The sequence below is a fragment of the Passer montanus genome, unplaced genomic scaffold, assembly GCF_014805655.1.
Source record: "Passer montanus isolate IOZ18808 unplaced genomic scaffold, ASM1480565v1 scaffold72, whole genome shotgun sequence".
In the NCBI taxonomy this organism is placed as follows: domain Eukaryota; kingdom Metazoa; phylum Chordata; class Aves; order Passeriformes; family Passeridae; genus Passer; species Passer montanus.
Genome location: NW_024372370.1, coordinates 1,926,130 through 2,070,308, shown reverse-complemented (window position 1 = coordinate 2,070,308; position 144,179 = coordinate 1,926,130). Strand labels below are relative to the sequence as shown.

Genomic DNA, 144,179 nt, shown 5'->3' with positions numbered 1-144,179 from the left:
AAGGCAGCAGCATAAAAAGCTACATCTTGATAGCATTTTTATCAGTAATTTAAAATGAGTTACTAGTTTTCTATGCCTGTAAAAATTAAATTAAAACAATACTGCTGATAGGTAAATTTTTTTAGCATCTTCAAACATACTAACCCATTCAATGATGTGCTAGAGTAGGTTCATTTGAGCTCCTTCTTAAAATTCTCCCGAAGCTTGAAAAGTATAATGGAGTGTTTTTGCTGCATCTGGCTAAGACTGACTTTGTCCCAGATACAGCTAATCTACCCTTCCAAATATGATACAAGCACTCCACACAGATATTTCTGAATAGCAGCATTTAGTTCTTCCCCACTGCCCCCAGTGGAACATAAGAGCGTGCCGAAGTTTATGTACAGAAAGGTACAAGCATTTAAAAATTACTTTGAGTATACAACACTGGTCTCTTCTCCCCCATGAAATCCATGTTTACCTTTTTAAGATAACACCTTTTTCTTTTTTTTTTTTTTTTAATGAGATGGTGTCTCCAGGTCTGCAAAGTTCATCCTAAATACAAATACCTGAAAACAGCTGGTTAGTGTTAGGTAGAATAAATATGTATTTCCACTGAGGAGATATACCACAAATTACTTGGAGGTTGTTTCCTTCGATTATGTTAGTAAAAAAGGGCACATACATGTTTCTGCTGCTCATAAATGGAAATGCAAAAATTAGTTTAGCTTATTCCCTGCCTGGAAATCTGCCTATATCATGAGGTGAAAGGAAGGAACATTTAGTGAAAATTTCTCCATCATTTCCAGCATGTTACTGTTCATAAGACTTCATCCATTGCCTGCTTTCCAGAATGATGTAATTAATTTCAGTGTAACTTTGTGTTTTAGGCTTAGCTCTTGTAACTCTGCCAAAAGAAACTTGAGGAAGGACCAAGTAAATACTGCATGATCTCTCTACCCATTCATGTACTATTTTAAAAGCTCATTTTTCCAATTTTATTTCTCATGTTCAGCAGAGGCATTACAGAATTAATATCAGCAAACAAAATCTTTCTCTGCACTGATGCATTTATGCACCTTCTTTTTTTCTTAAAAGCAGAGGTGATGTTACCTCCCATGACCTGGCTGAACTCCAACCAGGGTAACTGTAGTTCTATGTAAATATATTCCTATGCAAGTTCACAAGGATACAAAATAATTCACTTTCTGTCTTTCCTAGTGACTCCTAAGACAATTATGACACTCCTTTCAGTTTATCAGTCAATCAGTTTCATTCAGGCTTCTTGCACAGTATTCCTTCTTCAGCATTAGTTGTAAGGCTCTACCCATGAGTATTGCTAACATCTTTTGGAGATATAGTCATGCAATATGAACTGAGTTCCACATTATTTTCTTCCATATCCAATGGAGGATGACAACTGTGTGATTTTACACCTGATAGAAAATTGATGCAGGAATTCTGAGTGGCTGCTCTGATTTTGTTTTAGTTTATTTTGGTTTATCTAAACTGAGTTTAGCTAGTTTTTGTTGGACCAAGTTAAAAAAGCCTACACTTAAAAAAAGTAAAAATAGATACATAATGTTTTGTACCAATAAACTAATTTTTAAAAATTATTTAGAGTTTAACTTTTATGATTTAAAATGTTTATTTACCTTCACAGTTTTCTGTGAACTGCTGTTTTAGATTGCTGTGCACTTTTAAGAGATGCTTCATGTCATGCCATGACCACCAGAAGCTGCTTAAGAGCCTACCATGGGATACATCTTTCTTTTATCATCAGCATAAGGATTGTTGAAACCTTTAGAAGAGGATTTCTCTTCTCAGTAGGGATGGAGATTTCCAGCTAAGCCAGACCATATGCTGATTCCCTGATTTCTTATCTGTAATCTTTCTTTGATGTTGTCAAAGATGTTTCAACTAAAACTGCAGAATAATTCTGGCACTGCATCAGTGTTCATATGCAGTATTTATTATTATGAGGCTACATCCCTTACTACACAGATCAGTAATAGATTTCTTGCAGTGTTAATTTTTGTGATTCCCCACCCACTTTAAACTAAGAGCAGCATAGAGGAGGTGGCTGATAACCTCTTAACACATAAAAGTACTGGCAAGGCCTCCTGCAGACACTGTAATTCAAAGTAGTCTGTGTGAGCACAAATCCTCCATTATTGACTTGCCTGCTCATTCCCTGAGTTTGACATAGCTCACATTTCTTCCATTCTGAGTAGGTAACTTCTTCCTACTCAGAGAATTTGGATAAGTGTTCCTTGTTTCAAGGTCAGTTTAGATACAGTTCCGAGACATGATCTGAGAAATAAATAATAGGACATGATCTGTATTCAGCAAGGCATCTGAGCAGTGATTGTTTACACTCTAGGTGAGTCCTAAACCTCACAGTTCTTACCTCCGTGGCAGAGGAACTGATACAGCAGAGATCCTTGCTGACACCAGGGAACAGCTTTCACCACATGTTGTTCACAAGAAAAACAAAACACGTGTTTATTTTCTGTATATTGCATGCTTGTCCAGTATCTGTTCAAGTAGTGCATTTAGGAGCTTGTTTCTCTGTATAAAAATATACTCTAAAATGCTAGGATTTGGTTCCTGTGCTTTCTTCCTTGCCAATTCTTCTGGCTGTCATCTATAATAAACATAGTCACAATAAGAAGCACTGTCACAAGTGTCACAAATGCAGCATACTGTCATAAAATAAAATTATTATATAATATTTTATTGTAAAGATTTATATTTTAATACAACTTACAACTATTAAAAACAACTGCACAATTGCTAATTTCTATTGGCCAAGGGTTTGGTTTGGCAGATTTTAAAACTGCTTGCTAACAGCTTGCTGTGGTTAGCTTATGTAAAGTAATTCTGTGAAATCAGTTTTTAAACTTTTTTAAGCAACTTTTAAATAGCTGCAGGGCAATCTTAAAAAAAAAATAAACAACACAAAAAAAGCCAAGCAAACCTGAAAAACAGTATATATCCAAAACCAAAAGAAAATATTTAAAGGCTTTGAAAGTTTCCTGTCTCTTTATAATTTTTGCATATTTGCAGTCTATGATGGTGTACCACAACAATAAGCCTTATTCACATGGGGAACCACAATGACACTGCTAGAAATAATCACATGAGGAACAGCTGCAAGAATGAATTTGTGGATGTGGTGTAAATAAGAAAATTGTAAAATGGAATGCTGGAATTATCATGACTAGTACAGAACAGAAGGGGAAAAGTCAGACATCTTTCTAAGAAATAGAAATACTAAAGTTAAATACTTCATAATCAATCCCAGACTATATGACAGACTGAATTTATAACCTGGTGCAATACTACCTAAGAGCAACATCTCCTAATCAAAATAATAATTCAAATCCTTATTTGAAACCTTTCAAATGTGACCAGTGATCAGCGTGACTTAGGATAAAAATCAGATTTCTTAGAAGGATAGTTGAAATTTGTTTAGTTATTAAGCACATTGGTCTTGGAGGAGAATCCCTGTGAGTGAATGAATCAGATTCCACTGTCTCCTATTTTCCTATGAAACATGATAAAGCTCATGAACATTTGTCAGCCTTCCTTTGCAAGGACAAAGGAAAAAGATCATTTTAGGTTTGATTTCTTAGATTTTCCTGATATCCTGTTTCATACATATTTATGTTGTTTAAAAAAAGCAAGCAAAAAAAAAACCAAACAGAAAAGAAATCTACATTTAAAACTGATCTTGCTTGCTATATAGGATTTACATCACTTAGATATTACTTCTCTGTCCCCCAAGAACTACCAAACATGCCTTGCATTTAATTTTAATTGCATGTGTGTTCAGAATTAGTTGTCAACAAAATGATTGGGTTCAAACTGTCTGTTTGAAAGCTGCAGCTGTCTTGTTATGTGTAGTAGTATCTCTAGCAACCATAAAGCCTAAGAGCCTTCCAGAAGCCTATTAAGCAATGTGAGTAATACATTTTTGTTTGGGTTTGTTTTTGGGGTTTTTTTTTACTCATGGAAAAATGTGCGTCTGCTGGAATGCTTTGGCTGCTTTTTAATAATACATATTCCATCCATTCATCCACCAATATACTATGTTGTTTTCTTTTGTTAGACAAGAGAAATTCACAGAAAAAAGCCTTCAAAGCCTGTGGTGTCGAGTGAGGAAGTACTTGCTGGAGGTCGCTGGAAGGCTCTGTCTCCTCCATCAGAAGTCTTTTTCTCTGTAGAGAAGTCTCACGTGTCAGAAGATGGAGCAGCCAAACCCAGATTTATTTTGGGGCCATGTTGTCCTTAGGTTCTCTCCTAAACACTTCACAGCTGTCCTCTAAACTGATAAATCCTTCAGGAGTTAACATGGCTTATATTCCAAATACAAAAGCAGCTGTAAGGAGACACAGGGCCACAGATTTACTGGCACGTTCCAGGGGCTGCAGCAGTGATAAATTGTCTGTAAAACTCACATTTGTCATGCAAGCAACCATATAAACAAATATGCTATTTTTATATTTTATATATATAATAAGTAAGCAAACATAAAGCCTTATGTTTGTTCTGCCACAAATTTTGTTTCAATTTCTCAGCATTGTTGCTCAATCCTATAACAGTGAGTAGAATTCCACTAAATAAAAATGCTCCTGCTTTCAACAAGCTTTGCATTTATTTCAGAAAACCCCCTAATGTGTTGGACAGTGTCTTCAGCCCTTATCATCTTTCAGATCTGTGTTCAAACAGCAGACAGAGAGGATCAAACAAACTGTCCTGTGTCCCTGTGGCTCAGTCAGCATTCCAGCTCTGCCCTTTCTCACTTTCTCACTTTCTTACTTTCTCAGTCATCTCCTTGCATCTTAATTTAAAGAAAAGGGGTCATGTAAGTTTGCAGAGCACAAATCTGTTTGGGATGCCATCTGTCCTGAAGCATCATCCCTAGCTTCCATGTTTAGGAGACTTATTAAATCATGCCTCATTTTCTTTAGATTTTCTATTATGCTCTAGTTATCTTCATTCATAATTTTTTAATTGTCTAAAATATCATTTTAAGAAAAATCCTTGTATCTTTCAATTGAATCCCTCCAATATCTTCTTTTCTTCTCTTTCTTTAGTTTACGAAATGTATTTCAGTTTTGTTCCCCAGAACAAATGCTATTTTTATTGTTCTTATCACTGTCTTTCCTGCTTACATTCTTTTTTTTGTGTTGCTGGTCATGTAATTAGGAAACCTGGAAAGGAGTACAAAATATTTTTTTACCTATTTCAAGAATTGGACACATTCATAATAAATTTAAAAGAGAAGGTGCCATAACCTGAAAAGATTGTTGGAAAATGCTGCTTTATGTAGATAATCCAGCATAAGGTGAAAGAAACAGACCAAAGAACAGTTAGAAGTTAGGATCAGATAGAGAAAGCAAAACAAGGACTGAGTAGTAAATATACCAAAACAATGTCACAGAAAAGGAAAAGAAACAAAGTATTTAAGCTAGCCTTAGGACTAAGCAGAAGAGGAATGGTGTAAAGGAAATTCTGACTTCCAGTTAACAATCCTGCTGCTGCAGTTTTAACTTCTTGTAATTGTAACCTAAGAGTTTCCTGGAAGCTGCCAGCACGGAAGCACATTCAGCCTCCAGAAAGGCAAGTTTTGCCAGCCAAACATTTTACTTGCTGTTAAAATGAACTTGAAATCTGAATTTAGTCAATTTTTTTATAATACCACATCACAATGGGTACTATAAAGCTCCAGTGAATCAAGGTAAATGGTTATGGTACTCGTGCCCTGTGTCACCTCTGCTTTGAAAATTAACTCTTCCCTTGTCCACGACTCTTTATTGGTTTAGACTGGAAAGAGTGAATAACTTTGATTTAAAGAGCAGACTGAATGTCCTAGAAAACAGGCTGTGCCTTTCCACACAGGAGAATATTTTGTTCCAGCAGCCAGAGGAGCTAATGAAACCTAGTGGGATGTGAGCACCGCTCCAGGGCAGAGCCACAACATCCTTCCCCCCAGCAATACACAGCCCCCAGCTGCCACCACTGCATGTCATTCCCAGAGACCTCTCCAGTAGCCTTTCCACAGGCTGGGCTTCCCTTAAGCCATACCTTGTGTCATCTCCAGGTGTGGCAATGCCAGTGTAAACTCTAGTGTGGAAAAGTCAGTTAGGTGTGCAGCAGCCCATGGAAGAGGCACTGGGTTGTGTCAGACATGGTGAACTGGTGAAAAATGTTAAGGGGAAACTACTGTGGTGGTTGGATGCTGCAAAATCTGAACTTCAGACACTGGCTTCTACCGTGGCCTAGGTGACTTTTCTTCATACAAATGAACAAAGCCTGTTATAGCTGTGATTTTTTTTTATCAGATAAGTGTTTTCAGGTGGCAAAGAGTTGGCAGAATGCCCTTGCCATCCCCCATCAGAGTACCCTGAGAGCAGCACAGTCAGAGACCCATCTTGGCTATGGCAATAGCCAGGTGTATGCTAGAAGGGGTGTGAGCTTGTTTGGGCTTATGCTGGGTCCTGGAGAGCTACATCTGCATTCTTGAGGAAGCTGCAAATTTCCAGTAACCTGGGGATCCCAAGGCTTTGCATGTGATTTCCATGGGGCAAAGGCCTAAGTAGATTCGATGGTTTGGTTCTGTTTTCAAAACGTAACAGACATTGAAGTTGGGGTACATACAATTCATGACCTAAACAGTTGCCTAAACCCCACCATGTAGATAAAGGGCAGCAACAGAGGACACTGTGTTGGATCTATGTCAGCTGTCTGCCTTAGAGGGAGATGAGCAGCTCTCTGCAGGTGTCCCTTTCTGATCATCAGAGCTAAAGAAAGCCAAATGCAACTGATACAGATATGGACATCCATCTTTTAGATACCTAACTTTCCTCCCCTCCACTTTCCTTTGTGAGATTCCCTTCCAAGCTGTAGCCCGATGAGGACAAAAGTGTGAAACTGAAACCTTGGCAGGGATACTGATAGGACATGCTCAAACTATACAATCAAACTGGATTTTAAAATCACAGGGTAGCTCCTGTTCTTGATAAAGGTGTGTCAATGAAGTGAGGACAGTGCATGTAACCTGTGGTTCTTACAAAACAAACATAGGATTGTGATCTGAACTCCTCCTGTGTAGTAATTTCCTTTGGCACTTCAAACTATTTTTTTCTGTACTTTTCATTTGGAGATGCCCAATGGAATAAACTTTCTTGTGTTTTATACTCAGAAATACACATGAACATCACACACTTGCCATGTAGTCTTTGGGAGTTCTCAGATCAGGCCTGGATTTCATATATTTTTAGAAAGGAAGGGGGAAGGAAAAAAATGTAGGAAAGCTACAGAAGCTAGTATTTGAATTAATAGAATGCTGTGGATTGTTGACATATTTTCTACAGTTTAATAACATTAATGTCTAAAGTATTTTATGTGTACTTCAATTACTTTACTGGTAAAACAAATTGACAATTTGTTGTTAATAAGCTTTTAACAGAAGTGTCAGAGAATTACTTACTCAGAACTAGTTCTGATTCTAAAAAAATTTACAGCACTTCAATTTACAGTTTTTAACATAACATGGAAAAATAAACTGTAAGTTATTACATAAGTTAATGAAAGGTCATATAATTTTCACTGACATCTAGCAAAATCAGTGATTTGATTACTGTTAAAGTCTGTCTTAAGAGTATTGCCAGTTTTACTTGCCATAAAAAGCATGGTGCTTCTGAAAAGCCCCCTTGAAATGAAAGGTTTTGTTGGAAAAGCAGCAAAGTTCGGGTATTAGAATTGCTAGCAGAACCAGACTTGAGTTAACAATGTATGTCTAAATATAAAATAATTAGCTGTTCAAACACTGTCTTACCAACAGATGTGCTGTAGGTATCAGTCACCTATAAATATATAAAGATATTCAAAATGCATATTCTATTTAATTTCTCTAGATATCAAAAGCACAATGATTTTTTTTAAATAACTGTTTTCTGCAGACATGTTGGTTGGCATACAGTGGACACTGATACTAAATTTCAGGGGATATGTGCTGTGATAGGAACAGTTACTATTTGTACTGGAAAACTGGTTAAGTGTAAGCTGGTTTAGAAGTCAAATTAAATATATGCTTAATTCTGTGAAGACAATTTCTTTCAGGCTGACCAAGCCTTTGCTTATACCCTCATATTTAGCTTTAATGATGCTTTTCTAACCTTGCCCTTCTTAGTGATATCATTCCTTTTGAAAGTCTTCATTACCCTCAATACACTTTCTCCCTTGTCATTGATTCAGCTGCTCTTAGGGTTGCCACAACTGTGGCAGTTCAATTACTTTATTTCTGCCTACCTATGTCCTTTTCTCATTAAAGCTGAACATGCAGCTTTGAGAAGGAGCTGTTGCAGCACACTCCGTGTAAGATGGTACTCAGAGGTATGAATGAAATAGCTGACAATGGTGATAGTCCTTGTGAAAGCTTTGCTTTGATGCTTGAAAGGCTGCAATGGCTTCCTATTTATCACTACTTGTATATTGGCTTGTTGCAATTGGATCTTTAAAGTGCTATGAGGTCTGGATCCTGTTATTTGCAATGCCACTTCCATCCCAGTGACAGCTGAGACAATCACATCTGCTTTGATTAGCAGCTCTGATACTAGTATGTGACTAAAATAGTAAAAATAGAAAAGGAAAAAAAAGCAAGAAGGGCCATCTCCAGACAGGTGTCAGGTCCTTGACTCTGTCAGCAGTTGATACAGCAAAGTCCAAGGGTATGTCAAAGAAATGAATGTAAATGTTTGCTGTCATACTTGTGATAGCATGAATTTAGACAGGGCTTCATGGGACAAATAGTTTTGTTTCAGGCAACATTGGACAGAAGCCAGGGGGCTGGTCACATCCACATCCAGATGAGGTCAGAAAAAAAATCCAAATGAGTTATTTTGCTTTTCTTGCAGTAACTGTTAGTCTTTGAAATGCTCTCCACAGATTCCATTCTTGGGATGCACAGTGACTCACAAAGGCCATGTTTATCCACTCTGTCTTGTAGGACGTGTGGATTGTCTCCAGCATGAATGAAGACTGAGCCTGGCCTGCTGAGTGCCTTGGGATGCAGAGCCAGCCTGGGTGGCTACAGAGCCTGCACAGGTCAGGTACACAGAGCACAACACATGGCTGGCTGAATTGCAGGTATGACTTGGGCACTTTATCCACTTAGGTGCAGAAGCCGCTTACTGACAGTCACCGAGAGCTGTCAGCTGCTACAAAATACAGGAAATGCCACATCTTGCACAGAGCACTGCCAGAGATCCCGTGAAGTCTGCAGCAATCCTAGCCCTGGCTGAGTAGTATCACTGAGGGCTTGGGCCCACCACCCTTGCTGTAGTCTCACCAACCTTGACAAAAACATCTTTCTTGTGGTAGGTATTTTATGCATTTCCCTCTTGCCAGAGATAATCCTGTGGTTTTCCAATTTTGGAGTCAGTCCCTGAATGCCAGCCCTCTTGCCTACCCCCAGCTTTGCAGATGCTTGCAAAACCATGAGCAGCAAGTAGGTAAATTCCCTCCAGGAATCTGTGGTCAGACTCACCAAGGTTACTGAACATTTCTGTTCAACTAGCCCAGCTCCCAATTCACCTAGACAGAGAGTGAACAGCAAAAACCAATAGACACACCACTAGTCTCCTGCTTCAGGGCTTTCAGTGTTGCAGTCCTTGTTGCAAGGAGAGGGACTTGGATTTGCTACTGCCATGATATAATCCTGGCTGAGTCTCTGCCAGGCCACTCTCCTCAAGGTAGTGCATCCCTCTTATTGATGACCAGCTAGCCAGGGTGTGAGCAGATTTTTTTTTCCCCTTGCCAGCCTTTTACTGCTGGAGATGTTCCCGAGTAGCAGTGGCCTCTGGTATCACACTGGCTCCCACACCTGAGTGCAAATATCCCATTTGTTCTCCGAACAATGCTTCCTTCTTTCCTCCCTTGCTTTGCTCACTCATTCATTCCCCTGGCAGGCTGTCCAGCACAAAGCATTCCTGTGAGCCGGCAGGGCTGCTGTCATCCCTCAGAGCTTGCTGAGAGCAACCTGCTACTGCTGGCAAGCCCTTGCCAAGTGATGTAATCCTGGGCAGATCTTACGCCACCATCCTGATGCCAGATATTGTGTTGGCTCGCGTTGTTTGTTACAATGTGTATGGCTCCTTAATTTTTTCCCCCCCCCAAAGGATTTGAAATTTGATCCATGTTTTTCTTTCTGGTTCTTGGTTATTCTGTTGGAGAACTCTGAAATCTCAGTGTCTGGCATCTGTGAAAGGCTCTTGTCCTTCCTCTTGTATGCTCCAGCTGGGCTAGGTAATTTCCTCTCTTTCACAAATTCTAGTTGTTTTGTTAGCATTTAACCCAAGTTTTCCAGCTTTCCAGTCTTATGTTCCTGATCCAAATAGGCATGCTTTGTCTGAGACAACTGTTCAAAACACTCAACCTGAGATCAGTCAAACTTCTCCAGTTTACCTACCTCCTTAAAAGAGGTTTTTTAAAATGCTTAACTCCTGCATTTTTACATTCTGTAATACCCTTTCATGATTCATCCCCCTGGTTTAATGGAACAGTATCAAAGGTACAAAGTGCTTCAACTCCTTGCCAGAAACAAAGCCAGGACCTGGCTGGTTTCCATTTTGCTGCAGCTGTAATATTGTTACAGTCATTATCTTTCAAGTACCTGGGTGAGACAATTTTGTTACAAGAAAGGTAAAATATCTCTCATTAGCCTGACTTTTTTACAAATACTCTGTGATTTTTCCTCTCAGATGAAGGTCAAAAATGTCCCTGCTTTTCCTCTACATTTCCTGACATTTTCAGTATTTAGGGACCAATATGCAGCTTCTCTGTCCTGCTCAGACATTTTTTTGGTTTCTTTTCTTCAGTACAGTGTTTGTTTGCTCAGTGATGACTCAGAACAGAAAACTATGAAAGAGGTAAACCTATTCATTTCCCAGTCTCCTAAAGGTGCAGTTATCCACCCCAACAGGAAATTCAAGACTTTGTGAATCGATGTTACAGAGTTATAGCAGCAAGCGAAGCCACTGTGCCATAGCCTGGCATGTATGCAAGTAGACTTGCATAAGCCTAATAAATTAAATTAATTGAGTGGAAGTAAAAAATCTTCCCTGAATTAAATATACTGAAAAGAGAAATAATTTGCAGATGTGTTGTGAGGAACCCAAAAAGGTTTTTCTTCTCCTCCTGTGCTCTAAAACCTCTGCACTGACTCCTAGAAAGAGCTCATGCAGGAATCCTCTCACCATGTCCATAATAAACCCTAATAGGTTAGAAAGGTGATCTTTTCAGACTTAAAGTGTTACTAAATGAGACAATGTTAACAGTATTACAACTTGGTTGTTGCTTTGTAACATGGGAAAACACAGATGTTCCAGCTGTGTTTTTAAGACACCTCACACACAGCAAGGCCTGAATAGTGAGGCATGCTGCAGAAATGACTGGAATCTCCCTCATCTGTCAAAATACATGTGGAGTGGGATCAGCAGAGCTCATTGAAGCAGATGTGTGCGTTTCAGGATTTTACACCTACCCTTTGACTGCAAGGTTACAGTGTTGACTCAACCTCCAGTTTACTTCCTCTCGGATTTCCCCATCTTCAGATTTAGTTTCCTCTGTGTATTGTAGGAGTGAAATGTTACAAAACAGGCATTGAGATCCTTTTATAAACGTTGCTTTTGAGTAAAATGATGAATTAACATAACATTATAAAATCAGTTTTATTGGTTATTAGTTGGCAATGACTGAGACATTAAACTTTTTTTTTAGGATTGACACTGATTTCATGTTCATGGTTGAAAGACATATAAGATCTTGATTCTGTGCTATTGACAGCTCTTTGGCAACACTCTCTTCAGGATCATGCAGCTTATCATGAATATTCCTTTCTTGCAATCTGCTTCATGATCCATTACTTTAGAGTAACAAAAGTCAGAATTGTTTAACATTCAAGGAGTAACCACTGGAGAAGCTACGAGTTTCTGTTTCCTCACTTCTGGATGAGATATGGAAAATGGTGAAAGAAAATTTTGAGTGGCTCCTTTAATATGGAGCAGCAGGAGAAGAAGGACTTGGGGTGCTGATGAATGAGAATCTCAACATGGGTAATGTGTGCTTGTAGCCCAGAAGGCCAACCATATCCTAGGCTGCATCAAAAGCAGCATGGCGAGCAGGTGATTCTGCCTCTCTACCCTGCTCTGGTCAGATCCCAGCTGGAATGCTGCATCCAGCTTTGGGTCCCCAAGGTAAGGGTGTTGGAGCAAGTACAGAGGAGTACTACAAAGATAATCAAATGGCTGGAGCATTTGTCTTCAATGAACACAGGCTGAGAGAGTTGGGGCTGCTCAGCCTGGAGGACAAAAGGCTCTGGGGAGACCATGTAGTGGCCTTGCAGTACCTAAAAGGGGTACAAGAGAGGAGGGGAACTTTCAAGGACCTGTAGTTATAGGACAGAGGTGAGTGGCTTTAAACTGGAGGAGAGTGGATTTAGATCAGATTTGAGAATGAAATTCTGATTTTTGAGGCTGGTGAGGCACTGGAACAGGTTGCCCAGAGACATTGTGGATACCCCTTTCCTGGGAGTATTCAAGGTCAGACTGCATGGGACTCTGAGCAACTTGGTCTAGCAAAAGGTATCCTGCTCTTGTCAGGGGATTGGAACTTGATTATCTTTAAGGTCACTTCCAACCCAAACTATTCTATGATTCTAATATTTACAAATACTAAAATAACACTTTAAGGATTTCAGCTGCTTTGTCTATTTTATTAATAAATCCTTATGTGACAACCTTGTCACTGAGTGACAACCTTGTGGGGAGGGAGAGGCAAAGCAACTTGCCTGTGGCAGCACAAGTCATGGGTGGAATGAGGATGATGAGACAGGATTTCCTGCCTCCCAAATCTCTTCAGGTTATTCCAGATCAGGCTGCCTCCCAAGCAGGTAATTACATGCATATCAGTCATACCTCTTATAATTTTCTTATCTTTATTTATGAGCCATGATTCTCCTACTTAACTCAATTGTACTTCACTGCATTAATTAGCTGTGCTTAACAAAACAACTCAGAGAAGTATTTAGTTAGTGTGTTCATGAAGTCAGCTCCATGAGAGGCAACTAAGCTTTTAACAAGGCTAAAAAAAAAAACAAAATGCAAACCCCCCCCCCAAAAAGACCCACCAAAAACAAAAACAAACACAAAAAGAAAAAAAAAAACCAAAGCCCAATTACAGTATATTTGAAACTGCTTATTCCTCTGCCAATCAAATGTGGTAAAGACACTTAATCACCCACAACTCTGAGGGTAAATTAGTTGCAAGGAAAATTATAGCTGCACATATTGTTTGTGTTCAGGAAAGAGATTTGCATGCCTAAACAAAATGAACTTTAACACAGTTAAAAAAACCTCACACATTTTGTAAGTGAGATGGTTTTTGTATGAAGTGATAAGGGGATTCTATATCTTTTCTCCATTTTGGAGGAGGGAGAGGAGAGATTTGCATGCCTAAACAAAATGAACTTTAACACAGTTAAAAAAACCCACACATTTTGTGAGATGGTTTTTTATAAAGTGATAAGGGGATTCTATATATTTTCTCTGTTTTGGAGGAGGGAGAGAGCAAATCCTCAACAAGTCTGCAACAAAGTGATTTTGGTTCAAGGCAATGAATGGATGGAGCTAGATTTTTTTAATCCATCTAATGATTTACATCAAATATATGGGACTTTCAACTCTGAAAGTAATTTTGACAGGTGGGGAGAGAATGGCTGTTTTGAAAGCAATCCTGCCTGCACATTAAAGAAACTGTTGGCCAATTTAATTAGATTTGTTGTATTGTTTCATTTCCCATGTCATTGAACAATTCTGCTCTCTGTTCCAGTCATGCACTATTTTGTCCTGTGATGCTGGTGTGCTTGTTTTAAAAGCACCTCGTCCTTTTGCCATTTTATCCAAACTGAATTGCTTCACAGAATCACAGAAAGAATTATAGAATATTCTGAGTTGGAAATAGAGTTGAGTTCAGCTCTTAAGTGAACAGCCCCTATGGGCACCTTCATTGTTTCTGGAGAGTTCTTGCCTCTCTGTCTCCATTTAGGAAGGGGCACACAGAAAGCAGGATGTCAGCTGTGCACACCAAGACAATGGCAAGATGATATTGCCCAGAATGCCTAGAGAAGTGAACATAAAGTCTGAGCACAGAGTTTCTGCGTACATAGGCTACTTTTAATGTATGCAGCCACAATTAATTTCTTAAAATTAATCATTTTCTGGGCTGCTGCTTCTGACTCCTTCCGATCTCCCCAAAGAAAAGCTGTGTCAATTAGCTATGTTTTAACATCACTATCAGTTTGTCCAAGAATTTAAAGAGAATAAAACAGAATCACTGCTCTATCCTTTGCATAGCTGGTCTGAGTGAGACAGCATTGCTGCTTTTACAAAATAAGAGCAGTAATGCCTTATAATTATTATTTTTGGTACAATTGTTTGCATAGGTGAAGTAGGGCGGAGGTGACCCTACAAAATACTGCTAATTGCATTTTCCAAAACACATGAGTAAGCCTCCAGAGATAATAAAGTGCCTTTTATTAGTTTTGGTGTTTTCTTTCTGAATCTCTGGGCCAAACTTGAATCACATTTTTCAAATCTTTCTTTGCAATGTCAAGGCCTCAAAAGCCTTTCCTTTGGAAACACAAAAGCAGGAATTCTCTGAAAATATCTGGATTTCACATAAAAGAAGATCACAGAAGGTACTAAATCTCATAATAAAGGGATGCTGTAATACATCTGGGCTGCTTCTCTATTTTGCAGTGCCTGCAGTACTGAGGTAGAATGGCAAAGGCAGGTACTGAAACACATGCTGCTACCAGCTTGTTTGTACATGTCCTCCAAACAAATATTTCTATGCTTCAGGGCTGTAAGCTGTGGTGAGCAAAATATATGCATACGTGTATGTATATATATATATATATACACATGCACACACGTATCAAAACAAAATCTAAAATCACATTAACATGAGAGGAGAATCAAACCTTTACCTTTGCATAATTTTTGAGTACTTGTCTACACAAGGGACAGCCAAAACTGAAACGGAAGTACATTCAGCACATAACCTAGTCATGGGGCTAACAGACAAGGAGAAATTCTCATATAACCATCCAAGATGTTGACCCAGGATGCAGAAATAATCCCCTCTGAGTACTATATTCATGGATGGTGTGGTGTAAGACTTGGAACAGCTGAGCAGGACAGCACCACAGCGTTTGACTCCTGTGCAAGGTGATGCTTCTCTTAGAGGTGGTATTGATGGAGGTCATGGAGGACAGTGAGTGAGCACTTTAGCCCCACATTTAGTTTCCACTTGCAAACTTGGGCTGGAAAGCAGCCTCTTTACCACCACTGCCTTGTTCCCAGCATCTTCTCGGTTGGTGAGCACAAGTTATGAAAAATTCTTTAAATGTGTTTACATGTAGGAAAAGCCTGAAACAACAAGTGCTGGAAAGATGCTGTGCACTAAGTGATAGTATTGAGTTCTTGCTGGTGGTTTGTGTGCAAAAGTTATTCTGTGTTACATTATGCTAAACCTCAAGACAGCTTTTCTTGTAAAATAGGAAAGTCTAGGCAGAGGGCAGATATTAAATAATAATTAAACTCTAATTATGTCTCATAGCTATTGCACAAGAGTTTCCACACAGGAAGTCTTGGAAAAGAGTCACTTGACATGGGAGGAGAGTGGATGAGGCATTTGGCCCCTGGCACTTAAGTCATAGATCATAGAATCATAGAATGGTTCAGGTTGAAGAAAAGCTCTAAGATCCTTGAGGCCAACCATTAACCCAGCACTGCCAAGTCCACCACTAAACCACGTCCCTAAGTGCCACTTCTACCTGTCTTTTAAATATCTCCAGGGATGGTGACTCAACCACTTCCCTGGGCAGCCTGCTTCAATGCTTGACAACCCCTTCTGTGGAGAAAATTTTCCTAATAGCCAACCGGCATGTTTCTTCTACCAGCTGTGCTGTGGTGCTGGCAGCCATCACCAGAGAGATTGTAGCAACTTGCTGCAGGGTAGCAAGGGAGAACAGTAATATTAATTATGTAATAGCCCATGATGGCACTCAGGATGAACTGTTCTGTCATCTTCCCCAGCACTGAGGTCAGGCCTGTTCCCCAGATCCTCCTTCCAGCCCTTCTTGTAGATGGGTGTTACATTAGTAATTAGGGCATCCCATTTGCTGACTTCCAGTCAACCAGGACCTCTCCAGTGAGCCAGGGCTGCTGGTAAATGATGGAAAATGGCTTGGTGACAAGTTCCACCAAATCCCTCCATGCCCGTGGGTGGATCCCATCCGGCCCCATAAATTTATGTGTGTCTAAAGTGGTATAAGCATCTGAGGTCACTCCTCCATTTTCATTCTTTTGTGCCCACACAACTTGATTAGGGTTCCCTGTTGCCATAGAGCAGCACAGCTGATGGAAAGACCAGGTACCTGTGCAAAGAAACTGTGACAGAGCCATATTAGCAGCCTGCTCCCTCATGTTTGGGGAGCGGGAATATGCAGAACCAATTAGTCAAATTATGAGCAGTGTCACAGCAGGAAAGAGATTAAATAATCCCTGTTGGATCTGAAGACAGTTTGATTATGAAAGCTGTTGGCAAAGATTCCTAGGCCTAGAAGTGATTTATCAGTCAGGCTACCCCATTTTGTTATCATACTGTGAAAAAAAAACAAGACACTCATTTGTACACTGTGATTTAAGGGGGCAGGGTTATCGGTCAATAAAGCTTTGTAGGAGACAGGAACATCTGTTGTTTAATCATCTTCTCAAATAGACCAAAATCTAGAGTTCCTTTTAAACATACTTTTTTTTTTTTTTTTTTTTTTTTTTTTGCTTGGCTAAATTATTATTTGTAAATCTATTCAATTCTTTTTCATTCCTCAGATGTGTGGGAAAGCCAGCCAGGTTGCTGACAGAGGGACCACATTGCTGTGGTTTAGCCAAGACAATATTAGCACCTGGATTTTGGCAATGTTGTTGTTTTTTTGGTTTTTTTTCATTAATTCTGCTTACCTCTTAAATGTGACAACTCAGGAAAGAGAAAATACTCTGCCTTTACCTCTACCCACTGTGAAAGTCTGTATGAATTTTTTCTCCACACTCTAATTAAATCCTTGAAGTTCTTAATTCTGCAGTGACTAATCTACTACCACTTTGGATCTCAGTTCTGTTCTCAAAGTCTGAAACACTCTTATCTTGAATCCAGGCCAATGTCTTTTTAATTATGGCTATGTCTGAGAAGATCATCTTTGCTGTTACTATATCAGCAAGACAAAATGAAGAAATCTAATACGTGATGAAAGACACACACCTTTTCTAATTTTCCATGCCAATAGTGTTTCTCAGGCCCCACCCCACATTCTTACCATAGCTGATTGCACAATGTCACTTGAATTAAGTGATCCACTTACTGATTTTCTTCCTTGTGCTTCTTTCAGAGGAGGGAGAAGCCAACTTTCATGCTCCCTGGATTTAGAAAGTATTCGCCTCTTATTTGCAAAGAACCTTGAAACTTCCTTAAGAGTGCTAGTAGTAATTACTCAAACACTGGTGAGTCATCAAATTTCAGTTCAAAGTCTATAAAATCGAGTTTTAAATTAGTTGAGGATTTTTTTCTAACATACCACAATGAGATCTTACCCCGTTTTCTGCTCCTGTCAGGGAAGGGTTCATTCTCATAGGCTGGAGCTGCTGATAAGGCTTTTTAGCTTGTGCCATTACTATGACATAGTCACTGATCAGCCCAGGTTTTCATTAAGCGTTTTCTATGACAGAAGTACCAACAGTAGACAAAATTACTTTTTAAATTGTAGGGTTTTTTGCTGGAGAAGTACCCTGATCTCTTTACCAGCCTCCCAGCACTTCCTTAGTTTAGCTCACAGATTATGGATTGTGTGTACTGTAGTTCTGTGTGCATGTACAATAAACATTTATTGGCAAGTACTCTCCAAGAAAAGTTACTTACTTGCATATTATTTGGAGGGTTTTACTGTGTGTTTCCTATACCCACACTCACAAGGTCCTATAATATTTGCATTTTACACAGGAAAGACACTTTTTGTACTTCTTTTGTACCTCATGTGAAGTATGAAGTTACTCAGAACAGAGAACACCCTAGTTAGTGCAGTTCAGAAAACCCTTTTGTTGCATGAACTCACAGGAAAGAAGGAGACACTGTGGATACCACATACAAAGCAAGCAGAGTTCTTCAACATAATTCAGCAATGCTGCTTTTAGTATTTTCCTATAGTATGTTTTCTTTTTTATCTTTTCTTTCTCTTTTTTAAGTCATCATGCCAGCCCCACATGGGCTCCATGCTATTGGTGTTACCTTTCCTGTCAATCCCCCTAGTGCTTCTCCTCCTCAGAGCTTTTTATGGATTCCTCCTCCGCCTGTGTCAGGGGTTAAGACCTGCCAAATTGCATAACCCCAAGCGTGCCGCTGTTTTTTTCTCCTGTCTCTTGCTCCACCCTGTGCTAATTCCGCACATTCCACCCAGCCTTCCTCTCGGGCCGCTCCCTTCCTCTCTCTTTTTGTTCTCGCCTGAGTATCTCCATTCACGCCATCGCCGTCCATGTAGAGCAAAGGCGGCCTCCCACTGGATGTCAGCTCCGTGTCCTCCCGCTCCCCTCTCCGAACCAGGGCAGAGCCCATCTGCTCCCTGAATCATCCCGCCTGTGACGGCCACTTTCCATCTGCCCCGGCTTGCTGCTGCTCTGTCTGCGGTTTGGAAGTTTAAAGCGCACCCATCTGAGCCAAAGTCTGCTGAAAACACAGCAGGCTTCTGGCTGATGAATTCAGGGCACTGTGAATCAGGCCGTAAATCACCTGGGGCTGACATGATCTTTTTTTGTTGCATTTTTTTTTCTTTCCTGTTTTACAGCAAAATGTACTGACGCATCTCAAGCATTACATCAAATGCAGATACTTAAGCCCCAAATTGGTGCATTTCCTGGGCATGGTGTCTATCTACACAACAACCATCAGAAGAAAGCAATTAACTTACAAGCAAACAAAATTTCTGGGGTTTGTGTGAGGCAGCCTATGATACAAACGTTGAATTTTTGCCCCCAAATGTACATGTCACCTGCAAAATCATTGATGCTGAATTCAGCTGAAAAGCTGCTTCTCATGTATACACAAATATATCAGGCCCTTACTCATATTGATTGCACAATAAGTTCAAATCATTTTTCATTGAGACCTCAACCATGTTGTTGTGGAAGAACTGCTGTGAAATCTGGAATCAAAACCATAGGAGAACGGCTGAGAAAACTTTCTTTACATTCACATACAAAATTAATCAACAGCAGTGTCCCATCCAGTACCAATGAAGTATGTGTACTAACCCTTTCTTGTCCCTTGTGTAACATGACTTGTGTGGAAAACATATAGTTACTAGTACAAATACTCAGAGAGCAAATACCTACCTAAGGAACAAATGCTGCAGTAAATGCATGTCTGGTACGTATAAAAAAGTGTATTGACTTTGCTGGTTTATTTTTCTCACACTTGAAAAGTTTGCTAACTTAGTTTACAGCAGGGACAAAGCAATAAACTTGAGCTTTAGTATGAGCAGATTTAATATTTCATTACTATTTCTTAAGGGCCAAAAATGGCCTCAACTTTTAGCACAACTGCCAGATCAATATATGAGCCAAGAGGACATGTCTGGGCTTCAGCTACCCAGCTACCCAAAACTGCCTGTGTTCCCAGAGGAATCTGTGGCAAGAGCTCTAGAACATGTAAAATAGAAAAGATTAATGGTGTGTTTTACACACCTCTTCAAATAGGGCCTTCCAGTTCCTCCTCTTGCAATGAATTCCCAATTGCTGTCTCATTTTTCCTCAGTGCAGCTGCATTTACTTAGAGAAGCCACCCTAGAGCACTGAGGCTGGGCTGCTGTGCAGGCTGAAGGCCATGTGGAAAGATCCCCTGGAAGCTTTGTCACCCAGGCACTTGGGGGTGTGCTTTGAAAACTGTGGTGACACAAATTGCTTCTCTGGTTTAACACCCCAGTCAAGTCCGTCCTGGGAGCTCTGTGGCAAAGTGCTCTCACTGTGATGCCAGCTGACCGGAAAGTGACCCTGTCCCACCTCCTGGGTGAGGTGAAGAAGAGCCCAAAATGGCAGCTGAGTGAGTCATCATGCCAGGAAAAATTTCTTTGCCACTGTTGGTGATTTCTACTACAACTCGCCCCACAAACGTAGATTTTTATAGTACCTCAACTTATAAAGCACTCTAGGTATTTTAGAAATGTATTAAGTAATTAAATTGTGTTCAGCAAGTAAAACAGTAAATACTTCCTATGTGCAGAAAAGGCAATTATGCAGTAAGAATGCAAATTTTTGCATTTAATGAGTTTTATATTTCAGTCTGACTAGATCCCACCTTCAGTATTAGAAATCTACCTAGCATTACAATGTCTGTAGCAGCAAGAAGATAATGGTCCATACTGGAAAGAGTACAGCAAAGAATCAAGAATAATTGTAATAAACCATATTTTCTGTGATTTTAATACCTGTACTGTACCTAAACATTATTTGTGAATACACTTATTGTTTTTGAAGTAGTTCCTCTTTCTGACAATGAAAAGCAGATTGGTTTTCTGATGGTGATTTCAAGGATACAGCTGGGCAAAATTTTACACTTTTGTATGCTAAAGCTCTTTGACACCTAACTTTGCCATTACCAACATTTATGAAGGAGAAAAGAAAACCTGGGAATGCTTATTTCCCGTAGGTGTGCATATTTCTATTGCAAATAATGTGGAAGTATATTGCTGGGATGAACATCCTTTATTCTTTTGCAAGATCTTCTGAGAGATCACTGCATTTCAATAAAATTATATGAACACAGACTTCTGCTGATTTCAGTAATTAGGTGAAAAAAAGACAAGACTAGTCCATGTTCAAATTTAAGTCAAATACAAATGAGATAATGAGAACTGCTTAAAGCTTTATTGGTTTTTTTAATCTCTTAGCAGTGTTATGCTACATGCCTGATAACATCATGATGTGGCTCATCAGGTATTCCCTTAAACACAGATTTGCCTCCAAGTGTAAACACAGGTGATTAATAATCTTTGCACTGTGTGGAGATACACAGATAGCATTACAATATGGATGTGAAGCAAGAGGATGAGGATATCTGAGAAACAGAGAAATATGGGTAGCTATCAGTGAGAAGGAAGGCCTTTAATAACCTTATAAATATCTTCTAACATCTGATTTTCAGAATAGAGAATTTCAGCACAGTTGTACCTGTGTAGAACTTTGCAAATAATTTTCCGCATCTTAAAGGCTCTAGTGTTTTTGCTATCACTGATAGTTATCTTGAGTAATTTAGCATATGCTCCAGATCTCAAAAGTACTCTTTGACATAAATTCAGTCTGAAATTGATGACTAGTGCTTGATCTCTTGTATGCAACAGAGAACACAGATATGCAAAGTACACTGTGTTATGCAATGCTACACATAATTATTTGCCCTCCTAATGGATTCCTTAATTGGGTCTTCTGAGCATTATGCTTAAACATTATAATTTTGCTAAGGCTTACTATGTTTCACAATTTACTTTGCAGTGAATTAATGGCCTTCAAATGAATGATCTAAAATGCAGCAACAGCTGCTCAAACAAGGGCAGCCAGACCAGTGCATTTTTAATTCTCACAAGAAGCCTCATCTAAGTGAAATAAAACATGAACATAGGCAGATTGATTCTGATGCTTCTTAATTGTTGATTTTAATCTGAGTTTTTAATATTCCATCTTAACCTTGCTTTCCCAATATGTTTGTATTAGGATCTGGTTCCTGGTTATGCCTGCCATATGTTCTTGTTTTTCACAGGATCTCAACCTTTATTGAAATAAATCTATTGAAAATAAATGTGACACGGAATTTAAGTACCTTTAGGCAGTGTTTTACAAATACTTAGAGACCAAGTCGCCCATCAAGTGCTTGGTGCTGCATCCTGAACAGAGATGCCAACAGCTGGGTGCATTTGGTGCCAGTGCTTAGGATCACATGGCTGATGTTTTGAAGGGAGGGGATGGTTAAGATCTGCAGTGTAAAAGGGTATGGGGCTCAGCTCCAGATAAACCAGTACCTTAAACTGTTACTGCACTGTCACTGCCTGCCATTCAGGGGGTCCAGATGAAAAACAAGACAGTGATGTGTTTGAGTTACTGAAGTAAAGCTGCCCACATTCATGTTACCAGACACTGACATGGCGTTCAGGTTCAACATGGCATTTTAAGTTTTGCAAAAAATCTCATGGCTAGAACCTTAACTAATAGAGCATGTTTGAGTATTCTAATTTTTTTATAATATTGTGATGCAAAATCAATTGCAAAAATAACCAACAAAGCCCAATACTCCTTCAGCCACTCCACTGCTCCTTATTAACGGTACACCTACCTAGCTCTACATGGAAAGAACTGAGCTAGTAAACATTCTGTATCTTCTAGCTCCACTAAAAACCCCCAAAACTATGTAATAAAATGATCACACTAGACATTAAGAGGACAGGAGGTCTCCTGTAGTATAAAGTCTTGTTCACTTCTGAAGGAGTGAGAGAAATTCACTAATTTTGGAAAGGTACAAGTCAAATCAGTCTGATTTCAGCCCAGTGAGCCTCTGCCTTCTGTCCTTCCTCCTGTTCCTATGCAGGCTGCTATCAGCAAGCTGCACTGCTGCTGAATTTTCCTCTGCAGGACGTGTGTTGCACAGCTGTTTTCCCTAACATCTTCTGCAACTCAACACAAAGTTTAGAAACTGCAGGGAGAAGTTACTGAAATAATTAAATTAGCAGGCTGCTATCAGCAAGCTGCACTGCTGCTGAATTTTCCTCTGCAGGACATGTGTGTTGCACAGCTGTTTTCCTTAACATCTTCTGCAACTCAACACAAAGGTTAGAAACTGCAGGGAGAAATTACTGAAATAATTAAATTTAGCATTAACTCCTCTATGTATCTGTTAATGTTTCAGGTAATTTTAATATTAGTAGCAAGAGCTACTATGAATGCTATGGAAAACCTAGACATCAAAGAGACAGAGAACATTTGCAATTAACCTGCAGAATAATTAACCTGCACTGAGTTTAGTCAGAAAATTCCTAAGCAAGGGGTTACATTTCCATCCTGTTTTACTCTGCTGCTGTCCTTCATTCTATATGTCGGAGGAGCATCTGACTGTTGGAGATTAATTAGTAATTAAGAATTGCTTCAGAAACATCACAAATTTAGAGAAGAAAGCAACCTAATAATGTTAGAAAATAGTTAGAAATCTAAATTCCAGTCTCCTGGGATTTTCTTTTGAGCAGGAAATTTAAATGACTTTCTTTTGACCATACCACATTGACCCCACTAACTAGATGTAATAAACAAATGGGAGATATTCAAGCTGACATTTGAGCAGTGTCAAAGCCTTCTAAGCTTGTTCTGAGTAGATTAGTAGATAAGTGCTAGCCTTCCTATTCTGGGATATGTTCCAAGGCAAGCATGAGGACTGATGATTTCATTTAACTCCAAAGTAATCAACACTGTATATTTCAACAATGCAAATAATTTGCTTAATTCGTACGACATGCTACCAGTTGACAGCAACGGTGTTGTGATAAAAATGCCTCTCTGCCTGGCACTCCATCTGAGGGCAAAAAACTACACTTCCTCTACTATTCAATCAGTATGTGAAACTATAATTATTAGCAAGGGGTGTGCAGTTTTCTCAAAAATACATAGTGGATCTCATCTGCTGTAATCTCAGAAATATTGACATCATATTTTAAAAAAAAAGAAAAAAAGCAAGGGATAAAGACATCAGGGGTTTCACAGACTCCATGATGTATTTGTAGACATTTATAAGATAGCAGCAAATGGATTGAGAGCCAGCTGCCTGTATTGCAGCAGTACTGCAAATCTGCAAGGGTTTTGGTTTGCTGTTGGGAGAAGCTTGCCAGCTATTGCTACTCATCCAGCTTTGCTGTATCTGTCAATGATAACAAGTCCACAGAGCTGCTTTCGAAACAGCCCTTAAACATTTCCCAAATGCATCCTCACTGAGTGGAATACATGCCGAAGTCTCTAGTATGTTCAGTGATTATGACTTGAATCCAATTCCAGTGCCTGACGTTGCAGAGGACAATCCCTCTAATATGATTACCTTGCAGGACATCAATCTAGGGAAATCTTCAAAACAGAGCCTATAAAACAGAAAAATACTAGGCCTTGGCTCTTAGGAATGTAAACTTCTAGATAATGGTCACTTCATTCTGTAAGACTGTGAAAAGAAAAAAAACCAAGCTTTATCTTCAGCACTGAAACAACATTCCTAAACCTATTACACAGGCAATACTGGAAAAGTTTTCAGGTTTTATCCTCACCTATAGTAAAGCCAGATCCACAAAAAGGCTTAATTACTTTAAGTGGAGGTTAGTAAAAAAAGTTCAAAATGGTAATTAATTAAGCCATGAGTACCTCATTAGATCCCTAAAGCTTCAGGAGACACCCAAGCTTTTCCCAAAGAGGTTTCACGCTGGAGCTATTACAAGATTTGCAGGCTTTGCACCTCCTTATTTACCTTCCATTCCTTAGAAAGGAGGGTTGCCTGCCACTTTTGTGTGGTTACAGGCATTCAGCAGTGCACCAGCAAGACAGAGTTTGCATATGTAGCATGCAGCAGCCAGAGGCATTTGCATTTGAAAGGAAGAAGGAAAATTTCTGTAGCAAATAATTTCTTCCAGCTGCGCTTTAACAGCAGAGAGTAAGCTGGTTGTCTGTAGCCAAAGACACAAAGTATGGATGGGTTTCATGCTGTGAATCCAATTTAGATTCTTTTCAGAGGAAAGAACCTCATCTTGGGATAAGTCAGGATTTCCAATGTGCTATCTCATTGTCTCTTCTTCCTGGCTGGTTTAGACATACCTCCTGCTCTGTGAGCGGATTGTGAGTCCCAATCCCACCTGCCTGATGCAGGCCTTGTACAGAGAGGGCAAGTGAGCAACACAGATCTGAAGCTAGTGCTGGAAATTGGCCATTTTAAAAAGACATGCTGGTATGCTGATCTTAGCTGAAGCCTTTGTGAGCCAAAGGAAAAGGTCTTTTTATGTCCCCTTGGCTGTGTTTAAGAGATTATGTCTTCAAAGATTCAGGAACTCAGCATTTCTGAATACTGGCTAATAATTGCATTTGAATGTAAATATTAAGATGCATTTTAATGGTATATAACAAAATGTATGGAATGTAAGAAATATAAGACTTACCTAAAATTTCTTACTATTGGTCGCCTACTTAAAAATTGTTACCTAGCTGACAAGTCACATTTTGCAGTTCCAGAGTGGCATTTGCTTTCAGTCTTGTACTGCAGTAAGGTAAATGCGACTTTGAGGCCCACAGTTCCATCACCACACAAACACAAAGTGCACGCACCTTGTGCTGCAAAGCACGGTCACGTTTTCACATGCCTAGCATGACTTATTTCAGTAAAGTCCGAGTTCTACATTTTCATTGAAAATGGCAGTGGCATTTGGTGCCCTAATAGTTTCAGCCTCGTGATACCATACCTGCTGTGAAATCGGGAATGTGGCTCACCTCATTTTGGGTGCCTACCATGCTGTTGGAGAGCCGGAGTCTGATGTGCCATCAGAGCTCGTGGAAGCCTGGGGAGGAATTAATTTGATCCTAAAGCAGACACCTTCACTCGCCGCCTGCAAAGCTCTGCGGGCTCTGCTGTCTGTGTTGACTCTGTCCCCGTTAGCTGCAATGGCAGCTCACCCACAGCTCCTAACCAGACATTTACTGCCTGGACTCCCCGAATCAGGGCGAGCCTCCAGGGCCAGAGTTTTCCCAAGCGTAAGGAGTCAGGCTTCCTCAAGGTACCTGCAAGCTTAAAATTTAAGTCGTGTTGAAAGATGAAACTACGTAATAATTAGGGCTGGAAGCGCCTTCTGGAGCTCGATTAGTGCAACGCCTCAGCCAAGGCAAGGTCACCTGGAGCAGGTGACAGGGGAAAGTGCCCATGTGGGCTTTGAATGTGTCCACAGAGATGAAAGATGAAACTACGTAATAGTTAGGGCTGGAAGCGCCTTCTGGAGCTCGATTAGTGCAACGCCTCAGCCAAGGCAAGGTCACCTGGAGCAGGTGACACGGGAAATGCCCATGTGGGCTTTGAATGTGTCCAGAGAGGGAGACCCCACGCCCTCCCTGGGCAGCTGTCACGGTGCTCTGCCACCCTCAGTGCAAAGAAGTCCTCCCGGGGGCTCCGCCAGCCGCGCCCGCCGCCGGGCCGGGCCGGGCCGCTGCCATGTTCACCAGCACCGGCTCCAACGGGTTCTGTGAGTACCGGCCCCGCCGCGGAGCGGGGAGGGCGGCGGCCGGGGGTGGGAGCGCGGGCGGCGCTGCCGCCGTCGGCCCCGGGGGAGCCGCTGGCTTCGGTCCTCTCTTGGCTGGACTTTTAAACTACGTGACGGCGGGAGGAGCCGCGGGTGTGTCTGTCTGCATGTCCGTGTGTCTGCCTGTGTGTGTGTCTGCATGTCCATGTGTGGCTCTGTCTCCCTGTGTGTTCATATGGATTTGCATACATCGATATAGATCTCCGTGCCAAAACACGTATATGTGTGTGTGTCTGCATGTCCGTGTGTCTGCCTGTGTGTGTGTCTGCATGTCCGTGTGTGGCTGTGTCTCCCTGTGTGTTCATATGTATTTGCATACATCGATATAGATCTCCATGCCAAAACACGTATAAAAAAAAAAAAAAGCAGAAAAGCCCTGTTTTCTAAATGTGAAATTACACTTGTTTTTTAAAACCAGTTTATTGATAAGGCAAACATAAGGACTAACACGCCCCTAGCTCTGCTTAGCTTTATGTTTATGCACAGCACATGTAAATAATCTCCTGTCGCGGTGCTACCTGAAGTGACTCCGCCGGTGCCTGGGGCTGGCTCTGAGCTGTTTTACAGGACACAGAACCTGCAGCGCCTGGAAGCAGCGCTGGGGAGCTGACCTGGCTGCGGTGTGGACTCGGGCACCACAGTCCTAAGAGCAGGCGAGGACAAATGCTGTGTCAAAGCTTTGCTGACTAACTGCGTGCTCCTTACAAAGTGGGTGGGAGTGTCCGTCTGCTGAAGGGCAGGAGGGCTCTGCAGAGCCCTCTGGACAGGCTGGTCAATGGGCCGAGACCCAGCAGTATGAGGTTCAAAGAGGTCAAGTGCCGGGTGCTGCGCTTGGGTCGCAACCACCCCAGGCAGCACTACAGATCTGGGGGAGAGTGGCTGGAAAACTGCCCGGAGGAAAACGATCTGGTCCTGGTTGGCAGCCAGCTCAACATGAGTCAGTGTGCCCAGGTGGCCAAGAAGGCCAACAGCACCCTGGCCTGTATCAGCAGTAGTGTGGCCAGCAGGAGCAGAGCTGTGATTGTCCCCCTGTACTCAGCACTGGTGAGGCCACACCTTGGGTACTGTTTCCAGTTCTGTGCCCCTCAGTTTAGGAGGGACATTGGGGTGCTGTATCTCTTGGGTACTGTTTCCAGTTCTGTGCCCCTCAGTTTAGGAAGGACATTGGGGTGCTGTGTCTTGTCCAGAGAAGGGCAATGGAGCTGATGAAGCATCTGGAATGCATGTCCTATGAGGAGTGGGTGAGGGAGCTGGAGTTGTTTTCCCTGGAGAAAAGGAGGTTCAGGGGTGATCTTATCACTCTTTACAAGTACCTGAAAGGAAGCAAAGTGAGGCTTGCCCTCTTCTCACAGGTAACCAACAACAGGACAAGACCAGAGAACTTAGCCTCAAACTGTACCAGGGGAGGTTCAGGTTGGACATTTGGAGGAATTTCTTAATAGAAGGGATAATTACATATTGGAATGGGCTGCCCGAGGAGGTGGTGGAGTCACCATCCCTGGAGGTGTTTAAGAAAAAACTGGAATGTGGCACTCAGTGCCACACTCTTGTCGACAAGATGGTGTTTGGTCAGAGGTTGGGCTTATTGATCTCACAGATCTTTTCTAACTTAATTGATTCTGTGATTGTGTGAAATCCATTTGAGTATGAAAGCACCCTATGACTAGGGGGGAATAATTCTGGCATTTCAAAAGGGGTATTAGTTGTAGCTGTATTTTTTATGAGGAATCCAAAGAAGGGAAGAGTCTTTTTCAGATGGATCTGATAATACTGTACCTTGATTTGCAGCTCCTGATTTTTCATCTCTCCACATGCCCCCAATAGGTACTGTAGAGGGACTTTTCAATGGCATGTGTCTGTATATAATTCTATGAGAAAGAATGGAGGAGGAAAAGTGTCCTTGTTAGACTGAATGGGTGGAAAGTCATGGTCAGTGTTTACAAGTGTTTCCAGGTTTGATCCATCAGAAGGATGAGTGGGAAATGGTTGTCATAAGAAACATATCTGTGGTAGGGAAAAAACCTAGACAATATGTTATTCTGCAGAAAGAAAACCGGAGAACCATAGAACATCCTGATGCAGAAAAGACCCACAAGGATTATCAAGTCCAGCTTCTAGCCCTGCACAGGACAGCTGAAGAATCACACTGTGTGCCTGAGAGCATTGTCCAAATGCTTCTTGAACTCTATCAGGCTGGTGCTGTGATCACTTCACTGGGGAGGCTCTTCAGTGTCTGGTCACTCTAGGCAAAGAACCTTTCTCACCTAAACCTTCCCTGACACAGCTCCATACTCAGTGTTGTGCTTTTTTTTTTCCTTCTCAAAAATGAATACAACATATGTTCTTACTGAACTTACCCATTGACCTAAAGTGTGTTTTTACAGTAAGACTTGGCTGGTGTGGGTGCACGGACAAACTCCAGCAGAGGCGTAGATTTAAATGCAGTGACATATCCTCACCTAGGGCACAGCTGTGGCAGTCTCAGGTGTCCCTGTGCCCTCAGACTTGTTTCTGTGTGTGTAGCAGAAGTTGCTGCAGTAGCAGCAGGAGTGTGGAATTCTGTCACTGATGCACAGAATCTGATGGTTCAGGTAGTTAATGAATTGGTGCCTGATGTTGCACCAGGGGACTGTGTGTGTGTGTTCTGCCCCTGGGGCTCGGAGCCTCTGGCAGAAGGCAGTTTTGGAGGATTATGGGAGCTGTATCAGTGACCCTGAATGAAATAAGTGGACACCTGGTTCAGCAGCAATAACAATGATTGTGCCAGGTCACACTGAAGGCTCCTGCAGCCTGTTGTGCCACCTCTGACAGACTGATTAACATCTATAATGTTGGGATGAGGAGATATAAATGTAAAAATAAACATACCTGGTACATGGTACAACTGTGAGATAGAGAAGCCAGAAAACAAAGGACACCACCTTCTGAGAGGACAAAGACATTTTGCCTCTGCTGTGGAAACTGTTTCTGTTATCTGGAATATTGGAGGAGCTGGCATGCTCTGGAAAAAGAGCCAGTGGCTCTGGGTACTAGTGAGAGACACAGTGCAGACTTATGCAAATGGCTTATCAGAACACTGACCCAGCTGACTTGTCAGAGAGCACTGCAGTGTGCTCAGGGGGCATCCTGGCAGCACCTGGCTTTAGGTGGGCTGTGGTGCCACACCCAGGCTGTTGCATGTGTTGCACTCTGCTGGCAGCTTTGGTCCTGTGTACAATGCTGCTGGAACACTTGAGCAGTTCTGCAAAGGCTCCCGTGAGTGTGTGACTGGCCTGGCTGTTTGCTTTACTGTAATGCTGCTTAGTTTGCCACGAGGCTGTGTCCCAGGGGCAAAGTATGATACACAGCAAGGCTTTCCCTTACTGGACACAAAGGCCTTACCAGCAGTTTAAACTGGTTAGACCAACACAAAACCTTTCTGCAGACATTGTAATATCCCCTCCCGATACTCTTCATGCTCTTTATGTACTGCAGAGGAAAGTCTGTTAAGAGTCATTATTAAGGTAACATATGAGTCCATCTTTTAAAGCACGTACACTGGTTACATCTGAAAAATATTTGACTACTTTGACTACTGAGGAGAACTCTTTGAACTCACTAGTGCAACTTAGGCTTTTACCTCTGTGACCCTTGTAGTGCAGTGCCAGCAATTTGTTACAAATCCCCAAGGCAAGAAGGGATCTCTGTGCTCCTCTGCTTGCATAACTGGCAGGACTGAACTCTGTTGTGCAGAGGCGTTGGGAAAATAATAAAACTATGTAAATTAATGCTTTGTGGTATGACTGAAGGAGAAATGAAGCATGTACTGAATACATAAGACTTGTGCATAACAGTATTATGCAGTACAGAGCTATACGGGAAAGCAAATTAGCTTGTACATCAGCATGCTGCTGTGCAGCCTGGTTAGCATGAGCCCTGGAAGCAGCACAGCATTGAAGGCCACAAAACTGTGGCTATTCTGCTTCTGCAGAGCTAGCTCATTTCATTTCAGCTCATGTGGGGATCTCCACATGGTCTTGTGGTATAGCCATACCTGATATTTCTGACAGTGTATGCTAAAAGTAGTATGGTAACATCTCTGTCTGGTTGGGAGGAAGAAAAGTTTGCTGAATGGGGTGAATATTTTTGATACTTTCAACCTGATTCAGTTTCTATTTCAAGTATTGCTTTTAGAAACAAAGGTTTTCTTTTTTTTTTTCTTTTTGTATCTTTTTTTTTTCTTTTTTTACTAGTTTGTGACCTGGGCTGCACACTTAGCAGTTTTCTAAACAGTAAATGTATAGGCAAGTAGCTTGATTACAGTCTTGCCTGTGCCTTTAAAAAATAGATTTAAAGCATGATCACAGGTTTCTCTATTAACTTTCTTAATACTAATATTATTCACCTCTCAGCTTCTGGATTGAATTTAGAAGCATTTGGTGACAAACTGTTCCTGCAGTAATACTCTTACTGTTTTCACTTGCAAACTAACATCACTGCTGGTTAGTGAGCCCACTGCAGGTTCTTGGACAGATCTTGGAATACAATAGATTGATATCTGTATGATGGCTTAATGCAGGAAAAACAACCACTCAAAATGCAGATTCTGTGCGTGCATTTGGGAAGTGCTGTGGGTTCAGTTGTGTATCGGTTATGGTTTAATTCACAGATCTTGTGTATAAGCACTTCAAAACTGTTTTGTGGGTATTTTGTGCCATTATAGTAGCCCCCAGAAGTTAATTGTGTGTTTGAAAGTGACATGCCTGCCTTATAGCAGCTTGGTTTGGGAAATTTGCAGGTGATAGAAAAAAAGAGTTACACAGCATGTTTTGTGCAGCTGTGGTGTAAGCTCAATAGGGATCCCCACAGAAATTGCTCTGAGCTAATTTGAACTTCTGCAGCTGCTGCTCATCAGCCGGCTCATCACTTCACATCAACCAGCAATGAGATCCTCTTTGAGTCCTGAGCCTGGAGTAGCAGTCCAGGGGGTGAAGTTGTTCCTGCAAGAGCTCTTCTGCAGCAGTAGCTTCGTCTGGCTGCCTGTTTTGCTATGCCCATCTGCTGTCTCTTCATCTTTGAGTAGTGAACAGGCAGGGACAGGAAATAATTTCAAAAACTGTAGCTGTTGCTATATTTTCTCATTCTTGCCATTAGTGCAGTGCTGATTTCTGAAGCTGCAACTCAGGCAGCTGTGCCATAAACCTCCCCCTCTGTGACAGATGGACACTTGTATCCTTCACTCTGTACTGTAAGAGAGGCACTGGCAACCAGCAGAGTAGTACATTCTGGAAGAAGAGGATCTGTGGGCTTTGTACTAAGTGCAGGGGTGGAATGTGGAGGCTTAGAAGTGTTTTTTTCATTTATGTCACATTTTAGGATCAGCTTTGCATTGCGCAGTTGGTAGATGAAGGTTGGGACACTTGCCCATGAGATTATGAGGGCAGTTTTGGGGGAGAACTTCTCCATTGCACCAGGAAGAAGCAAAGATCTGTAGTGGAAGCTAATTCCTTGCTCTTCATCATAGTGTGGGCGTATCCTGCTGGTTATTAAAAAAAAAAATCTCTGGGTACTTAGGTGGATGCTCAGTAGACAGGAAGAAGCAAAGATCTGTAGTGGAAGCTAATTCCTTGCTCTTCATCATAGTATCCTGCTGGTTATTAAAAAAAATTTCTCTGGGTACTTAGGTGGATGTTCAGTAGGTGTGTTGCAGCACCAGTGCTATAACTGCCTGTTGTTTGAAAGAAATGCCACTTAAGGAGCATCTTGAGATCACAGATTCATTCCAAGATCCCTGAAGACAGTATTTGATATATTTTAACTTCAGAGGTCAAAATGAGTGTTTATAATTTCATTCTTCTTTCTCTGTGTGGTATAAAGACACCCTGTTTTCTCCTTCTTGTGCACATTTGCATCGGTGCTGCCACCAGACTGGTGCCCCACTAGGTTTGTGGTAACTATTTCCATCTCATCCATGCTTGCACATTCATTGGATTAGAATTCTGCTTTCTAAATTTTACCTTTGCATTGTAAGTAAGGAATTTGACTTGGATGTCAGAATGCTCAATTGTGCAAAATCTGACATTGTTGTCATTTTTGGTCTGACATGTTCGGGGCATTCCACAATGGAAGGTTGTTCCTTCCCCACAATGTCAGAGTAGTCCTCAAGAATGATCTTTATGCTGTTGAGGGATAAAGCAAACTGCTACACTGTGCAGTGAAACACTTGGAAAAGGAATTTCAGAGGATGCATTGTTATATTTTTCAAGTTCACCAGACAAGAATAAACTTCTCAAATATGATGACATTATGAGAAGCTGGAGGGTAGAAATTTCCATCAGTCACGTGATGTTTCCTGTGGGTGACAGTCAGATTTATGGGTTAGGTGCTTCTGTGGTTTTTCACTTGATGACATGTCTTATAATAAGTATTTTTTTCCCTGTATCAGGGTTTAAAGTGTCTAAGCTGAAAGCTAAAAGGAGGCTCTTAATAAAAATGTGTGTTCACACTTTTGGAGAAAACAGATAAGGTTCTCTTGGTTGGATATTTTTGAAAGCATTCAAATTAGGAATTAACTTGATAGGATAAAGTATTTCAGTTTATATTACCTGTAATGTAAAAATGATCTAATAAAAGAATTGTGATAAAATCTACATATTAAACCTGTATAGAAAAATATAGTCACTGTGGGATATCTAGAGACTTTGTTCTCATGTGTGTCTGTGATAATGTTGTTGTTACGTAAAAAGTTTTATAGGATTAATCGGTTCTTGTGAAAGTTTCTTAAAATTAATGAAATAACATAAATGCATTCAGTAAAATATAGTAAAAAAAACAATTTTTATCAAACTGTGGTTCAGAAAGGTTTAGTGTTGTGACTATTGCAATTCTTCAGAATTAGGCTATACTTCCAAGTATCAAAAATCTGTATCTTGTTTATAAAATTGACCTTTTCATGTTAAGAAATGTTAATTTAACTAAGTTAACTCAGGGAGTATTGCTTGAGGTTTTAAATGAATATCTGTGTGCACTGTCTGCATAGTAGCTTTCTGGAAGCTCCAGTTTCTTTTTTCTGCCCAGTATTGTACAGTACTCTGCTGGCTTCAGATGGTTTTGAAAAGCACAACTGACTTAGAGGAATGAACAATTTTTTAAAAATGGATGTCTAAAGAATATAGACTTTATTTTTGGAGGAAAAAAACCAAAAAACAACCCCAAGGAAAGATAGTAGATTGAAATGTGGGCAGTTTTCTCGCATTAAAAAAAAAAAAAAAGAATCAGGCAAACTTTTTCCCCAGGGGTCTCATAGAATCATAAAAGTAGAGCTTATATTTAGCATAGTAATATCAACCTGTGTCAATGCAAGTAACTGCCTAGTTTCTATAAAAGGATGGTTCTTCAAGGCCATACTTGCTTAAGTGGAAAGTGCATGTTTAAATAATGAACTCAGAAGGTATGGGTGTGGACTGAATTAATAGTTTTAAGTACAAGTTTTCATTATGATACACATAGCTATGTTTTCTTCCCATGGTGAAGCTCAGAAGACTGCAGACTTCAAGGTGGTGAACTGTGGATAGATAGAATGTAGGAAATAGAGATAGTGGTGAAGGTAATCTCACCCCTGAGGAGTTACAGCTGTGCTAATTATCAAGAATGAAGAACAAGCCTGCCCTTAATGGGCCACAGCTGGATCCAGTTAGGAGGGGAATTGTAAAGGAGCAGATTGGCTAGTCAAGGTGGAGCTTGTTGGCTGTGCAGAGGAGGAGGAGTCAGTGCTGTGAGGAGCTGCCCGTGAGAAATCACCAAGAAGGCATGAAACCTTTGCAATGAGATGGCAACAGTGAACAGCTAACCATGCCCATCAAAGTCATTCTTGATGTCATCAGTTAATACTTGGATGAGGATCATGCTTAAACTATGTAGCCAAAGCCATATTTTTGATGGCAGTGGCATTGTGCCATAATTAAAATCTTCTCTTTGGTGCCTATTGACATCTGCTTTTTCTAGCAGTTCAGTGTTCTAGTGTGCAGCAGATGTTGAAAAAAATAATTTGCGATATTCACTTTAATCTGGACAGGTAGTAAATGTTTATTGTATTGTAGTGTTTCATGCAGTTTTGTTCCTGCTGTATTCCTGCTCTTTACTCCCTATTACTACTTTTAAAGTAATCTCATTGCTTCTTTTATTATATTAAGAAGAATGAAAACAGAACTATGGATTTTTGTAGTACCCTGCAAAACAGTTGTCTGAAAATGAATGGGTTCTGTGCCATAGCTGAGGTGTTTGGAAAGGAAGTAAATGTGATTCAGGTTACATTTGTGAAAAGGAGAACAGTCATAGTTCAGACTCCCTGTGCTGGCTGGAGTTTTTGGGCAAGAGTTTTTGTTTTATTGCATCAGCTGTACCAACAGGTTAGGGTGAATTGCTGTCTGTGCTCCTGCTGGATATTCTACTTGGTAGATTTTAGTAAATGCAAAATGTGTACTGCAGATTTTGTTGTTCTTTGCCTGCTTTCTTCTGTGTCCTTATGAAAATCATGCCCCTAGAAGGAAAGAAGTTCTCATTTCACAAACATTCTGATTCTAGTAATTTCTTTATGAATAATTGTAATGATTGAATGGAAGGAAGATGCGTATCATGTAAATTGACTTAGAAATGATTCCTTGAATGATGGATCTAAGTGCAGTGGTGAGAAAGTCTGTTTATTCAGGTGGTTCCTGCTTCAAAGCCTCTAAGAAAAAGCTAATCTTAGTCCCTAATGCAAAGGAAACAGAAGTATTTAACTAAATGTGTATGTATATTTTGCTAGAAGAAAGAGTGGTTATTTTATTTCCTGAAATGCGATTGAGCCTTAGGAGGGCAGTATAGGAGGACATGACCTCAGTAGGTGCAAAGAACTTAGTTTTAGTTGTAGCCAAATTCATGAGAAAATGTTGGAAACAAAATGTCTGGTTAATATTTAACTGTTATTAATATCTCTAAACATTTCCTTTGATTAGCGTGTTCTTCCTATCTATTCGCAAGTTTTTGACAACTTGGAAGTTGTTGAGCTAAAAGGTCAAGATGGTGTCACTGCTATTGTGTCATCCAGTCACCTGTTTAAATGTCACTTTTTGAATGTGAAAGACTTTTCTCTAAAATGGTTTGATGGTTTATTTGTTTTGTCTTTAAGATAAAGCGCCTTTGTCAAAGAGTTTGTTACTAGTCCCAAGTGCCATCTCGATTCTATTGACTCTGCTCTTCCAACATTATCAGAAGTTCTTTGCGTACAACCTACAAGCTGTAAAAGAGGATTTTCAGGTAAGAGTCTGTTCACTTTGTGTGAAAAGAGAATGCAAACTGTGGTTTTCTGTGCAATTTTCTCCCACAGTCTGTTTGTCCTCTGATTCTTTTCCTTTGTACACTGCTATAGACCAGCTGGTTCTTGTCTTTTTTTATATCCCCCCAGTATGCTACTTTTTGGAAAGCATGAGAAAAAGTGATCTGAAATAATCAATATAGCTTTTAATTTCTTTTACTTGTCTGGGAAAATACTTGGTTTGTGTTGTTTTTCCTTTCAGGCATTGGCATATGTAAACTTGCTGTGAATGAAGTGTGACTTAACCCATTTAATAATAACAACAGTATTTTGATATGAATGTCAGTATCTTATTGTGCCTAATTTTTGAGGCTGAAGAGGGCTACTTTGATTAGGCATGATGATTATAAATTATTTTAACAATGGAGGCCATAATTTTCATTCTCTAACTTTGTTGTAATTAGCTGTGGAACACTAATAACAACAGTATTTTGATATGAATGTCAGTATCTTATTGTGCCTAATTTTTGAGGCTGAAGAGGGGTACTTTGTTCAGGCATGCTGATTATAAATTACTTATTTTAACAACAGAGGCCATAATTTTCATTCTCTAAACTAACTGTTGTAGTTAGCTGTGGAAAACGAAACTTTGTTGAATAGAACTGCTGCTTCTAAATTGAAAGATTTAGAATGGGGGATGATGGGGGAGTTTGTCATGCTCTTTGGTAAACGGCTGAATTGGTTAATTTCATACTCATTCCTGTTTCAAACTAAGATACTCTATCTTTTAGATATTGTATCTTGTAAGGTTTTATTTTAAATTTAATTAAGGATCCTATAGTATCGGCTCTAAGTGTTGGAATAATGCACTTAAAAGTGATTAGACAAGTTCTGTGGATATTTGTTTTGGGATGTTTTTAATTTTTGGAAGTAGAAAACTTATTGCTCAATAGAGAAAGGTTAGCAAATGCCTCTGTGTTTATCTTAGCCCATAGATTTTACAATTGCATCAAACAAAAGGTATGTAGTCAAATTCATGTCTTTGAGGATGCCAGCTGTAGCCTGTAAGCATTAAAAGATTATTAGACCTAGCTAGTGATGCTCTGTGCTGTTGTGGTCTCTGTAATCTTTCTTGTCAAAAACAAGAGCTTTTGTAATAATAAATTACAACTCTGCAAAGCACTACTCATATTTACCAAGTAACTTGCTGATGCTGTGCAGTGAAAATACATAAATGATGTCTGCCTTTTAAAAATGTTACAGCCAAGTGTTTGGAGAGGGGAATGAAAAAGTCTGAGAAACTATTCAAGTTTTAAATGAAAATTGTGTGGGTTTGGCATTTGTTTATTTATTTGTTTTGATATTTGTCTTCAGAGGAATCCTCTCTTTCCATATGTTTGATCTGCTGAAAAACAGTAGTAGCTGCATTTTATTCAAAGAAAACATCTCTACTGTGTCTTAACCATAAACACTTGCATGTATCTGTAAAAGCTATGACACTTTTATTGTGGAACTTTGAGGGAATTTGTGAGTTTGGGTTTTTTATTTAATGAGATTGTTTCACTTATTGCCACAGCCTTTGGAGCAAGCTATCACTGAGTACCTCTGAGATCAGAGAGAACAGATTGTTTAACTCCTGTCTGGTGCTAATATTCAAATGAGAACTCTTAAAAAAATTTTGTTTAGAATAAATTCACCTGCAAGGATGTGTTTAATGGAAAGGAATTTCCAGGGAATGAACAAACATTTTGGATGTTGGATTTTGTTACTTCTTAAAGCTGGTAGAGAGCACACAAATTAAAGTGAACAGTTGAAGAAGAGTACATTTGATTTGGAAGGCAAAATATGTGCTGTCCAAAACTAAAAGGTCATTGTCTCCATACAGAAGGCCCTCAAGAGCAGCGAAAATGCTGTGTGTAAAAAATCTTCGTTATATCATATCTGTGTGTATTTTAAGCTGGCTAAAGCAAAGAGCAGTAAGGCTAGGAGCCTTTCATAGTCTGTGTGAGAGCTGCTCAGTGCATGAAATACTCAGCTGCAAGGTCATGGCCCTGCCAGTCTTGACTTCAGGATGGGTGGTACTCAGGCTAGGATTTAAATTGGGGCATGTTGACATGGGATAGTGAGAAGCATGAAATACTCAGCTGCAAGGTCATGGCCCTGCCAGTCTTGACTTCAGGGGGGGTGGATTTAAAACGGGGCATGTTGACATGGGACAGTGAGATGGGTGAGTGAAGTGGATTGAGGCCAATACTGTGTGGTGTCTTCATTCATAACTTGGACAGTAGGACATAGTGTTCTCTCAACAAGCCTGTGGGCCATGTAAAACTTGGATCTGTAGTTGTTACACCTGTTAGTTCTGCAGCCATTTAGCGGGGAGAAAAGGGTCAGTGTGAACCTTAGTCCAGCAAGGGCAAATACAAACTTTTGTATCAGAGAGGAGTAACGCCATGCACCAGTACCGGCTGTGGGCTGAGCAGCTGGAAATCACTTTACAGGAAAAGCCCTGAGGGTCCTGGTGAGGCTTCAATGGAACATGAAGCAGCAATGCAGCATTGTGGCTAAGAAGCCAAGCAGCATCCTGGGCTGCATTAAGTAGGAAGAGCTTCACAAGGAGGCCTGGATGGTGATCATCTCTACCCAGTCTCAGTGAGAGCAGTCTGAAATGTTGTCCCTTGTGCTGGTCTCCTGAGTGCAAAATTGACCTTGGCATGTTGGAGAGAGTCCAGTGGAGGCTGCCAGGCTGCTCAGGGGCTGGAGGATTTGATGTATGAGGAGGCTGAGAGAGCTGGGATTGTTTAACCTGGGGAAGAGAAGGTTTAGGGTAGATCTTACCAGTGTGTGTAAATACCTAATGTGAGGGGGAAAAAAAAAGCAGAGTGAGGTCCAGTGAAAGGACAAGAGGCAGCTGGCATGAATTGAAATACAAGAAATCCCATTTAATGGAACGGATTTTTACTGTAAGACTGGTGGAACAGAGGAACAGTTTCCGTCCTTAGAGATGTTCAAGACTCACCTTGGCATGGCCCTGAGCAAGCTGATCTGATTAGGCCTTCTTAGAACAGTTACACTGTACTAGTTTGTTTCTAGAGATTGCTTCAAAAATATTTTTCTTTGTAATTCTAAATTCACTAGTATAGTGATTTACTTTTTTATTTGTAAGCGTAAACTAGGAAGCTCAAAGTGTGTTTTGAGTTAATTTCAATTGTTTGTTTATTTTAACAGTTAGACATCTGCTTTGAAAATATTTTAAAATAAAGAGACTCTCCATGACATTCTACTCTCTGTATTTCCCTTACCTGTGCTGCATTTGTTTTACCTGACTCCAGTGTTGAATTATTTCTGAGCACAAATTCTGTAAAGAATTCCCTTGAAGAAGGAGTGGCTTAACATGATGATATTAACTTTCCAGATCTGGAGACTTGTATGTGGAAGAACAATATGTCTTGACTTGAAAGACACATTCTGCAGCAGTCTGCTCATTTACAACTTCAGAATATTTGAAAGAAGATATGGCAGCAGAAAATTTTCAGTAAGTTCCAGTTTTGAGTTTTTTTAATAGAAACTTTTCTGTACAGTTTAGTCTTGTACTCTTGGATGAATACTGCAGTTTTATTTCTAGCATTTTGTATAGAAATATGTGTTAAAAGCTTGTAAAGATAATTTGGTTTTAATAAATTTAAATTTATATTGATAATACCTTGCAGTCAGTGGATTATTCTAATTTCTATTTGCAGTTGTATCAGTTGTAAGGTATCAGACCCATGAAATTTAATTTGGAAACAATCTTACTCTTGATTCTTCATTATCTAGACAAGTGGACCTGGAATTACGTTGTGTTAAAGATTGAATTTGTCTTAACTGAGCTACTATAGGGGTTTTCTTAATTTTTCTTATATTTAGAGGTATATTAAAACCTTATTTTGAAACTGTTGAATTGATTCAAATGAACCTTTTTCTTTCCAGTCTTTTTTATTGGGCGCTTGGATGCTCTCAGCTTTGTTTGATCTTCTCCTTGTAGAAATCACTCAGTATATATTTGGCATCACCATCAACAGCTTGCCTTCTGGTTTGTAAGTAGCTTCTAATGAATTGGTTATTTTAGATATAGTTTCAAGGGATTGTTTTCTGAAGATTTTCTTTTAAAGAAATGTTTCTTCATCTAACACTTCAAATTATTCTAATCCTCTTTTGAACTGAAGTGTAAAGGTTCTTGGCACAACTACTGTAATTTCAAACATTTATTTCTTAGCTATGATTTGTGTTTAATTTATAATTTATCCATACGATGATTAGTTTCCAATCCATTAGTCTCATTTCCTCTGTTAACATGATTGCAACATGGCTTGCAGCACAAAAATTATTGCTGTATTTGTTCAGTCTAAATTGTTTGAATCCATTCAATTTGTAAAAACTAGAATCAGGTTGTGCTGATTTCTGTCTTAAATCAGAAAGGCAACAGAACTGTAAATCATGTGCTTATGTTCCCTTTTAAATGCATATGCATTTTGTATTGGTATTTTGTATGTTTTTCAAAAATTGAGTGCCAGAGCTTGTTACTTACTCCATTTTGTGCTTGCAGCTGAAGTTCTTACAACTGTAAGGTGTTCAGTGGTTCAGTTTTGCATAGGTTATGTTTGAGATTTCTGCACTTAATGAAAGATGTGCATATTACAGTAGGGCCACAGAGCTTGCAACCCATTGTGGTTAAACTTCTGGCAGGTGAGATCACAGAGACTTGAGTTTCCATGTGTGGTACACTCTGAGGTAATAATAAAAGCTCTTGGAGTAAGATTTTTAATATTAAACACTCTATTAGACCTTTTTTTAATTTATGCTTTTCCAGTGCATTTATTGAAAGTATCTGAAGACTGATGTATAAGGGACAAAAAGCATGTGTTTGATATTATAAAAGTATATTTTTTTTTTAGTGTGTGAGTATTCAAAAGAAGTTGAAAGCTTGAGTAGCTACTGCTCCTGTTTGTTACCTAGAGTTTGTTGCTAGGACATAGGCTGCTAATATGTCTGGACAAATTAATATTTTCCTATATGTAAAAAGATACCTTGTGCATATTTATGACACCTTGCTTTTGCACATCATACCCACAAGTAGGTAATGAACAGTTTAAACATTTTACCCTTTGATGGTATTTTTATGACTGCAGAATGGAGTAAGTTACAAAGGAATCTACATCAAAGATGTTTTTAATTAAGTAAAAGATAAATTTTACCTACATATACCTTCTCATGAAGTCATAATGCATTTGATATTGAGAGAATGAATTAATTTTAGAAATGTGGGATATACAGTAGTTTCAGGAGCATTTGATTATGCAAATATAAAAAATTCATATATGCATTGCATCATAATTCTTCAGTGTTGTTTGCTTTATTCTATTAATAGTCACTTTCACATCTGACAATATTCACAGACATTTGAGGTGATAAAAGCATTGGAAAGTTTAACACTGATGCTAGGTTTAGTTCATTTCAGGTGAAACGGCAAAAGATGTTGAACAAATAAAAAGAAGCGCAATTATTATTCTGCTTCCATTGTATTTACAATGCAACATATATATCTGCTATCTTTGGTTATAGAACATCCTTCTGTGTAGCCCAGTGCTAGAATTTGGAAAAAGAATCCCTTGTTTACATTGTCAAAGTCCCCTGACATTTTTTCTCTTTTTATATCATTTCACTGTTCATATTATTGAGTGATCTCATACTTCCAGTTCGAAAACTTTTCCTGCGCATGCTTCGAAGGTAATTGCGATACAGGATTACGCTGATGACTCTTGCCTGGAATTGTTTGGAAACAATGTAGTACAGTATAACATCCAAGCACGTACTGAGATTCATGAGGAAGGTGGTAAAGGCTGCCCAGGGATTGTAACTTGTGTTTTCATCTTGCAGCATCAGGAAGGCAAAGCAGATGTGGAAGGGTACAAAGCAGATGAGTACCTGAGCGATCAGAGTAACTATAATTCTTATGGATCTCTCCTTGGCCTTAGGCTTCAGTTTGGAAGTCTTGCCATGAATAAAATTATAAATAATGACTAGGTAACACCCTATCATGATAAACAAGGGGATCAAAAAGAAAAAAATCAAGCGACAAAAATTCAATGTATTTACTTCCTTTAAATGGATGATATCAAGCATTTTCATGCAGGTAGTGAAATTTGAGGCTTGGTCTGGATCAGATCGTAAAAACACCAATGGGGATGTTGTTGAGAGGGTCATTATCCAGATTCCAGTGCAAGCTAGCACAGCTTTTTTTGTATTTTTTAGTTCTTTGACATGTTTGGGCTGAACAATAGCCATAAATCTGTCTACACTGATAAAAGTCAGCAGCCACAGAGCAATGGCTGGATAAAACACAGTGAAAGCCCCAAGGATCCGGCAGAATGTATCTCCAAAAGGCCACTTTTCTGTCCCATGATAGATTATCCGAAAAGGCAAGGAAAATATAAAAACCAGGTCAAGTAATGCGACATTCATCATATATACAGTTATAGTTGTTCTCTTCTTGGTTGTGCAGCTGAACACCCATAGTGCCGTGGCATTCACCAACAATCCCACTGTGAACACAAAGCTGTAGAAGACCAGTGATGCAATCCTGTATTCTTCTGGGTGGGAATTTTGTGGCGTCATAGTTTAATTAAACTTAGAATAGTTGTTAGACTCCATAAATCCCCTAAAATCAAAAAAATATTGGAAGTTATTCTCAGTCAAATAAAATCTGTCTTTAAAAACAAACAGGAAGATTGTTTTAGGATAGTGTTTAGTGATGAAACTATTGTTTAGCTCTGAAATGTGCTTGTTTTGTTGCTTTTTGTGACTACAAATACATTATCATCCTCTGAGGGAAACATGTATTGTCAGACTTGTGAAAATAGTATTTATAAGCATGTTTTAATAAAATATTTTAATTACTTACAGGGTCTCTTAATATAAGGAATCAAAAAGTCAAGATTGACATTTCAGGTGTGCATCAGTAGCTGATAGTTATGTTGAAATAGCTATATTTGAGCTACGACAGCTACTTTCTAAAGAAAATATTTCTTCAAGCTGTCTCTGTTAAAAAATTCTTGACTAAAACTAGTTATGAATAGAAACAAGTTAGCATGGCATGTAGTGACATTTGGATATGCAAAGAGTACTGACTTTGCCTTTTATCTGTGTAGGACCTACTTAACTCCCAAAAGAGCAGGTGCTTGCTCTTTAAAGACATTTATAAAAACTCTTTGAGTATCTGCCTAGTTTCTAATACAGTGTTTAATCCCAGGGCATCAGAACCACCCACCCAACATATGCATAAAATTATAATAGATTAATAGACTTGCTATTTAAAAAACTAAAAAGCAGGAAAGCTGCACAGTCTCCAGTCAGGCCATAGGGGAACAGTATTTGCCTTGGGGGAAAAGTTGCTGTCTGGTGGCCAGCTGCCCCAGAGCAAAGTTATGTTCCTTCATCCAGCTTCTTGGTCATTGGAGTTGGACATCTGAAATGTCACTGTGCAGGCTGAGGTGATGAGAGCTGAAGGAGAGGATCCCTCTGAAGGAGAGGATCCCTGGTTTTCTCTGGAGCCCATGAGGATGGCAGACCTTACCTGGTGTTTGCATGAGTGCTTTGTTTAACACTCACCCCCAGCACTTTCCTGGCTCTTGGTGTGGTCACAGTTTCATGACTGTATGTGGGAGGGTTCCTCTTGTCTGGCCTTTTACCCAGCCCTGTGGCAGCTTTGTGAAGAGGAGGAGGAACAAGTTAGTTGTTTGTCTGATCTTCCCACTTGTGACAAACAGCCAAGGAAGTTCCACAGTATCTGTTAGGCACCAGAATGGTTCTCAAGAGCAGAAGGGTGCATAGGTCCTGTGTGTTTTATCTCCGGAAGTGAAGAATGCATTGAAAACCAGGTTTATTGTTACTGCCCATCTGGTTAATGCTTTCTCTGTTATGTTACCAAATACTTTCTCAGTGCTACAGGAATGCATAGGGGATTGAACCAGTGTTTATTAATCTGGCATCCTGCTTTGACACTGGCAGATACCAGCTGCTTTGGAGAAGACTACCATGGAGTAACTAACTTAAATATGGCCTGTTAAATCTTTATATAGGTTAGTTTCTGCCTTGAAATATAAAGTTTGGGCTTCTCATTTTCTTACAGTTATCCAGTTTATAGATACATTAAAGTTATGCATAGAAATATTTAACCCTTAACTTCAAGGTCTTTTTTGGCCATACAAATGAAAAAAGTGTGGTTTTGTGCTCAGATGAGGACATTAGAACATGCAACAGAATTTGTTTTGTGTGGGAAAGGCCATATATGTAATACAGAAAGGTTTGAAGGGCATCTGTATAAATGCCTCTCAAATTCCTTATTGCATGAAGAACTCTAAAAATAAGAAAAATAAAATAAATAATGCTAGCAAACCTTATTGAAGGTTAGATGGCATAAGCTAAAAAGTATTGTGCACGTGTGCATAGCAGCATAGTTAAAATATTGTCTGGCACACTGTTCCACTTTCACTACTGTTGCACAAAATTGTCCTGATGTTGCTTAATATACACCTCCCCCCCCTCTTGCACATTGTGAGTTTTTTCTCTTTTCTTCTGTTATTTTTTCTGTCTTTCTAGTGACTGTGTTTGAACAGTGCAGAACTACCAAGCTCAATGTCCTGAGTGATTTGGCAGATGAATTGAGTAGTAATGTATAAGACAAGTAGAATAATTCATCTGAATATTAAGAAACATCATGGATTTTAGTTTCATTTTCGCTCGTCTCCTTCGGACTTAGAGTGACTATATTTATTTCTGGTCAGGTCATGTTTTCAAAATAGCCAGTAGCCTGATTTTGGTAGGAAGAGAGGAAGCTGAATCTGGTGTGATATACTTTTCATGCCTTGTTTGCTAGTTATTTCAGGTTTGTGATAGTTTTGAGATATATAAAAGAACTGACCTGCTGTAACAGAAAGGGTTTGTTGGGTTTTTTTGCCTTTTTTTTTTTTTGCTTGGTTTCTGGAAACTGTTTCCCAACTTTGTGAGTTTAAATGCATGCCAGTTAATTTTTAACAACCTAAAATGTAGCATTTATTTAGGTAAGAAATATGGAGATTTTTTAAAAGCATATGTTACCTATCTGCATTTGTACACAATTTGAGATATTTTGCTTTTTCCTTGGTACTTGTCTGCATGGAGTTCAGGTCAATATTTCCCAGGTCAGCCCAAGCACATCTTTGGGTGCCTCTGGGTGGATGGTTTTGCCCTAATTGCCATTTTTCATAATAGGAACATTTACTTACTGCTATTGGTTAAAGCACTTGCTGAAGAGCCCTTGGAGTCACTGGTTTCTGGAAGACTGGTCTGTATTAATTCTGAATGATTCCTCTCTTGTTTGTCTGTATGTTTTATTAGTCTTCTAATTTTTTAATGATAACTGACATTCTCAATGTGAATTGTGAAGTCTGGCTCTGTGCTCTGTACGAGATCAAGACATTGGCAGCAAAATCACATTATTCCTCTCTTGTTTGTCTGTATGTTTTATCAGTCTTCTAATTTTTTTAATGATAACTGACATTTTGAATGTGAATTGTGAAGGCCAGCTATGTGCCTTGTATGAGAACAAGACGTTGACAGCAAAATTAAATCTTTTCCTCCAGATTCTTAATGTGTGTTAGGTAACAGTGGTTCCATTTAAAGAACCATGTGTGTGTCTCCCTTCCCAATCCCCCTTTTTACTTTGTCTGTCTCTTATCTTTGGTTGCATTTCCCCAAGGAGAACATGGCTTTCAGTGAAGCACAGACACCAAGTAACATAATCTCCTGGTTTTGTTTCATGAAAACAAATATTTTTCTTTTAGTCTGTGTTAGGTAACAGTGGTTCCATTTAAAGAACCATGTGTGTGTCTCCCTTCCCAATCCCCCTTTTTACTTTGTCTGTCCCTTATCTTTGGTTGCATTTCCCCAAGGAGAACATGGCTTTCAGTGAAGCACAGAGACACCAAGTAACATGATCTCCTGGTTTTTGTTTCATGAAAACAAACATTTTTCTTTTAGTGATAAATGTACTTACCAATGTTTTCATTCATTGCATACTTGTAAAATTTTTGTTAAAATTCTAAACAACAGTATTTATGGTACTATGCTTTTACAAATGCAATCATTTTTCTTTAAATGTTCTTTATAGAATGCTGCTGATATTGTGAAAGTGCATTAACAATTAAATATATTTTCATTAGTTCTAGAATTAATGCCCATGTTCTGATTCTGGGCAAAGTCTCTTAGCAACATATATGAATATCCAAGTTACTTTGTTAGCACGGCATAAGGGATCATTACTCACCTTTTGTGCTCTACAAAATTTCTTCAGAGATGCTTCTTTCATGGCCCCAAATCTGTAGAAGGTTTAGACTTCCTCTTTGCTCAGCTTCGCTTAGTTAAAATAGCTCCTCTTCTCAGGCAGGAAACAATGACGTAATCTCACTAGTGTTGAGCTCTTTTATTGGTCATACTTGAAAGTTACTATTTCACATTGGTGTGGTGTCTGTGAGCTGGTATTTCTATTACCTTTCAACAGTCAAACTTTTGTAATATTTCCAGCGTGGTCAGACTGGGCTGTTGTGCTGCATATATTTTCAACTTTTAATGTTTGTGGTATAATGAAAGCATATTTTACGTTAAAGTTTCCATAGAAAGGTATCTGCAAGAATACACATCTTGGTTATGCATAAGTTTCTAATAAGCACAATGTAAATGTATTTTCAGTAGAGCATAGTCTGGTGGAAATCCCCATTTTATTTATATTGCCTTGGATAGTAGTCAGTCTGAAAGTGACAGAGAGTCACTGCATTTGAAATGAGAAGTTTGATTCACTTGAATACACAACCTTTTTATGCCTGTACTTACAACACTTTATTAACACAGCAGCAATATTTCTATTTTTTATTTGCTGTCTAAATGAATAACATGCTTATTTATGAGAAGAGGTTTTAGCCTGTGTTAAAATGGAGTAAAATCTCTCAGCTGTGTCACTGCAACAGACATCTCAGGTGGGATTGGAGTATTCACAAAGGATTATAAGTGAAGAAGACTAACTTCCTATGTTTTCTCTATCAACTTGAGAAAAGCAGTTTGGAGAAGGAGTTCATTCCATGTTCTCTGTAGAGTGCTTGTTGCTTCAGGTCTCTGGCTGCAGTCTTTGGGAGGTGGTAGCAGAGACCTCTGTGTTGAGTAGGGGAGCAGTAATGCTTTGGTCTCCACCTGACATGTAGTCAAGAATTTGCCAGGATGTTCACTTGGTACCAGAAGCAACAAAGTCCTACAGTTCAGAAATTGCCAGAGTCAGATTTGTTTATGAGAATGTCTTTCTTTACTGACTATAAAACTAATGTAGGTAGGTGAGCCTCACTTAGTGCTCAAGATAACTTCTGGGAAAAGAAGCCCCTCTCTACTGGAGTAATGTAATTTATCTCAGCTGAATGGGTTTGTGTTAGTGAGTAGGTGTCTGCATAGGTTAGTGTGATGGTTAAAGTAATTAAAGGGAGGAGCCTGGACATGATTTTTGGTGTGTATAGATTACCTTTAAATATTTAGGGTTTTTTTTCTGTTCAGGTGAACTAATATGAAACTTGGTTTTTTATGATCATTCCAAAGGCCTTTTAAATGCAGTGAGCTGCAAATCTTACCCAGATCACCCTAGAGAAATAGAAATCTATTTAAAAGTGCTTAATATTTTAGGACTAAGAAGTATCTTAAAAGGACTAACCAGTGCTGAAAACTCTTCAGTGGCTCTATCATTAGTAAAGCAACTCCAGAGCATGCTTCAGCAGAACCATGCACTGTTTTCAACTGTTCAGTGAAATTCAGTGCCATATGTATATGTTCTGGAAGAGAAGAACTGTTCTTTTGAACTCTCCTAGGCAAGAGTACTTTATTTTGGGAAAATATACAGAAGTGTGGAGGCACCTTCCAAGCTGAACTGCACTGTAAATGCAGTTTATGTATTTATGTTTATGCAGTTTGTTTATGCCAAAACAGGCAAGTGCCTTCCTTAGCAAAAGAGCAAGTACAAAAGTGATTCTGGGTTTAATGGGAAGTGGGCAAATGTTGAATTTGGGATCAGAGAACCTATATGCTGTGAGTTGTCTCTTGACTTGTTGTCTTCTTGGGGGAGGGTGGAAAGTGTGACCTCTTGTAGCTGTGTCATTTTGTCTGGAGGGTGGCTGATGTTCTGATCCTGCAAGGGAGGTCATGCCTTGTGAGGGCAGCTGGAATCAAATCCCACAGTTTACACAGGTGGCTAACAGCAGCCCAGTTGAGTTTGCTGGCAGGTTAACTATCCATCTGTTTGCTGCAGCTTGTCAGTCTGTGTTCTGCTTTCGCTCAGGCTTTTCACAGCCTTCCTGGTGGAGAAGAGGCAGCCAAACCTCTCTGCTGCTTGTAGGCTGGCAGGCCTTCCCCCAGGCGTGGAGAGGTAGCTCTGTTTGGCAGCAGGAGGCTGAAAAGAGATGTTTTCAGGGTTGCATACTCCTTGTCTAGGTGCTCAGCTGGCTGCAGCTACAGGGTGATAAGCATTTGCAGGTGAACACCCAAGTCAAAAGTTGCACTGCCTGTGGTTTGTGAGAGGCAGTGGGCTGCTCTGCAGTGCCACATTCCCCTGTTACTTTGGTTTCTGCTGTAGGAAGCACCTGGCTCTATTTTTATTTCCTTTGCTGTTTTATCAGCTAGAAATGGGTGTCTTGCATTTGTTTCCCACAGATGGGTGAGTACTTCCTCTGCTCCAGCTTCTACTAAATTAAATGCTCAGTTCCATCTGGGGTCTTTTGCTATTCTGAAGTTCGAGCAGTAGACAAGGTAATTTTTGTTGCATTATGTTGTGCTAAAGCTAGTTTTAAGTAGTTAAAAGCTAAGCCAATGTATTTCCTATCTGAGGATGAGGCAGAGTGCATGTGGTCTGTTACGGTGTCTTCACTAACTTGCAGTAAGCTTCAGAAGAAATGAGTTTGATCTCTTGCAACAGCCCCAAAGTGCAGCACTGAAGAGAAGGCCTTCATGCTGTTGCTTTTGCAGAATTAATGTACTGCTGGGTCTTTCAGTGGTTTAGTCATCTTACAGAAAAGTCTGGTTTTCCTGTTCATTTACTGTGTAATGTAAACTTTGTCCAGCTGATACGGAAAAGTTCTGCACACAGTGGGACAGAAGGATTGCCCTCTGCCTCGGTTTGGTAGGGAGCTGGCTTGAGCTCATGGTCTTCTTCTCCTTTCAACCTTTCCACTGATAGAATCTATTGAAAAGAAAGAACTGAAGCTTCTTGCATGGTTCACTGCCCCAGTGATGCAGGAAGCAACTCTCCCATGTCAGTTTGTTAACTTACCGGCTTGCTGTTGTGGGTGAGTTCACATTCACTTTTGGGTTACTGTTTTCAACCTTGATGAGAACTGGCCTCGTTTTTTATTCCCATACTGTGGTCATCATAGTGAATACTGAAGAATAAACTACTGGTTAAAAGTTGGCACTGAATGCATAAAGTTATTGCAGTTGTTTCCAGTTTTGCTGTGTGTGTTGCTCAGAGGCTGCGTCATGGCATAGCTGTCCCTCCTCTCCCACTTGTCTGTGTGGGGGGGTATAAATGCAGTGTGCAGCAGAGCTGAAGGAATGTAAAAGGGAGCAGCTTAAGAGAACTGCAGCCTAGTTAGCTGTACCTGACATGCCTTATTTACTGTCACATTTTGCTTTCTGTTCCCTGTTTTACTAGTACATGGTATGGTATGAGGAAGGAGATGTTTTTTCCCTTAAAAAAAAAGCAACATTCCATGTTTCTCCTGTGTTCATTTCAGTTTTTTCCTACCCCTCTTCCCTTCCCTTCATCCCCCTGCACCAACTCTCCTACAGCCAGGACATACCCTGTGTCCTAAATAGCCAAAAAATATACAGTGCATCTGGCCTGTAGTTCATCTGTTTATCACTGTCAGTCAGCCTTTGAAAGAAACAATACTTCAAAAATTAATTAAAATGAAATTTGAATCTCTGAGGTGTCTCTGACAGTGGGGTAATGGGCTGGAGACAGTGGTCTTTACACACCAGAAATCTCAGAGTGTCCATAATCTAATATTAGCTCATGGCAAATACCAACATAGCTCCATGCTTGTTGATGACCCTATGTTGCCTTTGACAAATTCCTGTGTTCTGTTTTTTGGGAAGCAGCTTTCCTAATTCAAAAAGTGCACAATTCTCATGACAGATATTTAACAGTTTTTTAAAAGCAGTGTGAATGCTCAACTTTTTTATTTTCTTTTTTGAAACCTCCATTGTCAGGAACTAGTTGGTTCCAGTTTGGAAGTGTCTGGGAGAGAGGTTTTATTTCCAATACTCTTTCCTTACTAAGTAGGTTGTATGTGGTGTTTTTACTAGTAAACTGCTCTTAAAGGTCTCAGGTGCATAAGAAGTATTGTTCTGAAACTTGATATGCCTCCCAGGAACAGAGTTAGTGTTTCAAAAGAAATGTCTTATTTGGAGCTGCATGTACTCAGATTCCTTTGATGAAGTCAAGTGCAGGAGTAGGGAGAGTTCTTCTGACTCCTCCAGAGTTCAGGAGTTTGGACAAGCTCTGTCAGTAACTAGCCCAAGTATATGTTATCAGAAATTAAACAATTGAAAATTGTTACGTAGGCTTTAGCAGACCAGTGAAGGGTTTAATCAAAAGTACCTGAAGTGAGAATGGGCTGTGTGAATTAGAATAAGCACTTCAAGGGTGCCTTACAGTGTGTTGCCCAGCCCTGGCAGGTAGCTTGCTTTGCAGAAGCAACGATCTAATGCTGTTCTGCCTGCCCCACCTGTCCCTGGCACAGGTGAACAAGCAGCAGTGTGTTGGGGTTGTGAAGCTTGGGGTGCTGTGGTGCAGTTGAGGTGACACGAGAGGAGCATCAGGATGATAAAGGGGCTGACATAATCCAGACTGGGACAAAGCAGCTGCACAGCAGTGAATCTGGTTGGTTAGGAGCTCTGCTGGGCAGGTTTGCTTGGTGTGTAGGCTCAGCATTGTCCTGGGAGGGAAATGAAAGAGCTGCTGAGTGTGAGTGTGCTCAGTGCACCAGAGCACCAGGACAAGGCCAGCTTGTGCTCTGAGCTGGCTGTGGTGGACAGCAGAGCTGGCTGCAGGCAGGTGATTTCAGAGTCACTGTCTTTTCAGGTATGGAGCTACGTCCAGTCAGAGAACTCTGTATTTCCCAACTAACTGTTCAACTACAAAAATTATATCTGTTTTACACACACACATTAAAGGGATGAAAGGGATGGAGCTGAAAATTCTGAGCTTTATCATGACAAGAGGCCTAGGAGAGTAAGTCAGGGCATAAATCTGAAGTTCAATCATTTAAGCAGCTCTTTTCCTTATGTAGAGATTGTGTTGGTAAAAGTGGTTTTAAGATAGGATGGAGCAGTGAAACTGAACTGAGACTTGTGTGTTCCGTATTCTGTCACTTTCATCCTTTGCCTCCAAATCATACTGCCTGTCAATGTTTTTTTTGTTTTAGTCTTAGAACATCTGGGACATAACCTTCATTTGCTTGTAACTGAGCCATGTGCTCTCTGATCTTTGAGGCCACCAAATTCATATCACTTACCCAAATAGCAGAAATGAGAGGGGGTGCAAAGCTTGTTTTGAACAAGGAACAGTGAGAGAAGAAAGGGCAGTAGAGGTGGCAGGATGCATCTCTGCATTCCTTCTTCTTTCAAATTTGGCAGCATGTGGAGGTAGCCATAAGAACTGAACAGCAGTTCTGGCTGGCTCTGAACCAGCAGCTGTGGTTCACAGTGTTCATTACTGCCTCGATGATGTAGTTTATTTCCAAGGTAATGGGGCCTAACCTGTCACAGTTATTGAATGGGTGATTGACACAGTGTCTTGTAGTAGTGATCCTGGATCTGGCTTCTCTTTAACTGCCTGACAGTTCCTGGCCCAGTGCTTGTACTGCCTGGTGTTAGGATTTCTGACTCTGGAAAATGGGATTTAGCTTCAAATACGAAACAGTTGGGTGAAATGGTTTTGACCTCTGCTGTGGTGAGGACTAATTACTGCATCAATGCTGCCATCTGCAGATCTTTAGCAAGCATAGCAACTCACAGAAATGGTAATGGATTAATTCCTTTATACACCTGCATTACTTAGCCAGTTTTGTAGGAAAACTGATTATAAAGAATGAAAGCCACTTTGTCTCTCCTATGAAAGGGACATACCATGTGATGTGGAAGCTGTGAGTGTTCCCATAGTTGTGGAACTTAAAATTCTGTTATTGCTCAAATAGTTACATTTCATACAGGTCTCACCTTTGCATTTCTGTTTAATTAATTCTGTACATTAAGATAGAATTCTGAGAATGGGTTGTAAGCAAAGACCTTCTTACCGTCCACAGTCTGAGTTTATCCTGAAAGAGTGAAGAATTAGAAGACACCTAGTGGTGGAAGAGAAGAAAGACTGGAAACATTTAATAGAAATTGAGCAACTAATAATAGAAATTGAGAACTCTGTGTTTTTAAGCTACTCTTTCTGATTTTGGTGTTGTATTTGTCTGATATGTCTTTATTAAAATAAGATACAATAGCAATGACTTTCTTTGCACAGCATTCCATTTTTTCAGAAGGAGTGTTCTGAAAGTTTTATGATTAAATTATTTCATGAGAATAAACAATGGCTTCTTTCCTATGTGTGGGAATAGGGGCCTCCTTTTTAGCTTAGCAGTTGACCCTTGAAGGTTATTTCCAGTCCACGTGGGCATGATCAAGCTTTCTTTCTGTCTTTACTGGCAGCTTGGGGTTTTTTTCCCCTCTCTTCTCTTCCTCTTTCCGGAGTTAGGAACACCTTGTTTGTTCATCATGTTCAGCCGTAGTAAAGAAAGACAGGGATGTGGAAGTCCCTTTGGAATTCAAAAGGAAATCCTGCATCTAATTGTAGATGTCTGTGCCAAACAATTCTGTACAAATTATCATTTCAGCTATTGTTTGAAAATTGGCTCACTGCAGTGCCCTCTGTCATTTGATCTGAAGGGAAACAAGCTTAAAGGAGTCATTGCATCCTAGAAACATCGGTTGTCTCCTGTCTAGTTCTGCTATGAGCATACATTGCTACATTTTGTTTTAAGGGTCTGATATCCTTTCATGTAAATGATACTGTCCTCCATCACAGAATTAACTGCTTCCATTCCAGTGATGTTCTTTGAATCTCTTCCCTCTCCCTGTATTTGCAGGACAGTTAATTATTGCAGTGGAGGAAGAAGGAAGGAAAATGAATGACTAATTCTTCAGAGCGGTTGAAGACATCGTTAGTGTGGGGAGATATTCTGCCTGTTGTAGCCTTTTGCAAAAAAGTGTGGTGCTATGATTCCTCTCCTAGGACAGATGAGAAGGGTAATGAAGTAACTTCACAAAGGAGGTCTTGCAGTGACTGATGCTTTAAAGAAACCTCTTTTGATTTACCAAAGTAATGAACAGAAATTGAATCAGTAAGTTCAGTAGTATCTAAGAAGGTACAGTTGTATGACTGAGACTTTAAAAAAACAAATGTGCATGAAACAGAAGATATTGTGTATAGTTAGTAAAAAAAGTATTGCAGTTGTTTCTCTAAAGAATTTAGAAATAAAAATGTCTCTTTTTCATAGTTAAACAACCTTGAAGACTTTCAGTTAAGTAACAAGATCTTCTAAAATTTCCTCTTTGCTTTTATTTTATGCTTACTTAATACTCTCCTTTTGTGTAGTCATCACTTTGCTTCAAATACCTTGGTCTGTAGTTGAGAAAAAGGGTTATATGGTGGTCTTAATGGGGAAGTTTGTTTTGCAAAGAAATCACTTTTCTGCTACAGCTTTTCTATTTTGTTTCTGTTTTATCATGAACAAGCTAAAGAGTTTCCTGCCAGCAATTTGTGCCTTACAATACTTACTCATTGGAAAAGTGGAACTACAGCCATGAATCACAAGGAGGTGTGAATGGTCTCTTGACCAAAAAGCCCTAAAATGGTGAAAAGCATTTTAATGTTCAGGTATTGTAAAGTAAGCCAAACCATGTGAATGAGATAAACATTAAAACCTTCCTTTACTAGTCTTCAGCCTTTGAAGATATGTTATGATGTCTGTTACAATATCAATATCATAATGTGGTTAGAAGAAATTTTATTTTTTTACCAAGAATACAAAAGTAGTTAAAAAAATGGCTCAGCTAAAAAATAGCACAACATTTACCAATAATATTTACTGTAGAAGAGGCTGAGGAGTAGCCAATAACAACTGTTCTACAGAATTATGCTTAAAATATTGAACAGGGGATAGATGAGTCACAGTCTGTATTTAGCTTCAACTTATTGTCTCTACCATGAAAATAGGTCATAGTAAATGAGGCAAAAATAGCTTGTGTGCTTTGCCACATGGGTCAACATTAATTGCTCTACTTTGGCTCCGCTCTGCCCAAGCATTATGCTAAATACAGATCCTGATAAGATAATTTAATGCTTGTATCAGATGGGAGCTGGGACTGAGGACCCTCTTCATCCCATCACATACTGACGTGTGGACTGGGTGATCTGGGCCATTAAATGTTGGAGTTCATAGTGCAGTGAAGGATCAGATATCAGGAGATGGTAGGAAAGGCTACAGCTGTCATTCATGTGTGGTGCCCACCTCTCCCTCCCCCGTACAGGCAGTTGTCATGTAGCCAGACTTGTCCATGCAAAGAATTCGGGGAGACTGATGCTACCCAGGTGGTTCTCTGCACTTTTTACTCCAGAAAATATTAAACAGGTGACGTTATGGGAGCTGTAAGCTCAGGTGGCATCTGCATGTTTTGAAAATATTTTTCAGATGAAGTAAGAACAGCTGTGAAACTAACAATGTTGAAAAGCAAGTCAGTGAAATCATAACCCTTGAAATTCAGGTGTACAGCATGCCAGGGTCTTGGATCACTACCTATCAAATATGTTTTCTCTTAAGGCAAGAAGTTTGTGGAATAAAAGTATATATATTAGAGTTAAAAGCTATCTCCATTACAAGTTGGATCATTCTCAGTATAAGGTTCTACTTTTCAGGTTATATGGGTCTGAAGGGCCTCTTGAAGTAGGTGCTTTTCTTAAATGAGATTGCCTGCTCTTCTTGATTTGAGTGCCTCACAAGTGGCAGTTTACCAGAATAAGTGTCAAGATCCTTAAGATCTGCTAGACAGCTCTCTTTAGATTCAGAAAAATTATAAAAGGCTTGGCTGTCCCCCATAGAAGCATGAGTTTGCTTCCAGGCTATCCCTGTCCAGGCCTGGTGGGCAGGCACTTCACTCAGGCTGGGGTGTGCAGCCTCACATCCTTCTGTGAGTGCTTCAGTGAGCCCCTTGGCCCTGTGTCCATAAGTGATGCTTTGCTCCTTGCTTGCCTTGCACATGGGCATAGTTTGAGAGAGAGAGTGTACAGTGCAGGTAAAGCCAGTGCCCATGGGATTATAGCCTATAGGAACATAGTCACAGATTTCTATGGCCTAAATCAGGAACCTCCTGTGACATCTTTCGAGGAGCAGAGATCTTGTGTCTTTAGTTTGCCTATCTGTATATCAACTAGGCAGCAGCTTCAGGCTGGGTGGTCCCTTCATCCATCCAGGTACAGCTTAAAGCTGACAGTGCCATGGTGCATTGCACAGGTGTGAAGGGTGAGCATCACTCTCCTGCTTTGGTTAGGCATCATTTGGTGGAACTGACTTTATGTATTGACAAATTATTGAGAGGGACTTCGAGTGCTTCAGTTGGGTGTGTCATGAGCAGGAAATCAGAGCTGCTTTAAAAATGTTTTCCTCTGTTCTGGAACTAGTCAGATATGTGGACACCTTTTCCAGTTTTCTGACAATACAGAGAGATTGGTCAGGATGTAGATGAATTAGCTGTGATGACAACATTGCATCTGCGAGGGAGCTTTCGTTCAGGACTATCTCAGCTAGCAAGTCAGTCACACCACATCTACTTTGTTTTTGTCATTTTTTTCTGGCTTGGGGATAGCTTTGTAGTCAGATATGTGGACACCTTTTCCAGTTTTCTGACAATACAGAGATGGTCAGGACGTAGATGAATTAGCTGTGATGACAGCATTGCATCTGAGAGGGAGCTTTCATTCAGGACTATCTCAGCTAGCAAGGCAGTCACACCACATCTACTTTGGTTTTGTCTTCTTTTTCTGGCCTGGGGATAGCTTTTGGGTTTGGTAAAGCATATCTGCTAAGTCCTTAAGTGAGAAACAGTTAAGAAGAAGCAGTTACTCCTTTGTAGTTCATAAATTAGCTTATTTCCCATTGGTATGACAAAATACGTTTCTCAATTTTAAAACCATATCTGCTAAGTCCTTAAGTGAGAAACAGTCAAGAAGAAGCAGTTACTCCTTTGTAGTTCATAAATTAGCTGATTTCCCATTGGTATGAGACAAAATACGTTCCTCAATTTTAAAATTTTTGTTCAGTTTTTTAACTTTTTTATTTCTGTGTCTTGTACAATTAATAAAATTGATTCCATAAAGGGATACTCACCATTAATTTCTGTGCTTTTCTGTGGAGAGCTTTTCTATTTCTTGTCATCAGGGGTTTTAGCAAGGGCTTGATGAGTGGTGGTTTTGCTTGTTTTGCCTTCCCTTAATGATCCTTTTTCTTAGTGAGATGTTCGTTTGATGCAATCTTGCCTCACACCACACCTCTTTGAGCCTGTGGTCACTAGCTTTTTTCACCTTTTGACAGTGTTTTGGTCATTGTGTTCTCTGTCACAAGTTTGAAATAAGATTGAGGCTTGTGTGGCTGAAACAGTAGAACATCCTGTGCTTTTCCTCTTTTCTTTTTTAAGATTTCCTCAGAATTCATCCCACATTCTTGTATCACTTGTCAGTAAATCAACCTGCTGGTGTTTCATTTACACCTTCTTTTTTTAGAACTGGGCATTTCTTTACCTTCTGGACATCAAGCACTTTTTTTATTTTTCTAAAGGTTGTTCAGGAGTATTTCTTGCTTCTTCAGTGCAATAACTGTCTCTGTACAAACTCTTTAGTAAACAGCAGACTGTGAGGTGTCGGGACAAACACAAGGCTGGGGCTGCACAGTGGGATCAATACATTCCTTCTTCAAGTAACTTTTTTTTGGGCTGTGGTTAGAAGAAGTGAGTGTTTGCAGCAATCCCAGTGAATGTTCCTGCAAATATTCATTCAAAGGAAAATTCGTGCTTATAACTGGAGACAGGGATGTATTATCTGTCTGCATATCTCTATCTTCAGATCCACTTCTGAACTCCTGTGTGTCAGAAGTTTGAGGTAAGCAAATGGAAAAGTTTGGGTGTGTTTCACTCCTTCTGCACTATATTTAACCAACAAGGGGAGTAGACAGGACTCCACCTTTCTGGCATTAAGCTGAAATGTCTTTGTCCTTAAGTAATGAACTTCCAGACTCTCACTGATTAATCCTATTGGAAAAAAAAATATTGCACCAAACATGTATAGTAAGGACTCATTTAAAGTAATTTCTGCTTAATGCAGGACTGATTGCGAAAAGAGCTGAAAACGTAAGGGGACAGGATCAGAAAATGAGACCAAACATATTTAGACACTTGAGGGAAATAGGAAGATCTTAACACATGGGGCAGAAGAGCCAGAGCAGTGGTAGACAAAAAATACCCATATCAAATGCAGAGTGACACTTGGTGAGTGCAAGGGAGTCTGAGGCACCTGAACTGAGGGCTCTGACTTGCATTCAACTGATGGAAAGAGTGGAACTTGTTCAGACCATAAGCATGGTTCCCAGCCATGTTCTCCACTCCTCTGCCAGTGCCTTGCACGGGAGGCAGCAAGAACAAGCACACATGGCTTGGTTTCACCTGCTGAAGGTGCAGTTTTGTAGCAGGGCTGAGCTGGTTGAAGTGGAGACTGCTGCTTACAGAGCAACCAATTGGCTGTCACCTGTACTTTCCTGTCTACCACTTGCAGCACGAGTCATCTGACTTCTTACAGGCAGTGAGATCAGGAGATAATATTTGGAAATAAAACATATATACGCTTATGTTTTGTCAGGGATCATTTCCCACCAGCTTAAGTTTTTAAACCTGCTCACTTCTGGCTTGGATGCATACTAGCACCAGAGCAAGGAAAGTGATGGAAACGTGTAGCTGGAAGGTAGAACAGGACTTTCTCTTTCCATTGCTCTGTACCACAAGATTCACAGTTGATTACATCAGCCCAGCTTCAGGTGCCTGATGTTAAGGCATGCGTTGCTGCAGAGTCGGTAACCCCTGACAGAAGATAAGGGTAGATGAGGCAGAAGACCATAACCTCTGACCTGGGGTTCTCTGTGGTGTATCAGAAGCACTGATTTTGTCAGAGGAGTCATTATCATCCAAAAGCTCTGCCCTATACAAAGTTGTGCCATTCAAGATATCACATGTAATAACAAATGCATAATCAGGTGTTTTTTAAGTGTATCAAGATTTGCTGAGGATTTTGAAGGTGATCTTGAAATGTGGCAATCCAAATGTAGCTCCATTTTCACATTAATTAGAATACTTACCTCTGCCTTGCAGCTGCTATTGCACCTCTCAGATAGGCACACTTATGTTCAGTAACAGTATTTAGAGGATGAAAGGTGTGGGAGGTAATTTGGCAAAAAGTAAAAAAAAATTACCAGTGATTGAATGTGTCTGGAAACAAGATGAAACATCTTTGAAAGGCTTCCCTGAAATGATCTGTGCTTTCAAAATTCAGAGTGTTGAGTGGCATTTGTAATTGCAGGCACTCATCACTTTCACACTTAGGGTTTAGTTGCTTTTGTTAGGTGGAAAGTACCAAGCATGGTTAGAGATCTGAGAACTAATTATTCCAATTGGAAACTGGTCTGCCCTGAAGCAAGATTAATCTCTGTGGTCAGTATTCTGTAAGCAGCTTATTACATGTGTCTCTGCCAATGTCTCTGCCAGCCTGGCTAAATAATGCCAGCTGTCTTAACTCTTTTTGAAGATAAATGAGCTGTAATTGGATTTCTGCACTGGATAATTTTAAACAAGGGCTATTAGAAGCAGTAGTTATGGAGAAACTCCACAATAGGCATATTATGATATTGCATGTCTCTGAGCAATTTAGTATTTGTCTGTTAAAATCAGGGTAGCAGATGAGGAAGAAATGTGCTTTGGTGAGGCAGTTTTGATTTTTTCTTGTTATGTGTTCTGTTAAAATCAGGGTAGCAGATGAGGAAGAAATGTGCTTTGGTGAGGCACATTGTTATGTGCGAGCAAACAGAAATGGTAATGAAGTTTGGGTTGTGTTGGCCGGAGTGGAGGAATGGCACTAATGAGAGTTGCACAATGTTCCAACATTGTGAACTTACTAAAAAAAAAATTGAAAGAAGGGAAAAGATAAATTGCTATCTTTTGTATTTGAACAGAACTTGAAAAAAATAAAAGCAGACCTTTTTTCTGTAATAATATACTTAAAAGAAAAAGTTTACATTTTAGTCAAATTGTTTCTCCATACAAACAATTTCTGTAAGAGGGAGGTAGATATTAGGAGTGGAAAACATTAATTTGAAAATAATTTTAGCCACTCAGCTGGCAATCTTTGCTTATTGAAAACTATTAAAAGCTTAAAACTGAAACCAAGTGGGGAGAGCAAATTGTGATGTTGCCCACAGTATTTAATTTGCTTGGTGTTGTTACCAAAGACCAGCAAGTGGGGTTTTTTGGAAACCACAGATAAGAGTCCTCAAATAGTAAAATTTGTTTTGAATGAATAAACACAAGTTTATTTGTTTCTGATATGTTTGTGAATTTTTTTTACACCAATATTTAAGCTCTTATAGTGGATACTGTGCTTCATACATAAACTTTAGCCATTTTTTCCCAAGTTCATGTAGTCTTAAGTGGTGGTTTCATTTTTGTGTGTTCTTTACCATCCCTACACCATAAAAGGGAGAATTTTTTTCATTTTTTTTTCGTATTATAATTCCTTGTTTTCTTACAACCACTACTTGATTACAGTTTTTCTCAGATAGAGCACTGCTTGATTTTCTCTCACAGGTTTTAAGATCACTCCATTTGGTTTTCCGTGACTAGTAATTTGCTTATGTTTTTATTCCTTTTTTATTCCCCACAAAGCCTTATCATTAGTTTATTTTTTCATTTTGCTCATAAAAAATTAAGTTCTTTAACTTAGTGGCTTTGATCTTTTTGATTTGATGGAATACTTCTTGGAGGAAAAGAATTACAACTCATCCCTTATCCTCCTGGTGTTCGCAGTTGGAAAGGTGATAAATAAAATACCAAGGAGGTCTTTTGCACCAAGGAAAGAACTGAATCCCTGTAAGAAAGGCACAAACACTTGCAAGGCAGATAACTCTTCATTAATAGCTTAGAAAAGCCAATAGCAAGTTATGAAATGCTGCATCTTTTCCAATGCTGGGAACAAGGAGATGTTACAGCACTGGCTGGACCTCGGGTCAGGGGCAGCACACAGTGCAGATCCCGTCTGTGGGGAGGTTCACCAGCTCTGACATCACTTGTATTCCTTCAGGGTCTTCTCACAGTGCAGATTGATCAGTCGCTGGCAGAACCCAGCAGGGAGTAAGGACATGTCTTTTAAGACTCCCTTGAGCAATGTACATTCTATATCATTAATAAATCTGCAGTCACAAAACTGTTGCAGATAATTCATATGAGCAAAACATTACATTATACACATATACTTAAGTGTGCATTGACTACACATTGGGTAATTATGTATTGAGTGTGCATATAGTGATTAATTATACTGTTGATTAGGTGTGTCTTGATTAAGTAGTGATCATGTAGTGTGTGTGATACAGAGGCCTGCAGCTCAACTAGTAGTTATGTGGATTACTGCCTCTTCACAAAATAGTGGTCCACTGCTGTCTGCTACAGTAGGTAAATCATTATTTATAAGGTTATTTCTGCAACTGCTAACATTTTGGTTCAAAATACAGCTGATTTTTTGTGTTCTTATCAGTTGAAGAAATATTGCTGTTCTAAGCAAAGGTCACTTAACTAAAATAAAATTTGCTTTATAGTTCTGAGGTGCTCTGCAATTCTTGGTGTGTCTGCTGGTACACCCTGACATTGTTCTCAGGCCAGTGCTGTCAGCACCCTGTGTGTGGAGGAATCCTGCTGTGAGCAGTTGTGTTGTATCATCTGATGAATTGGAGTATTAGTCATGGTTCTTAGTTGCTTAGACCATTTTTTGACATGTTCACAAAGTTGAGTAACGCTGAAAAGAGAGTAGCAAAACCAAAACATTTTTCTACTTGTGGATCTGTGGTCAGTGAGGCACCCTTGTTTCCTGTTTTTGTTTGGGACTAGAAAGTGGCACTTCTTGGAAGAGCATTAGAATCAGATTTCAGAGAAATTTTTTTTTCTTTTTTTTCTTTTTTTTTTTTTTTTGGTGTAATGAAGACCTTATCTGGACCATATGAAAATGAGACTTCATCTGTAGTTAAAATACATTATGGTATTACATTATGGTATTAACTCTTTATTGATGTCTGTTCCAAAAATTCTTTTGTGGGCATTTAAAAATTACAGATCTGATCATTAGTCACTTAATTTCATTGGGAATTTGCAAGCTGCAGCACAAGAAGCACTGCAAGGGGATTGTGATGGCAGTAGTGCTTCACTGCTTGAATAGAGAGGCTGAGCTGTACAGTTAAGTGGCCCCACGCCACCAGCAGCCACACTATTAGGAAGGCAGGGCTGTAGCCAGAGGAGTTAATTTTTCCAAGTTCAGCTTCCTCATGCAGTAGAGGAAATGTATAGAGACCTTTTGTGGAGGCAGTGAAACCAGCTCAGACACGAGGAGGCATTTCCTTGACCCTGAGCTCTCCATCTGCAGTGGTCCTCAGCTGGTTGCTCAGAGCCATGAGCCTCTGGGTTTGCCAGCTGTGGGCAGCTCTCCATATGCTCTTGGGTGTGGCCAAGGGCCTGGGATGTGTGTGCTGGCTGAACAAGTGAAATGGTGCAGGAGAACAGCAAGGAGGGACAGAGGTGACCTGGCTGTAGCTGGAGTTGTGAGCTGCCTGTCCTGCAGTCACCCCTGGTGTTTGTGGTCATTAGTTTTGGTGCTGGCATCTGAGAGTGTTAGTTTTAGAGCTTCTGTTCTAGCTTTTGGCTTAAAAGGAACATTTCCTTAAATGTTTCTTAAAAGGAACATTTTCCTTTCCTTAAAGGAAAAAGTGTAAAACACCTTTGCTCAATGATATTAATGCAATGTAATCTATTGTGTCAGTAATTTCAGATGACTTGGTTATCCTGGCAGCTACTCCTTGTGCATTTGAAATAGTTGGTTTGCCCCTGAGTGAATGAAGTAAGGTTCTGGTGGGTGTTCAGGCTGTTTCAAATAGCTGGAATTGAGAATACACTGCATTTATTTTATTTGAAAGACAAAACTAAAGAACTGACCCAGAGAATTGACCCAGAATTGTCTTTATAATCTGACAATTTGTGAGGAATCTTCAGTTGTCCCTTTTTGTCAAAAATGCCTCATATCACACATGCAGCTGGTTGGGGAACTTCATCTCTCCCTGTCCCACTGGGGACAATGATCTGCCGTTATTACTTCTAGACAGAGTTGCTGTAGCTGTCCATACTTCAGAGCTGTGATACTAAGACATCTAGTACTTAGTCCCTTGGTATCAGTAGCTGCCAATAAAACACTATCTGGCTGCTCTTCAGGCTGGTGAGTTGAGAATAATCAGTCTTCAGCATCTCTATATTTAAAGTAGGCTGCCTTGGAGTTAAACTAACCACAACTTCCCTTGAAAGTTATGTGCCACAGGAAGGATGAAACTGCTAAGCTTAGCTGATTAGAGGGAGGAACACAGCTCTCCTTTTGCATGGTATAAGACAATGCATACTTTTCTGGAGGGGATAGGATAACCACAATGTTGCTGCTGTCGAACAGGTGCAAAACTTTTTTTTTAGTTTAGCCCTTTGCACAACATCTGTCACAACTGAGGAGAAAAAAAGAGGAAGAGGGGAAATTCATACTTTTGCAGTGAGGAAAAAAGAATGCAGTTTTGTGAAAATAAATCTATGCCATGTCTTGACCTTTCTTTTATTTTAGGAGGATGCTAATGACAGCATTTTTGATAAGGGCATAAGTAGAGGACAAGACCATAAGATTTTAAAGTTACATAATTTGCTAGTTTTATTACAAGGCAATTGAGTTTCATGTTGCTTTCCTGTCTAACTTTGACCAGTTTGCTGGTCATAAAGGAGGCAAGTTGAAAGGAGCCACTGGGGATTATGTTGCCCAGTCCTGGACGTACCAATTTCAGCATGGCTGTGTCAAATCAAGTTTGGAGTATCTCTAAGGACAGATATTTCAAAGGCTTTCTGTGGAACTTTTCCTAATGTCTGACTAACCTCACGATGAAAAAATGCTTCTTGATGTTTAATTGGTCCTTGATTCAACTTTTGCCTGTTACTGGGTGTTGCCATCTTTTTTGTATCCCTCCCCATTAGGCAGTTGCAGATAGCAGTAACATCTCTCAGTGTGAACCATCTCAGTTCCCTCTGCCTCTCCTCCAATAACATGTGCTGCAAGCCCTTTCCACATTTTTGGTGGCAGTCTGCTGAGCTTGTTCCAGTATACCAAATATCTCTCTTCTACTGGGAAACCCAAAACTTGGTGCAGAATTCCAGGCATGATTTCACAAGTAGCAAATGGAGGGGAAAAAATTCTTTTTAAACACAGCCATATTTATCTATGAGGTCACACTATTAGCTCCTCTTTAACCTGTCTACCAGGAGCCAGAATTTTTTGCCAATCTGCTTTCTAACCAGGTCATGCCCAGCCTCCACTCTGTGTGGGGTTATTCTAGCTCGGTTCTGCATTTGGCTTGCTGAACTTCATGAGGCTCATGTGAGTCCTTTTTTCCAACCATTTGAGGTCCAGTTCTTCCTTATTTAGTGCCTTGGAGCAAGGTTATCCAAATTTGTCAGTCATGTGGCAAGATCCTAGTTCAGAGAATCTTTATGCTAATATGGTAAGAAAAGTAGATCAGTATGCTGTTGACCTCGTGTGTATAGAGATACCCTGTTCCCTTCTGTCACACAGCACAAACACAGCTGGATTCCCATTCTTTATTTATACTTGCCTTCTTTCCTTCTTTAGAGTTTGAATGAAGTGGTGAACAGCTGTTACCTGACTGTTCACAGATGATACAAGATAACTTGAAGGAAGGGGATTTGATGCAGGTCTGTAAAATCACAAGTACTGTGGACAGGGTAAATAGGGAGTCACTGTGTTCACTCGTTTCTGGTACAAGAAGTGAGGGACTTCAGCTGAAACTACCAGGTGTCACAAGTGAACAAAAATGGCTCCAGACACCACGGGTAGTTATTCTGTGCAGGTTCTTGCTGCAAAACGCTGCAGTCGTGGATATTTTATTTGAGTTCAAAAAGGGACCAGACAGGCTGATGGAAGAAAACATTGATTGAGGGCTGTCATGTGCAAAGATGAGACATCTGTCTCAGGAAGTCCAAAGTTAGACATTGCAGGAAGCCAAGGGAGTATTCTGAGGGGAAAAAAATTGAGGAAATATATCTTAGCATTTACTACACAAACAGTAATTCCCATTTTTCTTCAGAGAAGGGTTGCAGCTTGGCTGAGTGTTTGTATTTATTTTGTACCACAGTCTTAGTCTTCAGGCTGCAGATTAGCCAAGACTGTATTAGGAAATACTGCACTCAGATAAATTTGTTGTTTTTCAAGTAATTTGTGTGTCTGTTGACACACTGGCTCTGTGTTGAGCCAGCACAGTGGGATACTGCTGAATACAACCCCTAGTTTATATTCAGTTGTTCCCCTGCTCTCTACCACAGACATGGTGATAGAAGAGAGCAGAGTATGTCACTGCTTTTCAGTTCCTCCAGAAGTGGTTGTATAAGGCAAAGCTTTTCTTCTCTTTCTCTTCAGCTGCATGCTATTTATTTTTGCCACGTTGCAGGCTGTCTCATCGGTTTATCAGAGTCTCTCCATTCCTTGCTTATGTAAAAGCTTTTAAATTTCAGAACAAAATTTCCTTAAATGGAATATCTGTTTTAAAAAGCTCAAAACCTTCCTTTTTTACGCTAATGAGTTTGCTTTTAAGATTTAAGAGGAGTCACTAACCACTTTGAAGAACTGTGTTATTTGTGGTAGCAGGTTTACAGCTTCAGAGAGTTGCTGTCAGTGTCTTTTGCAAGATGACCATGGTGCTTACAGTTTCCTCATCTATATAGCTTTCAGAACCACAGACCTCACAGTCAGACAGCAATCCCCTGGGAAATACCTGTCCTCTTCTGCTGGGACTGTAAGCCACAGAAGACTGCTTTCTTTATCTCCACGATTTCATTAGTCTTCAATACCTTAGAGTCCAAGGCAGCTGAGGGTACTTGCACTATTACTGATGAGTTTTATGTTCCCAGTGAAAGAAAATATGAAGGTACTAGATGCTCTTCTGCTGGAAGTGTGCATGTTTTGGGATTTTTCACATGGTGCACCTTTACTTGATCATATGTTTGACAGTAGATGTCAATCCATCTTTCTTTTCTGGACTTGGACAGAGACAGCCAAAATATACCAGTTGGCCACCATCATAATTTTTGCTTCCTATATGCTCTGTCACATTCCCTACCGGGTAGGTTTTGAGGGAGATGTCAGCAGTGGACATGCAGTGTTAGTACTAGAACTGGGACTCCACATAGTTGGAGTCCTCTTAGCAGCTGCCTGGCCTGACACTCCAAAGTTTAGAGATAAGAGATGCTGTTGTTTTTTCAAGAACATGTGTTTCAAGATCCTGACTAGACTTCAACCTCCAAATAGAGACCCAGTTTTTCTGAAATGCTCCAGTCAGATCCTCACAATGAACATGCCATTTGAACCTATTGCTACTTGTCAGTTGCTTTATTTGTGTATGAAAAACATGAAAGAGTTCTAGGTTATTTGCCAGGCTTTCACACATAAAGGAACAATGTTTAGAATGTATGAAAAGCTTTCCCCAAAGAAAAAGCTTATTTTTTTCCTTGCAAACCTCACACTACTTCAAGGCACAAGTTGGAAAAGGGCATCATGGAGGAAACCAGTTGTTTGAGAACAGCTGTAACTCTTTACTCTCACTGTTCTCCTTTGGTCCCATGCGGCAGGTTGTTACCATCTCTCTGCTGATGGCTGCCATGTACCATGCCACAGCTGGTACAAGGAACAGCTCTCTAAATGTTTTACTTCAGTGCAGTGTCCCAAGCCAAGTGAATCCCTCACTGCTGCTTTTGGCAGATGACAGAAAAGTCTCCTCATTGACACAAGTGTGCTTGAGCTGCGAGTGCATCCTGACAAGGAATGTGGAGGAGCAGTGGCATCAGCTGCCACAGATAGGAATTGTCATTGTCCACCTGTATGTCATCGCTTGCAGCACTTTTGTCAGGAAACAGAGCTTATCTCAGCTTTTAAAAGTTTTTATTTTACTGGTTTCTTCTGCATTTGAGAAACATTTAAATAATGAGAAAAAAGTAGCTTTTCTCAAACCTGTATCTAACTGGACTCATGCTAGAGCAGTATTTTGATGCTAAGTTAGCTGTTTGGGAATGCTGGTGTGACTTAGAAACAAAATCCAATATTGAAAATAACAGAATTGCTAATGTGAGAAAATGGGGGTAGAGAAAGATGTTCAGTAGAAATCTTCACTTTGCTTCTACTTAGAAGTGTGTAGTTACCTGCAGTATGTGGTGTTTTAATACATATTTAAGTTGTATTTTACAGACAAATATTAAAAAGCTTTCTTGTCTTTTAAGATTTTATAATCACAGTTAGATGAAATGCATACTAAAAACTCAGAAAAGCCTAGTAGAAGAAAATTAGCTTTTAGCATTAGTAGAATAAAATAAACTTGTGCTGGTGAGATGTTAGCAATACATATATTTTATTTCTACAACTTCTAGGTATTCATGAGTGGTCTATGATTTTATCTGGTTACCATTTGCTTAATTCAATAGGAACACATTCTTAAATAATGTTTTAAAATAGTTTATTAAAAAAGCTGACAAAAACAGAAACTTTGAACATACAGAATAAGTAGGACTTCTCCTGATAAAAGTTATTCTTCTTGCACTGCTTTTCTGAAGCTGCATAGTGTCTTTTATAATTAGAAAAGAGAGAATTAGTATTTTAGAATTAGAAACTCATTTTTGGCAGTTTAAGTGGTATGAAATATAGTGGGTTTGTGGTTTCTTTGCCATAAAAAAATTAATTGTTAATTTAATGTTTCTGTACTGCTTGTCAGGTACGACCCTTCTGTGCTTGCAGGTTGGCAGAGGTCAGCACATGAGGAAGGAAGGAAGGAATTGCAAAGATGACAAATGTGATATGCTTGTTTGACTTCCAATACAACCTCAATGTCAGAAAAATACAGTTGAAATAAATAAAATTTGTTCTAACATGTGGCATAGCTTTTACTGATGATTATCAGGCACTCTTTAATTTTCCATCACAACTTCCTGGTTGAGGTATCAAGTTGTGTTGGCCAGTGAAGGCATACTAATAAGATAGAACACTGAAGAAAAGATAGAGGGGCCAGGAATAAAGTAGGGAAGGAAGCTGAAACGTGACGGAAGGGCACATCAGCAGGAACCCAGGGCTTACATCCTGGATTCTCAGCTGGTATTGAGCTGATTCCAGCAGGATGTGTTTAAGTCATTTGGTCTATTTCCTGAGCCAATTTCAGCATGCCTAAAGGCGTCCCAGATACACTGTATGAAGACATGATGGGAAAACTTGTTCTTTCCCAGCCAATTCTGCTGTTCTCATTTATTGATCTCTCCAGTAAACAGTGCTTAAAGAGAGGTAGCCATCTCACAACATCAGAATTAATCCATTAATTTACTTTTTGAATGGTCTCAACTATGAACATTTATTTAGGTTTCTAAAACGTTTGTCTTATGTCCATGTCTGACTTCAGCAGAAGTTCTGAAGAACACTGTATCACTGTTCTTTTGACTGAAATGGTGCAGTTTTCATATTACAGTCTTGTGCTTCAATTTGTGTTTATAAATAATCTATATACAACAGGCGTAGAGAGAGACTTTTTACAATACACACTACAAAGGAAAGTTTTCCTTTAGGAAAAGGAGTAAAGCGATAATACACCTTGTAAAGATGAGTGATTTTACATACAGGAGATGTTCAGTGTTGGGGAGAACCAAACAGTTCATTAGCTTTTCATGTGTTGTATTTGACAATGTTTATTATGTGAATTGTCCAGTAAGGCATTTGTGCTCCAAATACTGTAAAATGTAGTTTCACCTTGAAAGAGCTATAAACTAAGTACTTGGTCACAGTTAAATGAGCAAAGTTGTCTATTTTATCTCAAAATTTTATTTCCTCTGTTTGTGTGACTGGGCCAACAAAACCATCGCTGTAATTGAAGCTCAGCTAGAGGTCTTGAAATTTTCAGATGTTCTGGTTGTAGTTGGTCTGAACTGTAAGCTGTATTTGTGCTCAATCCTAACTGTGATTTGGCTCTGCTTGAGCTAGTAACATCCAGGCATATGTATGTGTGGCATGGAATCTGAACATCTGCAATGGTGCATATTTCCTGGGAAAAATAAGAGATCAGTCAAAAGGATACAGCAAGATTATAATGCTGAGTTTTCCTGCTGTCCTGTGACAAATCTTTTTCAGTCTATCACTCCTTGATTCTCTGACATCCTGCGAAACAGAATTTTACTTAAGCTGCTGTAGGGGAGCGCTAAGAGTTTTTGCTGTGGACCCTGGATTTTTAGTCTTGGTTCACTGTGGGGTACTACAGACTATTTTTCAGGTAGCTTTCCATTGGAAGATTTAGCAAGTACCGTCATTTGTGTTTCCCCTGCGTCACGGGAGCTTTCTTCGTGATGTGACCTGGCAGCACTTGAAATTGATACGCTCACTTGTCGTCTCAGTATTTTCAGTACAGTTCTCTTGTATCCTTTGCATGCAAAGAAATAGATGAAAGGATCTAGGCAGCAGTTAAAATTCATCAGAAATACAGTATAGTGGAGTGACTTCTGGAAAATTTTTGTTTCAGTGCACAAGGGTTCTTTCTGAAGTTTCTTAATCATGTGTTGTATGATTGCAACATGGTAAGGAGTAAAGCAGATGATAAACACTATAATTACAAATATGATTGTATTGATGGCTTTTTTGTTTATCCCTGATTTTTCGGTCAATGGATTTTCCTTGGCTGTTTGAAAAAGTTTGCAGCTGATTTGAGAGTAGCAAAATAGAATAATCCCCAGAGGAATAAGGTACCCTATTAAGCAGGCAGCAAGAAGTATTAATGGTAGATGTTCTATTTTCTCAAAGTTTGGATATTCCATACATGTAGTCCTTTCATTTTCTTCATGCGACATGGATTGTATAAGTAATGGGAAAGTTTGGCTGAATACAAGAAACCAGACAAAGACACAAATGCCCTTGGCATATTTAATCCTTCTGATCTTGTATCGGAAGGGGTGGACGACAGCGAAGAACCTGTCGATGCTGAGGCACGTCATGAAGTTTACGCCTGCGTAGGTGTTGATGTAGAACAAGAGCGCGGTGATTCGACACAGCGCTTCTCCAAAAGGCCAGTGGAATCCCAGGGCATAGTAGGCAATCCTGGTTGGCAAGGCAATGCAGAACAGCAGGTCGGAGAAGACGAGGTTTGTTGAATAGAGGGTGGTGGAGTTGATCTTCTTTCTGTTTTTAAAAATGACGGTGAGGGCAATGGTGTTTCCAAGCACCCCAAGAATCAAGATGGAGCCATAGAAGACAGACAATAATATCCGTGCTGTGTCTTTGTGCTCGTATAAGTCACAGGTGGAAATGTTGGTCTCAGAGGCTGTGAAAGGGTCCATTTCTACCATCTCTGTTGTTGCAGGAAGCTCAGTAGACCTAACATGAGAAAAAAAACCAACAAAAGGGAACATTTTGTAAGAAATGTAGATAAACTATTTCTACGTAATAATGGACAGCCTCTGTTGCAAAATAAGGCTAAAAAAATGAAATGAAACTTCATTGCTGCGAAATACTTGTCCAGACTCTTATCTGAAAACAAACAGATGCCTCTTTTTGGCTTTTCTTGTTCCCAGTTGCCTCTCTAATAGAGAAAATTAGACAGGGGCAGTAATAAACCAGGGATGTAATATATTTGAAAGTGAAGTCTATAGATGCTCAGAAGTTGGGAGACTGTTTAAAACAACCTGAGGGGGGAAAAAGAGTGTGAAGAAACCACATGATAAAGCATCAAATGAAGTCTCCAAGGATCAGACAAGCAGACAAGATGTTTTAAATGTGTTTTACTTAATTTTAAGGGAATTTTTGTTCTTAAAAATTCACACTGTGATGCTTTAACTTGTTTAGAGAAACTTTTTTTTTTTCTCAGCATTCTTATAATTGACATTATGATAGAATCATAGATTCATTTAGGCTGGAAAAGTCCTTTAAGATCACAGATTCCAACCATAATAACTTGTTTAATTCTAGTTTTAAGAATTGGCTTTTGAAATCTAATTCAAATATTTTTACATACGTAATTTCTTAAGACTACTACTTTAATTACTCTTTAGTGACCCTGCTATAGAGAGGTGAACTATTTTACTTTGTCAATTTAGTAGATTTTAGAAGTTGTTTCATCTCTGTAGTCATGAGTAGCATACAAGAGTTGCAAAGTGGCACTGATCTGGGGGGCTGAAAAATATTATAAAATGATCCAGCAGAATTTCAGAAATGGAAAGAACCCCATTCTGTTGATACTGCTCACAGTGAAAACATTTCCAAGGTCTGCTGTTACCTGACAGCTGCGTAGTGTAAACATGAAGCTCAGAAAGGATGGGGCATGTCATGTTACTCCTCAGGCAGCTGTTCTACAAAAGGGTGCCTCTTAGAGGCACCATTTACGAATTTAAACAGCAATCAAAACAAGATTGCTTCTGTTTTAACAAAGGATACTACCTGAAGATAAAATCTGTTGTAATTAGAATTTTGAGTCTGTCTGGTACCTTTAATAAACATGTCTGTGTTATTTCTGAGAATCTGTCATTCAGCACACAGTATTTACAAGCAACTGTTGAACTTGCAAAAAGTCTTTCTGGGAAATACCTCTCCGTTTAAAGGGGTTTAAACCACACATTTTAGAAAGCATTCCCTATCCTTTTATTAACTTTTGAAAGCATTTAAAGGTTAGTATTTTCTTTCATGATTTGAGGAGATTGTCCTTCTTATTTCAGGATGTTCACAATTAAAGTTTCTCTGTAAACAGTAAACCTGCAGATAGTGGATGATGTGTATTAAAATATGTAAACTAGTTATGCTACATGTTTGAGGAAGAAATTTGACTTCCAGGTGCTACATTAAGTCTGTGTTTGCTGCATTCCATAGCTAGGAGGGAAGATAGGTGAGTAATTTCTGACTGATAGATGTACAATGGTCAGATTCTTAGATATTTGTGAAGTACGTACGGTCTTTCAAGACATGGGGTTACTGCATTCAGGGTTGTTTGTCAAATCTGAATTGGGAGTTCTGTGCCTTGAATAAGGGAACTAATCTGTTAAATAACAGCTCCAGCTGTAGTGCAGGTTTAAGAATGCCAGCAATTTTATATTAATTAATTCTGCATTGTTCATGCTGTCTTGGTGTTAGTGTGTTTGGTGATTGATTAATGCAGTAGTTATTACCCCGAGGATAGTTCTGGTATGATTTCCTCCCATCTTTTCCCTTGTAGAAGTGTTTAGGATGGATTTTGTTTTATCTAAGTGTAACAGGCTTTGCGTAAAATGGTGTGGGTTTGTGTAGGTACCTGTATATGAGTCAGTGAGGTATTTTGTTTTGTTTCTCATATTTAAATGCTTCTAATTCTTGTTCACACTCCCAGCATCATGTGTATCTTCAATTAATCTCTTTCTTGAGATTTAGTTAAAATAATTTTATCAACATATTTAGGAAAGAATAATCTAAGATTTGTGATAAACAGTTCAATTGCAGTAACTAGCTACAGCATATTAAGTGCATGGGGGGTTTTTTGCTTTAAAGTTGTAATAGTTTAGGTTCAAAAATAGTGCACATGATTGTCACATCCATTCATAGTCTATATCTATTATACAAACACATTGAACTATAGTTTAAGAAGAAACCTGTATAGTCAGTAAAATGTAATTTTTTACATCAAGAGTAGAATTTCATAAATTGCATGTTACCTAATTTTGTGCTCTGAACTTGGATCTTTAATGTAATAAATTAATTCAGAACTTGTTGTTCAAAATATGCTGTGCATCCTCCCATATAAGTTAAGTGTGGCTGTATTGAGAAGGGGTCATAGCTGAGACAAGTGTTTGTGTCTATCCATGGAGCTGGCATGGATATATATTGGGAGCAGTTCCATGGCAGAGCAAGCTGGCCACAAATGGATGAGGAGAAAGCTGGAGGAGCACAGCTCATAGATCTTCCAGGGCAGTGTGCAGTCAGCCAAGCTGTGCTCCTCTTCTGCCTGCTGTGGGAGTGAGCCCTAGGGGCAAAAAGTATTCTTTTTGATTCTCTGTTATCCCCAAAATATTTTGACTGTTGATGTAGGGAACACATTTTACAATGCTGTAGATTAGTATTAGTTTTTGGTCTACCGGTAGGAATGTATGGGCATTTTTGAGAGCCACCAAGGTGTTTAGGTGCTACAGTACCTGAATATATTCATTTAAAAAAAAAAAAAGAGAGAGAGAGAGGGATTTTATCTGGTTTGTGGCCCAAACAGATGATAAAGTTGATACCATCCACCATAATGTGCAGCACCCAAGTAAATAATATTTTCTTCCTGAAAGGTGTCTAGACTATTAAGTAAGATAAGATCTCTTTTAAAAAAAACCCTACTCCTTGTATCAGGTTGCTGATTATTTCTTGGCAGCAATCCTGAGTGATCTTACACATAGAGCATATGACATCCTCTACAGAATGTATCTAAAAAAAGAACATTTTGAATACTTTTTATGAGTTTTACATTATTGGAGAATAAATGGAGAATGTTACATCCTTACTGCTGCAAACCTTGGATTAGCTGGACATGCCTCTGTTTTAATGATCTGTGTGCCTGAATAACTCATGAGAACATTGCCATTGACTGTCCCAAATCCAGGTGCACCAATGAATTTACCCTCTAGAATCACTACTAAAACTTTTGCTCTTCTACATTATTGGATTAAAGACCCTTCCAATGGCTTTCCAGCTTAATTAATGATACTACTTTGAAGTATATACTTGGAAGAAAGATAATATTAATTTCCCTTACCAATTAAATTGTTTAAGAAAAGAGTACCAGAGGTTTTTGGGTTAGCGTTACATGCCAAAATGTTCAGGTATAAAGTATTGAAAATTCCTGTCTGCCTATCTGTATTGTAAGAAAGGTTGTTCAGGTTTTCACATTTTCTGAGACTATAAACACTCAGTGACACAGACTACTTACTCACTTAATGTAATCTTCTGTATAGTTCAGATTGTTTTAGTTATTGTGTATGAATAACTTTTCATTTAAAGCATACTTTCTAAGGTGCTGTTTGATTTTGAGAACTGAAGAAAAAGCAAATTACCCATTTGTACTCTAGTCTTTGTTCAGTCAACTTCCCTGTTAAAAAATGTGTGTCTCTCTCTTAAATATCTCTAAAAGTAATTTGAAGTTGCTGTTTGCATCGAGTCTCTACCTTTACACAATCTCATGGTTTAGACAATTCAAGGTAAGCTTCTCAAATATTTCACTACAAGATGAGATGATCCTGTGATGTCTCTTCTAACTGCAGCTGTGTCCCACACAGGACTTGGGGTTCCAGATGCTTTTTCTGCTCAGTGGATTATATATGCAAGATAGTTGTGTAGCATTGCACTGGGAGTTTGTGAAGTTAGTTCACTGTGATCTAGGAGTGATCTGATTCACTCTGTCATAGGGTATCTCCAGTGTAAGGGCATGGCCATTGCTCTCTGCTTTGACCTGGGAGTACCTTATATCTGGGAGAGTTTAAAATTCATTTTACTGTTAAATACTATGCCCAGGCTTGCAACCAGTGCAGGTTATTCTATAATGTTCTTTCCCATGCCATTTTCAAGTCTTAGCACTACATTTGCTTTTTGACCAGCAAATTTCTTTCAAATTACTTATGAGGTTTGTTAGCTCGGCAGCTGCTAGTCTATTCTCTGTGCTTCTTGATGTTTCACAGCAATAGCATTCATCTGGGGAAAAAAATTTGCAGCACAATGGCAAGCTGCTTACAAAATCTAGCATGTCCGAAATCTGTGCAGGTGTCTTTCTAAACCACTATTGTAATCTCATCAAAGAAGGAAAAATAGTTTGTGTGGGAGATTCATGTTGTGTGAAAATATTTGACTGGCATCAGTCATTTGTTTTATGTTTATACATTTGTTTTGTGTTTAATCCCCACAGCAAAGGTATTTGATGAACAGGATGGTGGCCCCAGTCTGGAAGTACTGTGTAATCCAAACCTGTGCTTCACAGACATGTTCGTGTGTGATGAGCTTTGCATGTAGAATCGTAACCTTACATACATTTAACTGTTAAGAAGAATAGACTTAAGCTGTGAGCCAGCAATTGCAGCATTGCACCTTAGATTACATGGGTTGGGATTGTGTGCAAGCAGTGGTAGAAAGCTCTCTCTGCATGCTAAATGAAATTTCTTCTTGTTCTCATCTCCTGCTTTTGCTGAGAAGCACCATCTGTCTTTTCGGCAGAACAGGGGACATGTAGAAGGCTTTTACTCTGTATTGTAATCTAACGTGTGATTTCTCTGTGTCTCTTCATAATTTTCATTCTTTGAAGATGAATCCCTGGTCCATTTGTCCCTGGTCCAATTGCTAATTTAAGGTATTAATTATATTCTTGGAAAGTCACAGCAGTTCATTAGAAAGATCTCTCCTGGCTCTCTATACATAGTATGATTTAATCATTGTGAGATAGACAATAGTTCTTTAACAAATCATGTTGGGGGTTAATGTTGTTTTTCTATCCTGGGATTATGTTGTTTTCTATTTCTTTCTTTTCTATAGAGTATAAATTATTTTAAAGGAATGGTCAGGAAAGACTTCTGTGCAAGATTCACTGATTTACAGTCCTCTATAGATATAATCTGTGTAGGTTTTACTTTAAAACAGTAGAAGATGGGAAATACGCAGTGCTCTGTTTTTGTAGGTTTAATTTTTTCCTTAATCTCAAAATTATTTTTTTCTGTGAGCAGTCCTATTTACTGTTTGTATTTCTATTTTACCGTACAGGTGATCTCTATTGTAGAGTGTTCTCTGTTTGAGAAAAAGGCTTGATTCAGCTAAGTTATGTGTATTAAAAAGTGTGTGTGCTAGGTTGCATAGTAGAATACCTTGTTAAAATAGAAAGAACATGTACCTAAGGTTCATAATATGGTGTGTGTGGACTGGCAACACGGGACTGCATGTAGTTTAATAAAAACTGAGGCGTGAGATAGGCATGTCCTAAAACTTCCTCTTTCTTTCTAACACTTTAACACTCGTGCTTCTAGTGCTTTTTGTTAATTTATTTTCAAAAGCTGTTGAGTTTTGTGTTCTAAAGGCCTAATGATGTGAAGATTGAGTCCTCAGGTCACAACCCACAGCTAATTTTGATGAGAGAGTTTCCAGGCTAGTGCTTTTATCCCTCTTTGATATAGATCCAGATTTGTTGGCATAGTAAACCCAAATTTATAACACACACATCAGAGAATCCCAAATATTGTCTTAACAGTGGCTATAAAGAATTAGAATATTCTTTAGCTGCTTAACAGAACATGCAAGTGCACAACACTGTGGGATCTTTATATAGTCTATAGTCTGTTACTACAGATTTTGCATGACAGTTGTATGACAGTTATATTTGGTGCTAAAAAATAATAGAAACTACGGTAAGTGAGATGGAAATAAAAGAAGTTGAGTTGAAGTGCATAACTAATTAAAGAAAAAGTGGAAGTAATTTGAAGGGTATACCCTGGTCATATCTGTTGGATCTCTCTTTTCAAGGGTGATGTGTTCCACAAAAAGTGTATCTAACATAAATAGTCTATGCCAAAAACACATACTGACCAGAAGAGCTGTACTGATGCTAAGATGATTAACTTCCCTTCAGTTTATACCAAATGCTTAGATGTACCAAATGTAAAAAGGAGACAGCCTAAAACTAGAGCAAATAAGCAAAATAAAAGTGTGAGCCACTGAAAATTACATTCTTCCTAACAGAAGAAAAAAAGTAGTCAAATGAGGATTTGTATTTTAGTACTAGAAAACATGCACACCTATTTGAGTTTGGGGGTTTTTTTCTGAATTACATGAAACCCATACAGGTATAGTATTTAATTTTAGGGTTTACAGCTTCAGATTATAGTTTCTATATTAATTTTATTATTCTCTGTACATACTCCTGAGTCTTTTGACCAGAAAAGAAAAAGATATTTGACTTCTTAAAGACTAATTGCCAGGTAAATTTTCAATCGCCTTATCTCTTCAGGAGCAGCCATGAAAATATTAGACACATCTCTTGTATTTTATGCTCAAAGGCATGTACTCTCTCTTATTTTTTAAGCTAAAAGATAGTTGAGTTATTGTCTGTTGAACAGTCTGTCTTGTTTTGACAGTATAATAGGAAAAATGTATCCTTTTAAATTGGGAAGGTGTATAAAAATCATAGCACTTGTAATATATCTAAAGGCCAGTAATAAGGACAAAGATGTTTGGTCATTGCAATTCAGAAGAAGAATGCCTTCTAAAAACCTTGACAGAAATGTGCACTAGAAGTTAAAAGAGGAATTAGCTCATAAAGCTTTGGACTCTTAAAATGCTCTGTTGCAATGTTCAGACATGAGAAGAGTGAGAACTTTTCGAGCTGATAATAAAGGCTGTTTTCATAGACGTGAAATGCATGTGATAAAAGCAAGCTGTGCATTCACAACCACAGTATGGATTTGTTTTAAGGCTCTCTCTTACTATTATTCTGTGAGGTTCAGTGACTTTAGAGCTAGAGTGGTTCCCTTACTACTTCTACAGTAGTTTCTTCTGCACAAGTATAATTTAAATTAGTATTGCTAAAAATTTGTCTAAGTTAAGGCAGTATGAAATGTTTCCCTGTGATTGTCAGGAGGCTGTACTATGAGAAAGGAGTTGGAATAGCTTGTTGGTGCTGTAGATCAACAGATCCTTTAAGTGGAAACTAACTAGCAGCATATTAATATGGGAATATAAAATATCAGAGAATTTCTTCCATGGGCCTTTCCCTTACAAAGCTCATTTGTCCTTACTACCACATGAAAATATCCAGTATAATGCAAAAAAGGAAATATTTCTGGAATTGTTTGCTGTTGCTCAGTGGCAAAGGAAAAAAGTTAAAAGTTAGTTCTTTTCTGTACTTACATCTCTGTAGCTTCTTGGATCCTCTGAGCAGTTAAGGGCATGAACAGGATGGCTTGGCTGAGGAGGTTTATGCTTGCGCATTGTTCTCAAGAGTGATTACGTGAGTCTTTTGTGGGAGGGGTAGGGTTTTTTCAAGGGCTTAAAAAAACCCCAGCCCTGTTTGTGTGCCGGTCTTGATTTGCTGCCTACTGTTTTATGGGATGTGAAAGCATCTATTTTAGATCCTTTTGCAATTAGTCTGCTCAAAGAGGGTAATTAGAAACAATACTTCCACCTCCCCCCTGAGGTTACACACTGCTGACTTTCGCAGAAGGGGCTTCACCTAGAGGTTTACTTGACTAATTGTTGACCAGCTAAAATCTCTCTCGTATGAGAAAAACTTTGTTTATATGCCATCTGCACTTAAAAATACCTTAATTTACAGCAAAGAGCTGTGTAATCAGTACATACTTAGAACTTCTTACCAATGAGATCTGATGAAGTATGAGGAAACCTCAAAACTGAGACATACCGAGATGTGGTGTTAAAGCAGACGTCTCAAACGTCTGTGGACATTCCCAGTTTTAGTATCATAATGATGAGGATTTACAGAAATGCCTTTCAAAAATGTATGAGGGAGTTAAAGACTTTGAGAGATTAGTAGAGAGATCTGCCTTTGTAAGCTGTTTATTACATTTTAAGCAGTAATAATAATAATGAAAAACATAAGGTAAATACATGAAAGATAAAAAGCTTCTAAAACACACATCTGATTCCCCTAAAATAATAATGACAAGAATGAGTGGCTAGGGAGTAGGAAAGGAATGGGATGTCAATTTGTAAGTTAACCCATTTGTACTTGAAATAACCTTGTTTATGGGTGAAGAGCTTTTAATGTGAGAGGTAAATTGTGTGTTTGTTAAGAGAGTTTTGGAGTTCAGTGGCACATGGAAAATCCTCTCATTTGCTGTTAGAGGCTGTGGTTGAGAGCTACCTGGGCTTTTCCCCAAAAGCTGATACTGATCATTCATGACTGCAAAGGACTGTTTCATGACCTCATTTAGTGGCCTGATCTTAAACAACCAACAAGTCCTGATAAGGCTATTTTTGGCAGCTCCAACCCATGCAGAGTGCAGGATGCCTCTTTGGAAACGTTAGGGCTGTGTTCACAGCACAGATGTCGGCTGACATTGTAGTGGTGAAGGTGTGTAGAGAGATAGGGTCTCTGGTAACACGTCCATCTCATCAGAAAGCCTCAAGAAAACACAGATGGCAAAGTTGCTTTGTATTATAGGAAATGTTTTTGCTACAGCAGAACATAGAGCCTTGTGAACTACTTTTGTACCTACTTGGAGCACTTGGTTGACACTGTGCACTGATTTTTCTGGTATTGAACTCCCATTGTACACATGACTTGATTCCCCTTAGATGCCAAAGAGCTGAAGGGCTCTATCTAGGGCTTTCAGCTCCTCAGTCTTAATGGAGCATTCATCTTCTAATATCACCTTCAGAAAATCTTTGGGAAAACTTACCAGTCTTATTCTGGATTTTTTTTCCTTATTTGTTTTTGAATAATTTTTAATTATTCAGCTTCATCAGAGAGTAAAATTGCTTTAAATGAAGTCATGAGAATTCAGGACTGCTTAAAGGGAAATTGCACAGGGAACTTGCTTCATATGTACGCAAAGTAATACCACAGTGTGGTTCTGTGTCCAGCACTGGTGGTCTGCTGTAGAAATGGGAAATTCTGAGATACGCAGACATGTCTTTGCTCAAGTGTGACATTAGTATCCCAGCTTCTTCGTAAAGGAAATGTTTGTTTCAGAATTGTTTTATCATTATAAAACAACAGCAGTATAGATTTCGTGCTTTGATCTGATAAAATATTGCCCTCCTTTGATTAAGATACAGTACTAGATTGTGCCCTTTGAGTCACACTGGTATATTAACTGCCATTCCAGCCTAGCACGATGATAAATTAGCTCAAGCTAATTGCTTGAGCTAAATGGTGCAGGTTGCATTCTTTCACTAACTGTTTGTCCTTCTAGCTGTTTGTTTTCTGTTTACAGCTGCTGTTGGTCCAATATCTGTTTGAGAGCTCCAGGATTTGAACATGTAAATTAAGAAATTGCTGTGTGTCACAAGGTGTTTGTGTTTACCATATATGTGCAAACATACATTTGTGTTTACCGTATATGTGCAGACACTGTTCAGCTTTTTGCAGGCAAGGTGAGGAACATGGAGCCCAGCAGGTTACAAAATATATTGTTGGATAGTCTTGGCATTAAAAACTGAAGCTTCCTTTAGGATAGGTGTCTGACTTCTGCCTTCATGAGGGGATTGTAAACTGTTGGTTAGATGGTTAGTCTCAAATTTTAATGAACTGCAAGTTGCACAGATTCAGCAGGGGTATCCATGGACAGGAGGAACCTTTATTTTCACCTCCAGATAAATTTTTAAATTTTTCTCTGCATTCTTGCTGCCCTCCTATGAAATATTGGCATTAGCTAGTGAGTATTGGGTAACAAAGCCTAATGCTTTTGCTGCTATTGAGAGACCTCAGGCAATGGGCTGTCCTGCTCACGTGTAGTGAAAGGATTGGGCGCAGTAGGTGAGTCCTTTGAGTCCAGGGCTCCAGCAGGTAGAGGAACACAACCATCAAGGGTAGTCACATTCCACAGAGTTAATTAATTTTAAGGAATGTTATTGTGAATATTTAGCATGTTCAGAGTAAAGGCTGGAACCTTAAGTGTATTATGGCAGTGTTTGGGCTGACTGTAGGAATGCAGGTCACTGAAATGATTTAGTAAATTGAATTGCAAGTGCACTGCTTGCGTGCCTGTATTATCTGCAGCTGTTTTTTATACCTGATATTTTTAGTCCCCCAAAAAATATGTGGTTGTGAATTTGTCAGCTTAATGGCTTTTTGGAGAACTTGAATGAAGAAAAACACAACACCACAGTTAGTAAGTGTAGTGAGTCATTCTGAATAAAATAAGTTATTTCTGCAAATGTAATCCCACAGAACTTCTATTGACAACAGCAAGAATTTTTGCAGAAGCTACATTTATTTAGCTTTCTAACCCTTTGTTCATGCATTTTAGAACCATTTTCCTCTGTTTTGTGCATATATTTGCTAGTGCTAATGTTTTATTTTAATCTGCATTTAGTAGTCACTCTTTTAGACTTTAAATAGTGCATTTCTCTTGTAAGATGTACCTGCCCCTGATTTTTTCTTCTCAGACAATTTTTACATCTCTGATTTATTTTTTTCAAGGATATTGTTTGTATATGTCTTTTCTTATTTCTTTGTACAAAACCAGTCTCTTTGATTCATATGATGTAAAATGTTCCTATCTTGTCACTGTGTTTCCGTTTCACTTCAAATGTTGAAATTTAACGTGCTCTTCAAAATGAGGATATAATTATTATGTAGACAGCTACTACAGCACATCTTTGGGATGGACATGTAGAATATTCAAACTCTAGAATTCAGTTTTCAGGTTTTAGAATTTTCTGGTTTGTTTGAAAATTTCATTTTCTAACCTACGTGACTAAAATTAACTTCCTAAATATGAAGTGGGCAAAAACTCAGTTCGAAGTCAGAATGTGCTTGTGTCTATAGCCCTTCTTTGCACACAGACATCACAGATTTCTAGTAGAAGTTAATCGTGGCATCTGAAAGGATGTTCCTGATATTCTCATAGTATAATGAACAAAGGGCTGGGCAAAGGTCTCTGCAAAAAGAGAGAAAGCACAGAAAAGGAGACTAAAAGAGATGAGAGGAAAGGCAAATACAAGAGGATAAGAAAGAAGTGAAGGAAAACACTGAAGTAGTCCTTCAATAAGAATATGTTTTCCACCTGTAGATGTTGAATCTGATATATGGTACCAACCAACTAATTAACATAACTAAAAGAGTTAAGAGCCAGACCTTTTATTTACAGTATGTGGATGGGTGTTTTCACCTGCCCAGTAAAATACAGGAAGATAAATTCTCCAGTGATCATGAGCTTCAGGAATAAGGCTTTGAGTTTTCACGGAGCAATAGGGTAGCTTAGGTTTGACAGGATCTCTGGCAGTCATCTAGTTCAACCCTGGGTTTGAAACATGTCCAACAAGAATGGGTTATTTTGGGCTGTGTGTCCAGGCTGTGTCTCTGAGGATGGAAATTGTAGCTCTGGGCAGCCTGCTAAAATACTGGACCATCATTGTCCTGTCTGGAGTTGCTTCAGTATATTAATACCTTTCTTGAAGCATGAAACCCAAAAGTGACCCAATGATTTAGGTTTAGGCTCAGACCAGTTGCTTCAGTATATTAATACCTTTCTTGAAGCATGAAACCCAAAAGTGGACACAATGATTTAGGTTTAGGCTCAGAAGTGCTGAGCAATTACTTCTCTTGGCCTGATGATAACACACTGATAATGCTGCCCTGTATGTGATTGACCTTTCCTGCACGGATAAAGTGGCACTCCAAGGCTGACTAACACTCAAAGGATTCTCCAGCTCCTTATCTGCAAATCTGTTTTCTAGCCAATCTGTGCCACTGCACAAGGTTGTTCTAACCCGGATGGAGACTCCACAGTTACTCCTGTTGAACTCCCTAACATTCCCAATGTCAGCCCATTTCTCAAGTCCATCAAGGAATAGCTGAATGTTGTCCTGCTCTCCAAAGTATTGACTGCTCCCTTCAGTTTGATTTCACTCACTAGCTTGTTGGGAGTGCACTCTGTCCTGTCATCCAGGTTGCTTAATAAAGACAATAAATAGTGTTCATCCCAGTATGGATCCCTGAGTGAAGCTCCTAGTAAGTAGTTGCCATTACAGTTGGTGCTGCTGGTCAGAACTCTTTGAGTACAGCAGTGTAGCCAGATTCCCTCAAATCTGCTTAAGCAGTGCATATCTTCTCTGTTTTTCTTTTAAGGGCTGAAGAAGAAATGAAGTCAAATCAAGCCATCCTAAAGTCAGAGTGTACAACATTTGCCATCTTCCCCTTCCTTATCCACAGCACTAGAGCTCATCTTGGTAAATCCAGATGGGTTATTAGCAGCTGCCTTGTGCATCACATAGCTGGCAATGGCTCCTAGGAGGAGCTTTGCTCTGTAACTTTCCCTGGGTTAGAGGTGAGCTTTGTAGCTCTCTGGATCCTCTTCTTGCCCTCCTTGAAGATGGGTGTGACATATGCAATTATCCAGTCTGCCTTAATCACGTAGCTGGCAATGGCTCCTAGGAGGAGCTTTGCAGCTATCTGGATCCTCTTCTTGCCCTCCTTGAAGATGGGTGTGACATATGCAATTATCCAGTCTGCCTTAATCACGATGGTGTTTCAGTGAGGTAGCATTGGTCACCTCCCTGAGAACCCTGGGGTGCAGCCTGTCTGGTCCCTTTGCCTCCTGTATGATCAGCTGGGCTCAAGAGCCTCTGAAATGTCTTCCTTCACAGCAGGTCCAATCCCACAGGAGGCTCAGGGACCTGCAAGGCCTGAGGGCAAAACTAACTATTGAAAACTGACCCAAAAAAGACATTGAGTGCCCTGGCTTTTTTCTTGTCTTTGTCACTAGGTCTCTTTTTTCACCAGTGGGTCCACATTTTCCTTGACCATCCTTTTGTTGTGCTTTACTGTGTCAGCCATATTCTGGTATTATTCTCTGGGTAATTTGTCTGACAGATCTGCTGTGAATAAGCAGCATCCCCATAAAGATAGTCTAAAAAAAGGCATTAGTGAACTATTGATAATATTGAAGGCAACAGAAAATAAAGGGAAATTTTCAAAGTACAGAATTACATAAAGAAAGTTGAGGGTGAAAGTTTAAAAGCAATTAGAATGAATTTTCACACAGTGGAATTGCCTGTACAAATGAGTTTCACACAGCATTTTGAAGGGCACCAGTTTTGACATTTTATAAAAAGATACCTGAATGGATATTTAGGTAATATCTATTTAAATTAGATGTGAACTCTGTCTAAAAAACAAACACTGATTACTTTAGGAGCATACCTCTGTAGTGCCTACGAACTTACTGTTTTAGGAGAAAAGGCCCATCACTAGCTGTTTCCTCCAGCTCCTCCAGACTGTTGGGTACTGAGCAGTGTCAGACACTGGACTTTGAATTAAGCTGATAGCTACTCTGGAGGTGGTGCTTTCTGTGGTCTCTGTTGACATAAATGGTGAATACTAACATTTAGGGAATGTTTTAGCATGCTCTAATCTCTTTTTAAATGCATTTGCAGTCTTGGGAAATTCCTTTTTGTACTTTCCCATCTTATGATTGAGTGCACTGTTGCATGTAAAATCTCTGTCTCTGAGTCACTGTTTATCACAGGATCAATAAAACCTGAAAAGCATGCCACAGTTGTGGTATTCTCTCAATTTGGTCAGAGTAGAAAGAAATAATTTAAAATTGCTTTTCTAAGAAGAGAAAAGTATATTTTTTCTTTATTTTTCTTCTATCTTCACTTATAAAACCTGGTTTATTCAGTGAATATTGTCTACAATGGAATAACTTCAGATGAAGAATAATTTTTTCATGCTTCTTTCTTATAGCATTTTGACTCTTAGAACTTCAATAATTTCAGTTTATTTCAAGAGTGTGTTGTGTCTATTTATACAGGTGTATTTTTTTGTGTAAAACCTCTTAGAATTTCAATAATTTCAGTTTATTTCAAGAGTGTGTTGTGTCTGTTTATACAGGTGTGTTTTTTTGTGTGTGTGTAAAAAGGATTATATGCAAAATTGAGTGTCTGAATGAAATGCACTAGCTCATGTTCACAAGATCAGTCTAGGCATCTGGTCATTGTAAAGAGTGCTTGAAGTCTTAGACTCTATGAATCTCCTTCCAGTGATGGTTTAAAAACTTTAAAAGCATCTTGTGTTGTGATTAAGATGAGGACCCTAAAGGAAGTTTTATTTGTAGGGCCATGGAAGTCACTGGCAAAGGGAAGTTAAATCAAACTGTCAGTATTCCCATCTTAGATGCTGTACTCTGTTGGCAATCCTCTAACACATGAAGTCTGGGTAAATAACAGCAGCTTAGCTTCATAAGTCAAGTGGCTTCCTTAACCTTTTGGGACAGGTAAAATCCTTATAATTTGTCCATTTGAATCATATTTTGTTCTGATGTAGGAGATACTGCTGTTCTTGTTTTGTGCTGTGCTTTATGGAAAGAATCTGCTATTAGATGAAACATGTTGCCTTCTCTTCTGCCTCTAGTCCTAAACATTGGGAAATTAAATACTTTTTGTCACTTGCTCTTATTTACTAATGAATCTATTACCTAGAATTCCATAAGTTTCCCAGTGTGGGTTCCCAAGGAAGACCTTTGTTTGCAAGGTGGTGTAACATTTTGATTATTGTGTACTTAAAATTAACTCCTTTTGAGTATTTGACACTACTGTTGCTAGTATCATACTTATAACCATCTGTACCTTTCTTTTGCAGCTTGGGTCCTGTGTTTGCGCTGTTTGTTCCATTTTATTCCTCCATTCCAAGAGTGCAGGTGACACAAGTACTGGGCCACTTTTCTATCACAAACAAGTCTCTGGTCTACATACTGGGTTTACAGGTATGGTATGTACTTGCTTGTTCATCTTTTAATAAACTAATAATGTAGTTAGTAATTAATATTTCTGTTTGTCTATGAATTTTGATTCTTCCACATGCATGATTCAGCATACATTTAGCTAGTAACTATCCCGTCAGCTAAAACATAGAGAAAAATGTGTTTCTGGTATGCTGAAGTGGTTAGCAAGTGATCTGTTCTTACCTTGTCTTACATGGAAAAATATAATAGACAATTCCACAGATTTTGGGGTTTTTTTTTGATCCATAAAATGACTTGGATGAAAAGAGATTAAAATGGAACCTGATCCTAAAGCATTTATATCTTATACCTTTCTAGTTTGCTTATATTCTTGAATTTGCTAATTTTTCCCTTGTCTACTAGAGTTCAAACAAAGATGTAGAATACAGTATTTTTTGTGGTAAGACTGTTAGTAAATAATCAAGGTTTTGGCTGAATTTCACTTTTATATAAATTAATCTTACTTGTATATCATGCATTACCATGTGACAGGTAATCTAGAATAGTGCAAGATGTAGAATACAGTATTTTTTGTGGTAAGACTGTTAGTAAATAATTAAGTAAATAATCAAGTAAATAATCAAGTAAATAATCAAATTGGCTGAATTTCGCTTTTATATAAATTAATCTTACTTGTGTATCATGCATTACCATGTGACAAGTAATCTAGAATAGTGGAGCATAGAGCACAGCAACATCATGTAGTATTCTGTGAAATATGACTGGAAAAATATAGCTACTTAGTATAGAAAGCCAGTAATTATTCAAAAAACAATTCAAAAACCCCAAAACCCAGCAGCCTAGAAATGAATGGGCATTTGTGTCACAACCTGAATGATGAGATGTGCAAATTTATGCGAAATTAGGCTCACTTCTATATATTCTAGGGATTCAAAAGAAGCTCTGGCACGAGTAATGGGGAATACACCATAACTATATGAAATGTGGGAGAGAGTATTTTAGAATAGGTAGTCAGTTTCAGAATATTGACTTGTGCTCCACATGAATATTTCATTCATCTTCTTTCCTGTTCAGTCTTTGGTTTCCTTCACTTTCTGCTCCAGCACCTTATTTTCTTGATCTTTCAGATAGTCTTGTTTCTGAAATCACTTCCACTATTATTGCAGTTTTTGGGAAAGCCATGCTAATGTGTGGGCTGTTTTCCATCGTGTCTCTTGCCTTTTGCTTTCATACATGCAGCGCGTCCAGCGCGGATCAGTGCTGTCACTGAGCCCTGGATCTCTGCAGGATCTCTCCCTGCTGAGCAGCTTGCTGCCATCACACAGAGCCTGAGGGAAGACTCATTTGCCTTCTTCTCTCATTTGTAAACTCTGCCCTTATCTCAAGTCACTGTTTCCGTAGTCTGAGCTCTAGTGGGAAGGTGTTCTCATGATTCAGTCAGCATCACTCAGAAACATTTTAGTAACCATTTTCAGTCCATTTTTCCAGTTGGCAATAACCTTCTGCAGGTGATTAGTCACATACTTTGCTAGAAACAATGGGCTGCCATGTTGGCTTTAAAAAAAAAATTGCTCCAACTTATTTCTGTGATTTCATGTCAGCAAATATGTCACTGGGTAAGAACTTTATTTCCTTAATTTTGATGCTGGTGCTTAGTCTGTCTGTGACTGCATGTCTGAGAGCTTCACTTGGAGTGCCTGCCTGCTTGGAACTCTTCTCCTGTTGCTGCTGAGTCATTTCCTTTGCTTCAGTCTGTCTTTCAGACCTGTTTTTCTGTGCAGCCTATAACTGACATCCTGTTATACTTAGTAAGCTATATGAAAATAAAATGTATTGTTCTGTAGAAGGAGAACAATTGTTGGATCCCTGTGTTTTTTCCACTTGCTCCTTCTGGAATACTTTTTTAATAGTAAACTGCATTTTAACAAAGGTAAAAGTCTGACATCTCCCATTGTCATGATGAGTGCATAACCTATATCATACTGCAACTTAGTGGTTCATATAGCAAGAACTTTGTAAAATAAAAATTTAAATCCCTGCTCTTGTGTTCTAGCTCTTAACCTCTGGTTCCTACATCTGGATTTTAGCCTTAAGTGGATTGGTAAGTCTTACTGCTATAAAAATCGTATGTTGCTTAAAACACTGCTATGTATGTGAACAGCACAGTATATTTGAACTCAAAAAGAACAGAAATTACTAAGTAACATTTTGTGTTGGTAAGTAGAAAGTTTTCCTCTTCAACTTCAAAATATGTGAAGCCCTGACTAGCTGGTGATAAACTGATAGATGACAAAATTGGTGGTTAATATTTTCAGGGTTCTGCTTCTTCCTGCATAAAATTAATTTTGTTGCCATGGATATAGCTGTACACCCACAACTATAAATGAGGTTATTGAGGAAATGGTAGAAATGCGTACCCCGGGTTGAAGTTTGTTTGTTCAGTTTTCAGCAAACTTTAAGCATTGATTCCAAAGCTCAGGTTTTAATAACTTTGCTGTGAGGGTTTTTCATGCTTTGTTATTCTCCAAGGAGATGTGTAGTATAGCTGTTTCTCACAATGACAGTGGCAGTAAGGGCACAAAATCACATTTGTCGCATCAGTCAGATAAAGGAGCTGTGATCTGTCTTCTTCCTTTCTGACTCTGTTGTTGGTAAAGTGTTGAGTGCTGGAACAGATTGTGCTAAATCTTTCAGATTGTTCGATACTGATAAGCTTCTTTTTAACTTTTACAGCCTTAGAAGTTAGGAGCTCAGGCTGATTTCTTGGCTCAAAAGACTGTAACCCTTTTCAACAGTGGGAGTGCTGCCACTTCCGAGGGTGCTCACTATTAATTTGATGGAGAGCTCAAATTATGCCTTTGCTGTATGTAACCTACTAATTTGAATCTGGATTGAGCTCAGAGGGAAATGCTGCTACAACTTAGTAGTTTGATCTCCTACCATTTGCATTGACTGTTGCAAAATATTCTGTCGGTTTCTAGGATAACTAATAACAGGAGTGACGAGCAGCAAACAGTGCTGTCTGTTCATGATTTGATCTTGCTATAAATATCGATGAAAGCAGTGCAACTAACAAATCAGAATCTATCTCCCCTGGAAATCAGCCCAAGCCTCTGTGCCCACTGAAGGATCTGTGACTTCCTCCAAGCACACTACCCTTCCTGTTGCTCTGCTGGCTCTTTTAATAGCCCTTCCTTTTGAACAGGTGTTCATCAGAGAGGGAAGGAAAGGAAAGAAATGGAAAGGCATTTTAACTCCCTCTTTCCTGATGACAGAAGCTCTGTGTATACTTGATTATACAGACATATAAAGAGTACCTCAATTTTTTTTCATAATACATTATGCAGATCTTATTTTAATTCCCTCTTAATATAAAGTTTTATTCCTCTGTATAATGAAACTTGCTGAGCTTTCTCAGTAATCTTTTTTACAAATTATCTTTTTTTTTTAATTTAAGGTTGACAATGTTTTATTTAGGTGTAAATCCATAAGATTAAATTGAGTTACTTCTGTGTCACAGGATGGCTAAAAAATCATTTCAAGTTTTCATATTGCTTCAGTCAGCATGAATTAAGTCATCATCAATTATGACATGTTTTCAGTCTCAATTTTTGTCTGCAGCAAGCAGAGAGCTGCACTCCGCGATTTTGTAAGAAGTGCTGCAATTTGAAAAGAAATTCATGTTAGGATTTTCAGCCATTTCTTTTGCATAGCATATCTGCCATACTTCTGTGATTAAGAAGTCTCTTCTCCTCTGTTAGAAATAAATATAATTTGGTGTCTTTTGTGAAAACTTGATAAAAGAATAAAGTTTCATGATATAGTAGATAATCTGAGGAAGGATATGCAGCACTCTAAAGGTGCCTTTTAGCACTACAAATATAATTGGTTGATAATATATGTATATGTACAATTGCAGAAATAAATAGATTATCAAATTCATGTTAAGTCATTCTGACAACCTATGTTATGTAATTCTTACTAATCTTAACATTTTTCTAGCTTACTATCTTAGTCTTTGAGGACTCAAATTTTCAGGTATTTGTACAGAAAGGATGAGTAAAGGCATGAACACCAAGTCAGATAGGTGTAATATTTAGTCACTAGTTCATTGCCTGGTAGACACTTTACTGTATTTTAAGCACTGAAGATCACTTAGGTAATCATGTTGAGTGTATTATAATGCCGTTCTGTAATTTAGCTTTTGTTGCACTTCTGCTTATGTGGAATATTAAAATGGATGGTGCCAGCACAATATCTGCGTTGTTATCAGTTTCCACTGTCTTCACAGTGTTCCTGGTTTAGGTTTATTTAAATTCTCACAGTCTGTATTTGAACATAACTAAATGGGTTCTGAGTTTCTAGTTACATCCTTGCAAGTGTCATTAGTCCTTTTTGTGAACTCTCGGCAGGGTATAGAGGTACTGGGAACTGTACTGCCTTGAGTTCTTGTTTTCAGTGGTTGTGAGTGATGCCATCACAACAGAAATGCATGTGTGAGTCTATGTGGGCAGGTAGGCATTGATGGAATTGATGTACATTGATGTACAGAAGGTCTGCTGTGTCTTTGTGATGAGGTATATCTTGCTAGATCTAATTTTCAGTCAGCACAGGATTATGGTCTTTACTGTCCACGTGAAACTGGACAATCAGTTATTGTACTTTTGGTATGTCAGTTGCTGGTATGTTGTATAAAACATGCTGTTTAAATACATGACGCTTATGTATAAGGAAGGGAAAATTTATGAAGTAGACTGTAAAGAAATTCACAAATCTGATTTGTGAAAAGATGCCCAAAATTCTTTCAGTACTTGTTTACAGAAGTGCCTCCATGTAGTGCATATCACTCAGTTTAGTGAAGGCTTTAAACAGTTTCTTCACTACTTTTTTTTCTTTAAAATAGTCAAAACACCTTAGGAAGTGGTGTTCATGTTTCATTGGTTGTAGACATCTTCTCTCCCTTTTTTTTCCCCACCCCTTTAAAATCTCTTGGATTACCAAATACTCTGGTAGGATTGAAATTTGAGAGGTGTGCCAAGGCTCAGTCATAGCTACAGCTCACCTGCTTAAAGAAATAAGCTCAGGTTGGTGACCAGCAGAAGACATGTCCCACAAAGACTTGCAGTTCCCTCCACTTTCTAGGACAATGTCATCAGACAGATTACATGCCAAGGGTTTTTCTGAGTAGCTTAGGGCTATATTTGATAGGAGGGGGAAGGTATCTTTCAGGTGCTTTCTGTGATTTTAGTGTTCTAGACTTTCTTCTTACCTTGTGCTAGTTTTTTATTTGTTTGCAAGATGACCTGCACCGCATAAAGTTCAAAATTTGGAACCCACCAAGTCTCCTGTGAACTGCCTTGAATTTATGTAGAGTTCAGTTCAAACCTTAGGAAACTGAAATTGAGAAGTTTCTAAAACCCTGCTTGACTTGAAGATTTCACTAAGCCAAATGCAACAGTTTTCTGCATTGTTACTGTGCTACGCTGGAATTTCCTTTACTCAGATTGTATGAAAAGTTGTGCTTTTTATATTTAAATATTGGAAAATGTAGGGAATCTAATTTAGAGCTTGTACTTGCATGGCTTAAGGTTAATATAGAAAGTTCAGACAGTGTTGAGTGCATGATTTTAATTTCAGTTCTGTTTTTTGAGTACATTAGTTATTATTCATAATTTTGAAGTGGCTAACTTAGTTTTGCATAGACTACAGATGCCGTTAAATGCTCCCAAGTGTACTTGGATTGTACTTTTGCGTTCTGTTTGTTAAGAACTTTATCCATCTTTTCTGTTAGTTGTTCATTCAGCTGAGGTGTTTTTGTATAGTGAATTCATGTCCTTTAGAATTGGCATATATAGGGTAAAATGTGATTCAGCTGGGGAGAAAAATAATTAAACCAGACTTTCATTGTTTTAGCTCCTGTCTTAAAAATAGTATTATGTAGCTAAGATCTGATCTGATCAGGAATCATTGATTTTCTTGTTATTTTTCTTCCTCTTTCAGATCTTTCTTGAGTGATTTTGAACAATGCATGCTGAATTCTTTGTTTTAAAACATGTTTTAAAACATTTTGTATTTGTATTACCCCACAGTATAGTGTTCACGTTTAAAATATCATCCCTTCTACATACTTAAAATTAGTATTAAGTATGTGTTTTCTCAAAGAGAATCTTTGGTCAGAGTCTGTTAATGTATGCAGTTACCTCCACATTCATGTCCTGCTGTGCATTGTTCTTCATTCTCGAGTTAGTCTGGGTACGCTTCAGTCATCCACATTCAGTCTCATATAGGACTTTAGTCAAAGTATGATATTTTTTTAACTCTTTGTAACTGTGATTGTAAGTGGGTTTAGGTAAATGTTAGCTAAATGTTGGATCTACTTAATTTCTGAATATTTGACCTTGGTGTTACAGTATAAGTATCAGCAGTGTTGCTAATATCAGTGATATTACATACTGCTAATATCACTAATATTCACATACTAAAAATTCTGCCTATGCTTAAGTACTTACCTAAGTAAAACCATGTGTTTTTTGTGTAACAGATGTGATTCCCCTTTCCTGACAGAATTACCTACCAAAGAGCATGTACTCAGTTCACAGAATCAGTGAGGGTAACACCTGGTCCAGCCTCCCTGCTCAGGCAGGGCTGCCTAGAGCAGCTTGCCCCAGGCCATGTTCTGATGGCTTTTGAGTATCTCCAAGGATGCAGACTCTACCACCTCCCTGGGCAACCTGTGCTAGTGTTCAATCAACCTCACAGTGAAAAAGTGTTTCCTGATCCTCAGAGGGAGCCTCCCCATATTTCAGTTTGTGCCTATTTCCCCTTTTCCTGTTGCTGGGAACCACTGAGAAAAGCCTGGTTTCGTCCTCTTCATTTCCCTTCAGGCATTTCTTTACTTTGGTAAAATCCCCAGGGCCTTCTCTTCTCCAGGCCAAACATCCCCACTTCTCTCAGCCTCTCCTCATGTGAAAGATGCTCCCACAGTCCTTTGATCATCTCTGTGGCCCTGCACTGGACTTGCTCCAGCAAGTCCATGTACATGAACACATGTGCTGAATCCTGCCCAAAACTAGCGTGCAGTATTTGTGTGTGGACAGTGCTCCGTGTTCAGCTGAGTGACTGTAAGTGGCTTGATCTGAGTGTCACTGCATTCTGCTGACCTTACTGACCTAATGCCCTCTGTGGTGGGAGCTGTGACATCCTGCCTACATCGAGGTGTGAACTCGTGACAACTGACTGTGCTACCAGCACTTATACCTGCATCAGTTAATGCATCTGAGGAGAAAGGGAGTTGGTTCATCGGGAATACAGGGGATGTTGGTTTGGAAGTGAGCTTGTAATTGTCTGGGGAGGAGGGAAATGCAGATCTTTCCAACTCTGGAAGAAGGAGAAAGTAGTGAGAAAGGACAGGAAAAGGTAATAATGTGTCGCAAGGCACTTTCTCTGTAATATCTATGGCTTCTTTAGAAAAATGGATATTGGTTTTCAGTTTGTATTTCACTTCTAAGTTTCTCTTAGAACTGAGCAAGAGTTTCTGTGTCCAAAATATGGTCTATTTGGTCAACTATACCAACTGGTTCATTAGGAATTAGATTGTTCTATCAGTGTTTGCTTTTTTTGGCAGCAATGTTGCCCTTTCTCAGAGAGGGAATCCATGAGAGTAATTCAGCTGTATGTATACTTTGGAGATATCTGCCAAAAGATGAGGTACATGTCAAGAGTGCCCATTTCTCTGTGTTGACTATGACACCAACTTTAAACAACCAGCTTATTAAGTAGGCTTTTAAATTACTTATATCTATGTTGGGTCAGATGAATCAAATCCTCATCTTTTAATTAAAGATATTTGATTAAGAATGTGCTAATCATCATCTACAGAACACTGGCAGAGACCAAGGGAACCTATGTTTAGGACAGCAGTAAAAGTTGAGAATAGCTGTACTGTGCAGAAATGGCAGTACAGTCATGCTTGCACACACACAATGTTTATTTAGCTGATAATGATTCCATCTGACCAATGAAGCACTGATGAACTGTGAAGAAAAAATTTTCAAGATATAGGGAAAATTTATGAGCCAAATCAACTGGAAACAAAATTGAAGAGAAATATTTTAGTATCACTATTATCTTCTTTTTCTCTCAAGGTAACTCTTGCAAAAGGCTGTTTATAGTATTTGTAACAATTTCCTAAAAGGAAACCCAAACAAAAGAATCTGTTAGAATTGTAACAGAAGTTGAAAATACATGTGTAGTGCTGTTTATTTGTTGAGTAGTTTTGCTTCTTGGGTGGTTTTCACCAATCCCTCTTGGTTTGATGAATGCTGTCTCTAATGAAGATAAATACAAAATCCTGACACAGACTTCAAGCCATGTTTTGATTCTAATTGTATAGAATTCAGAACATACTAAAGATTAAGCAGATAAAATAGGTATGAAAATGTCACTTCACCTTAAGAAAACTATTTGCTTTTCATTTGTTGATGTCTGAAAATAGACAAGTCTTGAGTACATATGATGAATGTATTTACATTTTTCAGAACAAAATAATCGAGTATTTGATGTCAAGTTCTGTTAGTTGAAATAATTTTCAATATAATTCTCTGACCAGTCTGTCTACTTTTTTTCTGTTTGATTTCCTTTTTTGGTGTTAAATCAAGTACAGTGAATTTAAATATTTATTTTTTTTAATTTTAAGTACTATTTCAGCTACTTGTGGAGCATATGTATCTTTGCAATGTAGAATACTGGACAGCTTCCATGTTTGGTTTACCTAATTGCAGAGAAACTACAGCTACTTCCTTTTTCTCAAAAATGTACAACTTTGGAAGGACATGAGGGAAGGGGAGAGGAAGTTAGGCTTTATACGGGGGCAGGAGGAGGTTAGGAAACTTCATGTGAAGAATCAGTAGTAAGTCACCACATTAAGAAACTGAAAATATCTGAGCACACTTTTATTCTGCAGTGTGCCAGAGAGTTTCCAGCATCCTCCATTTCCTCTTCTTAGCACTGTGCCACATACAATATGGTGGAAGATGCTGTGACTAACATCATGTTCTGTGACTAACAGAAATTAAGATACACCTTGTGTTGCTAGCCACAAATTCTCCATTTTAACAGTGTGAACATAACCACAACGTCTTTTGTGGTGATTTTTGGCGGCTAAAATGCTGTGGAAGCTCCTCTGTTTGGGGGAAGTAGCCTTTAATCTGATGCACAGTGCTGAAGTTGGAATATGAGGTCATCTTATCTTCATTGAATAAATAATGTTCCTTTATGTTCTTAAACACTAGAAATTCACTTAACGTCAGTAACAAAAGCAGTGTAAAAAGTTGCTTTTTACTTTGTCAAAGCTTATGATTTTTAAAATTATATCTATCAAGTTCTGCATATGAACCAGCTATAGAGGAAGTTCTTTGGAAATACTTGACATTAAGATGAGAGTATGACACTGAGCCAGACTGAATCACAAGACCCTTTTTAACTACAAATGTCTCCATTCTGGGTTTATTGGAAATATGGAAATAGCTATCTTGTCCTCACTAGCTGAAACTTATTGAAAATTTGTTATAACTGACCATAGCGTTTTAAAGTTTCTTATACTTCCATATAATAGCTCTTCATTTTAGCATGTCCTTAAACTTTTAGCCTTATAAAGCCTTTTTTTCTGGTTAAGAAGTGAAATTATTCTTCTGAAATCATTTACTTTCTACAACTACCTAAAAGGAGATTGTAATAAGGGGAGGGTCAATCTCTTCTTCCAAGTAAGATAAATGGAAATGTCCTTAAGTTGTGCCAGCGAAAGTTTAGATTAAATATTAGAAAAATTACTCACCAAAATGTTCATGAAGCACTGGAAGAGGCTGCCCAGGGCAGAAAGAGGTTGAGTTACCACCTCTATAGGTGTTTAAAGGACATGTAGATGTGGCACTTAAAGACATGGTGGACTTGACAGTACTGGATTAACATTTGGGCTTGATGATCTTAAAGGTCTTTTCCAACCTAAATGATTGCTACATCCAGCCATATCTGCTAAGTAAAATACAAGAATGCTTTTACTGATGGCAGCTGCTAATTGGGGCTTGCAGTATGCCTTCCCTTCTGAGACAAACAAGTTCCCAAGTACACCAGAGATAGGCTGCTGTTGTCTCATTACTCTATTTTCCGTCTTGACTTGATAAATAATGATTCTCTCTGTGGTTAGTATGTTCAGACACGTGTCAAGATTTGTCATATATTCAGGGAGATGTAGATTTTCCTATCACCACTTGCTTTGTTTTGTTCTTGTGACTTTTTGAACCCGTTCAAGATTTTTGAAAACATTAAACCTTTTCAAAGGTGGTAAGAGAGAGCAGAGATCAGTATCTAGGAGAGCCATTTGAAAGAAGTGAAGGAATGTTAGTGTGATGTTGGGCAAAGGATTTTGCATGAGGCTTCTTTCTCTGCCTAGTTAACACCTGTACAATCAGGTGTGCAGAATCCCTGGAACAAAAGACAGGTCCTGGCTCCATTGCCTAATAATGCTACCTCTACCTACACCTAACAAGGTGGGAGGAAAGGAGATAATTTGTATGTTGTGGTGCTGCTCGTGTATTTTGTGTTGAAGAAAACATCCGATTAAATGTGTATGTAATATTTGCAATCTGGTTCAGTAATTCTTGCTTGCCAAAAACTGCTTTCAAAGTTACTGTGCAGTCTAGGTTTTCCTGAGTGAAGGTCCTATCTATCTAACTCCCTCAGGATCAGGGGGTTTGCTCCTGGGAGACCTTCTTGCTAGGCAGACACCTCAAGCAGTACATACCAAAACCAGGTGAATTGCAGAAGTGATATGAATTTTCTTCCTGTTGTTCTTTGGTGATTATAGCTGTACCTTAGTTTCCAGTTGATGTGCGCAGTTCTAGTCATGAGTTTACAGTCATCTGGAACAGTTTCACTAGAGCTGAGGAAAGGATCTCTGAGGTCATGAAAAATCTGTTACAGTGCTCTGTCCAGTTAGGACCTTCCTTTGAATACAGAAAATTTTAATTAAAGGCAGCCTTCACTCTGATGTGATTGTGGCCTTTATAGCATTTACCTCCTTTCTCATAGCACAACTGAAAGACTGAAGAGGTTGAAAGTAGTTTAAAACTGTTCTTTCTCATTTTAGAATGACAGCCTGTGCTTGGGCTGTACATCCAACCATGAGTCATAAAATGAAAGTAAAATAAAGCAAAAATCATTGTTTCCAAAAGCAGAATGTGTTTTTGCTAAAAGTCTCACTACCCCGCTGGAGGCTGTTATTTAACAATAACCTTGTTAATAATCTGAAAAATATCCCCCCTCCTAAAGATTTTTTTCCTATACTGTCTCCCTTTGTATAATCAGCAATGCATTTAGTACCTTTATACAGATGTCAGTGAGATGCAACAAATAGCCCCAAATAAATAAGTAAATAAACAAATACATCAGATGCAGTTTCTACATTGCTTTTCACATAATTTCATTTCTGGGGTATGTTTACAGATTTGTTGAGGTTCAGATCTCTTCCTGTTCATATCACTGTGCTGTGACAGCCTAATTCTTGTGGCATAACAGACAATAAAGTGTCACAAATGCTGAAATGTGGCATAAAGCAAAATGCAGATGGAACCGCTTTGGGCTCAAGTGCTCTGGCTTCCCAATGACATTCAAAATAATGGCTGAGTGATGACTGTAATTCCATTTATGGGGCTCATGATTTCTCTTTCTCCTGTAGAATCTGAAATTAAATCAAGGCAAGCACAGGGAATGTGGTTTTTTTTCTTATGGGTAGGAGAAGGGCCTCACAAAAACTGGCTTTTTCAGTATCACAGTTTTTAATTTATTGATTTTCAAAATTTTTTTTCCCTCCTATAAGGCAGGTGGGCTTCTTTTGGAATGAGTGTGTGCACATTCTTAGATTTATTTTCAGTTCCACTGGTTTGCTTTTATTTTTACTAGAATAAGAGATTTGGGTTGTGGGGACAGAAGCCTTAAGGGTGTTTGGTTTTTATTTTGAAGGAGTGGTTAGAGTGCTTCAGCATCCTCAAGAGCTGTCTTAATCTTTTCAGGTCAGCGTGCAGCATACCCTGACCAGCTCTTTTACTAGAAATTAAAATTTTATTTTAATTTTGACCAGTTTTACAAAAGGTCACTTGGCCTGGGCTCAGATTCCAAAATAAACAAAAAACCCCTTGCAACTTTATGAGTCACAGGCAATGCACCACACAGATTTTAAAAAGCAATTTGTAGTTGTAGGGAAGTAAAGAAATCCCCTGTTCTTTCTCTGATTCTTGACTGAGAGCTGTAAATACAGTAAAAGTGCTTAAAAAACTAGAAAGACCTACTGTTACCTGCAGCCAAATTCAAAGTAAATGTGGTGTACTTAAGTTGTTTGGTTTTCAGGGTATTTTAACTTTTCATTTTTGATTTTAGATTTCTGGGATTTGCTACAATAGCAGTATCTTAAAAGTTCATCGAATTCTTTGTGTACCCAGATGGGTAGCAAAGCTATTTTCTTGGACTCTTGAACCAGTCTTCTCATCTGCGGAGCCAACGAATGAAGTTCGAGTGGGAATGGGAGCAACAGTGGACATCCAGAGGCAGCAGAGAATGGAGTTACTGGATCGTCAGATCATGATGTCTCAGGTTGCCCAAATGAGGAGGCAAAGACAGCAGCAGGTATTGCTATACATTCTTTAAGGATTATATTGTTATAAGAAATATTTATTTTTTTGTTTGTAGATCTTACATTGTTCCTGTTTGTTAAAAGTAATGTATTTTTAAATTTTTCTCCATCAGTCTTTCATACACTGTTGTACTGCTGATAGCCATTTAAGTGGTTTGTATAGCTTTATATGTTAAAACTGCTTCACAAGATGGGAGCAGGATGTCAGACAGTCTTGTGGGGATGTCACTACTCCTGGCATTCTGTCACGAAAAATGAGGCTGAAGGGTAAAGTGATTGCTTCTTGGTGGTCTTTAGTGAAAGCCATTGTGTAAAGTTAGAAAGTCAAAATGCTCCTCACTCTCCTGTGTATCTGTCTGGTCAGCAGCCTTTTCAGAGAGGTTGAAAATTTTCTGTGGAATTTCTGTGTTTGTAGGTGTATTGGTGGCATTCTGTCACGAAAAATGAGGCTGAAGGGTAAAGTGATTGCTTCTTGGTGGTCTTTAGTGAAAGCCAGTGTAAAGTTAGAAAGTCAAAATGCTCCTCACTCTTCTGTGTATCTGTCTAGTCAGCAGCCTTTTCAAAGTGGTTGAAAACTTTGTGGAATTTGTTTGTAGATGTATAGGTTGTTTCTTAAGGGCAGAAATTAAATTCTCTAACTTACAGAGGTAAACCACAAGTGACTTTCTGTTTGCCATGTTTAATCCTCTTGGCTTATTAATTAAATTCTCTAACTTACAGAGGTAAACCACAAGTGACTTAGTTTGCCGTGTTTAATCCTCTTGGCTTATATCCTTATTGAACAGAATAGCAGAGTGTTTTTATTTTCTCTGTTTGATACAAACCAACAAATCGAGATATTCTCAGACTTTGTGTCATAGGGCAGTGGTGGTGCCACTGATGAACTGAGTGAAGGAGTACAGAGGTAAACCACAAGTGACTTAGTTTGCCGTGTTTAATCCTCTTGGCTTATATCCTTATTGAACAGAATAGCAGAGTGTTTTTATTTTCTCTATTATATACAAACCAACAAATCCAGATATTCTCAGACTTTGTGTTAAGGGCAGCAAAACAAGGCAGGTGGTGTCTCAATTCCTGTATCTTAGATGTGTTCACTGTCTTTACTGAGTTTTCTTTGCTTGAAACACAGCTCTGTACTGATACATGAGTTGTTCTTGTGTGGGGGGTAGTGTAGTGCAAACAGATATAGATGTGTTACCCTTAATGCATTCCCAGAATTAAAGGTGTGATGGCATAAAGCTTTGGCCTGCAACTGGAGGATGAATCTTTGGTTTCCAATCCCTGTTAACATCATTCTGTTGTTCTTGTTTCCTTAACATTTCAATATGATGAAATTATCCTCAAGCAGAAACTTCTAATCTACTTTTCTCTATTCCTGTTAAAACACTGATCAGTTTAACATAAGAATTGAACTAGAAATTACTCAACTCTTGAATGTTGCCATTGCAATAGAAAATGAATTGAAACTGTGTGTTGGGCTACAGGCAGCTGTGAGGACTGCAGCCAGGTTTCTTCAGATGTGAGAAAGAAGCCACTTCCAGTTATGAAGGACAGTCTTTCTAATACCTCTTTAATTACAAAAAGTGGTAAATAAGTTCAGAACGGTAAATGATAAAAGAACTGTTGATAACGTTTTCTTCTCATCTTGTCCTTTCCCTAGGCTATGAACAATGAAAGTGGAAAAATGTCTTTTCATGTTTGACTTCAAATAGAATTCTTTAAAAAGGTGGAGGGGTTTGACTAAAATGCAGGAACACTGTTTGAACATCAGTAAGATGCTTCCCTTTACAAGTTGCTGAAACACTTTCAAGTTACCTTCATGTTTAGCCTTTAACTTGAGCACAGCATTTATTTAACTGCTAGTGCTAATCTGTGAAACCCGTGATCAGAAGGCCATAGGATCAATGTATGAGTGTTCCATAGAGGCTCTTCAGAAAAGGTGTGTCCTGAAAGCTTTTGGCCCACCTGGTGTTTTTTAATGACTCACTCACAGAATTTACTGGTCATCAGCTAAATCGGAAAAAGTATCACTCACAAATGCTACTGTGTAGTGGTAAAAATGAAAAACAGACTATTTTCAATCTCAGAATAATATTTGAAAAGTTGAAAACCATTTCCTGGATTGGTATACTTGGGCAATTCTTTTACCTTCAGAAATTTGGCATGGTGTAATTTGAAGACAGTGGAGTGGAACAGATCATGCTACAGATGAAAGGAATTTAGATGATAATTTTACCTGTGGGAGTGAAGCTAAAAAGAATGCAGATCAGTTTCTTAGACAGTTTTTTGTGAAATTGAATGTAATAAAAGCTGTGAAGTACATGTCAGTCATCAGATCGGGCTTTGAATTATATTCTGGGTAAATGTTGTGTGGATTTCTAAAGTCCCGATATGCTGTCTGTAGGTAGTGTGCCATAGGTGAGATAAATTAACATTTTCTCTCACACTGTCTGCTTTGCTTGGTGAGGGAAGTGATCTTTAACTTTCTTCTCTATGCCACAGTGCAACAATTTTGTTCAGCTGCCGCTTGAGAAGGTGCTCTGCTCATTCCTCTCACTCCTTTAGTCAGCTCATCTGTTTGAGAAATGAGACAATGCAGTTTCCCTGGATGTTGGTAGCATTATGGAAGGAGAAGATCAGTACTTCTAAAGGGGCTCCATTGTCTGGGCAATGTTGGCAGACTCTCATAAGGGTGGCCCTTCTCTTAAATAGATGCTTTTTGTAGTAAGTTTATTCTTGGAGTCTTCACAAGAAATTCTGAAGAACATGAGCTTGACAGGTTATGCAAACCAACATAAAAAAGTTTAAATTAAAAAAAAAAGCGGGGGGTGGGGGGGAGAGGGAAGAAACTGGGGGAAAAGCCTGTCTCAAAAATTGTTTGTAGTATACTTCTATGATACTGAGATGCAAATAATTTTTGCATCTTTTTTCCCCTGCTGTTCACTAAGCCCTTTTATCCAAAGCAGCATTCACTTCGGATGCTTTCTACAAAAAAGAAGAAGCAGGGACCAATCACCCCAGAATTTCTTTGCTGGCAATTCTTTGAGCTTTACCTTTCCCAGTCTCTTTCTAGCTGAAATCTTCTGGTCTGCTGGAACCTGAAGCATGGAACTGTGTGTGTGAGTGCTGGATTGTCAAACACCCTTGAATTCAGTGAGTGGATTGAGTGTGTGGTAGAATTTGAGAATAAACCCACCAAGTTCCTTATTCGATGTACCTCATTTTAGCTCTTAAATATTCAGCGGGCACTGTGTCTGAATACGTTACTAGAAGCTGAGATGTTGATAGTTTCTCAGGGGAATGTGGTTAAATGGTGACTGATTTTGTGTTGGTTCCTAGTTGCTGTGGATACAGCCCTTAAACACATGCTAATGTTCATCTAGAAAACTTTCTAGATCTTACTTTGTGCTTTATTTACTGCTGTGGATATTGCTGAGAAATTACAATCTTGTCCCAAATGAATTACATGGCATCACCTACATTCGCCTTTAAAGGCAGTAGAATAAAATGTGTCCCATATGTATTCATTCCCTGAAAATACAAGCTTGCTATTTTGTTGCTGCTTTTTAAACTTCGTTTTCATAGTTATTTTCTTTTACACTTTTGTGTTTATCCTATTTTGCAAATAGTTTGTCCTATTTTTCTTTTTTTCCCATTATCTGATCCTTCTGTTCCCCTTCCTATCACTGTCACATTTTCATTCCCCACTGTGCCATTTTCCTCCCACATTTTTGTCACCTCTTCACCTTCATCTCTCTTGTTTCCCATACTTTGTATTTGCTCCTATATCAAATGCTTGCTCCTATATAAAATGATTCTTCACTTTGGCGGGAGTTCTCTCCTGTCATGTCTGACTACCAGTAATCATTTGCTATTTTATCCTTTTGCTACTGTAATACTGATAAAAGTTGGTCTTCCTCTCCTGATGTTTCTATTTCTATATCTTTTTTATTTCTCAGCATTTTTCTAAAGTTTATCTTTTTTGTAACCCAAATAAAACCCTGGTGGGAAAAGGGAAGCAACTGCAGCATCTGTGCACCAGTGTGAGTATCAGGGTGTCAACTTGACTTTCACTTCCTACTGAGAATCGTGGAGGGTGGCTGGCAGAGAACCAAATTGTGACTAGATGGGGAAGGTTCCGTGTCTAGGTGGTATTGGCTACTCTGATGTCACTACAGGCTGTTATGTGGAAGGTGGTAGAAAGTTGCAAAAAGGTGGGAAGCACCTTGTGTTGGCATTAAATACAACTTCTTGGAGCACTCCTTGCTATGCCCTTCATCTTGAAAGAATGGGTTCTGTGTCTGCAGAGCATTTTTGCTGACCATGTTAAGGACATTGCATTGCCTTCTTTTTGGATTCTCTTAAGTATCTTGGATCAGGGAAGAGCTTCACCAGATTGCTCCAGACTGTAACAAGCCTACAGCTGTATATGAAAATCTTCATTTCATGACCTCTCTTTCTACCCTGTTGGTCACTTCAAGCTTATGCTGTGTTTTCCCTCCTGACTTTTTGTTCTTCTCTTCCAGCTGCCCCTAATTTTCACTGGGGCCAGAATCTCCTAAGATTCATACCACATGGTATGAATATCTCATATGTATATCTCATCTTCATCATATATGAGATTCTGCTGCTTGCAAAGACCAGACTTCTATAACAAAGGGACTTCCTGTAATTGTTTGTTCATTAGATGTCTTTCTCCTGGGACACAGGAGAGATGTTCTGTGGGTAGGCACACTGAGTGTCTTTATTATTATGGGGAGCCTCATATCCTGAACAATTTGCAAGTTTCATATTTTGTCAAGTAAGGACTGTGTGTCTAGGTTGGTAATTTACCTTCTGGTTGTATCTAAGCAATAAACTCCTGACCTTGGAAAAAAAATAGATTAATGGAGCAAAGGTTTTCATGGCTCAAGAATTTTTCCTCAGGAATGTTATCCTTATTCAGGAGGGTAGAAAAGAAATCCCCCAGTGAATATACTCCTAGACAGTCCAATTCTGCTTTTTCAAAGTGAAGAGCTAGACCTGGGAATATTTTTTAGCTCTTCTACTGGTACTAAGGTGGCACTTCAATGAAGTTTTCTTGAATGACTTCACAAGTTTGAGTACCAACAAGATGTCCTTCCAAAAGACGTCTTGCTGGTACTCAAACTTGTGAAATTTTGAACCATGAAGACCTTCTTTTGAACCATGAAGACTATTTTGAACCATGAAGACCTTCTGCAACCTTTATTCATTACCAAGTCTACAAAACCCCTCGTCACAGCCAAGACTTTGGATATAAGCAGCTTTTCCATTTTGTTCTTCAAATTTATGTATCATTGTCAGGAAGGAAACTATCAGACTGCTTTACCTGAATAAATGAGTGAGACTTTCAGTCAAGTGTTACACCAAGTCTTTTCTCCAGTTGGATTTCCATTCCCATCAGTCTGTGTTACTAAGGCTTCTTTGGGATTTTGTGACATATTTGAATAGAAACTGCCTTTAGCAACACTTGCATAAACTCCAATTACAGTGATATGTAGGATACCAATAGGAGAAAAAAGCTTTGTGCCTAGATTCTTGGGATATGTGTGCACAGCATTTAACATCATATTTTTAAATAATTCTGTTAACCAGTGAGTGATTTACAGATTCATTTCAGCCCATGAATAAAGCTTATATGCTGCAGCAATAATCACTGCGGCTAAATTTAGACTCTTCCCTTCCTCTGCATGCCAATGTACACGTGTGGATGCATTTTGAAATAACAGACAGCTTCCATTTTTTTTAAGAGAAAACAATATCTTTTACTTCAGACCTGTGTGTCTTAAACTCATCCTTTGCTTTTTTGTGCTCTTCTGGCATTTTCAAACCTTGGTTATTCTCTGTAGTTGTTTAAAACTGTTTTCCTCGTGTTGAAAATAAACTTAGATTTATATCAAGAGTTTATTGGGTGTAAAAACTGCATATGTTGCTGATGTTGGCATGCCAAACTCTGGGTTTTAACTGTTTCATTTCAATAATGTATTTGCAGCAACTGATAACCCACTGCTATCTAGAGATTCTGGATTATTTTGCTGCATGACTTCTTTCATGGATTCTAGGTGTGAAATTAAAAATGTTGAATTTCCTGTTGAATTTCCAGGTAATGAACAATTCATGATGATTTCCTCTACAGACTACCACAGAAACTTCAAGTTTCTGTCTTTTTTATGGAAGTTGGCAATTCCACAAGCTGACAGAACTAGAGCCAGCAGACACTAGTACAACTAGAATAAGCTGAGTGTGTCTCATTAACAGCCAGCTGTCACAATCACAAGATTGAGTTTCTCTATCTCCTACTCACTGGTAGCACCCTGCTCATATATTGAACAGTCCTTTTTTCTCTTGGACTGGAATTATGAAATTCTCTTTTGTTTTCACTTGGCTTTTGAGCTATAGCCTTTGAATTTGGTTTAATATTTGTAATCAGCTTCCCCAGAGGAGCAGTGATTGGGCAACTTCATAAAGCACAACTGTTTTATTTCAAAGCAAACACATTGCTTGGGAAATAGAATATTTTTATTCTTCTATATGAGTGGTCAGTCTATATTCCTTTCCTCTGGCAATTTGACTAGAGGCAATTTCTTATAAAAAGCTTATGATATAACAAATTGCCCAGACATTTCCAGAGTATTTAATTCACTGTTGTTGAATCAAGTTCTCTTTACTGAAGGCAGGGGCTTTTTAGATGTACCTGTCCCTTCATTTCTAATGAACATGGGGCAAATAAGGCATCTGTTTTGGGGGCAGTCAGTTATTGGATTCCAGGTGTGCTTCTGTTGTCCTTCCAGTCTGCACTTTGAGAGTGGGTCTTGATGGGTCATTTCTTCTTCTAGAGTGCCATTTCCCGTAGTATGTAGTAAAAAAGAAGCCTGTGGTTCAGATAGTACCTGGTCCTCCTTAATGCTCAGGTTTTCTGGTTTGAACTCTGATACTTGCACGTAACCACTGTGAGCTGGTTCCACCCCTTGTTCCTTAATGTGCTGCTGTCGTGGCTTAAGCCCAGCCAGCCACTAAGCACCACACAGCCACTCTCACCTCCCCCTGCCACCCTGGTGGAGTGGCGAGCAGAATCGAAACTGAGATAAGAGCAGTGTAATAATTGAAACAAAGTCAACTATAGTAGTAGTAGTAGTAGTAACAACAACAACAACAATAATAATAATTTTTAAACCCACAAATATGTGATACACAATACAATTTCTCACCACTGGCTGACAGAGGCCAGATCTTACTTCCTAACCTGGATCAGCCCTCCTTTTGGTTAACTCACACAATTGTATCTACTAGGCATGGTATTCTGTGGTGTGAAATGTCCTTTTGTCCAGGTCAGTTCACCTGTCCCAGCTATGCAACATTCCAGCCTTTTTTTGTATACCTCCTCACTGGCAGAGCACGAGATACACAAAAAATAGTCTGTCACTTAAGATAAACAGAGCTTAGCAAACCCCCAAATATCAGTGTGTTACCAACATTATTCTGAATCCAAAACACAGCACTACCAGCTACTGAGAAGAAATGAACTCTATCCCAACTGAAATAAGGACAGATACCTTAAGAGGTGCTACAGGTGCAAAGTGTTGCATATGACACCTTGAATATTGACTTAGAGATGTTAATAAATGGAAGCTAATCCTATTTGCAGCCAAAGACAGAACTTGAACCTTCACATCCCAGAACGGGATGCTGATCTGGTTTTTTTCCCTATGTGATCACAGACTAGCCTTTACATACTAAGGGATGTGCTTATGTAGTATTTTGGAGGATTTAGGTTTGAGTTTCCTTTGTGCCAAGAGTTTTTTATCTCAGCTTGTCAAATCAAAACAATTTTAGAAGTCTGATTTCTCACTTTGGTTCCAGTCTCTTCTTATTCCTCATTACTCTTTAAAAAGGTTTTTGCATAGTAGGTGAGTGAAGAATTATCTGTCTAATCATCGTGCTTCAATACTACTTCAGTGTCACAAGTCCAGATCCAAAGAACCATGGGGTAAGGATTTAAAATGTTTTGTGAAAAATGTCTAAAACAGAGCTACAGTTACTTCCTCAAGGACAGACCCCATGCTCATGCTGGTGAACCTGCCTTCAGCAGTTGGAACACTGGATACTCCCAGTGTCATGCCAGTGCTGAAATCCCTTCCATTGTCTCTCAGGCAGCTTCAGAAGCCAGATTAAGGTGTTGCTTCTAGATTTCAAAGGAAATAGCTGATCAAGCTTCGGAAAAGACCACATGTGGATTTCTGAACTTGTGTGACATATGAGCTCCTCAGGGACAATGCAGGCATCAAAGTTCAGGATGCAGAAACTATGAGCTGGAGACAGAGCCTTTTGGCTGAATAGATTTGTCTGTAGGATAAATTTCCAGGAAATTAGAATATCATTAGAAATTGCTGGAGTGCTTTACTTGGTGAAAAATTCTTTTTGTTGTTAAGAACAATGCTTACAACATTACTACTGTCCCCTTTTAAAAGAGGGAAGTTATTAAAGTAAGAGGAAAACAAAACACCAAAAAAAGTCACCCCAAATAACAAAAAAACAGAAGAGTTCTATCTTCACAAAAAGAGGCAGGCTAGACTTTGAGTAAGTGTACTGGAAATTTCACCATTCTTTCGCTTATGCAATGTTTAGGGCAGCAGATATCATATTGTCCAAGGGTATGATCTTTTTTGTTTGTTTATTTATATCATCAGTATGTGGACTTTGAAGTCAATACATTGTTGAAAAATTTATATCAGAGAAGAAAGTAAATGTTTCTTGTTTTCAGTAAATTTTGTTATGAAGCTTTATGTGAAAAAAGTAAGACAGTATTTATGTCTTTATCAAGTAAAGGCTTTTATACAGAGTGGAATATTTTATAAAAATTATTTTAAAAGGTGAAATGCAAAGCAATTTCCTTTCTGGTTTTTCTCACTGTGGTTATTATGTTAAAAAAGGTTAACGGGACATATCAGGAGGTGCTTCCTGTTTGTGCAAATAGATGACAAGTTGGCATTAACCATCTACAGGAGATAACATTATCAAAATATCTTAGCCACGTGCATCACTTTCAACAGTATTTTTATAAAGCCCTTCATTTCTTTTGAAATTAATGTAATTAAAATATGTGCATGTCTGAAGGCTACATAACTGGATATTTGTTAATTGTCCATAATTCAACACTTTAACTTGTGAAGATTTGGATAAGAAATGCTTTTACAAAATATGCCATGGCAGGTGTGCATGTGGGAAACAGGTTGAGCTGTTTTTCAAAACAGAGAAGAAAGAGATTATCTAAAAAGAAGTGGCATAACTCAGTTTTAGCAGGCTGTACAATCAGGGATATTTGCTAGCTCTAGATATTTCTTCCTTATTCTGTAGGAAAGGTGGATACTTCTTTCTTGTAAACAGAATTGTCCCAGGCACCACTAAAAGAAAAAAACAACAACCCAAATTTTAAAAAAGGAAAATAAAATCAAGGATGTGACTTCAGAAGGCACAGCTTCTGTACGTAAAGCCTTGGCAGCTATCCAGGAGTAAATCATCAATGTGGCATTTCCTTAAAACTTTTCAGTAATGAGGAGCTGCTATTTTCCCCATTTCTTTAGTTCACACCATTCGTAAATCTCATTCTTTGGTCATCTAAACTTGTGACGAGTTTGTTGTCTTCCTGTAACGGCAGTTCCAACATCACCAGTGTTCTCCTAATCCATTTCCAATAGTGATTTATTAGAGACCAGTAAAATTACTTCCTTGGTATCTTCATCTCCTATCAGGCAGTAACAAAGAAGTTAAAATCAACTTGATTCATCCAGTCTGTGCTGCTAAACAAAAGGAAACTTCTGACTTTTTCTAAAAAATTACAGCATAGGATTAAAGGGGGGAGAAAGTCTTATAAACCTTTCTTAGGTTTGTCTTGTCACCCTTCTAGTCAAATAATTAATGAAGCAGTGCTTTTGTCAAATCTTTTTCCTGATGACATGTCAAAGACCAAGTTGTGAACAGAGAGAAGGGCCCAGGCACCAAATTGTGCACATCATTTTTATGAATCATGGTCTAGAATTTTTCAGTGCTCCTCATTCTCTAGCAGTACACTTCCACTGGCTGCTCCCCGACACCAAAGATCAGGACCAAGAAAAATATTGCTCAAGATAATCTCAGTGCAAGATAACCCCAAGTCTATCAGTTGTGGAATCTAGCTCTGGATGGAAGAGTCTTAAGGCATCCTCCTTACCTAGTCCTGGGTCATGTTAAGTCTCAGCCCCCAAACCATGTAGAGTTGAACTTAATTCTTTTTATAACAAACTGCCAACTGGAATCACAGAAGAACTGCCTGAATTTCACTAAATGGATTAGACTGCTGGCACACACTTATCACTGAAAGTGCTTCTCAGGAAAGGAGCTTCCATAGTGGATCCTGGAGCATCCCCACTGCTTACTGTTTTGGACCACTCCAGAGAGCTCTGTTATCTGAGACAAGGCTTCTGTGGAGAGTGAGAAGATTGGTGCGAGCTCCTCTGTGCTGTCGCGTGCTGGTGCTGAGGGTCAAGTATGATGTGAAATGCTTAAATATGGTTTGCTGATTTCCCAGGAGGGAGTCTCAGATGGTTTAGAAGCATCACTTACATAAATTAATCACACTGGATATCTTAATGTGAAATCTTCCTGACTTCTTACAAGTAAGTCTGGTGGCACAGTGTAAAACCACTGCACTACAGAAATGATCATGAAATTATGAAGGGGAGGTCTGCAAAATAATTTCTGTAAGGCAAGAATGAATATTGGTTTGGAAATCTCCTTCTGTGCATTTTTTAAACTGGAATTTGTGATATTTACTTGATGTTGATACATTATTTAGTGCTAGGTATGGCTCAATTTAAAACAGATCTTCATGTTTCTGCTGTGATAGTTAAGGTTGTCTGAAGGTCTTTCCACAGTCACCATCTATACTGTTAAATGCATAGCCTTGATCTCCGTCTTCTGTGGATTTAAGATATCAACTGCACTTCCCAGTTTTCTCTTACCTTTGTGAGACTGACCACATTACCAGTCCCATAGTTCCTGCTGCAGTTCCTTGAATCCCTGCTCTTTTGAACTTGACCCTTGGTTGTGTGTCATCTAATTAGAAGCAAGACTGTGAAGGGAAACAATTTTCTTTCAGTTAAGATAAAGTATCCTAATGCACCCGGTTTTGGTGAAGTTTAAAAGACTACACAGATGAGAAGTGTACCACAATATCGGGATTAATCCTAACCATCAGTGTTCACATACCATTAATTGTTGGATATTTTCCTCTCATTAATATAGTTAAGAACTAATACATTATGTTTACCACAGTTTCCAAAGGTAATTGAAATACTTGATTTTCATCTAATTTGTCTAGCCTGTTTTCTCTAGGAAGGGGTCTTCATGTGAAACTCTTTTGAATGCTTCAGTAAACATCTGTAATTTATTAAGGTATCTGCTGTAAACCTTCAAAACTAAATAGTTATATTTGCAAGGAAATGGCAGTTCTTATTGAAAAGAATGAATTCTGTGTATGTTAATGCAAACTGGATTGTAAGCTTAAGGTAAGGAAGTAAACAAGTCTGTAGTGTTAGGTGAGAGAGCACAGGACAGAGAGGATGCAAAACCAAACTGGAATAGGCAGCTCAGTATTGAAGCTCAGGGCACTGCTGGAAAGGTACATTTATTTTGGTCTTCAGATACACTGAGATAAAGGTAAATGAATGTGTATTGGTGTATTGTAGATTTTGTATTTGATATACTTTATTATGTATGACTTAGGGTGCTTCAAAGAAATGCATCATAGTCCTGTTACTACTTTTACCAATTCAGTGTGAATGACTTGTGGCAGCACTACTTTCACCTCCTCAAGTCATCTCTAAATAGTAAAAACAGGTAAAGGAGCATTAATGCAGTGCTGTCACTGAACTGTAAAGCTTAGTAGACTCTGAGAAGTTCAAAGTTCAAACTCAATTCTGAATTATGGGAAATTATAGGTGGGGAAGTACAGGACGTGATTCCCCAAGACCACAAGGTAATGCTGTGGTGTCAGTAGAAGATCTGATCCCTCTTTCTCCTTAGGCTTATGCTCCAAACCAGTTCTCCTTTTTACTACGCTGTGCTGTTTGACTAACAGGAGACTTACACAGAATCCTTTGATCAAAACCTCATGAATGTTAAGCAAATATTTTATGCAGAATGGGAAATGGAGATGCATACTTTTTAAAATTCAGATTCACTGACAGTGGAGTCTATGTCTTGAAAATGGGTGATGGCTTCTGGCTATTTCACATCTTCACAGGGAAAAATGTGCCCTAGTATAGAAGGGACTAGAATATTTCTCAAGCTGATGTTTCAAGTCTCATGACTCTTCACATACTTTTTTAAAGTGTGCATTGTACTGCCCCCTGTGGTGTCTGGGCTGATTGGATCTCCTCTGGACAGAACGGAAGGAAACAAAGGAAAGGGCAGGAATGCTAAATATTTTTTTTTGTGAGCACATTTAGCTGTTGCTGATCTGATTGAGCAGAGGGTATTTAATGCTGTAAGGGTACATAAAGGCAGGAAGAGCACTTTGAGAGAAGAAAAGAAAAAACTCTCGTAAGAGGAAGACCTTCTGAGAAACAACGTTATAGAACTAAAATAGAGTAACTAGAGGAAGGAAGGCCATGTCCTATATATACAGAAAGGGAGGGGGATCTTCTCCATAGTAACAGGGAGAGCAGGGGAGGAGGGAAAGGACAACACAGATTGACAGACTGCAAGACATGTTTCAACTGTAGAAAAGAGAGATTGGGGTTTGCTCTTACCTGCTTACGGGATCTGTGGGCTTTGTGTGATACAAAATCCCTCCAAAAATGTCCGTATAAGCTAATAAAATGAGGATTCATTATTTCTGGACAATTATAAAGCTTGTATTTTAGTATTCCTTCTTTATGTTCCAAGTATCTTACTATTACAAGAGTTGAAGCTTGATTGTTAAGAGGAAATTTCAGTTCTGTGGTTTGCGCCATACCTATGTTACTGCTGTGTATTTGCATTATTACTTATGTAGTTACAAGATGTTCTGGCACTAGAACATGGCCAGGTTTTGCAACAATATTTCACACACAGAAGTTAGGTAAATGTGGTCGGTCTGTAAGTCACACGGGTGTCACAGAAGTGGTCACTGGCATGGAAGTCCCAGGTGTCCTGAAGGTTGGATTTATTCTGAGTTTCCTGATGTAATTTTACTGATGCACTGAGAAGCCCCTTTTGCTTTTTGCCCCTCACTTATTTCTTGTACTCTTTTTCCCTCATTAACTTCAGCAGCAATTTTGTAAAGGACCTGCAGGACCTGCTCTTGCACCTCTTGCCAGGCAACCCCTGCTAGTAAAGACAGCTTCTTTCAGCCTCAGAAACCTAGCACTGTACCAAACCAGATCTGTCCCAATGGATCTGAAATATCCTTTCCTCCTTCTGTTAGAACTTTTCCTTAATTTGCAGTGATTACTTAAATTAACGAGTAAAGAAGTAACCAGTCCAATTTTTGCTTCATAGGAGACTACAGCAGTTTTTGTTGTTTAAAATAAAGTACTTTACTTAAACATCTGCTTTGATATAATGTGCTACGGATGATCTTTTTGTTTGAAACATTTTAGTTCTTTTTGCAAAGACTGACAGTAGTGTCTGCTTTCAGGGTGGGATGATTAACTGGAATAGACTGTTTCCTCCTTTACGTCATAGACATAATGCAAATTATCAAGATCACCCATCTGAACAAGGCATACCTCCACCTACTGAGGTTTCTGAAGAGCAGGTAAACACTTTCTATTTTAAAATGGCATTTTAAATTATTAGGAATTAATCTCTACTAATTTTTTATCATCTGTTTATATGGTTACTCTAATGGTTTCTATAGCAGCAAAAATGAGAATGTAAGGTAATGGTCGCAATACAGAGACAGCATATTGTCATTAGTATCCACACCAGAGTTACAGAGCTGCTTGGGAGTTTCTACTTTTATGTGTTACTGCTTGTATTTTGTATTTAAAGATGTTGATAGTTTCAGTAGTGGAAACTATTCAAATCTGATAAAATAAATGTTTCAAAGAAAGAAGAATGATAAATAAATTTCATTATTTCTCATGTAGAAATCATCTTCGCTGAAGTCCCCAGCTTAAGTTTCCAGTTCAGTAATTTTGGGTTTTTTTAATAAAAATGTTATGCTAACTGTGGACTGCAAAACACACTTGGGCTAAAACTTGAATGTTTCCCTTAATAATGTGATCGACAAATTCCTTATACTCATGCCACATAGAAGATTGTTTCCTTTCCCTCAAGTATAGATTTAGACTTCTAGACTTTTTTGATAGTTTTATTCCCAAAAGAGATGATTATTTATTCAGAAATTTAAGAATTTAAGATTAGTCTTATTCCTGCGTTCAGGATTTATTGCATGCAGTCAAGTTCTCCAGGTTGTAGCCTACCTGCAGTTAGCTGTATTGGCCATTTTATAGTTTAGGGTGTCTGCTGCCCTCGAACAAGATTAGGTTTCTTTCCTTTTTATCTTTTTTATAAGGAGACAAGTCAACACTTGGTAGCAGCAATGTCATTTTTAGTTTAAACTGTGCTTCTCCCAAGCAGAAGTCTTTTCTATGATCTGATTTCCAGCTTTGATTGGAAGTTAGATTGTGTTCAAAACATTGAAAACTTTTAACTGCACTTTTGACTGCAAACCTTCTGGATTACATCTAGAAAGGGGGAAAAAAAACCCCAACAACAAAAAAACTCCCATAAAACCAACAAAACCCCAACTAACAAACAAAAAGAAAATAATAATAGAAACCCCACACCAAAAAGCACATTCTGAGATAAAGCCCAGAAACTTAGTTTTGGCTGTCCTGAAAGCCTACTCAGCGCCAGTATAGGATAAACCAAAAGATTTCCCTGCTGGGTTGGCTTACTTCTTTAATTATTGGCAAATTCTGGTTATGGGGACTTCAACTTTGGGGCCGAAACTAATGAAATAGATGCTAGTCTGGATTCTTACCCCAGGCCCAGATTTATAAAAGCAATATGCACTTGTATTTTCTGATGCATTGAGGATGTAGGGCTCACTTGATTGCTGTCATTTGCAAGGCTCTCTGGTTACCCTGCAAAGAAGAAATCATTAAAGCACCTCTGGTTTTTCAAGACTGTACTAATAACGACACAAATTGTCTTTAAATGGCAGAAATGCAAGGGTTTCATCTGTTCATCACATTAAAGTTTGTGAGCCTTTGCAATGCTTGTGGTACAAAAATCTCTGCATTTCTTGTGGGGTTTTAGCACCATTAGTTGCTGTTGCCACTTATACACTGTTTCCTGGAGCTGGATTCATTTCCTGTGGTTAAAATATGCTCAGATGAAAAGAGGATTTTGTTATTACTATTCCCCGTGGTGCTTGATGAATATTTCTGCAAATAGGAACGTTGCAATTCCATCACTATTTCTTAAAGTTAGAATTCATGGCAATTGCAATAAAAACTTTACTTCTGAAGTGTGTTTCTGTGGTTAGCTTTATTCCACTGCCTGCCCTTTTTCTCGTAAAAAACCCACAATCTTAGATGAAAAATAAGAGTTACAGGTTACAAAATTGATTTTAGACTTAAATTGCTGTTGCGGAAGTGTTGAAAGTAACAATTCATTTCTCTCCCTACAAGAAAGTGAAAAAACACGGCAGTGGATTGTAGGGTTGATGTTCTGACATCCAAGGTAGCTGTTCTCAAATGTGTTGTGGGGGTGTATTTATTTTAAGAAAAGGAAGACTTGCACCTCTGGGCAAACTTGGCACTTGTATATTTCTCAGTAAGTCACCAGAGCAGAGATGACTAAAACTACTGAAAGTTCTGGGGGTGTCTTAGAGGAAAGAAAAGCTGCTTTTGGTGGCAACTTTCTTTTAAAAATACTTTCAGTGCTAGTGCTGCTCATTGGTCTTGCACCCTGGGAAAATTCCTCTCAAGATGTGTACAGCCTCCTCTGCGTTCCTGCTTCACTCTGCTGCTGCTGCAGGCTCTCTGCAGGCAGAGCAGGAGGAGGAGCAGTAGCTCTCTGGCAGCTTCTGTACCCAGGACTTCCAGGTTCAGGAGTTGTGGAGTCTGCTCATTAGACCCTTGGAAGCAGAATGAGGAATGCTTTGTGCTGCCAGCGGCCACAGTTTCTTTTACATGCCATTCCCTGCCCTCCCACACCTCGTTTTTTCCACTTCTGGAAGATTAATTATAAAAGTGAATGAGTTATATTGTGACTTTCAGTCATACTGAAGTGAGACTTACAGATTTTAAATGTACTTTAAATTGGTATTTAACCATAAATTAAATTTGCAGTGCCTTTTTACATGTGTTGCTTTAAATATCTGTTAACAGAGAGCACAAAGGTTAGGTGTCAAGTACATGATATTATAAAGAGTTATAAAAGTCAAGTGGTTATTAATTTAAAAAAATCACTATCTTAATGTGCCCTTTTCCATGTTTTTCTTCTGTCAGGTGTCAATGATTTTTGCTTTGCAAATTGCTTTTTTTTTGAGTATATGTAGAAGCCCTCCAAGAATTTTACTAAACCAATTTAAGTATTGTGCTGCCTCTATGTTAGGACTAACTTTAAGGTTTATTTTAAAAAAGCCAACACGTGGAATGAATAGTTTTGAGGGGTTTTTTTATGCCCTCTGGAGAAGTAGATCTTTTCAAGGAAAAGAGCTGAAGATTCATTCTGGATAGGTTTTCTCATCTGCTCTATAATTCTGTTTTGGTCAGTGTTGGTTTCTTGAGGTCCTGTTCTTGTTGAGAGCAGCAAGCTCTCAAGCTCCCAAGCAACCTAATCTGCAGGTTAGACTGTAATTGTCATGTGTGGTACCAGACTTTGGATTTTACTCTTCTTTCAAAACTGGACCACTGACTGCAATCAGCTTAAGAGGTAGAAAATGATTGTCTCTGTGGCAAGGTTTTGAAGCAGGCTGTACCTGATAGGTCTTTGATCAGTGGAAAAGTGATTTTTGATATTATTGACTAATGTGCACACAGTGTGAATAAAACTCAGGTTTTAAAGCAGTGTTACTTCATTTCTTTTCCAGGTCGCACGACTTATGGAAATGGGGTTTTCCAGAGGAGATGCTCTAGAAGCTCTGAGGGCTTCAAACAATGACTTAAATGTAGCCACTAATTTTCTACTGCAGCACTGATGGTTTTGTGTGTGAAGGAACTTCACCCGATGGGTTTGTACATTCTGGGAGAGGATCAAAGCCACCTGCTGGGCAGACTCACCAAGGTCAGCCTGCACGAGCGAGAGAGACACAGCTCCCTGGGACAGGTGACTCAGAGCGATGCTAAGAAATGATGTGAACTGTTCCCAAGCCTTTGGATCACTTGGTGGTTTCTAGTCTGGTTATCCTTTTCAAATTAACTTTAGTTTCTACTTGTTACTGGATATCACCTAAATTTATTTTTAAATAAAATAGGTGGGTTTTTTCTTGTAAATCTTTGTTAGACATTATCAGACTTAATGACTAGGGAAGAAAAAGCTCCAACAACTACAGCAGCTAGATTTACCTGTCAAGAAAAATCATAGTTTCTTCATTTACAAGTCTAATTTCTCTAGCTTAAATGTTATTTTACAGTTATTGATTTTTTTATTACATTAATAAGAGGTTTGAAGATCACTTAAATTTCAACTCAATAAAGGGTTATGGGACTACTATGTCATTCTTTGCAAAGTTTTGTTAATGCCTGTAATATTTTATTTCTCAAATTTCTTTTTGAATAAAAGTTGTCATTCAGCACATCACAGACAGATAGGGTGAGAGAAGATTCGTTTGTGTATGGTGAGCTATGGCAAGTGACCACTGTAAATTTGAATTTTTACAAACTGAGTGAATTGCTGTTCAAATACGGGTCATGAAGATACTCACTGGAAGCAATAAAGGTGAATTGAATGATGCAATAAGATCAGACCTGGAATGATGTGAATGACTTCTGTAACAATGCAGTGTCCTATGTGCTGCTTTCAGTCTTTTCAGCTGGCTACATACTGTCTTAAAAGGAAATTACAAAAAGCTAACTTTTCTACATATAAGTATAGCTTTCTAGTGTCAGAGATGAGGATGACCCTGCATTGCTGAATCCTTACTGGAGTGATCCCCACAACTTCATGCTGACTGCTGGAACATTAACGTTAGGGGTGATCCAGTCTGGCGCTGGAGGCAACAGGACAGAAGTGCCAAGTTTGTGCCATGCTGGCTTTGAAGCTTAGATTGATTCCTGAATCAGCTTGCTTGGCTTGACTCTCAGAAGTGCTCAGGATTAGCACCTTAGGAGTTGCAGGAGGTGGAACATCTCTGTGAAAGCAGTCTGAAGGAATGCAGGACTCCAGAGTGCAACTCCATGAACCACTCTACACGTGTATTGTACACATTTCATGTATGTTTCTGTCTGTACCTGTGTGTGTGCAGCGTGGCATATGTGTCTCTTTATATACACACAGGCATATTTAATACATGCATACATTTAGAATAAGGTATAGGGCATTAGAAGTGTAACAGAGGCAATAACAGGTGCATAGGGGATGTTTTGGAAATCCAGATGAACACTGTACCACAGCACAGATCTTTGCAGTCTCACTTGGCCTGGAAAACAGGCAAAAAAAAAATCAGGAAATTACAGGATAAGATTTAGGGGGAGAGAGAGATACTTCTCTTTCCTTTTTTAATTGACTGATAAAACTGAAAATAAGTCCTTCAGGCATGCAAGTCATTATCTAGAAATTGCATCAAATTTGTGCAGCTTTCAGTATATGACATAATTTTTAATTAGGTCAGTGTTCCATATGTATTTCTTTGGTACTTTGCAATGGGTTAAATAAGGGGGCTTTGGAAAATAACTATGTTTTTTCTTGGACTTTGATGAAGCTCCTTCAGGGTTTAGCTGGTTTCTATGATCATCTTATTTAGGGATGGTCTGCTTTTTAAAAAAAATTTGAAAGGTTTTGTTTGTGTGAAGCTGTTTCTTTGGTACTTTGCAATGGGTTAAATAAGGGGGCTTTGGAAAATAACAATGTTTTTTCTTGGACTTTGATGAAGCTCCTTCAGGGTTTAGCTGGTTTCTATGATCATCTTATTTAGCGATGGTCTGCTTTTTAAAAAAAAAGTTGAAAAGTTTTGTTTGTGTGAAGCTGAAGCTATGTGTGTGTGTGTGTGCACCACAGACACTTCTGTACCCAGGGAACTCTGGAAACCTGCTGTCTTGGAAAGCAAAGGGTACATGTAAGAAAAAGAAGTCCTACCATAATCTATATATACAGACTACTTAAATGTTTTGAAACAGGTACAGGTTTTAATTTTGAAACATACTGATTCTTCCTTCACAAATATTTTATCCAAAAATAGCAATAAAGACTGGTAAATTAATTCAGAAATCAGATTTTGTCTATAGGAAATAAAATACCTATCCCAGAGCAAATAAACGTGCCCTTTTCAGACATTGCCCTGCTGTAGGGACAAGCACAAAGAGTATTTATTCTTTGGAATTTTAAAACATGTTGAGTGGCATATGGGGTATGTAAGTGGATATTATCCAAGTCTAAATCCTTTCTCACTGTTGCCTGTACAGGGGAATTCAAATATCATGACTGCATGGAAAATCCCATTTTGCTGGGCTTTCTGCAAAACATGGTTAAACCTAAGGGGTAAAATTCAGGTCTTGGTGATGTCAGTTAAAAACTCCAGTTGATCATGAGAATAGTTTGTGTTCAAAATGCTTCCAGGGTTGTGATTTCCAATTAAAAAAAAAAAGAAGTGGCAAAAGAAGGGTCTGAGATGCTGTTGAAAACAGTTCCTGTTTCATGCAAGAACCACAGAAGAAAGATTCACACGTTAGAGCTGGAAAACAATCAGTTTCCATTTGATGGTGAAAATTTCATGAACTGTTTCTGGGAATGTGAGGAGCGTGTTCTTCACAGCCTACGCTGCGTTTGTCTGATACAGTTTTGAATGTCTCATCACACAGTTTCTAATCTGTGTGTGACACAAGCCATATTTTTTGGGCGGCATGAAAAAGGCAGAATACTTTTCTACGTATTGGATTTCAAGTGCCTAGAAAATTCATTCTAGTTCTAGTAAAGCCAAGATTTGATATTTTGAAATAAAAGTAGTTGCTGCTGTTAAAATTTCCCTACTAGACAGGGAATATCATCTTGTGAGACATCACTGGAGTAACTATTGGGGGACTTTCCTAGACAGTTACATGACACTTTGAAATACACCCATAGTAAGGTTGATATTTGTGTAAATCTACCTGATCAGCCACCAGGCTCAGGTTCTCAAGCCTTAACTTTGTGCTAAGATGGAGACTGATTGGTCTCAAGACCTACCAAAACCATTTTCCTCCCTCAAAACAAGCATTAAAGCCTGCCTGTTACTGAGAGAGCACAGGGACTGTTCACACACCAGCCTGTGCTGTCTAGCACTTACCAGTGCCTTTTGGAATATGTGGTGGAGAAAAGGCCTTGTTATTTTTGTCTGGAACAGAAGAGCAAGCCAGAAAAACTTAATGCAAGGCACTGGGCAAAGGGCGACATTTCTGGCTCTCCTGTTTGTATGTATATGTATATATATGATTATATATATGCATATATGTGTGTGTGCATGTGTGTCTGGGGCGACATTTCTGGCTCTCCTGTTTGTATGTATATGTATGTATGCATGTGTGTATATACAGAGAGTGAGTCAGAATGTTTATGTATTGGTTCAATGAATTCAAGTGGAGCTAAGAGTTTTTTAAAAGAAAATTAAAAGTCTGTATTCAAAGACCCCCCCCCCTCAAAAGTGTGCATGTGGAGCATCTGTGCAGTTGCAAAGGCACCAAGCTTTGAAAACATTTCAAACTACAACTCCCATGCTGAGGGGAACTGCACCTTTTTGAGGATAAATAAATGCACAGCATTTATTTGAACTAATAGAGGGATTTGATGCAAAATTGCAATTAAATTCTTGTGTATTCTTCCACAAGAAAAACCTACATGAGATTTCTTTAACTGTGTGGCCCCAGTAATCAGTATTTTATATAAATGAGCATGTTTTGAACAAATTAACTGTTCTACTAGGACAGACACATGAACACACAAATACTGTATGTGTTTATATATATGCACACACACATGCATATTTGTTTTTATATATAAATATATGTATGTATAATGTGTGTCCATTTACTTTAAAAATACTGGTTTAATTTTTAGTAGGATTGCATTCCTCCTGTTTCCATATATAAAGGGGTTCTTTCACCACAGAAAGTCTGCTCTGAAACTCAAAAGAGAGTGTGTGCTTCCAGCAGTGTTTGGTGCAAATCGCAAAATTGCAATTAAATTCTTGTGTATTCTTCCACAAGAAAAACCTACATGAGATTTCTTTAACTGTGTGGCCCCAGTAATCAGTATTTTATATAAATGAGCATGTTTTGAACAAATTAACTGTTCTACTAGGACAGACACATGAACACACAAATACTGTATGTGTTTATATATATGCACACACGCATGCATATTTATTTTTATATATAAATATATGTATGTAAAATGTGTGTCCATTTACTTTAAAAATACTGGTTTAATTTTTAGTAGGATTGCATTCCTCCTGTTTCCATATATAAAGGGGTTCTTTCACCACAGAAAGTCTGCTCTGAAACTCAAAGAGGGTGTGTGCTTCTAGCAGTGTTTGGTGCAAATACGAGGTGAGACACCAGCCCTGGGAGCAGAGGAATGTTGCAACTGGACAAATGGGTGTGGCTGTTGAGAATCTCAACAGGTTGGTAGTCCAGCTGCCATCATTTGTTTTCCAAAGGAGAGTTTTAAGAGGAAGGAGAAGTGAGTTTGACTCATACCTGTTTGTATGGGGCTGTTTCTAAACCTGAATGGTTGCAGTGGAGAAAGCAGGAATAAACATCAAAAATGAGGGAAGAATTCCAGGATCCTGGCTGAAGTGAAAGCAGGATCTGACCTTTTGACTGAGGATAGGTAGGGATCGTAAGTGTCACGAAAGATTAGCAAAGGAAAGGACTTGAGAGAGATGGGGCAGGTGGAACTGAGCAAACCCAGAGAGGTCAGGAAAGAGGAGCAAAGTAGGACTGAGGACAGACAGAGAAGACCTGCTGAGAGAAAGGGGACAGAGTGTTGCATTGCAATTAGTTCAGTTTTGAAAGAATTCGCAGGACTTCTTGCACAAAATTAAAATATGCAAGGTTATGGCTAATCTACTGAAAATCCACTCTTTTTTTTAGGGGTGTCTGATAGGGGAATCCTCACATTTTATTTGGTCAGTTTTGCAGGAGGTGGTACCTGAGGCAAGTGAGAAAGTAGTGTAATCCCAGCAGCTGGGCAGTGCAGCAAACCCTGGAGCCACTCGTATGTGCAAGTGCAGGTGCTTCTGGCTTCCAAAGCAGTTAGGCCTGCCAGCCTGACTTCTCCTGGCACCTCTGCATCCCACCTGTGGAGAGACCTCCTCCAGAAAGGATGCAGCTCCTCACAGGTCCTCTGGCTTTTCCCATGGAAGGTGATTTGCAATTCCCTGTTCCATGAGAGCACACCACCTGTGTAAGGGAAGTGGATTGAGAGCTTGTGCTTGCCCCTCGCTGCTTCTGGGCATTTGTTTGGGGGCAGGGCAGAGGCACGGGTGCACCTCTGAGGAGAAAACAGTGGCCAACATCTCCTGGCCTGATCAGTCACACCAGGGCTTGTCACTTGGCCACGAGAAGCTTTTATTTTTAGTAGATATGTACGTAATTACATCACAATGTACAAAGATGGCTTACAAACATTATGTATGATATGCAGTAGCTTCAGTTCAGAACAATTTAAAGCACAGACTGAAGAGGTGTGTAAGTTGGGAACAAGTGCTAAGGGAAAAAAGCTGTTCTGTCTGAGCTTGCTCTAGCCCCCCTGCCAAGGGCAGGGACAACTTTCACTAGACTGGGTTGCTCAAAGCTCCATCAAACCCAGCCCTTGAACACTTCCAGGGATGTGTCATCCACGGCTTCTCTTGGCAACCTGTTCCAGTGTCTCATCACCCCCATGTAAAGAACCATGTCTTAATATCTCATCTAAACCTGCCCTCTTTTTGAAGACCTTCCCCCTTGTCCTGTCACTACAGGCTCTTGTCAAAACAGGTCCTTGTCAAAAGTCCCTCTCCAGCTGCCTTGGAGGCTTTAGGTACTTAGATTTTCAGTGCTCTGAGGTGTCCCTGGATCCTTCTCCAGGCTGAACAATTCCAAGGCTCTCATCCTGTCTTCCAAGGAGAGGTGCTCCACAATCTGGATTATTTTGGTGGCCCTCTTCAGGACTTGCTCCAACAGGTCCATGTTGTTCCTGTGCTGGGGACCCCAGATGCAGTATTCCAGGTGGGATTGCACCAAGGTTGAATGTAGGGACAAAACCATTTCCCTTGACCTGCTGGTTGTGCTGCTTTTGACACAGCCCAGGATATTATTCTGATGCAGACAGTATATACTGCATCCTATATCTGTGCATAGTACCTATTGTTGTGTGTCCACAGAGTGTACTCTGCCCTCAGATAAAAGTGCAATCTTCTCTTAGAAGACAGTAGAGCACCAATAGGTGCAGAAAAGCAGGAATTGCCTGCATAGTGTGCAGTCACACTCTGCACGGAACGCCTTCCATCCCAGCTCTTAGAAGACAGTAGAGCACCAATAGGTGCAGAAAAGCAGGAATTGCCTGCATAGTGTGCAGTTACACTCTCTGCACAGAACGCCTTCCATCCCAGTGTGCCGTCGTGGCTCCCCACACACGCCACCAGCGCCCGGCTGGCGAAAGCGCCGCACTGCTGCGCGGCAGCAGACGCGTGGGGGAAGCACAGCCCCATCTGTCACCGGCTTCTCAGATTCGTGGGCGTCTTTTTAACACCGAGCCAAGGTTCCAACTCCCTCTCCCGGCGGGAACCGGCGCTGCCCCTCTCGCCCCGAGGCACCGGGGGCTCCCCGGGGGAGCCGGGGCCAGGCAGGAGCAGCGTGGAGAGGAATTAACACACAGGCAGTGCTGCCCTTGTGGGCATGGCTTAGCGGTGCCCTTGGCAGTGCTGGGTTAATGGCTGGTCCCAAGGATCTCGGAGGTCTTTCCCGACCTAAATGATTCTGTGCTTCTGGGTTTTTGTGATTCCGAGGGATCGCTGGTGGGTCCAAGCGTGGCAGCAGGCGGTAGCTGCTGGGCTAGCAGCGTACAGCAAGAACCACGCCAGGAGCTTGGACTGAACGGGTGAACAGCAGTGTAGGAAGATGTTACTGTGCCTCTAGACAAAATGCTGGGTATGGTTTCTCTTCAATTTTAGAGAAATGCTCCTTTTGCAAGCAGACCGGGAGCACCCACAGGTGGGCAAGCTGGTCTGGGCAATAGAGCGTTCTTTAGAGTTCTTCTTTGCTCTGATCCCTCTTGACCCACTCTGCCCGAGTCCCTTCCTTCTCCATCTCGTGGATGCTCCTTCAGCTCCCAGCTAATTGCCTGCTGTCCCCAGATTGGTACTTTCAAAAGCCAAGCAGCCGAGGCTGGTGTCCCTCCAGAGGAGGAATGCTGGATCCCTCCTGCATTTTGCAGCACTACACCCAACTCTTCAGCTATTTCCTATTCCAAAGGCTCCTACTGGTGGCAAGAGGTGGAGGTACCTTTCTTAATAAAGTACTTCTAAGAAAAGCAGAGTCCAATAAGCAGCAAACGAGGTTATGTTTATACTCCACCTTCTCCTGAGAAGGCTTGGTCATAACAGATTGGCTTTTTCTCAGCAGCTTGGCAAAACATCTCAATGTCTTGATCTTGATTGAGTAGGAGGGTTGGCCACTGCTGCAGACCCCTGCTCTGGTGCTCACAAAACCAACAGCTACAAACCAGTGGCAGCCCCCAACACAGTCCTGTGGAATTTGAGTTACAAAGACAGCAGAGCCAAGCTCTTCATAGAATGAGTAGGTGGGGTTAGGGGCAACAGCCACCAGCTGTGGATGGGGAAGCTCAGACACAACAGTGGGAAAAGCTGTTTTATCCAGAGAGCAATGCAGAGTGGGAACTGTCACCTCAGCAAGGGGACCCTCCTTGCCTGGAGTTTCCAAGCCTTGTCTGCATGAAGCCACGTCCAGCCTGGCATTGTGCCAGCCACAGTCCTGCTTTGGGTGGGCTGCTGGATGAGGTGGTGCAGAGATTCCCTTCCCAGACATATTAATAGGGTAATGTAATTGTACAGCACCTACCAACCTAGCCAGACTCCTTCAAGGGTATTCAGACCACTGATATGCTGATATTATTGCATCCCAGCTCTTTTTGTCCATTGTAATATGCTTTTCAGGACAAAGGCCCTCTGCAGGTCAGCACTGAGGTTAAACCTGCTTTGAGGGGGGCTCAGCCTCCAGGAAGGAGCTACTGCAGTCTGTTTCCCACCTGAGTTATTTTAGGCATCCCTCTTAGTCAGCCTTCAGCATAGCATGCCTTCAGCCTTCAGACCTATACCATGAGTAAAACCATTGATGTCCAAAAGCTTGTTCATGTGCATTTAAAACAATGAAGGGCTGCATGTGACTATTATTAACTTTCTAGGCATAAAAAAGGTTATTACCTTAAAGAATGATTTGTATTAATCAAAAGTGTCTGTTCATGAAACATTTTCAGGTATACTTTTTCAGTAAAACAAGCAGCTTTCTTTTCCTTTTCATGTCTCTGTGTGTGTCTGTCCCTTCCAACTTCAAACAAAAGGCTAGACATGCCAGGAACTGTGAAGTCTTATGTGTGGGTTTTTTATCACAGTCTAGTGATTTCAGCAAAGAGCTGAGGAGGCTCCTGCCAACTTTCTCCTCATCTGAGAGGCACAAACCTCAGCAGGAACCTGATGTTCCAGGGCTCCTTCTCTTGCTCTGGCAATAGTCACAAGCAACCTCCCTTAGCAGGGCTCTCAGACTCCTCAGGGCACCAGCTTCAAGGTGACTCAAGGTCACAAAAGGCCACCCTCAGTTCTTGTCCCTGTTTCTCTACTCCCTTCAAATTAAGGACTAATGGGAAGGTTTGCCCCATGAGTACATCCAGGGCAGGTTGGCAGCCTTAGAGCTGGGCTGGGCTCCAGGCCATCCCCACGATCCCCTTCCTGGCTGTGGGTCCCTGCAGTGCAGGCAGGTGTGAGGAAGGGCACCCTGGGGAAGAAGCAGTCACCCAAATGGTGCATGTAGGCAGCAGCACATCCAGAGCCCTACAAATTCACATCTCCACACCTCTCCCTTGGGAGAGGGCTTTTCCAGCATCTCCCGCATGCCCCACACTCACTGCTTGCCCCATGCAGAGCCTTGGTGCAGGAGTGGGATGCTGGGCAGGCAGAGAGCAGAGCTGCTGTTTGTTGGTGTGGAGAAGGAGCTGTAGGCCATTTTCTGCATGCAAATAACATCCCAGCCTTTCCCTGGAGTGCCCTGAGTCCATCTATACAACACATCTCCTCCGTGCAGTCTGCCTTGAAGCCTGCAGGGATGCTGCTGTAGTGCTCCAGGGGCAGTGCAGGGGAGGGGGACAGAGGGACATCCATGGTGGTTACCAGCACGCCCCAGCCCCACAGGGGGTGTGGGCAGGCATGGGAGAAGGATGCAGTGCAGTGCTGGGAAACATCCAGAGCAGCTGCACGAGCTGCCTCCTCTGGGGCTGGGATGAAAAGGTGCCTCTCCCTGCTCCAGGCTGGCAGGTGCAGCAGCGCTGAGCACAGAGCCAGGCACGGCTTTGTCCCTGCCGGGCTGGCTTTGTGAGAGCCCCTGGCTCCTGGCAGGGGAGGGATGGAGCCTGTTGAAGGTGCTGGCCTGCAGCTGGACTCTGCCTCCTGCCATCAGGGATGGTCCATAAGTCACAGGCCAGGCGAAAGGGAGGGGCTAGGGCTGCTAGACGGAGCTGGAGCCGGGCGGCTGGCTGTTGCTGTTGCTCTCCGAGGGGGTCTTGGCAGTGGAGGAGGTGGCCAGGGAGCCGCTGTTCCTGAAGATGCGGAGCAGCCTCCGCTTGTAGCCCCGGAAGGCAAAGAAGTAGATGATGGGGTCGATGCAGCAGTTGAGGTTCATGAACGCCACAGTGACTTGTAGGGACATCTTGAAGGCTTGCTGCTCACGGCAGGACGGCTGGTAGAGGATCTTCCTGACCATGAACTGGACAATGTTGAGGTGGTAGGGACTGAAGCAGAGCAGGACAGCCAGCAGAACCACCAGGATGACAGTGAAGGCCCGGTGGTGGTGCCCGTTCTTCACTGTCAGCGGGTTCTCCTTGGCTGTCTGGCAGAGGTTGAGGTTGATCCTCACATAGCACACCAGGATGATGCCCACGGGCAGGAAGAAGCCAAGCATGCAGGCCACCAGGAGCAGGTAGGGCAGATTGGGAATCTCCTCGAAGTTGAAGTACTCCATGCAGGTCAGCTTGTCTCCCATCCTTCGCGTCATGGGCCGCAGGAGCAGCGGAGCCGTCTGCAGGAACACCAAGGACCAGACGAGGACACAGATGCCCCTGGCACGGCTCATCTTCCGAATCCTGCCGGGGTGCCTGGTGCGCACCACGGCAACGTAGCGGTCCACGCTCACGCAGGTCATGAAGTAGATGCTCACATAGGTGTTCATGTAGAAAATGAAAGCTGTGATCCGGCAGAACCAGTCCCCAAAGGGCCAGTCAGACTCCAGGATGTAGTAGGCGATCCTGCCCGGCAGTGCCAGCGTGAAGAGGGCATCGGAGAGCGCCAGGTTCACCAGGTAGAGGTCGGTGGAGTTGAGTTTCTTCTTCCTGCGCTGGAAGGTGATGCAGAGGGCCAGGACATTCCCACAGGCACCGAACACCAGCAGGATGATGTAGAAAAGGGAGAAGGTGACTTTGGTTGAGAAGTGGTGGTTGTGCACATTGCAGCTGCTCTGGTTGCTGGAGGTGAGGTTGGTGGGCAGGAACACATCCTCCCCAAGAGCCATTTCCACAGTGCCTCACGAGCTCTTGTTCTCTCCCTTGGAATAAGAACACACGTGAAACTTGCAGCTTATTGATAACAGGAGTGGCACACTTAGAGCTGGCCCTCATCACAAAGCAAAAGCCCTGTCCCCTGCTCCAGCCACCTCCCCCGGCAGCACACTGCTCGAGTCATTTGGAAAAATGCTTCTCTTGTGATTTTGGTGAGAGCATCTCAACAGTGGCTGTGAGTCATTCTCCTTTTCTTATCATGAGCTACTCTTAATTTTGTTTCTTCACAAGTCCAATCAGTATGAGAAAGGACTGGAGGTGCTCGGCGGGGTAATTGCCTGTCACACAAGGAAGGTCCCAAACTCATCTGGTGGCAATGATATCATTTACTCATTACTGTGAGGAGAATGAGGAGCTTCATTGAGAAAATGTCCAGGAACTGGAGGGGCCGGGGACTGGGAGGGCTGGGGGACCGGCGGGCAGAAGTGCTCAAGATCGCTTTCGCAACCCTCGGGCAAGACCAAAACTTCAGCAACGAAACTAAAGAAATTAAAAGAGAGGAAAAAACCTAGCCTTCCACAAAAAATCCCCCAACCCAACCTTCCCCAACAATCCCGTGACCCACGTTCGCCCGATCAGGGAGCTGGGAACACCCCGGCACGGAACCCCCGCTCCCCGCCCGCCCCGCTTTGGGCACGGGGTCCGCGCTCGTCCCCTCGGCTGCGGGGCCGCACGGCTCCGCTGCGCCCCTCCCGCCCGGCGCCCGGCTCCGCTCCGAGCACCGCCGCACCGGGACGGGACGGGACGGGATGGAACGGGACGGGACGGGATGGAACGGAATGGGACGGGACGGGACGGGCGCAGCGCTGCCTCTCGTCCCCGGCGGCGCGGACCCCGAGGGGCTGGGATGCTCAAACTCACAAGCAAGAAAGAGAGGTCAGGGGCTCCAGCCTGAGTGCGGCGGGGTGCTGCCGCCTTCTCCTCTTCCTCCTCTTCCTCCTCCTCCTCCCGCCCGACTTTTGGGGGCAGCTTGCGCGGACCCTCCTGCCCGCGTCCTGCACTCGGGCTCCCCGGCCGTGTGAGCTCCTCCTGGGATTCGCTCACATTATAAAAGCACCGTGAGATCTGGGGTTTTTTTGTTTGTTGTTTTTTGTTGGGTTTTTTTTTTCCTTAGGGTTAGTAAAACTGTGTTCTTTCTGGGTGGGGCTTTTTTTTTTTTTTCTTTCGGTATGTGAGAGGCATGCTGCCGCCTCGGGGGATATTTTCAGTAGTGGCTGTTCTGGAGAAGATAAATGACTGTACCTGCGCGGCAATCGCTCCCGACATCTAAGCCGACGTCGGGTTTTACTCTGAAAACTTCTGCAAGGATGCAAAATGCAACTGAACGATGAAAACAACTTCAGCTCTGGTTCACGTGCGGTCCAGAGTGCTCAGCCCGGGCACACGCACATGGCCCCGGCAGCACGATCGGACCGCGGCAGCTTTTCCAATAAAGTTGTAGCAAATTTCCAAAGGAGCTCATTGAGCCTGTGGCCAGTGCAAGCCATGCTGTGCCTGTGGTGAAACCCAGATTTGCCTTTCACACACACAGAGACATCACCAGGCACGGCTCCTTAGCGCAGAGATTGAGTTGAACGAAACAATTTGCCCTTAGTGAAGAAATATTTGTGTTATTAATCGATACAGTGTGCGGTGAAAGTGGGGCTAAGCCCCTTGTCCCAGCTGGAGCTCTCACGACAGGCTCTGTCCCCACAGAGTGCTCAGCAGTGGAGGGCTGTGATTTATCCCTCAGCCCTCTGTGTGTGTGTGTCTTACAGCATGGAGAGAGTACTTTCCTTCCCAGCACTTTCCCAAAATGTTTGCAGAAGTGCAGCCTGCCCTGCGGCCAGCAGGATGGCCTTCCCCATGGTGGCTTTTTTACTGGAGACCACTAGGGTTTTCAAATCCCAAGAGGATTTTTTAAATGCTTTTTTAAATGGTTCTAGGGTTTGGGGTTTTTTTGTGGTGGTGGTGATGATCTTGCTGGTGTCTGGTTTTATCCCTCAAAAAAATTCCTAATAAAGCAGGAAATTCCCATCACGGGGCATTCGGGATGCTACTGAAAAACTGAAGCCAAGTAATACAAAGGTAAAGATTACAGTTAAGCTAAATTCCATATTTCCCTCTGGGTCAGTAAAGCTCAACTAATTATTTAATTGCATAATATTTCTAATGTTTTAAAACAGCAGCACTAAACTCAGTACTAATCTGTGTACTCATGTACTGTGAGTCATCTGTATAGAAATTACACATGGTTGTCATGAATTTACTAGAAGTTGAAGGTACCTAGCAAGAGTAATAGTGAAAATTGGCTAACAAGCTTATCTGTTAATGGAGATACTTTTGTTGCTCGAGGGTTTATATTACACAGAGGGAAAGGTCAGCTAATAACAGAATACTGCTGAGTAAATTATTAAAAATATTCCCTAGTAAAATAGGGGTTTTCTACTTGCACATCTGTCAAGAGTTAAACTAATCAGACTTGCGTGGGGCTGAAATGTTCTTGAGCTGTTTCATCGTGATGGTGAAAACAGCCAGTGGGTTTAACATTAGGGAAGTGTTATGTCTACAGAAATCCTGAGCCCGCACGAGTGAGCAGACCCAGGACTATCCCTTCACCTCCCTAAAGCACTGCAGGACAAACAGCTGCAGCTGAAACAAATACGGGTCTCATGGATTCGGGCTCACTGCGGCACTGTCGGTGCAAAGCTCCTGCCCACCCTCATTACAGTCTCCCCCATGAGAGTTTTAGCTCCACAAACTAACACCGTCGAGGAAATAAATTTGGATGAAGCTCAGCAAAATGCCACTGGCTTCCACCCAGGGGCCCACAGCGCCTCGGACCGGCCGGAATCCCCAGGGCTTGGCAGGGATGGACGGGGAGGTTTGTGATGCAAATTCACGCCCGGGGCTTTTCCGAGCAGTCAGACGGGCCCTTTGCAGAGCCCCCGCCGTCCCTGGCTCCGCGCTCACGCAGGCTCTGCAAGGAGGGCTGCAGATCCCAGGAGGAATCAGCGCGGATGGCCCAGAGCTGCCACCTGCCTGGGCACGGAGGGCTTCCCACGGAGCCCAGGGGAGCGGGAAGCGCCGGCGCTGTGTGAAGGGGGACCTGGATAAAGGAGGGTCGAGGGTACCTCAGCCCCTGCGCAGAGGAGGGAGATGGCCAAGTGGCATCACCAGCCTCGAAAACAGATGGAAGAGCCCAAAGCTCTGGGTGACAGCCGTGCCCAGGGTGACAGCTGTGCCCAGGGCCTTGGGAATAAGACAGAGGGAAAGCAATGCTCTCCACCTGATTTTATTTTTCTTTTTGCAGTGCAGAACAAAGGAAGTGGGTTCTTTTGTGCAAAACACGCTCCTGCCCTGTGTGCAGCAGGTGCTGCGCTACAGGAGTGCAGCCCAGCTCCACCCGTTTGCACGGCTCCAGCAAGCCCTGCACGGCTGCACCACCCCGCTGTGCACGGCAGGCAAGGCCCTTGGATGGGGCAGGGCACTGAGGGGATCCTCTTCCCCCCCGTGGGGATCTGCTCCCTGCCTCTGCAACCCGGCATGAGCTGAAACGGGATCTCCCCTCAGACAGGGCAGAGAAGCCTTGTCCAGCCCAGTTTGCAGCCGTCTCATTTAAGAGATACTGTCCTTGACTGAGCCCAGTGGAATGTAGTGTGGGATTTGAGGAGGGAGGTTCAACTTCAAAGCTGGATCTAGGCTTTCTTCTCTTCTGTCCATGTTTGCATAAAGACATTTCCCTGGGCCTGGCAGGGAGCAGGCATAGTCCCACAGCCCAGGTATCCATCCCAGGGTGAGCAGGACCTGCTGTCCTGGGATGTCCCTGCTGCCAGGGACCCAGCCAGGGCACAGGGACACCTTCTGGGGGAGTCCTGTGCAAACACTTGGCATGGAGGATGTCTTTCCCAAAATGTGCATCATGCTCCTTAACCATGGCACGTCTCTAGCCAGGTCCCTGCCTGGCAGTCACCACATGCTACCTCCAGAGCCAGATGTTGGGTCTTTCAGAACAGATGTGCACCTAGAGTCACTGTGGCTCTTCTCCCACCATCCTCAGAGCACACCTCTCTCTGCCATCCCACGAAGGCTCCCTGCAGTCTGCTTTTGCTGCGGGAGACCTTGCCATGGATGTTGCTTCCCAGCCCATCAGAAAAGCCAGGCTGCAGCTCCTCTGGGATCAGGTCCTTGAGGCCATCAGCTGAGCCCAGCCGTGATTGTGGCTGCGGCCAGCGAGGGAAGCTCAGAAGGTGCTGCAGGCACGTGCTGGGAGATCCATCACTGAGCTTCCTCCAGGGCTGCTTCTTCGGGTGCAAAGCCACCCTCAGGTACCTGTTTACATCTGCTGGGATTTCCCAGAGTTGAGAGATGATCTGGAGCTGGACTTTCTGAGGGCAAGGCAGCATAACAAATGAGGTAACAGCCCCTTCACAGAGAGACAGCAGGAAGCTTGGCCTCCTCTTTCCATTGTATCATCATCTCTCCCCCTTTTGCTTTCCACATTGTCTTTGGTTACATTTTCTCTCTTCTAGTGCAAAACATTTTCAGGAAGCTTTGGGTGCAGACACAAAAATCTCCATGTGCTTTCAGTTTTGATGCAACAGGCAGGGATTTTCCACAGCTCAGCCCCTGCATCCCAGGTCACGACCATTACTCATCTGGCAGTAGAGCAGAAATTAGGAGAATCCCTGATTTTGACATTCATCTGTCCATTCAGTAACAGCATCTACGTGGGGAGGACAATGTTTTAGAAGCTTTAACTTGATATGATGGGAATTGTAGAGGAATAAAAATCTGAAGATTCCTACCAATTTGTGATAAAAAACTGAAGAAAACAATTACTGGAGTTTTGATATGTTTAAAACCTAATCTGGCCCTAAATCTAAGTGGGAAGTACTAAATAACAAAGCAGCTGAAATCTGCTTCTGCATGATATGACTGATTTTGTTTTGCACACGCAGCACCAGCTCTGGAAATGATGGTGCAGCACCAAGTCATGACAGTCAGAGGGGTGGCACAGCTCATTTCAGCATCCCAAGCAGTGGAGCACAACATGGCAGCAGCTTTGGGAGCCTCTTCCTTCCACATTCCCTTGGCTCCAGTCCCAAAATGTGGGCATGAAGCCCTGTGTGTGGGCCACACAACCACCACTACTTCCATGTGCCTGTGGCTTCGTTAAGCCTGGCTGCAGAGAAGGGGTAGTTGTGTTAACAGGGGCAGCTCTTAGTCAAGAGGGTCAGGGCACCTTAGCAGGAGAAATACCAGTGAAATTCACATTCTAAATAACTTCCTCCAGTGAGCATGAAACACACTTTCTCCCACGCTGTGCTATGACTTAGAAACTCCATTTTGCTTTTGCAGGAATAAGATGAAAGTTTTCTTAGTATCTGATTTCTGTGGTTAAAAACAATGTTTAAATACTTGTTACAAAAAACACAATCATAAGGCAAATTTGGAGAACTGAGGTCCTATTTTTATCTGTTTTTTCTTATGCCATGGCCACAATTGCTACATATGCACACACAAATTTGTAACGTACAGGTACAACATGAGCAAAAAACAACCGATGTAGAAGATGATCACAAAACACAGACATGAGTGTTCGTGATGGAAAAAATGCCAAAAATGCACATCTTCATTCAGTGTGGATCTCTATGATCCTATACAACAATTTCTTTAGGCAGGGCACCCTCATATTTTGTGACTTGTGAGTCTTTTCCATTTATTCTTTGCAGTCAGTGTTTAAGCCATGTTTTGGCCATGTTTAACACATACCAGGTAAATCCTATGGCAAAAATCAGCATCTTCATGAGCGTTTCTATGGGGTGCTCTGTTCCATGCACCAATGCCTCAGAGAATCACAGAGTGGAAGGTTGGATGGGACCTCTGAGGAGCAGCTGGTCCGACCACACAGCTAAAGCAGACACCCAGACCTGATTGCCCAGGACTGTGTCGAGACATCTTGTGAATATCTTCAAGACACAACTTGTCTGGGCAACCTGTGCCAGGGCTCAGTTGCCCTCACTGTGAGAAAGTGTTTCTTGATGTTCAGACAGACCCTCCTGTGTTTCAGGTTGTGCCTGCTGCCTCTGATCCTGTTATTGCACACCACTGCACAGAGCCTGCCTCTGTCCTGCTTGCACCCTCCCTGCAGGAATTTATACACATCACTGAGATCCCCCTGAGCCTTCTTTTCTCCAGGCTGAACAGTCACAGCTCTCAGCCTTTCCTCTCAGGAGACTGCTCCAGTCTCTTCATCACCTTTGTGTCCCTTTGTATTGTATTTGCTGGGACCCTCGTGGCAGGAAGGAATGATGAATCTGACTCCATGTTCGCCCAGAACCAAACCAGGATTCCAGCTGTGGCCTCCAGTGCTGAGCAGAGAGCAAGGATCATCCCCCAGACCCGCTGGAAACACCCTTGCCTAAGGGACTCCAGGACACCATTGGCCTTCTTTGCCACAAGGACGCATTGGTGTCTGGTGTTCAGCTTGGTGTCCACCAGGATCCTGAGGTCCTTTCCTCTGCAGAGCTGCTTTCCAGCAGGTTGGCTCCCAGCCTGTACTGGTGCCTGGGGGTGTTCTTCTGTAGGTGCTGGATTTTGCATTTCTCCTTGCTGAACTTGATGAAATTCCTGCCAGCCCATTTCTCCAGCCTGTGAGGGTCCCTCTGGATGGCAGCACGACTCTGTGGCATATCAGCCACTCTGCCCAGCTTGGTGTCATCAGCAAATGTGCTGGTGGTGCCCTCTGGCACTCTGTCCGTGTCATTAATGAAGATATTGAACAGGACTGGAGCCAGTATTGACCCCTGGGGCACACAACGAGTTCCTGGCCTCCAGCTGGAACCTGTCCTGCCAACCCTCACCCTCTGGGCCTGCCTATGCACTTTCCAACCCACCTCAATGCCTCAGCTTTGTCTGCTGATTTATCTACCCAGCATTTGCATGTGAGAGAGCAGAGTGCTCCGTGCTTTATTGTGGGAAAGGAAACCTCAGAGAAGTTACAGTGAGCAGTGAATAGCTGGAGATCTCGGCACTTCATTTTTTTTTCAGAGCGGTTTGTTCTTGCTTGCTCAAAAGGGTGCCTGCAACAGGTGCAGAGCCAGCCCCAGGCACTCAGCACCTCTCTATTTCCACCTCCTCAACCCCTAATCCTGCAGAATCCTGTGGCTTTTGGGGGAGGGTGGGACCAGCTTGTTGCAGATTAAAAACATTTGTTAATTAAAACCTTTCTTAACAAAGGCCTCCCTTACCAGTGGTGATCACAGTGAAGTCTGGCCTTTGCTGCCTCGACTGGGTGAGGGCAGAGCAAAGAGACAAATCTGTTTGCACCACAACAATGATTCACCCGCAGAGAGTGGCCCACGCGGCGCCCAGCACGAGCAGGGCACAGTCCCTGGAGGAAGCAGCCAGCATCACCCAGCCAAGGCTGTCACACACCCCTGCATGTGCTGCGTGTCTGCACGGGACCAGGCTACCCTGGGACAGACGCTCCTCGTGCAGGAAGATCTTCATTTATCAGGCCAGAACTTCTACATGGCTCTTGGGTGTTGTCTTTGCTCCTGTCTAGGGCCTGGGTCTACATTTCTCTGCAGCTCCCTTCCCTAGCAGATCTCCCCTGAATTCCACTTGCAGTGGGCAAGGAACTTCACCAAACCTTCCACACCTTCTGGCCCTTTTCTCTTTGCTGTGTTGCAACTCTTTGTGTCTCCATAAGAAAATGTGCTCTGTAAAGCAGAATGACCTAAACCTAAGCATTCAATGAGATTGAATTTTGGATATGCTATAAAGGTCTGGATCATATGGAAGAATTTATTTTGCAATCATCAGATTTTACCTTTTAGGGTTTACTTGTAAGACCAGACAGATCCTTTCCACCTTAAATAGTAGTTTTCAAGGTGTGTTGGCTAAATATTTTTTAATATGTTTATTATATGCCTTTGTTTCTCCACTCTTGTCTCCTGGGTTGAAGTTGAGGTTGGTCTTCTCCCTTACATGCCTGGGAATATATTTTCCAAATTCTTTCTTCATAGAGGAAATTTTGGTTCTTGGGGCTTCACTCACTTGTAATGTATTCGTGGAAATAGCAACATTTTAGCTGCTAATGCTTATTGAAAACACTTGAGTCTCTGGGCTCTACTGTAGCTACATCTGATGCTTAATGCTTTAAACATTTTGTGATCATGAAGAGTTTGATCTGTCAGAATAATTGTAAGTGGAGAGCCTTCTAAGCACTTCAAAAAAACCAAAAGCAAAATGGTACAAGCTTTTTCATCTTCAGGGGAGTTTTTTATGTACATGGGAGATAAAGAAAGAAAATTTGCCTCAGCACAAAGCTTTTTTTAGGAAAAAAAACAGAATCAGATCTTAGCTTAAGGGAAGATGCTTCCAAGGAACAACAAACTCTCTTCTTTACACACAAAAGTACAGCCTCCTCAGCATGACATTCAACCACCCTACGAAGCCATGAGCCAGGCCAAAAGAGGCTCTTGCCTGACCTCAGCACAGAGGGGAAAAATTGCCTTTTAAGGCCCCATGGCTCTAAGTTCCTTCCTGTTGGGAAGGCTTTGCACCAGTGGGAAACCCCAGCTCTTCCAAGGCAGTCACTTGCAGAGGCAGGGATAATTCCTCTCCATCAGGGCCAAGCATCCCCACTGCTCACCGTCCTAGCATTTGACAGATGAATATGCTTGAGACACAGAGGAATGATTTGCATCTCATGGACTGGGACCCGAGGCAGGGAATTAAATGGTACAGATTGGTTTCTTTACAAATTGCCATTGTATGGTTTAGCATCATGAAGCCAGAAAGCCCAAAGAGGGACCTTGCCTGTGAGCCATGCTGGAAACATTTAGGGGCTGTTAAAATCATTCGTTATTCCCCTGGTATTTTGCCTGTGATGTTTGCATGTTATGGAAAAAAAGTTTCTGATTATTATCTTTTAATTTGTTGTTGTTGTTTGGTTCTCCACTAGCATTAATTGTCTGCAGCAGCCCAGGCACTTTGGTGCATGTAATGTTGAGATGTGCAGTCAGAGAGAAGTGTTTTGTTTTTCACACCCACAATCAAAGTCTGAGCTCAAAGATGTCTAAAATCCTGCTACTTTGAAATAATTTTCAAGTGAAGAAACAGGCCTCCCGCCTTAGCCAGCTCTTACAGCAGTGCTACCATGACATGTAGCAGCCCTGCCCTGGTACCACATCATCTACTGCTGGCCACCCTCAGGTGAGCAGGAATTCAGCTCTCCTCCTACGTGTGTCTTCAGTCACTGGCTCCCTATAACCATGTGAATGTCCCTGCTCAGGAGGGGAAGTGACTGCTGTGATTGCAAATGGTTGGTGTTAGAATGAGTTAAAGCTTGGCTGATAGAAAATGGGAATAAGGAAGAATATTTCTAAAAGAGCAAGAAACAAAGGGGATTTTTTTTTTTACAAGAGCTGGGGGAAATTTGAGGGAGACCAGTAATTTCCCATCTCTCCAGTGTGGTAGTCATCTGATGACTTCAGCTGGCTTTGACCATTAATTGTAAAATTCACAAAGAGAGCAAAGGCAGTGGTCTTATTTGTGGGGTTTTCTGTTTGGTTGGGTTTTATTTTTGGTTTTTGGGGTTTTTTTGATTGTGTTTTTTTAACGAATTCAATTACTCTGGGACAATAGAGTAATCATTCTAATTTGATTTAAATGCCAGCCCCTATGAAGAGTATAATTAGTTATTTACTAGAAATGGAGACAGTGTAGTTTCACTTGCCTGACTTTGATACTCCTCGGAAGGTGTAGATAAGGATATGCACAGTCTCCCCTCCCACACTGGGTTCATGAATTAATAGCCTGGCTGTGGCTGGCAGACAGAATGCCTAGAGGTGAAAAAGCAGTTTCTGCCTTCAGCTCTTTCTCATAAGAGAGAACAAAAGGTCTGGTCACAGCCTGGCTGCCAGAGGGAGGCTGGAGGCCATCCTCCCACCCTCCCACAGGCACACAGGGCTCCCGTTGCTTCCCAAAACTCAGCTCCCACTGTCTCACCACCAGCCAAGGCAGTGCTTCACTTCCAGGCTCTGCATGCACCAGTGACCCACCAAACCCTCAGCTGCCAGGTTTAAAGCCAGACTCACCAACACAGGTGGGCATTTGTCCACTGGCTCCATGCTGCTGGATCACCCAACACCCAAATCAGTCTCAATTTCACTGCTTGCATGCTTTTTATTTTGAAGACAGTTGCTCCTGGTATTTGGTTTGTATGGTTAACTTGTCACTTAAAAACCACAAACACATTTTCTGGTGTGATATGTATTGACAATGTGATTAATATTTGTAATGCTTTTAGTGGCTGACTGAAGTGAGGATAAGGAGAAAGGTGGTTTATGCTCAGAAACACATTTTCTTCCTGAGATGTGAATGTTTTCTTTTTGTTCTTTGAGGTGGAGCATATTTGTGGGTAGATTCCCCGTGGCTGGCTGGGCCAAGGAGTTGTGTACCTTCACATGGAGGTCTTGTCAAAGGAGAAGGTCTTGTAAAATGTACTAAGCTTGACAGTGCTTGCCACTTGGATGACCCAGTTTTCATCAGAAACCAGTCCAAGGTAAAAGAAAGGTATCATGTTGTAGCCCTTGAGTAAGGTCCACTAAGCAAATGCTAATTAGATGCAAATTCATGCAGAGACTGTGGGCTTCTGTGAAAGAAATAACCATGAGCAGACAGATCATGCTCTCTGCTGGGCCACTGGAGACTGGGTCCAGAGGGCAGGTTAAATGGATGTCTGCTGAGCCACCCAGCTCCAGAAGGTGGCAAACCATGTCATTAGACCAATCTGAATGTTTCCTTAAGGATTGTTTCCTGCAGGGAAACCTTCCCTAAAACGCCTTTGTGCAGCTGGGTGAGATGTGCTGTCCTGCCTGCTGGTAAGGAGCCAGGTGGCATGGGGCAATGTCACAGTGGGATTCCTCTCCTTCCTTTCCTACTGGAGGAGGGGAGCTTGCCAAGGGGCAAGTTCCCCTTTCTCAGGTGGTGTTGAACTTTCTCTGGCCTCCTGAGAGTGCAGGGTGCCTGCAGGGCCTTGGCACTCAGCCCTGAGCAGGGTGATGCCCCGGCTGATGTGTTAACACCTCCAGGGCTTCCAGGAGGCACAGGAAGGAACCACAGCCTACCAAAGCCACAGTGATGCTGCTGCTCCCAATATAAGATGCTCCAGAGGCCTCAAGGGAAAAGCCACTTTGCTGTCACTCCTGTGTGTGCATGGTGCAGCAGGGAAGTGCTGAGTGACTTTTGAATTTCTGATGGCAGATGTTTCTCCAGGCTTGAGCTGAGGAGGGCGTGCAGAGCTGTGTGCAGGTCCTGGTGTGGATTCACAGAGGTGGTGGAGGAAGGAAGTGGTTGCTCTCATGTCTGCATGATTGCTGCTGCACACCAGTTGTGAAGCCTTGTATGGGGCTCATGACAGAGCCTGCCCTGCACAGGCAAGGCAGGATGAGGAGCTGGTGAAAAACCCCCACATTTAAGGGAAGAAAAGTGATTTTTGTAAGGGCGGGGAAATGTGTCATCCCACATCACCTGTGGGGTTGAGACAAGTCAGCACAGCCCTGCCTGGCGCAGATGGAGCGTGGCAAAGGCCAGCTCAGGCATTCCTCCATGCACTGGCCCTGGGACCACCGGGGCTGCTGAGGTGATCGATGGCAGCTGGCCTGGGTGGCAGGAAGCCTCCTTGCCCTGTGTGGATGATGTGTAAGGGACAGGGACACATGGGACTGCTTTCTCACGCCAGGATGCCCAGATAGGAGATAAGGCTGAGTTCATCAGCCCATTTTGGCCCAGGGGCTTGCTTTTGTCCTGGGGTCTGGTCTAGTGTGAAAGTGTCAGCAGGGTGCTGGAAAGAAGTGGGAAGAAGTGCAGGAGAAGGAGGAGACTCTCTTTCTGGGCCTATCCTATGTCCCCTCCGAGCAGGGAGGGGACATAGAGGGAAACTGAACATCTAAACCACATCCTCTCCATAGTCACCAATGCCAAAGACGTGTTGATTTACAACAAGAAATTAGGAAAAAGGAGAGAAAGCAAAAATAGACTTTAATCCTCAGATGCTACTTTTCAGGACACCTAGAGGTGAAACCTGCTGCCCACTGTCAATATCGGGGAAATATACTCACTACACACCCAGCACAGGTTACAGGGACCGGCTGCCGGCGCACCGGGCTGCAGAAAGCCGAGACCCAGAGTCCATTTCGCTCCCACCTTCACTTCCTCAGCTGCAGAGGTGAATGGCGGCTGGGTGCCCGGAGGAGGAGCGGCCGGGCAGAGGCGGCTCCGGTGTCCCGGTGCCACTGGAGGTCCCCGTCACAGCGAGGGAGGGCCCGGGGCGGGCCGGCCGCCATCGCGCTGCAGCGCGGCCCTCAGCGCCGTGCCGTGCCTTTGCCGACGGCCCGGGAAGGGTCTGTGGGAGGGGACGGAGTTACAGCAGCCGGTTAACCCAAGGAGGGACGGAGAAATCAGACGGAAAATGACTTTTTTTTTTTTCTTTTCTTTTTTTTTTTTTTTTGTAATTTCTGAAACTCCAGACCGCTTTTCAAGCACGCAGCGTCCTATGCAAAACCTTCCCTACCACAGCGCTTGGAAGATGATATTTTCCAGAAGCTGATTTTTTCCAGAAGCTTCGGTGCCAAGTGTCTGCCACACTGGCACCTCCACCAAACACATCTTCACATTTCGTCACCTCCACCCAGCAGCGAGGATGTGGGCAAGAAATGGGTCTCAGCTGCTGCACCAAAAGCTTTGGTTTAAAATCTTTGCTTCTTAGTGTGTATGAATTAAAGACATTTAAGAAAATGAGGTGTTAAACTTGCCTGAGGAAATACCTACGATTCCTCTAGAGCTTCCCCCATGTCCTTCCTTGGATGTTTGCTCTCCTGCCTGAAGAGAGCTTCAGCCTTTTTGGGTGCAGAGAGCTCTCATTTACATGCCTCACATGTTCCTGGGTAGGGTAACGTTTAAAAGTAAGTAACCATCATGGTTTTAGCCAGGTTTCGCTCTGAATCACCAACTTACCTCAAAGCAAAACTGAGAAAAAGTTCTGGGCTAACTCTCGTGTTCTCAAACCTTGGACGTCTTGACTTAGCATGAAATTATTCAGAGCTCGTGCTGCCAACTATTGCTCCTGTAAGAAACCAGACAAAACCCCCTCAATTTTCAGTGGTTTCGGGATTTGTTTTTAGTGGCTACCCCCATATTTAGCTGGCGGAAATGCCGCCAGCAATCACCACTGACACGAAGCGAGCTCACTCTCACTTTCCACGCTTGCAGCCTCTGCCAAGCTGCTGCTCCGGTGACACTGCTTCTGGGGAGGACTTGGACCTCCAGCCCTGCACTGGACTGGGAAATACCACACAAAAAGGAGAACTGGGGATTTTTGGCCAGTGGAAGGTGATGGGTGTACGGTGTTAGGAAGCAAAACCTGGTCAGTATAGTACAGCCACTATAAAACACCTTTCCTCATGAAAGCAAACATCCTGCAGGGCTGTGAGGGCGATGCCCTCAGGAGCTCTTCCCATGAAATTTTCCATAGAAAAATGCATTTTCCTTGTGCTGTAAGGGTTTGACAGAAATGTTTTTCCTTGATGTTACCACTGTATGCAGATACCATAATGCTGGTGGGCACCTCGGGTGAAGGCAAATCCTTCTCTTTGCAGCATGTAAAACAGCACCGAATGAATCACAGTGGTTTGGGATGAAAAGAACCTTAAAGGTCATCTTATTCCCACCCCCCTGCCATGGAAAGGGGCACCTTCTGCTACACCAGGTCTCTCAAAGCCCCATCCAACCTGGCCTTGAACACTTCCAGGGATGGGACATCCACAGCTTCTCTGGGGACAGTTCTAGTGTCCCACCACCCCCACAGTGAAAAATTTCTTCCTGATATTTTACTCAAACCTGCCCACTCTCAGTTTAAAGCCATTGCTCCTTGTCCTATCACTACATATCCTTGTAAAAAGGTCACCAAGCTCCTATCTACCAGACACTTCCTCAGCTGTCTGTGCTTGCAGGAGGAGAGGGAGAAAGATGTTCAGGGCCCTGCATTGTGGAAGGCTTGGCTTGGCTGCTGCAGGGTGGTTTTGGACCCTTATGTCTCTTCTTCTCTGAATCCCAGGGACCAGCAGCCATTTCCATGTTCCCAAAGCATATTAGAAGTTTTTGCAGGCACATCATAACAATCTGCAGGGTGGTTTTGGACCCTTATGTCTCTTCTTCTCTGAATCCCAGGGACCAGCAGCCATTTCCATGCTCCCAAAGCATATTCACAAGTTTTTGCAGGCACATGATAACAACTTTTGTTTGTACAGGCAGTCCCAAGGACTTGTGCAGCCTTCCAGCTTGCCAAGCAGCTCCTTGGCACATGTCAGGGGAGGGAATATTGTTTCCTAGTAAAAATAAGGGCACTGGTATAGGTGCTGCAGTTTAATTTATTTTCAGAGATAGTCCTCCTTACACAAGGCTGGGTGTGGTGAGGAGGGAGGAAGAAACCAACGGGAGGAAGCAAAACACTCTGAGAGCAGTGAGGCCCTGGCTCCTGGAGGACACCTAAAGGTATTTGGCTTTTAAAGGTGTCATCTGTCATTAGAGCCCACACAAAGCCAAGGCAGGTGAAGGTTCCCACCAGTCTCAGCTGGAGCAGGTGCCACCTCAAGCTCAGGACACTGTTTCCCTCATTTTGTAAGGCAATCTCCTACAGAGGCTGTAAAGAATCAATAAGAAAACCTCAATAATAAGCCCTGTGGCTCACTGGACTGAAATTACGAATCTCCTACAGAGGCTGTAAAGAATCAATAAGAAAACCTCAATAATACGTGGCTCACTGGACTGAAATTACCAAAAGCCGGGGCAGCTTTAGTGGGAGCTTTGTCCATTTAATAAAATGTGCTTTCCATCTTGCTCAGGAAGCACATGACCTGAGCAGAGATTGAAAGCAGGCTAGGAGAAGTCCTGAGGAAAACCCCACTGTAGGTATGGGATAAACTCCAGTACAGGCAAGTTAGGTGCTGATTAGAGACCATAAACACCTGAATAGAAAACACAGGGTGAGCCAAGGTGCTGGAAAATCCATTCCTCGTAGGAACCATAGGAGAAGGTGAACTGCAGCTGATAGAAGTCTCTGTTTGGCACCAGATGGCCATGGAAGGCTCCTTCATGTACCATTTATTGTAGAGGGGGATCTGGGGACTAATTCTTAAGTCAACATTTAGGCAGAGCAAGGATCTTGGTGCATTTCAGCCTTGTTATTCAGGCATTAAGTAAAAATCAGGAAGTCATACATGTACCCAGAAAGCAGGTTACTGTGGAAAAAGTTTTAAATTACCAGCTAGTTAAAGAAAAAAGTGTACAGTAAGATGATTTTGGACATCCAAGTTAAAAATGGTTCTCACCAGTGCTGTCTTGGTATATACTAAACCCAAGAGATAAAAGTGATAGATCTTAAGATGATTTTGGACATCCAAGTTAAAAATGGTTCTCACCAGTGCTGTCTTTGTATGTTATATACTAAACCCAAGAGGTAAAAGTGATAGATCCATGTTATTTTCTAATTTGATGATCAAATGGTCAGTCTTTACTAATATTATCAACTGCAGCTTGGGTTAGGCTGCTGTAAGACCTATTCCAGCCTTGCCTAACTTTTGATGAGGGTTTGCAAACAACATAGATTGACAGATGTCAATTAATTAGAGGCAGGTTCTAAAGCTCAAGAGATTGCTATCAACAAGAAAGTTAATCCTGGTTAATGCCTCAATTGATCACAAAAATAAACAGTCAGAAAAAATCAAAAGCTCCTCCCAACAATCACTCAAATACTTTATTCTTCTTGGAGCAATGTCAATGACTTCAATTTTTAGAGCTTTTGAATCTACCTAGGAAAATTAAATTTGTGGCACTTTGACAAATTGGGGAATTTTGAAATATTTACATTTTTGTGGTCTACAACTTCCTCACAAGAGGAAGCAGAGAGGCAGGCATTGATCTCTACCTAGGAAAATTAAATTTGTGGCACTTTGACAAATTGGGGAATTTTGAAATAATTTACATTTTTATGGTCTACAACATCATAAGGGGAAGCAGAGAGGCAGGCATTGATCTATTTCCACTGATGACCAGTGACAGAACTCGAGGGAATGGAATGAAGCTGTGTCAGGGCTGGTTTAGGTTGAGTTTTAGGAAGATTTTTCATCCAGAGAGTGGTTGAACACCACTATGGACTCTCTAGGGAAGTGGTCACAGCACCAGGCTGACAGAGTCCAGGAAACATTTGGACAATGCTCTCATACACATGGTGTGATTCTTGGGATTGTCCTGTGCAGGGTCAGGAGTCGGACTCTATGATCCTTGTGAATGCCTTCCAACTCAGGATATTCTGTTATTCTATGAAAAAAATGACACAATTTTTTCTTGAATTAAATCTCTGTGTGATCTTGTGAATGCCTTCCAACTCAGGATATTCTGTTATTCTATGAAAAAAATTACACAAATTTTTCTTCAATGAAATCTCTGTGTGGGTGAGATTCAGCATCTCTGGACTCACCCACTTACACTGAGATACTGCAAAGTAGCTATCTTCATGTGAAAAAAAAAATCAGCTCCAATATTCAGTAAATCTCTGTGTCTGTGTGGGTGAGATTCAGCATCTCTGGACTCACCCCCTTACACTGAGATACTGCAAAGTAGCTGTCTTCATGTGAAAAAAAAAAAAAATCAGCTCCAATACTCAAATGCAGACAGTGGAGCTGAGGACAGACAAACCTTCTGTAACTTAAATGGATAAAAAAATAGGAAAAAGTTCAAACTGGTAGCCTGGACAGTGAATTAAAAAACTGCACAGGTCTGTTTGCTGTTATTTCTTAGATTTGGGATATAATCCTGCTCCAAGTCAATGGGAGTTTTGCTATTGAATTCAGAGGGACCAGAATCAAGCATTTTGTCTTCTCCAGACCTGACCACTTTATTTGGAAATATAACTTTTTAAAACACACACTTCTCTCTTAAAATGCTACAAAGTAAAGCAAGTAATTACATTAGGCTCTACCTGAAGCTCCAGAGAATTAATACAAAGGCTGCTTGACTCTTGCCAACTTTCACTATTACAATTTTACTAGCACCATATGCAGCACTACCGTACCTGCTTGTTTCACATAGTAAAATCATTGGGGTTTGGATTTGTTGGTTTTGTTGGTTTTTGGTTTTTGTTTTTTTTTTTCCAAAGGAACATGTAATATCCGGTTTGGGTTTTTTTTTTTTTTTTTTTTTTTTTTTTTTTTTTTTTTTCCAAAGGAACATGCAATATCTACAAACAAAAGCTCCAGGGAGTAGGAACCAGCTTGGAGGCCCATATGGTCTTAGTATCAAAGTAATCAGAGAGGGAACAGGTCTGTTTGCTCAGCAACCCCACCCTTTTTGCAAACATGTGAGAGCTGGCTCAGGAAAAGGTGCTCTTTTGGGTGGTTTCTCTTGCTTGCTGTCATGCAATAAACTGTGAAGTGAGATTTCCAGTGTTATTTTCAGCACCCATGTAGCCTAAAAGGAAAGAAGCTGTGAGGTAGGGAGAGAACTGGCTGTGTCAGCTTTGAGACCTTGGAAGGGTCGGGGACATTTTCCTAAGGACAGCCAGGAAAAGGTTTCTGCAGAGGAGAGTTTTAATCAGAAAAAAGCTAAGCCTGTGATTCTCATTTGGCTAATTCCAATGCAGGAGAAGAACTGAATGCAAATTGCACATACAAGGCTTCACATAAAGGCCAAAGTATCTGCTAAAGCAGAGTAAAAGTCAATGAGGGGTTTTTCATCACTAGACTTGAAAATATAGTGACTTCTTGCTGAAAGATGAGTTTGGAATACCTAAGGTTCTGCCAGTGTGCTGCTTTGATATGCACAAATACACTGAGCTGTGACTACTGCAAGGAAGTCACACTGATATCTGACTTCCACAACCACGTGGAAGTCAGATATCAATGACTTTAAGGCACTGGCTACCTCAGGCTGACAGGTTTGTTTGCAATCTTGGTTCTGAACCCCAGCATAGGCTAGTGCACACCTGTAAGTGCTAGGCTGAGGTCAGCCCTCAGGAGATGGCACCAGGGAGAGCTGCCCTCTCCTTCTGGCCAGGTGAGCTGGCTGATGGTTTGGGACATGCTTCTCTGTTGCTCTGGGAAAAAGAACTGCAGAATTGTAGGAATGTTGGTTGCATGAGACTGCTGGAGCTCACCTAGTCAAATCTTCAGTCAAAACAGGACTACCACAATCACCATACATTAAATTAGTCTTATCTAGCTAAGTCATAAAAAGCCTCCAAGCAAGGAGCCACCATCAACCTCTCTGGAGCATCTGATGTAAAAGAACAAGCTGAACATCTCCATCTGCCACGTGTACCTGTTGCCCCTTGTTAAGTCCCCTGACATGATCAAGAAGGGTTTGGATTTGTCCTTTTTGTACCTGCTCTTCAAGGAGATCTGCTTTGGGTTTCCCTTCACTGGGAAAAACAAGCTCCTTCCACCTCACTCTCACTGCATCTGCACTCCAGATGCTGGACCATAGTGGCAGCCCTTAGCTGGATCTTTCCAGTTTTTTTCACATTCCCCTTGAGGCAGAAGTCCCAAAACTCCAGCTGTGGATGCACCAATGCTGGGAAAAGGATGGTGCCAGATGTTTGAGCCACAGCCTCGTGCTGTGGGCCAATGCTTGGTGCAGACACCATCCCTATTTCCACTGCTGACTGTCAAAGGGGACTAAACAGTTGATATAAACTAGGAAAAACAGAGGGATTTTGGCTCAGTATCTGTATATAACTTTCCATGCTTACTCAGCAAATCAGA

The 144,179-nt window shown here is 40.6% G+C and overlaps 4 protein-coding genes across 4 annotated transcripts; 1 reads left to right on the top strand and 3 right to left on the bottom strand.

Annotated features, from left to right (window-relative positions):
* The first annotated feature begins 26,309 nt into the window (after positions 1-26,309).
* Positions 26,310-115,322, top strand: UBAC2 (UBA domain containing 2). Its single transcript, XM_039730424.1, has 9 exons — positions 26,310-26,389; positions 35,595-35,722; positions 39,133-39,252; positions 39,687-39,793; positions 84,575-84,698; positions 86,731-86,778; positions 97,107-97,352; positions 111,038-111,157; positions 114,449-115,322. The coding sequence occupies exons 1-9, from the start codon at positions 26,359-26,361 to the stop codon at positions 114,554-114,556; spliced, it is 1,032 nt and encodes a 343-aa protein (XP_039586358.1). The 5' UTR covers positions 26,310-26,358; the 3' UTR covers positions 114,557-115,322.
* On the bottom strand, positions 41,130-46,102 carry GPR18 (G protein-coupled receptor 18). The gene is made up of 2 exons (XM_039730425.1): positions 46,060-46,102; positions 41,130-42,414 (listed from the first exon to the last, which is right to left on the bottom strand). The coding sequence occupies exon 2, from the start codon at positions 42,369-42,371 to the stop codon at positions 41,406-41,408; it is 966 nt and encodes a 321-aa protein (XP_039586359.1). The 5' UTR covers positions 42,372-42,414; positions 46,060-46,102; the 3' UTR covers positions 41,130-41,405.
* Positions 68,093-77,261, bottom strand: LOC120512298 (G-protein coupled receptor 183-like). Its single transcript, XM_039730422.1, has 2 exons — positions 77,155-77,261; positions 68,093-69,651 (listed from the first exon to the last, which is right to left on the bottom strand). Exons 1-2 carry the CDS (start codon positions 77,193-77,195, stop codon positions 68,547-68,549), a joined length of 1,146 nt encoding a protein of 381 aa, XP_039586356.1. The 5' UTR covers positions 77,196-77,261; the 3' UTR covers positions 68,093-68,546.
* Positions 115,323-124,181: 8,859 nt separating the features above from the next.
* On the bottom strand, positions 124,182-126,376 carry LOC120512323 (G-protein coupled receptor 183-like). The gene is made up of 2 exons (XM_039730460.1): positions 126,232-126,376; positions 124,182-125,357 (listed from the first exon to the last, which is right to left on the bottom strand). Exon 2 carries the CDS (start codon positions 125,322-125,324, stop codon positions 124,266-124,268), a length of 1,059 nt encoding a protein of 352 aa, XP_039586394.1. The 5' UTR covers positions 125,325-125,357; positions 126,232-126,376; the 3' UTR covers positions 124,182-124,265.
* Positions 126,377-144,179: the final 17,803 nt, after the last annotated feature.

Coding starts and splice junctions, on each gene's coding strand:
- LOC120512323 (XM_039730460.1), bottom strand. CDS start 125,324: ATGGCTCTTGGGGAGGATGTGTTCCTGCCCACCAACCTCACCTCCAGC.
- UBAC2 (XM_039730424.1), top strand. CDS start 26,359: ATGTTCACCAGCACCGGCTCCAACGGGTTCT. Junction 35,723..39,132: donor CTGTAAAAGAGGATTTTCAG/GTAAGAGTCTGT, acceptor TTAACTTTCCAG/ATCTGGAGACTTGTATGTGG. Junction 39,253..39,686: donor ATGGCAGCAGAAAATTTTCA/GTAAGTTCCAGT, acceptor TTTTCTTTCCAG/TCTTTTTTATTGGGCGCTTG.
- GPR18 (XM_039730425.1), bottom strand. CDS start 42,371: ATGACGCCACAAAATTCCCACCCAGAAGAATACAGGATTGCATCACTG.
- LOC120512298 (XM_039730422.1), bottom strand. CDS start 77,195: ATGCCCTTAACTGCTCAGAGGATCCAAGAAGCTACAGAGAT. Junction 69,652..77,154: donor ATCCAAGAAGCTACAGAGAT/GTAAGTACAGAA, acceptor TTCTCATGTTAG/GTCTACTGAGCTTCCTGCAA.